The 144,179-nt window shown below is 42.4% G+C and overlaps 1 protein-coding gene and 1 pseudogene across 3 annotated transcripts; both read left to right on the top strand.

The window, feature by feature from the left end:
• The first annotated feature begins 41,429 nt into the window (after positions 1-41,429).
• ECE2 (endothelin converting enzyme 2) lies at positions 41,430-111,429 on the top strand. Of its 3 annotated transcripts, XM_075202435.1 has the most exons (21): positions 41,430-41,533; positions 41,652-41,738; positions 42,631-42,672; positions 58,543-58,629; positions 60,705-60,849; positions 65,048-65,263; positions 68,281-68,405; positions 76,529-76,675; positions 89,756-89,821; positions 90,011-90,199; positions 90,296-90,438; positions 91,101-91,215; positions 93,180-93,290; positions 93,379-93,477; positions 101,682-101,759; positions 102,507-102,610; positions 102,838-102,948; positions 103,355-103,422; positions 106,123-106,313; positions 106,795-106,890; positions 106,975-111,429. In XM_075202435.1, the coding sequence occupies exons 3-21, from the start codon at positions 42,664-42,666 to the stop codon at positions 107,149-107,151; spliced, it is 2,277 nt and encodes a 758-aa protein (XP_075058536.1). In that variant the 5' UTR covers positions 41,430-41,533; positions 41,652-41,738; positions 42,631-42,663; the 3' UTR covers positions 107,152-111,429. The 3 variants fall into 3 exon arrangements, with proteins under 3 accessions (XP_075058536.1, XP_075058537.1, XP_075058535.1); XM_075202436.1 differs by lacking the exon at positions 42,631-42,672; XM_075202434.1 differs by lacking the exons at positions 41,430-41,533; positions 41,652-41,738; positions 42,631-42,672 and adding an exon at positions 43,143-43,391.
• A 20,754-nt stretch (positions 111,430-132,183) lies between these two features.
• Positions 132,184-144,179, top strand: part of LOC142142786 (mitochondrial ubiquitin ligase activator of nfkb 1-A-like) — a 13,806-nt pseudogene continuing 1,810 nt past the window's right edge.

Genomic DNA, 144,179 nt, shown 5'->3' with positions numbered 1-144,179 from the left:
CAGCAAAACTATTCCAGCTATGGGGGTGACGGGAAAAGTGTTACATTATCCTCTAACTAAACCTGCCGAAGTTACTATAGGGCCTCTGCATACTAAGCATTCGTTTCTCTTGACTGCAGCGGCTCCTACTAACTTGCTAGGGAGAGACTTGTTATGTAAAATGGGATGTGTCATATACTGTACTTCAGATGGTGTGTTCCTAGATATACCCAAGAAGGTTGCACATGAGGTACAGGACATATTGGACACCCCTCAAAGGTTAATGTTACACTCTCCTGTTATAGAACAAAGTCCATCTCAAGTAAAGGGGATGTTGCTGGAAATACCAGGTTCCCTATGGACCAGAGATGGACAGGACACTGGACTGATGGCAAACGTAGCCCCTGTCATGGTCAATCTAAAAAGTGGTAGGATAGCTCCAAAAATCCCACAGTATCCATTAAAACCGGAGGTGGAACTAGGGGTATATCCTGTTATTGAGAGGCTGTTACAACAAGGGATTTTAATTCGAACAGCCAGTACAGCAAATAGTCCCATTTTCCCTGTGAAGAAGAGTGGGGGGAGGGGCTATAGATTAGTCCAGGACTTAAGGGGAATTAACAAAGTTGTTGAGAGCCAATTCCCCGTAGTGCCGAATCCAGCTGTCATCCTCATGCAGATTCCACCGTCTGCTAGTCACTTTACTGTCATTGATCTATGTTCTGCTTTCTTCTCAGTCCCTCTTCACCCTGACTGCCAATACCTTTTTGCATTCTCCTACTGGGGAGTGCAATACACATGGACCAGACTTCCCCAGGGGTTCATTGACAGCCCCAGTATTTTCTCCCAAGCCTTACATGACTGTTTGCAATCCTTTCAACCCCACAATGGGTCTGTTCTAATTCAATATGTGGACGATTTGTTGTTGTGCTCTGATTCTTTTATGTCATATTTACATGATACTAAATTGTTGTTGCTTCATCTTTCACAAACAGGGCACAAGATGGCAAAGGATAAATTACAGCCATGTCAGACTAAGGTCAAATACTTAGGACACTGCCTCACTAAGGGGCTAAGACACCTGACAACCGACAGAATTGAGGCCATACAACACATGACCCTGCCACAGAGCCAGAAGCAGATTCGTACTTTCTTGGGGATGTGTGGATACTGTAGGTCATGGATCCCAGGTTTTTCTATTCTGGCATTACCATTGCAGGAGCTAGTCTCTTCCTCAAAACCAGAACTTGTCGTACACACAGAAGAGTCAGAGCAAGCGTTCTTTAACCTTAAAGATAGCCTCACCTGAAGCACCTGCATTGGGAATACCTGATTATGAAAAGCCTTTTGAGCTATTTTGTACAGAAGCTGATGGCTGTGCAGCAGGTGTCCTTGCACAGAAACATGGTGACGCTAGCAGACCGGTAGCATACTACAGTGCACAATTAGACAATGTGGCAAGGTCACTCCCAACATGTCTCAGAAGTGTAGCAGCAACGGCCCTTCTAGTAAGTAAGAGCGAGGATGTAGTATTAGGACATAATTCAACCATCTATACACCCCATGCTGTATCAGCTCTGTTAAATTCAGCCCAAACCAGACATGTTTCTTCAGCTAGATTCACAAAGTGGGAACTAGCCCTGATGGCACCCTCAAACATCACCATCAAACGATGTAGCACCCTAAATCCAGCTACATACCTTCCGTATGTGTCTCAAGAGACACAAAGGGTGGGAGGTGAGGAGACCCTGGTTGATGATGAGTTAGGCAAGAATACTGACACGCATGACTGTATGGAACACCTGAATCAGACCTTTACTGCAAGGCCCGACATACGTGACACCCCCTTAGAAAATGTAGATTTTACGTTTTATACAGACGGAAGCTGCCATAGACAGACAGAGACAGGAGAGCTATGTACTGGTTACGCTGTTGTAGACGATCAGGATGTGGTAGAAGCTGAACCCCTTGGTCCACCTCACTCAGCCCAGGTGGCGGAACTAGTAGCACTAAAGAGAGCGTGTGAACTGGCAGAGGGTAAATCAGCCAATATATATACTGACTCTAGGTACGCCTTCGGGGTAGTGCACGATTTTGGGGCCCTTTGGCGTCTTAGAAACTTTACAACAGCAGCAGGTACACCAGTGGCACACTCACAACACATAAAAGGACTTCTGACAGCGATACAGTTACCCAGAACAGTAGCCATCATAAAGTGCAAAGCCCATACCTATGAAGAAGACCCAGTGTCATTGGGCAACAACAGGGCAGACGAAGCTGCTAAATGGGCAGCAGGGCAACCTATGACTGTATCGACCGAGACTATGATGGTTTTTCAGACATTAGACATGCAGAAATTAATTGAAATGCAAGATTTGTGTTCCCTGCAGGAAAAGGCGGTCTGGAAGGCGAAGGGATGTGGTCAAGAGTCCTCAGGACTCTGGAGGGATGGACAAGGTAAGCCTGTAGCTCCCCGAACATACTATCCAAGCCTGGCTGAAGCAGCACACGGCCTGACTCACCTGGGTAAAGAAGGTATGTGCAAACTGGTGAGAGCATACTGGTGTGCTCCCGGATTTTCCTCTCAGGCTGGTAAGAAAGCAATGTCATGTCTTATTTGTTTGAGGAAAAATGTTGGGAAAACTATTCCAACTGAGCCATCCCACATCCCTCCTACAGACGGACCTTTTCAAGTAATACAAATTGACTATATCCAATTACCACCGTGCAGGAATCTAAAGTATGTGTTAGTGTGTATTGATGTGTTTTCCGGTTGGGTAGAAGCATATCCGGCAGCCACTAATACTGCTGTGTTCACTGCAAAGAAAATCGTACAAGACTTTGTGTGTAGGTTCGGTATCCCTAGAATCATTGAAAGTGATAGGGGTACCCATTTTACTGGTGATGTCTTCCAAAATATGTGTAAACTCATGGGAATCAGTAGCAGACTTCACACCCCTTACCGACCACAAGCCAGTGGTAAGGTGGAGAGAGTAAACGGTACTATCAAGAACAAACTAGGTAAGATAATGGCTGAAACTGGGTTGGCATGGCCTGAGGCTTTGCCGTTGGTCCTCCACAGCATTCGAACCACTCCTAGACCTCCTCTTAATCTGTCCCCCTTTGAGATACTGTTCGGACGACAACCTCATTTGATCGTGAGTCCACAAGACGACTTAAAGTGTAATAATGAAGTGACTGTACAATATCTTATAAGAATGAGTAGACAGCTGAAACAACAACAACAAAAACTAAAAATGCTGTCACCTGGTATGCCAGAAACGAACTGTCATGATGTTGAACCTGGAGACTATGTTATGATCCGCAATTTCTTACGTTCAGGTTGTTTAACAGACCGTTGGGAAGGCCCGTACCAAGTGCTGCTGACCAGTACTACATCACTGAAGGTTGCAGAGAGAGACACTTGGGTCCATTCCACCCACTGCAGGAGAGTCCATAATCCGGAGAAAGTGCAAGACAAGACTCAGACCGACGACATAGAACTGTCACTTGTGAACCTGTTCCGGGAGACCTAAAGCCTGCAGTTGAGACACCTGAACCAGAGACGTTGCCTCAGAACTATCTTTCCAGCGATGGAGTGGCGGTTTTTGTTTTTCTTTTGTTCCAGGATTTTCCTTGTTTTTACTCTTTCTAGGACATTCTATTTTTGTGAAGGAGAATGGAGGACGGAGGAGAGTTCTGGGAGTGATACGGATGAAATGGAGGCCGAAGAAAAGTTAATAGGATATCCTGAGCAGCCCATTATCAAACTTGGTCCAGGGGTTATGAAAAGGTCTGCTAGCTCAGGAACTCAGAGGCAGTGTGAGGGGCTATTGTCTGATGAGTATTGTATCTGCAAGTTCTGCAACTCCCTAGTTGAAGAGAGATGCATCCATCGATGGCAGTCCCCCAGTACTCTGAATATAGGCGGTCATCCTTTGGAGGATTATCACTCCCTGGTGGGTAAGGTACTAAACCAAACCGAGTGTTGGGTGTGCTCTCATGTGCCTCAAGGGCAGCATAACATAGGACTAGTGCCATTCCCTTTAAACATATCCGAAGTACTCGAATTAAGGGGTGGGAGGCCCATAGAAGGGAGGTACAATAACACTAGGTCCCCTAGTCTGACGCTTCGACAATACTCCATAGGCAGATCTTTGCTGTGCCTAAACATATCTCATGCAAAGCGCCTGGAGAATTGGGAGGCTGACCTATCAGATCAGACAATGGCTCGCCACACTCATTTTAGAGAGAGACTCACAAGGTCACTACTAGGCAGGAATGCTGATGGAAGTCACAAGTTAGGGCGTATAACCAAACATAAGAAGGTATCTATTGGAAAAGTCTCTACAGATAAATGTGAAAATGTCACTAATGCCGACACATGTCTAGAGCAGATGGAGACACTAGGCATGGGTAGTTTTATCAAAACTCTGTGTGACATAATTCATGGGCATACCGTCCCTTATGTTCTCCCTGAGGATGTGTATTTTGTTTCTGGAAGAAAAGCTTATTCCTGGGTGACTCCGAGTTCCAAGGGCTTGTGTTTCTTAGCTAAACTGGTTCCTGAAATCATGACTATTACTCATGAAGAAATGGTAGATATTCACAAGACTACATCACCACCATACATACACACACAGTATGAACACCGTGGCAAGAGAAATATGATTCCTGGTGAGGAACCCATAGCTACAAAATTGATTAGTGAAACTGCTGGTTTCCAAGTTATGGTTGCTCTAGATCTCACCAGGACCGCTCGGGGAACTTTAAACTTTAAATATATCGAAGACCTAGCTAAATTAATAGATAATATCACCGAGATGTATGATGACACTTTCAGGTATACTGGAAGGGAGCTACAAGCGTACAAGAAGGAGTTGGTGCAACATAGACTGGTACTAAATTATCTCACCTCTATTACTGGTGGGTACTGTGTGACACTGGCCACCCAGTTCGGTGTCAAATGTTGCACGTACATTACTAATAATACTGAAGACCCTAAAGAGGTTATAGACCGGACGATGGATGAAATTTTGCAGCTGAAATGGGAATTTCGAAAGAGCCATAATTCTTCGTTATATGAGGTCCGGGAAAAGGTGGCGGGTTGGTTTTCATGGTTGAACCCAGCAAAATGGTTCTCCGGTCTGGGGGAGTGGGTACAGGAAATGATTGCGAGTGTAGGTAAGCTCCTTCTCCTTATACTGGGTGTCATCTTAGCAATTGGTTTAGTTGTCAAATGTGTTCCTACTGTGTTGAAGTGTGGAAAACGGTCTCATGGGAGTAACACTGAGAAAGAGACTGAAAGGGTGGTACCAGATACTGAGATCATGGTCTGTGAAGAAGTATTGTATAATCCTGAACTTGAAACGGTGATTGGGTGATAGTTTATTACACTATCAAAGGGTGGAACTGTCGAAGTCAGCAAATTGGATAAAGTCATTTCAATTAAAGTCTAGCAAACTTGGTTGTCTTTGTCTGAAGAGATGCGTACGGTACGCTATGACGTACAAGGGCACGCTACGGCGTGAAAGGGCGTGCGCATCCACTACACGTGGCAGCAACAGTAATCGGTCTTTTACCATACATTCGCACAAACACGCATACTTATAAAATAGTACACATTAATGGTAATTGCAACACATAGTCAGTTATGTCGAAATATAGTAGTATTTATATGTTATATCAGAGTTACATGCATATTAGTGAAATACACGGAATGGGTTAAAGGAATAACATCATGAGTGGTATCATAATGAACCTTATTACATATCCTACTGTTTGGTTCACTCTGCGAGGGAATCGCAGAGTGCATACGCAAGTTATGAATGATAGGGAATTATGAACTACTTAAGACTAAGGAATCCGGGCGGGAAGAGCAGAGCATACCCCCTGCAGAGATGACCCCCTCCTTTGGATTCCTTAGGATGAACCAGCCAATGATTGACGACCCCTTGGACATTCCTGAGACCCGGACCAATAGATGCAAGCTATACCATCTTCATTGTATTACTGTATTTGATTGTGTATATAAGCAGCAGCTTGTGATACAGAGTGCAGACTTCTTGTCCGCAGACTTCAGGATTGAATGACTGCATTGGATCCAGAGCGCCTGCGATAAGTAACGGCTGTATTTACTATTACTTCGCTTGAGCATATTTTTCCACTTATTGCGAATAAATCTTTGTGCTTTGGAAACACAAATCGAGGTTCGACAATCGTTATTGGTTAGCGACGATACGCACATAACAATATACACATAGTCATTTATGTCGAAATATAGTAGTATTTATGTTTTATATTATAAGTTATATGCACATTAGTGAAATATATGGAACAGGTTGAAGGAATCATATCATGTGTGGTAGCATAATAAACCTCTTAACATTTTCTACTGTTCGGTTCACTCTGCGAAAGAATCGCAGAGTGCATACACAAGTTATGAATGATAGGGAATTATGAACTAGTTAAGACTAAGGAATCTTGGCGGGAAGAGCAGAGCATACCCCCTGGAGAGATGACCCCCTCCTTTGGATTCTTTAGGATGAACTAGCCAATGATTGACAACCCCTTGGACCTTCCTGAAACCTGGACCAATAGAAGCAAGCTATACCATCTTCATTGTTTTACTGTATTCCTGTGTGCATATAAGCAGCAGCTTCTCATCTAGTGTTCAGACATCTTGTCCCCAGACTTCAGGATTGAATGACTGTACACTGGATCCAGAGCGCCTGCGATAAGTAACGGCTGTACTTATTATAATTTTCGCTTGAATATTGACTGCTAATTTTTGAGAATAAATCTTTGTGCGTTGGAAACACAACTCGAGATTCGACAATCGTTATTGGTTAGCGACAATACGCACTTAACAATTTGGGGGCTCGTGAGCTTTGGAGGTTTCGTTGCCGGACGATACGCAAGACCAACGGATTTCGGTTCCTCAACAAAGGGTGGAGACGCGTCATATACGGGTAAGAACGCAATGTGTTCAAAACCTGAATTTTACTCTGTGTTGTGAAACTGAATGTCCGTTTTGCATTGTCTAGGGCACGCTAACTAGAACCTAAAGAGAAAACTGTTTCTTTTTTTGTCATTGTGCGTTTTAACTGTATTACATTGCTTTGCGTATGTGTATTTCCTGCTGTGCGTACGCGAACTTCCGGTAGATTTGCCAAGTGGTTAAACAATCGTTTTGATAGTTATTATGTGTGTATAGTATAATTACTTGTGAAAGCCTCTGAGACATTATTACTATTGTTGGGAACTTTTAATTTTCTGCGCAGAAAAGGTGTATAGTGTGTGATTTTGTAACGTAGATACACTGTTTATTATTCATTGTGCTCAGTTGCTGTCTGACGAGGCGGGTTGCCCAACTGAAGGACGGTATACAGGGCAGGTATACCGAATGCGAAAACGTGGTTTTCGCAAAGCGCTACCAAAAGATCGCAAGGTTTGCTGATAACTAGTATTGGTAGGCTGTGCGATCTAACCGCACGATAACCGTCAGTGCGAATTGGTGAAGCAGCTAGGAGGAATTATACTGGAAAGGCAGGTTGATTTTATCAACTTGCGCTCCCAGCGATAATAAACTCAGCAGATTTTGTGGTGAGCCAGGGTATCGAGGAGCTGATAGCCCTTGGGGCCCACAGTGATATTTCTGTATTAGGGGTTCTCGCCTGGTGCGAGAAAGAAGCGAGTGGACGCGGCTTACGGAAATACGTCCACTGGGCATTAGAGATCTCTAGCGGTGATTGTAGCAACAGGGTTGAAATTGTTGGGTGGAAAGAACAGAGCATTGTGGTGTGTTTGTGTTCCACATAAAAGGGTATTGTTGGCCGGAAGGAACAGAGCATTGCGGTGTGTCTGTGTTCCGTGTAGAAGGTATTGTTCAACATGGGTGCTAAGCATACGCTAGAGATGGCTAGTGTACTGCCTAAGGAAGGGCCTATTGGTTCAGCGAGATTTCTCATGTGTAAGAAATATGGTGCATACGCAACTGCGTATTGCGACACGTGGGTCAAGATGACCAAAGATTGTGATAGGCCTTTCCCAACAATAGGGAGTTTTAATGCAGAGGTACTAAATACTGTAAAAGATAAAGTATGGTTGATTAAGTCAACGAAAAAGAGAAATAGACATAATGATTGTTTAAAATTGTGGCAAATGGAAGGTAACACGTGGCGAATGCACAGCGGAAGTAGGCGTGGCTAAAAGCGCGCGCACGGCGGAAGTAGCTGTTGAGAAAAGTGGCGAACTCAGCGCAAGCGCGCCCCCGCCACCTTATGTGGCGGGAGCGGTAAGTACAGCCGTTATTAAAACTGAAAAAAGAGAAATTGCCAAGTTATATCCTGTCTTAAGCCAGTTCAAAACCAGTGTATCGGAAGAGGAAGATGAACCCACTGTGATTTCAGCCATTGCTCATGCTGTTAATATGCTAGAGGTTCAGCGTAAGTATGGTAAAGGAGCAATGGCTGAGATAGGTGAGTGTAGTGTGATCACTAGGAGTGATTGCAGTCTAAGTATTGATACAGCAAATCCTGTAGTGTCTCCTGAAGACAGTGAACCAGTGGGTGCGTACCCAGTCCGCACAATATCAGTTCCCAATGGGAAGGCGGATAAAGATGGTGTAGTTCCTTTAAAGAATGTTGCCATGCATTGTCCCTGGACTAGATCAGAATTACGTTCCATTATGACTGAATTCCCAGATCCTAGAAAAGAGTTGGCAAAGTGTCAGAAATTTGTTAAAGACTTAGGAAATGCACACGAACCAACCAATAAGGATTGGTGTGTAGTGTTGAGGGCGTGTCTTCCTCCCCATATTGACATACAAAAATTTATTAAAGATTGTTTGTTGGATGAAGATGACACCTTGACTGATGATATTAACCAAGAAAATATAGAACAAATTGTCAAACACTTAGCCATCTATTTTCCAGTAGTAGTAAATTGGAGTAAGATTTTCACCATAAAACAAAAGGATAGTGAAACAGCCTCAGATTACTTTGCTAGAGCTATAGCAGCGATAACACGGTTCACTGGGATATCCAACATAGGTGAGGACCCACACCACAGAGAGGTAGCTGTAGGAGTATTAATGGATGGCTTTAGAGAAAATTTAAAGACGAGGGTACAAACCACATTACCTAATTGGAGAGGCATCACAGTAAATTCTCTTAGGGAGTCTGCTGTGGAGCATGACAAAAACCTTTTTAGAAAAAAGGAAGAGAAAAGTGATAGGTTAATGACGGTAAGTATACAGGCTCTAGAGGGGGTGCATACACGACCACCAGCATACAACCCATATAACAAGAAACCTAAAGTGATCAGGTGTTTCAACTGTAATGAGGAAGGACATTACATGAGAGATTGTAAAAAGGAAAGATTCAATGCACAGAGGGGTGGGTCACGTAGATATCCTCCAAGGAGGAATTCACATGGATTAGAAGATTCACATCTACCCGCACATATCATAGCAGCAAATGCTGCGCGGGAAAGCAATAGTCAGCGCTAGGGGTCAGGTCATACCTGTAGTCTACAGCCAGTGAGGTTAACTGAGAGTCAGAGAGAAGAACCAACAATGATAGTTGACATAGCTGGTAAGAAACAAACTTTTCTTGTAGATACAGGGGCAGCCAGATCTGTGATAACTTCTCCTTTTAATCTACAGGTGACCAGTAAAACTTCCAGCTATGGGGGTAACGGGAAGAGTGTTGCATTATCCACTAACTAAACCTGCTGAAGTTACTATCGGGCCCCTGCATACCAAGAATTCATTTCTCTTGGCTGCGGCGACTCCTAACTTGCTGGGAAGAGACTTGTTATGTAAAATGGGATGTGTCATATACTGTACTCCAGATGGTGTGTTCTTAGATATACCGGAGAAAGTCGCACATGAGGTACAGGATATATTGGACACCCCTCAAAGGTTAATGTTACACTCTCCTGTTATAGAACAAAGTCCATCTCAAGTAAAGGGGATGTTGCTGGAAATACCAGGTTCACTATGGACCAGAGATGGACAGGACACTGGACTGATGGCAAACGTAGCCCCTGTCATGGTCAATCTAAAAAGTGGTAGGATAGCTCCAAAATCCCACAGTATCCATTAAAACCGGAGGTGGAACTAGAGGTATATCCTGTTATTGAAAGGCTGTTACAACAAGGGATTTTAATTCGTACAGCCAGTACAGCAAATAGTCCCATTTTCCCTGTAAAGAAGAGTGGGGGGAGGGGCTATAGATTAGTCCAGGACTTAAGGGGAATTAATAAAGTTGTTGAGAGCCAATTCCCCGTAGTGCCGAATCAAGCTGTCATCCTCATGCAGATTCCACCGTCTGCTAGTCACTTTACTGTCATTGATCTATGTTCTGCTTTCTTCTCAGTCCCTCTTCACCCTGACTGCCAATACCTTTTTGCATTCTCCTACTGGGGAGTGCAATACACATGGACCAGACTGCCCCAGGGGTTCATTGACAGCCCCAGTATTTTCTCCCAAGCCTTACATGACTGTTTGGAATCCTTTCAACCCCACAATGGGTCTGTTCTAATTCAATATGTGGACGATTTGTTGCTGTGCTCTGATTCTTTTATGTCATGTTTACATGATACTAAATTGTTGTTGCTCCATCTCTCACAAACAGGGCACAAGGTGGCAAAGGACAAATTACAGCCATGTCAGACTAAGGTCAAATACTTAGGACACTGCCTCACTAAGGGGCTAAGACACCTGACAACCGACAGGATTGAGGCTATACAACACATGATTCTGCCACAGAGCCAGAAGCAGATTCGTACCTTCCTGGGGATGTGTGGATACTGTAGATCCTGGATCCCAGGTTTTTCTATTCTGGCATTTCCATTGCAGGAGCTAGTCTCTTCGTCAAAACCAGAACATGTTGTACACACAGAAGAGTCAGAGCAAGCGTTCTTTCATCTTAAAGATAGTCTGACTAGAGCACCTGCATTGGGAATACCCGATTATGAAAAGCCTTTTGAGCTATTCTGTATGGAAGCTGATGGTTGTGCAGCAGGTGTCCTCGCACAGAAACATGGTGACGCTAGCAGACCGGTAGCATACTACAGTGCACAATTGGACAATGTGGCAAGATCACTCCCAACATGTCTCAGAAGTGTAGCAGCAACTACTCTTCTGGTAAGTAAGAGCGAGGACGTAGTATTAGGACATAATTCAACTGTCTATACACCCCATGCTGTATCAGCTCTGTTAAATTCAGCCCAAACCAGACATGTTTCTTCAGCTAGTTTCACAAAGTGGGATCTAGCCCTGATGGCACCCTCAAACATCACCATCAAACGATGTAGCACCTTAAATCCAGCTACATACCTTCCATATGTGTCTCTAGAGACACAAAGGGTGGGAGGTGAGGAGACCCTGGTTGATGATGAGTTAGGCAAGAGTACTGACACGCATGACTGTATGGAACACCTGAATCAGACCTTTACTGCAAGGACCGACATACGTGACACCCCCTTAGAAAATGTAGATTTTACATTTTATACAGACGGGAGTTGTCATAGACAGACAGAGATGGGAGAGCTATGTACTGGTTACGCTGTTGTAGACGCTCAGGATGTGGTAGAAGCTGAACCCCTTGGCCCACCTCACTCAGCCCAGGTGGCGGAACTAGTAGCACTAAGGAGAGTGTGTGAATTGGCAGAGGGCAAATCAGCCAATATATATACTGACTCTAGGTACGCCTTCGGGGTAGTGCACGATTTTGGGGCCCTTTGGCGTCTTAGAAACTTTACGACAGCAGCAGGTACGCCAGTGGCACACTCACAACACATAAAAGGACTTCTGACAGCGATACAGTTACCCAGAACAGTAGCCGTCATAAAGTGCAAAGCCCATACCTTTGAAGTAGACCCAGTGTCATTGGGCAACAACAGGGCAGACGAAGCTGTTAAATGGGCAGCAGGGCAACCCATGACTGTATCGACCGAGACTATGATGGTTTTTCAGACATTAGACATGCAGAAACTAATTGAAGTGCAAGATTTGTGTTCCCTGCAGGAAAAGGCGGTCTGGAAGGCGAAAGGGATGTGGTCAAGAGTCCTCAGGACTCTGGAGGAATGGACAAGGTAAGCCTGTAGCTCCCCGAACGTACTATCCAAGCCTGGCTGAAGCAGCACACGGTCTGACTCACCTGGGTAAAGAAGGTATGTGCAAACTGGTGAGAGCATACTGGTGTGCTCCCGGATTTTCCTCTCAGGCTGGTAAGAAGGCGATGTCATGTCTTACTTGTTTGAGGAAAAATATCGGGAAAACTATTCCAACTGAGCCATCCCACATCCCTCCTACAGACGGACCTTTTCAGGTAATACAAATTAACTATATCCAATTACCACCGTGCAGGAATCTAAAGTATGTGTTCGTGTGTATTGATGTGTTTTCCGGTTGGGTAGAAGCATATCCGTGTGATAGGGGTACCCACTTTACTGGTGATATCTTCCAAAATATGTGTAAAATCATGGGAATCGGTAGTAGACTTCACACCCCTTACCGACCACAAGCCAGTGGTAAGGTGGAGAGAGTAAATGGTGCTATAAAGAACAAGCTTGGTAAGGTAATGGCTGAAACTGGGTTGGCATAGCCTGAGGCTTTGCCATTGGTCCTCCATAGCATTCTGACCACTCCTAGACCTCCTCTTAATCTGTCCCCCTTTGAGATACTGTTCGGACGACAACCTCATTTGATCGTTAGTCCACAAGACGACTTGAAGTGTAATAATGAAGTGACTGTACAATATCTTATAAGAATGAGTAGACAGCTAAAGCAACAACAACAAAAACTAAAAATGCTGTCATCTGGTATGCCAGAAACGAACTGTCATGATGTTGAACCTGGAGACTATGTTATGATCCGCAATTTCTTACGTTCAGGTTGTTTAACAGACCGTTGGGAAGGCCCGTACCAAGGCTGCTGACCAGTGCTACATCGCTGAAAGTTCCAAAGAGAGACACTTGGGTCCATTCCACCCACTGCAGGAGAGTCCGTAACCCGGAGAAAGTGCAAGATAAAACTGAGACAGACTACATAGATTTGTCACTTGTGAGTCTGTTCCGGGAGACCTAAAGCCTGCAGTCGAGATACCTGCACCAGAGACGTTGCCCCAGAGCTATCTTTCCAGAGATGGAGTGGCGGTTTTTGTTTTCCTTTTGTTCCAGGATTTTCCTTGTTTTTACTTTTTCTAGGACATTCTATTTTTGTGAAGGAGGATGGAGGACGGAGGAAGGTTCTGGTAGTGGTGTGGATGAGATGGAGGCAGAGGAAAAGTTATTAGGATACTCAGAGCAGCCCATTATCAAGCTTGGTCCGGGGGTTATGAAAAGGTCTGCTAGCTCAGGAACTCGGAGGCAGTGTGAGGGGCTATTGTCTGATGAGTATTGTATCTGCAAGTTCTGCGACTCGCTCTTTGAAGAGAGATGCATCCAGCGATGTCAGTCCACCAGTAATCTGAATGTGGGCGGGCATCCTTTGGAGGATTATCATTCCCTGGTGGGTAAGGTGCTAAACCAAACCGAGCGCTGGGTGTGCTCTCATGTGCCACAGGGGCAGCATAATATAGGACTAGTGCCATTCCCTCTAAACATATCCGAAGTACTCAAATTGAGGGGTGGGAGGCCCATAGACGGGAGGTACAATAACACTAGGTACCCTAGTCTGACGCTTCGACAATACTCCATAGACAGATCTTTGCTGTGTCTAAATATCTCTCATGCAAAACGTCTGGAGAATTGGGAAGCTGACCCATCAGATAAGACAATGGCTCGCCACACTTATTTTAGAGGGAGACTCACAAGGTCACCAATAGGCAGGAATGTTGATGGAAGTCACAAATTAGGGCGTATAACCAAACATAAGAAGGTATCCATTGGAAAAGTCTCTATAGATAATTGTAAGAATGTCATCCATGCGGACACGTGTCTCGAGCAAATGAAGACACTGGGCATGGGTAGTTTTAGCAAAACTCTGTGTGATATAATTAATGGGCATACTGTTCCTTATGTTCTCCCTGATGATGTGTATTTTATTCGTGGAAGGAAAGCTTATTCCTGGGTGACTCCGAGTTGCAAGGGCTTGTGTTTCTTAGCTAAACTGGTTCCTGAAATCATGACTATTACTCATGAAGAAATGGTTGGTATTCACAAGACTATCTCACCACCATACATACACACACAGTATGAACACTGTGGCAAGAGAAATATGATTCCTGGTGAGGAACCCATAGCTACAAAATTGATTAGTGAAACTGCTGGTTTTCAAGTTATGGTTGCTCTAGATCTCACCAGGACCGCTCGGGGAACATTAAACTTTAAATATATCGAAGACCTAGCTAAATTAATAGATAATATCACCGAGATGTATGATGACACTTTCAGGTATACTGGAAGGGAGCTACAAGCGTACAAGAAGGAGTTGGTGCAACATAGACTGGTACTAAATTATCTCACCTCTATTACTGGTGGGTACTGTGTAACACTGGCCACTTAGTTCGGTGTAAAATGTTGCACGTACATCACCAATATCACCAATAATACGGATGACCCTAAGGAGGTTATAGACCGGAAGATGGATGAAATTCTGCAACTAAAATGGAAATTTCGAAGGAACCATAACTCTTTGTTATATGAGGTCGGGGAAAGGGTGGCTTCTCGTGGTTGAGCCCTGTGAAATGGTTCTCCGGTCTGGGGGAGTGGGTACAGGAAATGGTTGCTAGTGTAGGTAAGCTCCTTCTCCTTATACTGGGTGTCATCTTAGCGATTGGTTTATGTGTCAAATGTGTTCCTACTGTGTTGAAGTGTGGAAAATGGTCTCCTAGGAGTAACACTGAGAAAGAGACTGAAAGGGTGGTACCAGATACCGAGATCATGGTCTGTGAAGAAGTATTGTATAATCCTGAACTTGAAACGGTGATTGGGTGATAGTTTATTACACTATCAAAGGGTGGAGCTGTCGAAGTCAGCAAATTGGATAAAGTCATTTCAATTAAAATCGAGCAAACTTGATTGTCTTTGTCTGAAAAGATGCGTACGGTACGCTACAGCATAAAAGGGCACGCTACGGCGTTAAAGGGCGTACGCAGCTGCAACACGTGGCAGCAACAGTATTTAGCCTTTTACATGCATTCGCACAAACACGCATACTTGTAAATTAGTACAGATTAATGGTAGTTGCAACACATAGTCATTTATGTCGAAATATAGTAGTATTTATGTTTTATATTATAAGTTATATGCACATTAGTGAAATATATGGAACAGGTTGAAGGAATCATATCATGTGTGGTATCATAATAAACCTCTTAACATTTTCTACTGTTCGAGTGCATACACAAGTTATAAATGATAGGGAATTATGAACTACTTAAGACTAAGGAATCTTGGCGGGAAGAGCAGAGCATACCCCCTGGAGAGATGACCCCCTCCTTTGGATTCTTTAGGATGAACTAGCCAATGATTGACAACCCCTTGGACCTTCCTGAAACCTGGACCAATAGAAGCAAGCTATACCATCTTCATTGTTTTACTGTATTCCTGTGTGCATATAAGCAACAGCTTCTCATCTAGTGTTCAGACATCTTGTCCCCAGACTTCTGGATTGAATGACTGTACTGATCCAGAGCGCCTGCGATAAGTAACGGCTGTACTTATTATAATTTTCGCTTGAATATTGACTGCTACTTTTTGAGAATAAATCTTTGTGCGTTAGAAACACAACTCGAGATTCGACAATCGTTATTGGTTAGCGACAATACGCACTTAACACAGTGTACTCAGACGAGTGAGGCAAGGCGGTCGGCTAGTGATTCTAATAGCTCCCTCATGGTCGCGTCGAGTGTGGTACGCAGACATAATATCCATGGCGGTGGGACAAGGATATCGTCTTCCGGCACGAGATGATCTTCTCCAAGGTCCTTTTCGTCAACAGAATTTACCTCAGCTCAGTTTAACGGCATGGCTGTTGAAGCCAGCCTCTACAGGGCGAGGGGTTTTTCCTCCAGTGGAGTGAAGAACTATGATGCGAGCTCGAAAGCCAGTTTCGGCTCGCATCTATCATCGAATCTGGATAGCTTATATCAGATGGTGTGAAAATAGGACATGTCACACATCCTCCTTTCATCTCCCTCGCTTATTGGCTTTTCTTCAGGATGGGCTGGAAGCAGGGCTTCGTTTAGGTTCCCTAAAAGTTCAGGTATCGGCACTTTCAGTCTTTTTTCACCTGAAATTAGCTGATTTGCCAGATATCAAGACTTTTCTTCAGGGGGTCTTACATAGTCAACCTCCCTATGTTCTGCCTACAGCACCACGGGATCTTAACCTGGTATTGGACATGCTTAAAAGGCCTCCTTTTGAGCCTTTACTTAGGGCAGATTTTAGGTGTTTGACCTGGAAGGTTGTTTTTTCTTTTGGTGATTGCATCGGCACGCAGGGTGTCGGAATTGGGAGCTCTGTCTTGCCGGGAACCATATCTGTTTTTTCACAAGGACAGAGCGGTTTTGAGGACGATTCCCTCCTTTGTTCCAAAAGTGGCGTCATCTTTCCATTTGAACCAGGAAATTGTAGTTCCGGTTTTTTCATCTACTTCTCAGTCTGATCTGCAGTCTATGGAAAAGTTAGATGTGGTTAGGGCTCTCCGCATTTATGTTAAAAGAACTTCTCAGATTAGACGAACAGATTCTCTGTTTGATCTTTATGATTCTAATAAAAGAGGCTGGCCAGCCTCAAAACAGTCCATTGCAAGGTGGATTACGGCAACCATTAAGCAAGCTTACATAAGAGCTAACCTTCCTGTGCCAGAGAGACTTACGGCCCATTCCACCAGATCAGTAGGGGCAGCAAGAAATGGGGCTTATGCTGACCAGCTTTGCAGGGCAGCCACCTAGTCTTCTGTCCACACATTTACCAAATTCTATCAATTTAATGTATTCGCATCCGCGGATGCAAATTTCGCTTGTAGTGCTCTACGAGCGGGGCTTTTGGAGCGGTCCCACCCTTAGGGGGCTGCTTTAGAACGTTCCCATGGTAAGCAGTGTCCCCCAGACTGGATGAAAGAGAAAAGAGGATTTATATACTTACGTTAATCCGTTTCTCTGATTCCATCTGGGGGACACTGCGATCCCTCCCTTCCTCTGTATGCTCTTGGTTGATTGACCTATCTCCTTGGGGCTTTTTAAATAAACTGAGGAGGAAGAGGCGGGGGGATTGTAGAGGGGAGGGGTCTGTCAGCAGTGCTAAAGATTAACTAGCTAGGTGCCAACTCCCCGTGCTCCCCTCCACAACCCATGGTAAGCAGTGTCCCCCAGACGGAATCAGAGAAACGGATTTAACGTAAGTATATAAATCCTCTTATTTCTACTTCACTCCAATTTCTAGGCAAGTGGCGCACCCAGCCAAAAGCGTCATATGTATTTATTGACTGTTTTCTATCACATTTGGATGCGTCATGTGTGACAGGCATCACAGTTTTGGATTCAAGCTACCTGGTTACTTATCAGCACATAGCACTGAGCTAGAGGTGGTGAAGGAAGCACTTCCTTTTCCAATCCTTAGGGCGGACTCAATATATAGGGACAGCGCATATCTAGCGTGATCCCTTACATCCCATCTAGTGAAATGGCAAAAAAAAGCTAATTCTTGGACAGCCAGAATAAAGCCCTAGAGCACTATTCAGTAGTAAAAGAACTATGGGAACCTATTTTATGTCTTGCAATTAATAACGGTAAATTAAACTTATGGCTTAGAGCAGTGGTGGGCAACCTGCTATGCTTCAAGGGCTGCATATTGCCCTTTATTTGAAGAGTAAATAGAAGGCAGCACGGTGGCTTAGTGGTTAGCATTTCTACCCCACAGCACTGGGGTCATGATTTCGATTCCCGTCCATGGCCTTATCTGTGTCGAGTTTGTATGTTCTCCCTGTGTTTGCGTGGGTTTTCTCCCACAATCCAAAAGGTTAATTGGCTGCTATCAAATTGACCCTAGTCTGTGTGTATGTTAGGGAATTTAGACTGTAAGCTCTATTGGAGCAGGGAAGGATTTGAGTGAGTTCTTTGTACAGCGCTGTGGAAATAGTATATTTGGCTATATAAATAAATGATGATGATGGTGCATCCTGAAGAGGCTACTATCATCAAAGCACACCAGAAAGAGAGTGATGCCTTGGTTATAAGTAAAAATGCAGCAGATGAGGCACCAACTTTGGCTGCAGCATCTGCCATCTTCTATGGTCCAGATGCTAGAAATTTGCCCTCCAACTGGTGATACACATTTGGAGAGGACATCTTGACTGACATCATCTTCCTTTGTACTGTACTGTTAAGCTGCCTCTCCCAGAACACCTCCAGATGGAGCTCACAAGGCTCAACCATCAGCTTTGAAGCTAATCTAAGCCACACAGTAGTACCCCCAGTTCATATTATGCCACACAGTATCAACTCCAATTCATATTATGCCACACAGTAGTGCCCCCAATTCACATTATGCCGCATATAGTACCCCTAGTTCATATTATGCCACACATAGTACCCCCAGTTCATATTATGTCACACAGTATTGCTCCCAATTCACATTGTGCCACACAGTAGTGCCTCCGATTTATATCATACCACACAGTAGTGCCCCTAAATCATATCATACCACACATAGTACCCCCAGCTCATATCATGCCCCAGGGCTATCATCAGAAGCTGTGGGTCCCAGGACTAATTAATCTGGCAGAGTCCCCCCACCGCCTCCCTATTTGCTGTACATGCCCCCCCCCTCATTACAGTATTCTTAAATAGTGAAAAAATTATTAAGAAAAATAAATATAAACAAAAATAGCAGACGAGCATCTTCCAGTTCTGGTTCTTGGAACGCAAATGCAGTCCAAAAGCCGAACTTCCTGTATTCTGTGGAACGCACAGTTGCTGGTGCCTTCCACTGTCTGCTTTGGCTGGGGGACCTACGTGTGTCGTACTGCCAAAGAGGACATCCATCATCAGGATGGAGAGCTAGGGGCTCAGGGCAGTCCAGGGGGCCCGGACAGGTGGAGAGGTCTGTCCAGGCCCCTCACAGCCATATTGGCCATACCCCCCTGATGGCGGCCCTGTCTATGGACAATTACATAAAAGAAAAACTTGAGAAAGGTTTCAAAATCACCAGTTGAAGCTGGATTCTTCTTTGTTTCTAAGAAAGACAGAGGGTTATATCTCTGCATTGACATCCGTGACCTTAATAAATAATTATAATTATAGAATCAGTATTCACTTCCATTAGTTTCTGAACTTTTTGTCCAGCTTAGGGGAGCTACCATTTTTACTAAGATTGATCTTATAGGGGTCTACAACCTCACTAGAATAATAGCTGGTGATAAAAGAAAGTAAAAAGAAATTAGCACCAATTCAGGACATTGGGCCTGATTCATCAAAGAACGGATTTTATCTTTGCTCATTGTAACTTGCGTTGAGTACTTTAAGTAAAAACAGGACATTCTCAATTCATAAGGAACGCAAAGTCAAAAAACACACCCACCTCCAGTCCTTTACGCAATGGAACATAATATGCAACAGATCCTAAGCAATTTACTCACTTTAAGGGGGGTATTCAATTGTTCCTCCGGGCGCCGCCGGAACGAGCGCGTTAAAACTATTACCATTTATACAGTAAACTTGCGCGTAAAAACCGTTAATACGGTAGTTTACTCGCTGAATTTCATCTCGCAGCTCAGGGAGCTGCGAGATGAAATTCAGCGAGTTATTACCGTATAAACGGTAATAGTTTTAACACGCTCGTTCCGGCGGCGCCCGGAGGAACAATTGAATACCCCCCAAAAAGTTCCCTTACGTTAACTACTGGTACGTTAAGATAAGAAATGTATACATAGTGCCAAATGTGGGAGGTCCGATGAGTTTGTTTACAAATGTTCAAACACAGTCCAGTGGGTATTTATGCAGGAAAGTTGTAACCTCATTATTCCTTTTCACATTTTACATGTTTTCGAAACTTTGAAGAATGACTTTGGATTGTTTTGAATGAGCTAAATCCACACTTTGCTACATGAAAGAAAAATTGTATGATGGGTTTGTTTGTGTGAGTTGAACTGGGCGTATATAATGGGAAATGCATGTAATTAGCTCGCATAAAGAAATATGCATAATTAATCGATAAAAATTTATGTTGTTTTGATAATATGTCCCGATCGTTATAAAAAATGCATAGCGTACTCTTCCATAAGTGAAACATACATAGTAGAGTACATACAACCTCCACACAGATAAAGAGTGTGAGTTAGAATTAGAACCATGACTCCATTATTGGAGGCAACGTTCTTTTTGAAAAAAGAGTGAGAAGGTCAACAATACAGCATGCGTGCTACAGATGAAAGTGCTAGTTAATAGTACTCTTAATTATTAATCCAAAATATAAGGCAATTATAAATCTCACAGGTAGCTTAGTGGTTAGCACTTTAGTCTCACAAAAGTGGAGTCATGAGTTCGAATACCAAGAATGTCTGTAACATCTGTGTGCAGCTTGTGGACTTAATGAAAGAAATGCCACAGGAACTTGGCCCAAACCAGCTTGTTTTTTACTTTGGCTTTCAAAAGTGATCTACTACACGCTCGACCACAATGACAAATCTGTCCTCATATTTAACATGTATCTACCATGCAAATGCAAGTTTCTTACGGCAAGTTGGTTTTTTCTGTCTGACAATGTTAATGTTTTAACTTTCCAAAAGGATATAAACATGACAGACACACACGACTGTCTCACCTACATTATACCCCAATGTCCCCTAATGGACTATGAGAAATTAATTTTACGTAAGTATAAAAATCCTATTTTTGCCCTGTGCCAAGCAACACATTCAAGTTTGCCCTACCTCCGCCCTTTATAGCTCATTTAAATAACACACATATATAACAACATATAAATTATAGTATGTAAAATAATTATGTTGTACAATCACCCACAGCAAACGTTCTCATTCTCACTTGAAGGTGATATTGCCACGCCTATCAACCTGTAGCAGCATAAAATCTAGGGCACAACACACAGAAGAAGTGTGTAATACATACAACAGCGAAAATAAACAGTTTTAGTGCTTAAAAGCACTGCATTGTCCGGTCATATATTTCACCTCCCATGGTGAAATATGTGAATAGCATTGAATGTGATCGTTCTTTCTGAATTGTACTATTTTATTCTCCAGAGTTCAACTAAGGAGAGTATCATAGTATGGAAATTATATTTATACTTAATTCTTTATTTTTAGCAGCATTTTAAGTACAAAGTCTTCCCACACCTGTTTCCTCCCCCATTCTCTCCTATGGGCCAGGCTGCACTTCACCCACTTACAGCTGGTGCAGGGGAGGAAAAAGCTCTAACTGATTAAGCAGATCCAGACTATATTTCCCAAATCCAGTATTCAGCTCTGCAAGACTTTTGCTGACAGGCAGACTATTTTGAGAAATACATTTTACATTTAGGGCTAGGTCTACTAAGAATCGAGTTTGGTGGCAGCTTTAAACTGCCACACATCGCCGGCAGTTTAGTAGTCAAAACCGCCGCATTTACTATAGGACGATTTGAGGCTGCAATTTAAAATGTTTGGTTAAAACCGCCAGGAAAACCGCCATCCAAATGACAGGACAGGACGGTTTTAATACCTGCTTCTGAATGGCTTGATAGCTGAAACATGCTGTTTGAGCTATTTTGCCATTCAAAACATAAGAGCCACTGACATTTAAATTACTTAGGTAATCATTATTTATTGATTAAGGGATAAAATTAATTTAATTTAATCTTAGCTTAGCAAAGAAAAGTGCTGGAGCTCAGTCCTGCCAGCTATATTTGAAGAAAACTCTAGGACCAAGCTAGGTCCACCAAAATCCATCATGATTTGTTCACACCCAACTCCCACTTTTCAAATAGTGATCAACTCTTGAGCACTCTCCTGGAGCCTTTCAAGGTATCCTTTCCACTGCCAGCTCCTTTAACCCAGAGACGTACCATTGTGTTGGCACACAGCCCATCTTTATCCACCTAGCTTTCTTGTTCCCCGGAAGTCGAAGTCTTCATTTTACATAACCCACCAGCTGGACTGAGACACTTATTGTGGAGAGGAGCTGATTCAATCTCCTCTTCAGTAGTGAATTCAAACTCATGCCTGAGGCATAAACAATGCTGGAGCCCAGTGAGCCTGCCCTCTCAAATGAAAAGGAGATTAAATCACTTTCCTACTGAAGCATTGCAACTATCAGCTGCTGCTCCCATATAGCTCCAATGGCGTAACCATTCATTACACCAGAAAAACCACCACCAATTTAAGGCAGAGGCAGAGCCTGTTGTGGCTGCCTCCCCTACAGGCAGAAACATCTCACCTCTCTATTAGAGACTCCTGTCGACTCCTGCAGTTTGTTCCAAATCATTTACCTAAATGATTGGCCCAGTGGCCATAACAGGTTTTTTTCTGCTTTCATGCTTTCAGCACTGGTCCTATCAATGGGCTATCTCTGCAAATCACTGGACTGTGCTCTCCTGCAGATCTGTATCGGTGACCTGTTGTAAGGAACTTACCTCTCCTCGTTCCTGTTCTCAATCGCAGCTGCTGCTCCGTTCTTCCGGGCAGCGCGCGGCTGCAGTCATGTGACATGCAGGCGGGGAATTTGAAATCCTTTCCCCTATATCTTGCTAGCTCTGACACACTGATTGTGTCAGAGCAACAAATTACAGCTTGGCAACTGGCTCTTTCCCTCTGTGTACCCTGTGCTACTCCTGGTGTTTCCTCCATGTATGACCTCTGCCTTGTTTGACCACTGCTTCTGGATTATCCTGCTGACATCCTGTGTATCTGACCTGGCTATTCTTATTTGACTACTCTGCTGTCTGTGCCCCTGTGTATCCAACCCGGCTGACATTCTGTCTATCCAACTCGGCTATTCATGTTCAACTACTCTGCTGACTGTGCCCTGTGTATCCGACCCGGCTGACATTCTGCGTATCTGACCCGGCTATTCTTATTGACTTTTCTGCTGCCCGTGCTCCAGTGTATCCAACCCGGCTGTGTTCCTGTGTATCCGACCCTGTGAATCTCCTACTGCGGTATCGCTTCAGTGTATCCGTTCCGGTGTTCCACTGAAACGTGTCAGGAATCTTCGGTCTTTGCTGATCTATCTCAGCTAATTACCCTGCCCTGCTTTACCGATTCAGAGTCTGCTCCAAATTTCTCATCTACTAGTCTCTCACCTATTATGTCAGGGGGCTAATCTGTGGGCCGCGACCTCCGGCAGCAAAACCCATCCTGCCTTGCAGCAGTTCTTGGTGAAGACCGAGGATCCGTTAAACTCCGCTCCCTGGGAAGGCCTGTGTCAACTCTGATTAATAGGAGTCTCCCGTGAGACGTAACAGTGTGCTTTGACCCCTACCAAGATGGACGGATCCAGTAACCCCTTTGCTTGGGAACTTTTGGAGCATTTTGATGCTTGGGTGGAAGAGCAAGAGAAGAATCAGACCCAGCTACTACAATTTCTACAGAGTATGTCTGCTCGTCTAGATACCCTTCAGAACACTTTAGCTTCACAGGCTACACCACCCCCTCCGCCCTCTCCTCCACAACTTTCTTCTTCTCAAGCATCTAGCTCGGTAGCTACTGCATCCTCGACTTTTCAGCTTAGGATTCTTAATCCTCCTAAATTTGTCGGGGACCCTAGAGCTTGCCGTGGCTTCCTAAATCTATGTGCCATTCTATTCGAATTACAGCCAGGGAATTTTCCTACAGATAAAACCAAGGTGGCCTATATTATTTCTTAGTTATCGGGACAAGCTTTAGCCTGGGCATCCCCCTTATGGGAGTGCAATCATCCCATTTTGCATAATTGTACCACCTTTTTGGAAACCTTCTTTGATGAACCCGGACAAGTATCAAGCACAGCCTCCGGTATTCTGCGTCTTCGCCAAGGCACCTTCTCCCTAGGTCAAAACACTGTCCAATTCTGTACTTTGGTGGCCAAACTTCACTGCAACAATGAAGTTCTTGTGGACACTTTTTGGCAAATACTCTGGACTGCATCAAAGACAAATTGGCTGGATGCGTTAATTTCACTGTGTAACCAGATAGATATTCGTTTCCGGGAGCACACTCAGGAAAACAAGATGTCCCACCGTTCAGGGTTTCGTTTGGCTCCTCGCCTTCAGAGTCCGGTGGCACTTTTAGAGGAACCCATGCAATTTGGGAGAACTCGTCTCTCTCAGGAGGAGAGAGAGAAACGATTCAAGAATTATTTATGCTTGTACTGCGGGGATCCAGGTCACCTCCTGAGTAATTGTTCCAAACGACTGGGAAATGACAAGGCCTAACCGACTCTGGAGAGGTCAGGTTAGGTGTTTTTCGCTTCTTCTCCATCAGATTCCAGTTTTTCTATTCAAGCCTTCCTTCTATATGCTGACAATCAGTTATGTCTTCCTGCTCTTATTAATTCCGGGGCGGCAGGGAATTTCATAAGTGCCGCTACTGTCACCAAATTATCCTTACCTACACTTCCCCTGGATCATCCCATTGCTATTACTGCGAAAGATGGTAGACGCATAGTAGGAGGATCTATTAAAAGACGCACTATTAACCTGTCCCTTCAGATTGGAGCATTGCAAAAGGAGATCATTTCATTCCTGGTGATTCCTGAGGCTATTAATCCACTGGTACTAAGCCTTCCTTGGCTCAGACTTCATTCCCCCACTCTGGATTGGCATAAAGCCGAAGTACTTGCTTGGGGCTCCGTTTGTCTTTCGATGCCTTCCAAAAGTAGGAAGGTCTTTAGGGACTACCTCTTCTGTACCCAAGGTATCTTCTAATATTCCTCCGTAATACAGTTAATTTTGGGATGTATTCTGTGAAAAGGAGGCTTCCAGGTTACCTCTCCACAGACCCTGGGACTGCTACATTGCACTCTTGCCGGATAAGATGCCACCTCGAGGGCGAGTCTACCCGCTGTCTTTACCTGAATCACAGTCCATGTCCGCTTATATGGAAGATAACCTTAAGCGGGGCTTCATTAGGAAATCTACCTCTCCTGCCGGGGCCGTCTTCTTCTTTGTTAAAAAAAGGACAGTGGTCTCCATCCCTGTATTGACTACAGAAGACTAAATGCTATTACTGTAAAGAATAAATATCCCCTACCACTAATCTCTGAGTTGTTTGACAGAATTAGAGGGTCTTCTGTGGTTTCCAAGATGGATCTCAGAGGTGCTTATAATTTAATTCGTACCAAGCAGGGAGACCAATGGAAGATGGAATTTAACACTCATGATGGACATTTCGAGTATTTGGTTATGCCTTTTGGGCTGTGCAATGCCCCTGCGATGTTCCAAAATTTTATCAACAAGATTTTTCGAGATCTTCTTTACCAATTTGTGGTACTATACTTGGATGACATCCTTATATTTTGTTCTGATATCACTTCCCATCGGACGCATATCTCCTTAGTTGTTGATCGGCTATGACAACATCGATTATATTGCAAGTTGGGAAAATGTGTCTTTGAAAAGGATCATCTTCCCTTCTTGGGATACATAATTTCAGGCTCTGGTCTTCAAACGGACCCTGAGAAACTTAAGGTGGTTTTGGAATGGCGCCAGCTGGTGGGTCGTAAGGCAGTTCAACGTTTTTTTGGGGTTTGCCAATTACTACAGATTCATCAAGGGGTTCTCTTCCTTGGTAGCACCCATTACCACATTAACTAAGACGTTCGCCAATTCTAAACTTTGGCCCCCTGAGGCTGTGGAAGCCTTTACTTCTCTTACAAAGCCTTTACTTCTGCTCCTATCCTACGACAGCCTGATCCCACTCTCCATTTTTCCCTCGAAGTAGATGCTTCTATCGGTGTTGGAGCTATATTATCTCAGAATAACTCCTTAGGGAAACTTTCTCCATGTGGCTTCTTTTCCCGAAGATTATCCGCTGCGGAGAAGAATTATAGTATTGGAGACAGGCAACTTCTCGCCATCAAATTGGCTCTGGAAGAATGTAGACATCACTTAGAGGGGTCCATATTTTCTATAAAGGAATATACTGATCATAAAAATCTTCTATATCTACAATTTGCATCCTGACTTAACCCTCGACAGGCCAAGTGGTCATTATTCTTTTCTTGCTTCAATATGATTATTACGTTCAGGCCTGGTTCCAAGAGCAAAAAAGCAGACACTCTCTCTCGTTCTTTTGACTCTACCGATACTGAGGTGGATTCTAGAAGACTTATCCTTGACCCAGAGTGTATTGTGGCCACCACTCCTAGTCACCTAACTATTCCACACAGGAAAACTATTGTCCCACCCCGTCTGTGTCCCATGCTTCTAAGATGGACTCATCCTTCTCGTTTTTCCGGTCATTTTGGTACCAAGAAGACCAAGGATTTAACGTAGTTATTGGTGGCCTTCCTTACACTCGGATGTGCAAGATTTTGTAGCTGCGTGCTCTACTTGTGCTCAAAATAAGGTTCCTTGGCAGTCTTCTTATGGGTTGTTGCAACCACTTCCCATTCCTGATCATCCTTGAAGTCATCTCTCTCTATGGATTTCATAACAGATTTACCGATTTCCAAAGGATTTTCCGTGGTATGGGTCTTTACGTACCGCCTATCCCGTGCTGCTCATTTCGTTCCTTTTAAGGGTCTACCGTCTGCCTCTTCTCTGGCTCACCTATTCATAAAATAAGTTTTTCATCTTCACGGTTGTCCATACGTGATCGTCTCTGACCGAAGAACTCAGTTTGTGGCAAAATTTTGGAGAGTATTCTGTCGTGTTTGTGGGATCAAGTTAATTTTTCATCTGCTTATCATCCCCAAACTAACGGCCTGACTGACAGAATCAGTCAGGAGCTCGAGAAATTCCTCAGATGCTACATTTCGGCCAAACATGATGATTGGGTTATCTGTTACCTTGGGCAGAATTCGCCCATAATAATCATTGCCATTTCTCCACTTTGGTCTCTCCTTTCTTTGCTCTTCAGGGTTTTCATCCTAAACTCCCCTCATTTCATGACTTACCTGCTTCTAAAGTTCCTGCTGTGGATTCTCTTTTACAAAATTTCTTGTCTAGGTAGTCCCAAATCAAACGCAGACTGTTTCAAACTTCTGCCTTAAGTAAAAAAAACTTATGATAAAAAGAGAAGACCTACTCCACTACTCTCTCCCGATGACAAAGTATGGTTGTCTACTCGGAATCTTCACCTTCAGGTTCCTTCTGGGAAATTTGCTCCTCTTTTCATTGGCCCCTTTAAAATATCTGAAGTCATTAACCCGGTAGCCTTTAGATTGATACTACCTCCCACTTTGTAGATTCCTAGCGTGTTCCATGTGTGCCTTCTGAAGCCACTTGTCATTAACAAGTTTTCTTCTTCTTAGAAACCGCCTGCGGCTCTCTCCATACAAGATCAGGAGTACGAAATGAAGGAAATCCTTAACTCTTGCATTTCCAGAGGTTCATTGCAATTCCTGGTCGATTGGAAAGGTTATGGACCGGAGGAGCACTCATAGATTTCCGCTAGAGACCTTCATGCCCGTGATCTTTTAAAAAGCTTTCATAAGAAAATTCCACTCAAACCTTATAGGGCTTTCGAATTCCACTCCTAAGGGGGGGAGGGGGGGATACTGTAAGGAGCTTACCTCTCCTTGTTCCTGTTCTCGATCGCAGCCGCTGTATGTATGTATGTATGTATATATATATATATATTCAAAAAACAAGCATACAATAAATGGGGCTTGTAGCAAAACACCAATAGTCCAAGAAAAGTCTATATTTTCTTCTTAATAAACACTCCCCATGTGCAGGTGGCTGCCAATCCTCTTTACCAAGCGGTGTAGCATGGAAATACCTATAAAAGAGAAATGGAGGAGGAGGCGCACAATATTGTAGTATATTGATATAATATTGGAATCACACAGGAATCCACAATAGGACCAAAAACACCAGTGTAGAGGAAACCAAAAAAAACACAGAAAACTGTATTGCACCCAATGATGAGGGTATGAGCGTTCCAGATATATAGTGGCAGCTTATTTTCTTATAGTGACAGGACTTGAAATATTTCCATGTTCTATAAGTGAAACATACATAAACCAGTACACACTTGTGCAGTTGTATGCATACCAGAAATCAGTATTTTTCAACTTGTCTGTGTAGATATCTCACAGCTGATCAGGGATAAATCACAAGACTGGATACACAGCTGACAGCCTCAAGAAACAGGACACACAAGGGACCATAGATGTAATATCAATTAGTACATTTTAATAATAAAAAGTAGCAACTTACAAGTTGGACAGCAAACACAGGAAACAACTCCCAATATAATAGGGATCTCAGTAGTAAATTCTCAGCAAATCTCAACGCGTTTCGTCTATATAAATGTCAGACTTCATCAGGAGAAAAAACAGAATATTCTGAGGAAATCACCTTTAAGGGGATGAAACGCGTCAGTTAGGACACAGTAGCAACATAGTTGCCATTTAAAATTCAGTGCCCATTGATTTACCAGGATTCTGGTTTAAGAAGAAATTTTATACTCCTTTGAGATAAATCGTAACGGAGGTTCAACTGGTGCGCACCACAGTGATGTTGGCAGTACGCTGAGAGCAAGCGCCTCCTTCGCTACAAGCGTGGAACAGTGAGAGCATACTACGGAGCTTTGGCTTTCCGAATATACTCAGCAACAGTAAGGAGAACGACTTAACTACAGGATCCATCATTGAATGCAGGTATCGGTCCTTTTTAATACATCGCCAGGAACCTGGTAAGAGACTTGTGTTTTACTCTGCCTGGAATGAGATGAGATCCGTTTAACAGCGCTGTAGTTCTTTTCTCCTTGAATTATATATAACAAACAGTTCCACACTATAAGTGGCTCATGCAACGGAATTGATTGGTGAATGATCCTCCTGCGATTAATATAATCTTAATGGGAGTACATGGCTGATAGTAGCTGGATTGCACTATATGTGTAAAATATACATCTGGACAATTTTTGTAGGTGCACCTACGTTGAGATTTGTGCGGTGTGGCACTGATGCAAGTTCGCGTGTTATATGTGGTTAGAATTCAATACCAATTTTATGTGGTTCATATATTGTTTTAATAAATATTTTAAAAATCTTTGTGTGCACAAGTACTTTTACGGCAGACTTGGTATACCATCGCATTATTGTGGTTGTCAAAACACAAGCAGCCTGCATGCACCATTTTAATGATTTTGCCGCCGACCTGCTACACTCGACTGAGCGATTCAAGTCCGTGTGGACCAAACATCAAATGTTCAATAGGTACTTTTAAAACTTGGAAAATTCATTGAAAAAAGGGTCCGGAACTCAGTTCCGGTGAGTTCTATGACAAAAAAGCACTGGGCCTATATAAAGAAAATGTTACCCAGTCTCTAGAATAGGGACTTGTAAATAGACAGAGCCTATAGAGCTTTAAAACACACACCCTCTGCAAGCCAATGGTCAAGAGACGTCATACTTACTACACAGTCACAAGGAAGATTATGCTGGTTACACATAAAATCACCTCAATTGATTGCTAAAATGTATCATTATAATTGTTCCAAGTCTATTCTCCAGTAACAATCCAGAAGAGGCGTGACGTTTAGCAAGTTACCATGTTACTGTGACAGCATGGCTACAAATTTCGCTTGTGCTTTTAGTTTCAGGTACAAGTATTCAAAGAAACAAGAACCTTATTCACCAAAATACTGTAACAGGTCAGAGACAGTCTAGAAGCTGAAACCTAATTGTTTCCTTCGTTCCTACTTTCCCCATTATCATGGCAGCAAAACTTTCTCACCTTCATTGAATTTTTTCTCTGTTATACCGTGAGTACCATGAGTAATTTATACAATGAGATATTTTTATTTTTTTTTAAACATATTTTATTAGGGATATTTTTTTAATTTTTAAACAGTGTAAAGGTTAAGTTACATTGATCAAACAACAGATACATTGCGAATGAGAAAAACAATATGAACTTCGCCAATAAAAGTAAGAACAGAGAAAGAAAAAGAAAAAAGAGAGAGGGCAGGGGACAAGGAGAGGAAGGGAAAGGGAAAAGGAAAAAATGTTAGTGTGGTGAGAGAGGGAAGGAGAAGGGGCACCTGGCTTGGCTTCTAAATGTATAACATGTACAAACCGTATATTGAACGTCTTCTGATACTATATTCATCGGTTTCCAATCTAATCAGGCCTTGGCTGTTCTGCACCATAGGAGGCGAGCCAAGGGTCCCAAATCGCCCGAAATTTATTGGGACGGTCATTGAGAATGCTTGTAATGTGTTCACAGCTATAGGTCTGCCATACTCTATTGATAATTTCAGGCAGTGAAGGAGATTCCAGATGCTTCCAATTTGCTGCTATTGCGCATTTGGCTGCATTGAGTATATGGCCCACAAGCGCCATTGTATATTTGCTTACATCTGGTATAGGCCTATGTAGTAGTGAGTATGAGGGGCAAGGGGGAAGTTTTACTGAGGTGACTCTATTGACTAGATTGTGAATTTTCCGCCAGAATTCCACAAGTCCCGGGCACGACCACCAAATATGTTGGAATGAGCCTTCCTGTCCACATAATCTCCAGCATAAGCTAGAGGAATCAGGATATATGGCTTTCAAGCGGGTTGGAACTAAATACCATCTATATAAGAGCTTATACGAGTTCTCTTTGGTATGTACACAGATAGAGCTCTTAGCGAGTCGTGACCTGATCTTAGCCCACTCCTCTACCTCTAGTTCAACGCCAAGATCTTCTTCCCACTTCAGCTCATAGCGATCTTTGGCAGGTTGACGAAATGCCACCATAATGCTGTAAAAAGTAGAGATTAAACCAGTAGGGAGGGATTTACCTCTGCAAAAAGTTTCTAAAGGTGTACGTTGGTATATAAGCTTAAGAGTTGGGATTGATTGATATAGATGTCTTAACTGAAGGTATTGGTAGAAACGGTCATGGGGGATGTCATATCGTCGTTGTAAGTCAGCAAATTCAGGAAATATCCTCATAGGCGCTATGTCAGTAATGAATCTTAGACCCTGTCGGGACCAGTGGTGGAAAGTCGAGTGTTGTTGTCCTGGTGGAAAGGCTGGATTGTTCCACAGTGGGAACATAGCTTCCAAATTTTTTATTAGTTGAAACGTGCGAGTACTGTAGTCCCATATCTGGAGGGAGAAACGGGTGGTGGATAAGAGTAAAGAGAGTGGCGGTCTATGTTTGATTGATATCCAAAGTAATGTATAGGGCGAGAGTAAGTGCAAAAAAGTAGCCTCAATGTCTACCCAGAGCCTTGTGGAAGATGGGGAGTGAAATAAAACTAGTTGGGTCGAATGTGCAGCAATATAGTATTTGGAGATGTTTGGGAGGCCCACCCCTCCCTCTGAGTTTCGTCAAAAGAGCGTGCAAGCCCGCACACGGGGTCGTCTGCCCACCCAAACAAATCTGGTAATTTGCTTCTGGAGGGTCTGTAGCGCAAGAGAGGGTACTCGAACAGGTAGGGTTTGAAACAAATAAAGAATTTGTGGCAAGAGGTTAATTTTTACCGCCGCCATGCGGCCGAGCCAAGAGATATAGAATCTATGCCATTTTTCAAGATCACATTTGAGTGAGTCTAACAGCCTGGGGAAGTTAGCTGCATATATCTGATTATAATGGGTCGTTAGGTAAATCCCCAAGTATTTAAGTTTATCTCCTTGCCATCGAAAATTTGGTTGGCTCTTCAGGGTATCTAATAGGTGGGAAGGTAGGTTAAGAGGGAGAATTTCCGATTTGTCCATGTTGATCTTAAAGTTAGATACTGCGCCATATTCGTTGAGTTCTTTTTGAAGAGATGGGATGGAGGTGAGGGGATTGGTAACTGTAAGAAGAATATCATCTGCGTACATAGATATCTTATAATCAGTTGTCCCCATTTGAATTCCAGAAATTGCCGGGTTCTTGCATATACGCGACGCCAGTGGCTCCTTCGTGAGAGCGAACAGCAAGGGGGAGAGTGGGCAGCTCACAGAACGGAGACGACGCGGCGCCATTGGCTATGACTGTAGCTGAGGGATTATGATAGAGGGACGCTAGTCCGCATAGGAAACGGCCTTTGAACCCCACTGCACCCAAGGTGGCTTTGATAAAAGGCCATGAGACCCTGTCAAACGCCTTTTCTGCATCAAGAGACACCACCAGAGCAGGAACCTGGGCCGGATTTGCTATTTCAATTAGATCAATAGCTCGCCCAGTATTGTTGGCTCCTTGTCGCGCAGGGATAAAACCCACCTCTTCCGGGTGGACTAGGGCGGGAATCACTCTGGTTAGTCTGTTCGCTAGTAATTTGGCAAATAGCTTTAGGTCCACATTTAGTAGTGAAATTGGTCGATAATTTTCACAATGACTAGGGTCTCGTCCCTCTTTAGCTATAACAATAACGTCCGCCCTGGTGGTGTCCCTTTCAAACTTCTTACCATTCAAAATGGTTTAAAAAAGCGAGAGGAGCATAGGTGCAAGATCAGAGGCAATTTTTTTATAATATATTGCCGTAAGGCCATCTGGGCCTGGAGCTGTCGAATTTCTTAGGGTCTTAATTGTCGTTTTAATCTCCTTTATCGTGATTTCAGCATTTAAGATTGAAAGTTCTGCTGCAGTAAGGCGGGGGAGGGTACAAGTCTGAAGAAAGTCTCGTATCTGGGTGTGAAGAATATCTGGGGAGTCTGTAGGCAGGGGGAGATTATATAGCAAAGTGTAGTAGGCACTGAATCTATCAGCTATAGATTGTGGGTCGTATAATGACTGCTGTGCTTCATCCTTACTGGACATTATGCGATTACGGGTCCGTTTGTTTTGAAGCCTGCGAGCGAGCAGTGTATCAGCTTTTTCCCCTTTTTCGTAGTAGCGTTGTTGCAGCCATTGAAGGATTTTGGCCGCCTTTGAAGCCAGTAACTTGCCTAATTGTCCTCGCAGAGCCAGGAGTTTTAAATAAGTTTTGCGTTTGGGATATGTTTGATGCTGTCTCGTTAGGGTTTATACCTGGTCTTCTAGGTCAGCAACCGCTTTTTGATGTAGCTTTTTCTCGTGGGAGGCTAGACTGATCAGGCGTCCTCTGATGGTAGCTTTATGAGCTTCCCATCTTACAGTCGAAGTAATATCGTCTTGGGCATTATCTGTCTAAAAGTCAAGAATAGCCTGCCGTATCGTGTTAATATTCTCTTTTTTCAGGAATAAATGATCATTCAGTCTCCATAGATAACATGGCGTAAAGGGTGGCAAAACGTCAAGTCGCACAATCACAGCTGAGTGGTCAGACCAGGGAATTGGTGTGGTGGTGGCCAATTTCAGGGATCGTGTCGTATAATATACAATGAGATTTTAATGGTAATTGACTCTAAATTGTAAAAATTCCCCCCGCCCTCCTCTCCCCAGACTCCATCTTCACTCAAACTCTTTGATTTACATGATTTTATTATTATTATTATTATTATTATTATTATTATTATTATCATTTATTTATATAGCGCCACTGTATGCAGATCTGTACAGAGAACTCATTCACATCAGTCCCTGCCCCATTGGGGCTTACAGTCTAAATTCCCTAACACACACAGACAGTAACAGACAGACTAGGGCAGACAGACAGCTAATACATGGCAATGAGCGCTGACCCCCCCCCCCCTGGGATGCGTGCTTTTATTAGACACACCAATCCAGGGTGCCAGACAATGCACTAAAAAGAGCCATTGTAATTCCCAAAAAAAAGCCAGTTCATCTGTGAGCTTCGAATTAGCCCCAATTCCCACAAAATTATAATATGGTTAGCAGGGGCAGGCTGGCCCGGGGGGCAGGGGGGCAACGGCCCCCGGGCCGCTGGGTCAGACGGCCGCATCCCCTGTCATATGATGCGGCCGCCTGTGTGCCCCCCGGCCATCCCTCTCCCAGCCCGCGCCTGATGGTTAGATACATTTGATGTAAAGTGTAGATTACAAACATTTGATGAAACAGCAGCAAAGTGGAAGGTGATACATATACACGTCTATTTAGACATCCATGCCAGATGTCAAAATGTTGTGCTGAGTCATCTGCATCATCAATGGGTGTCTAAGAGTTTTGTTCAGCACACAACAATATATAGCACATGTAGGTAACTTTGGCACACAGCGGTAGCTGAAAGGAAAAATGGTGCAAGATGAAATTGTCCTTGGGCCAATTGTTAGATCTCAAAAAGGACACACACACTTTAACATACCAAGCACTTCAGCCACAAGAAGTGTCATTCCTTGTGGCTGAAGTGCTTGGTTTGCTTGGGCTCCCACAAAACAAGGTAACAATGGCTTTAAGCCACCTAAACTAACAGTGGTGTTAATGAACTCTACTGTTGCAAGATGTTGTTGTCATCCTCAGCCTCATCTTCACCCTCATCAGTGTGTAAATCATCCTTACACATTATTAATTCATCACCGCTGGAATCCACCGTTACAGAAGTTTCAGTATTTTGATGTAATTGGCGGGCAAGGCCTTCCTCATCGAACTTGGAAGTTCATTTTTTTGAACATCATCTTTTCCACATTTTGAGGAAGAAGCCTCCTACGTCGATCGCTGACAAGGTTCCCGGGCTGTGCTAAAAACTCTTTCTGAGTACACACTGGAGGGTGGGCAGCTTAGGCAGTGCAAAGCAAGTTGGTACATGGGTCTCCAAATTCCCTTTTTTTTGCCTCCTAGTATGTAAAGGGACTGTCTGATGTGTCTATTTCTATGCAGTCGTGAAAATAATCCTCCACCATCCTTTGGATGTTGATAGTAGGATAAGGTGGAGTTACGGCAGAGGTTTCACGTTTTTTGGTAAATTCTTTTAGACCAGACCAGATGTCAAAATTTGGTGCAGAGTAATCTGCATCATCCCAGGGTCTCTTGGGAAAGCTAAATTTTTCCTAGCAGCAGTTGAGTGAGAAACTGAAGGAGGAGACGTTGTCCTATCACATAACGCTTGAGCTGTCATCTTGCTCACCAGGAGCTCCTTGCATCTCTTCAGGTCTTGGGTCAGTTGGGAACAAAGAGAAGACATAGGTCTTAAATGTAGTGATCCGATTTCAAGATTTTGATAACTCTTGGATGCTGGCGAAGCAAATAAAGTACTTGATCTACAAGTCCGACATATTTAGCGGAATTGCTTTGTTTAATCTTCTCCTTCAGTTTCTGAAGCTGCTTTTCCAAAAGTATAATTAAGGGAATAACTTGACTCAAGCTCGCAGTATCTGAACTCACTTCACAGGTGACTACTTCAAATGGTTTCAGCACCTTGCAGAACACGGAAAGTATTCTCCACTGCGTTTGATTAAAATACATTCCCCCTCCTTTCCTAATGTCATGGCTTGTGGAGTAATCGTGGATGGCTTTTTGTTCCTCCTCCATACGCAGAAGCATATACAGGGTGGAATTCCACCTTGTCACCACCTCTTGCTTCAGTTGGTGGCAAGGCAAATTAAATTTCTGTTGCATTTGCTACAATCTCCTACACGCTGTTGACGAATGCCGGAAATGTCCAGATATTTTACAGGCCACAGACAGCATATCCTGCACGTCTCTGTCATTTTTTAAAAAGCTCTGCACCACCAAGTTTATTGTGTGAGCAAAACAGGGAATGTGATGGAATTCACCCAGCTGTAATGCTCTGACAATATTGGTGGCGTTATCAGAAATGACATATCCTGAGGAGAGTTCAAGCGGGATAAGCCATGTTGCAATGACATCCCTTAGATTTTGTAACAGATTGTCAGCTGTATGCATCTTAGTGAAGCTGGTGATACACAGAGTAGCCTGCCTTTGACAAATGTGACGTAATTGGGTACATGCTGCTGCTGTTCCTGCTGGTGTAGGCGAATCACCAACCCAGTAAGCTGTCACAGTCATATAATCTTTACTTTGCCCAGTTCCGCTTGTCCACATATCTGTGGTTAAGTGTACAGTGGGTAGAATGGCATTTTGCAGCCCAATAATAACATTTTTACGAACCTTCTGGTAGAGGTGAGGAATAGCTTTTCTACTGAAATGGTGTCGTTATGGAATTTGGTAACGGGGACACAAGACCTCAAGTAACTGTCTAAAACCAGCTGTATTAATAGTGGGTATTGGGCACAGATCTAATATAAGCATAGTTGCCATGGCATCTGTGATCCGCTTTGCGACTGGGTGACAGCTTTCATACTTGCTTCCTCTTGCAAAGAATTGTTTAACGGTATTAAGCTGTATTTATAGATTCCAAAACTCGCGAGATCCGATGATGTCACAATCACGTTTTGCCTCGTTTTGGAATCCGAATAAGCTCAAAAGTACCAAGCCAGCTCGGTATTCGGATCCCCTAAGTTTGGGTGTGTTCGATTTCTGAGGAACCGAGCCTGAGCATCTCTAGTTATTTTATGTGCCATCCTTACGTATAAGAGAGGGTAATTTTTCTGGTACTGTTGCTTGGGGGCCTTTGCATGGCCTGTGTAGAAGATAACCCCGTGAGGAACTGGGCCACTGTTGTAGAAAAAATTGGTCAGATGGACCTATCTTAATAGTTCTGTGTTTTTTTTTTGGTCCCATACTGACCCCTTATGCTTCCAATCATATTTGCTATGGAAAATGTGTTACTCATGGTGATAATAGCCCCACTGCTAAGCTTTGCCTCAGGATTTGGGGAATTGTAGCAAAAATAATTTATGGATCGTACAACCCTACCTAGAACCCTTGTGTTTATCTTGATGCATTTTTAGACTTGTAGCATGGGTATCTATGGAGTGGGATAGGACACAGAGTCTACTCACTTGACCATTAGAGAATGCTCATGCTAACCTGGGAATCTCTAGGTAGTGGCTCTGATCAGAAGCATTGGCTGCAGCAAAGTACAGCAAAAACTACTTTAAATAGAAATTCCCTTTAAAAGCCTTACTGAAAGTTGGGGACAGTATCCTATCCTTCCATGTGAAGTCAGTCTGTAACTTTTACATTTTATGCTTCATTAAATAATTGGGCAATATGTAATAATCACAGTTTTTACCAAGACCTGAACTAGCAGCTAGCAGACTCTTAGGGCTGTGTCCTCTATTGACCGTATATAAACAACTTTTTCAGAGGACAGAATAAGCTATATTAGATATGCGAAAGAGTCTGCATAACTTTAACATTTCTATTATAGTATAAATGTTTTTATTTAATATATTAATTAAAGAGTTTGTTACGTATGATATCAATTGATCCATGCACTCAGTTTATTTTAATTTCTTACATTGTTTGAATAGTCATTTTTTCTGGCACCTGATTTGTTTCCATCGATGCGAGTGTTATTTTATTTGTAATAAAATCAGATTTAGAGGAGCTAGCAGTCTCCTTCAAAGTTGCAAGAAATATTAAAGCGCCACTTGTGTTACTGTACTCATATTCTTATACGCAATTAAATCTATTAGATTTAGTTTGGCCATTGCCTAAAATACACATTGCTTGAGGTATTTGTGTAGTTTGTGTGCAGCAGGTGCTACAATGGTAACTGTAACTCACTCCTTCCTAGTCCTAAAACAAATCCTCCTTAAGGCTTTTTCACCAAGATACTACTAAGTAAGATACTTTCTTTTTTAAGATACATAGTGTAATTTAAATATGTATTTAGCATCTGATTTGTTTGGGATAATGTTTATACACAGGTCTTGCGTCTAACCCCCCAAGATCCCTTCTCTTTGTGAGTGAAATTAATACTATTATATTGTTTATAGTTTTGTTACCATCACTGAGATTATTTATTTTTAACTTACATATAAAATTCCTTTGAGATTCAAAGTATGGCTTATTTGGATTAAAATAAAAGGCAAATGACAAATACCCCTGATGAGAACTTTTGGACTTTGGTCACAAAAAGGATAATATCATACGCATCATTTTATCTGTAAACAGAATAACAGGGGATACACCGCGCTTCCTATAGCATATTGTCACTCACCGGACCGTGAGTGCCTCTTCTCGGACATTTAGGAACCGTGGCCGTCCACCATCCTGAGGGTCTGCGCATGCGCAGCCCTTTTCTATACTTCAGTGTATACCCCTTTAACTTAATTGGCAGATCAGGCAACCTCCCTATATTAAGCACCTGTGGTCACTACCACGTTGCCTGATCTTGGAGTCTCATTCCTCATGAGTCTCTGAAGGTGTTCCTGTATTACTTGTGTATTCAGTGCTGCTGATTCCTGTGGTTTCCTAACCACTTCTACTACTGTGGTTCCATACCACTTCTACCATCAACTATATCTAAGTGACTGTTTACTCATTGCTATCCGCTGCCTCCGTGCACTCCAGCTTTTACCTCACTCACCTGCTTCTCATCAAGTCTGTTTGCTGATTTCTATCCGCTGCCTCCGTGCACTACAGTCTCCTGCTTGCAACTCGCCTGTGTTCAACATCGTGACTGCCAGCTGACTACTATCCGCTGCCTCTGTGCACTACAGTCTCCTGCTTGCAACTCGCCTGTGTTCAACATCGTGACTGCCAGCTGACTACTATCCGCTGCCTCTGTGCACTACAGTCTCCTGCTTGCAACTCGCCTGTGTTCAACATCGTGACTGCCAGCTGACTACTATCCGCTGCCTCTGTGCACTACAGTCTCCTGCTTGCAACTCGCCTGTGTTCAACATCGTGACTGCCAGCTGATTACTATCCGCTGCCTCCGTGCACTACACTCTCATCTCATCTTTGCTGTGGCTTCCTCGAGACTGCCGCTTTTCATTACCATCTGCTACACTTCGTGATCTACAGCTCCTGCCCTGCGCTGCACTCCTGTTTCCCATCGCTGTTGGTTCCTGTGGTTGCTACTGGTTACCTCCGTGTGCCGCTGAGTCCTGCCGCTGTGGTCAGCGCTATCGTCCATCTCCTGCTGATCCACTCTCCACGCCTTCACGTGTTCCACTGGCCTCTACCCTCCTGTCAGCATTGGATTTGTATCTCTTCTACTACCCTCTGCTGGATCATCTCCATTCTCCTGGGTTTCCTATGAGTCCAGTTCCACGTGTTGCTGACTCCTGTGGATTCGTGTCCCTGTCGGTCTACTCACCTGTGCGCTGCACCTGCTAGTCCGCTGCTTCTCCTATCCAGGGACTTCCTATCCAGTCGGTCTCCAGCCGCTCAGGTACCGCTGCAATCCCATCTGACTGCTACTGCTGAACCACGGTATGCATACTTCTCATTGACTGTGCTGTGTATTGCATATCTTGCTGGACTGTGTTTGGTTCTCTCTGGAGTCTGCTATCCGCTGAGTCTATTGTCATCATTGACTGTGTTATCATTGTGCTGGACTACTTCAAGAGACTTTCTAGATTGCAGACCTGATCAGTCATTTACATATATATATACCTATATTGTGCATATTACTGTGGATCGTGTATAAGGTGCCTGTGTATATCCTGTGTTGCAGTCTTCCCCCGTGCACCTCCTCACATATATATGCAGTGGTACAACTTGCTGATGTCAGACCACTGATCCCTGTTCCCGGTATCACCTGTTCCATTATCCTCTCACATAGCAGTGGTACAACTTGCTACCGCAGACCACTGACTACCTGGATACCTCCACTTGGATTCCACTCCTTCACTCAGACAGCGGTACAACTTGCTATCCGCAGACCGCTGACTCTCATCACCTCCTTGTCTCTGTTGGACATTCCTCCTCACTATAGCAGTGGTACAACTTGCTATCGCAGACCACTGACTACCTTCACGTGTCCTTGTCCATACAGTTCCCTGTGTATCATTACCTCATTATTACCAGTGTTGCTAGTCATAGACTTTCCTGAGCATCTCATCGGTCATCATTTCATGTTCCGTGATCACCCAGCTACCAGAGTACCCTATTACCATCTACCTTGCTCTGGTAAGCCTACCATCTGGTGATCCCTGGGTAAAGACTCCTAGTGCCCGTGACACATATATAATGTGTAAGAGCGCTGCCTCACGGCAATACCTTGTAAAAGGGGGGGATCCATTCACCTAAATAAGCCAATAAAATACAACAAAGTGCGGTATTGACTGGCACAAAAAAGTAGAGTATATTACAGTAAAAACAGAGTTTTAATACAAATTAGTACATATTGAGTGGTCCGGACCAAAACTTCAGGCCAAGAAAAACAATAAATTTTATAGTCCAAACACCATATAAAAAAACAGAGGAAAGTCCAGGATACCTCCTATCCTCCTATATCCAAAGATGGGTGAATTTTCCTCTCATTTTTTGTTTTTCTTGGTCTGAAGTTTTGGTCCGGACCACTCAATATGTACTAATTTGTATTAAAACTCTGTTTTTACTGTATTATACTCTACTTTTTTGCGCCAGGCAATACCGCACTTTGTTGCATCATTTCATCTGTACCTAACCTCTGTTATGCAGAAAAAACAGCCTTATACTATTTGATAAGGCACCTTAGAGGTATTTCGGCCTTCTACTCACACATCATTCTTTTTAAGAGGAAAACACTATGGATGGTTGACATGCTCTAATGATTATTATTTCTTTAAAGGTAGTGCTGCTGCTGGAAACAGAAGGCTCTGGGCTGTATTTAAAAGAAGATATTGGATCCATCAGTGTGCCCTGCTGTGTGGGGGCCGGCACCCAGTGGCTAGAGGAGCCACTTCATCATATGGTGAGAGTCTATATGACAAGGTACCTCAGAGATCAGTGAATGTACAGAGTTTTATCAACTATTTACCTCAGAAAGATGCAGCATTGTGTGTATAGCTTTGGGTTCCCATGTGTCTTGCTTTTCCCAGGATGATTTCCTTTATTTTCACCACAATCTTGATCACAATGTTCATTTACATATTATTCAAATTTCTGATGCACAGGATATGCATGGATGGGTTTTATCTTATTTGGGACTTGAAAGGAAGTATGGGCTTGACTTAATCGTCTGAGCAATCTTCAGGTCTGGTGGGTGCTCTAGTTTTTAATTTCAGAATTATGGGTACACTAGTCCGGTTCCTCCTATTAGGTGATGCAAACAGTTGTGTCCCTGCAGACACTGACATTTTTTAAATGTAAAATCCATGCGGCTGCAGTTGTAGCAGCCAGACAAAACAGGCATTATTATTACATTTTAAATTGTATGACTGAATGATTGCTCAGTATAATATCATTAAAGGTCTCCGTTTGGTCTCTGAATTTATGCATCCTACAGTAGTAATATGCTTCCTGTTTTGCCATAATAGTAAATTACAATTAGCCACAGTAACAAAAACAAGAAATTGTGTTACATGATAGCAGGAGTCATTGGGTTCTACCCAGAAATGATTGTGGTTTGAGCTGGAGCATTATCATTTTACTTGATGGACTATTGTTCATTATTTTGTTTAAACAAGCATTAATTGCAGTGGAAGGAAGAAAGTTCACACCCTTCCTGCTGTAGTAGAGAGCCCCTATCTACAGCTATCGCTAACACCCACATGGATCTTTTACAAGTGGATAGCATTGCAGTTGTTACATTGTATAACATTTAGATATGTTTATGGCCTGAAATTCTGCATGTGACAAGGTAAGTGACATGGTTGTAGGAGTCAAAAGGGATTAATGTGTTGGTAATAACAATTGCTGCTATTCCACAATCAGTGTTTTGAATCTAAACTATTGATATTGCTTACGCTTTTATACAGGATAAAGAACACACATAATCACACAGGAGTGACATAATGAAAAGCCCAAGGAAGGGAGAGCAGTACAGTGTTGACAACTGAATTCCTGTAAGTGACAGTGCCTCTGAAATACAAAGCTTAACACAACCATAACTTTTCTGCCTTCTTTACTCCTTTACGTTTAAAAGCTTAATTTACACTATTGTTTCTTTGCACACATGAATATCTGACCAAAAATTGCATTTAACTGCTTTCTCCATATGTTTAGCATAATATTTTAAAGAAATGTAATTTACATAAGTTCACAAAACACTTTAAAGGGGAAATAGATTTAAGCTTAATTTAATTTTATTGTATTCTGCACAGATTTCTTATACTTATTTGTATGAATTAACATATGTATCAGTTTCCATTCTATCTGACCCGTCATGATAAAAAGAAAGAAATATATACTGACTATTGTTTAGACCTGTTAATACTGGAACTTGTAGTGGATTCTAAGGTTGGTGATAAAAGACAAAGGTCACAGTCACGTTAACTTCAAAATAAATGATCATCGGAGTTTCTCACACAAGTCATCCAGCCAAAGTTTTATGTAAAATTATTTATTGTAAAAAGTAATAAAAATTGACGTTAAGCTTTACCTGGAAGCTGCTCATAAATAGAATATAGATCTAGGGATTCTTTTGAATTATAAAAGGGAAAAATGTTATGTAGAGAGCAAAATAAGTGTACACTAGATGATCCTGTATAAACTATGTAAAATGGCAATCGTAGCTAGCATGCCTTCCAAATGTCTCTCTTTTGTACTGTAATCCTCCTATTTTTATTCCAATTAAAGCATCTTTTGCATATTGTTTATAGATCTGTCTTACATTAGAACCCAAATGTTTTTGTTTTGCCCTAAATTTATAATGTCATCCACTCTGTATATTATCATAATTTAGTGGCTTTTGTAAGTGTGTACTATAAGCAGTGTTTTCTAATTTGTGTCTGATAGTCTGCCAAGGTGGGTGATCGTGTCTATGAACACATGAAAAAAGTGAGTCATTTTTGTAACTAATATTAAATGTTCCTCTAATGCCATTTGAAATGTGTATAGGTATAAGCTAGCTGTGAGGGTACTGTATGAAATTGCATGCAATACTTCTAAAGTTTTACAGAATAGGCAGAGTACAGGAAGACTGAGTTATACATTGGAGAAAATCTCTGTATCACAGTATCTTTGCTAGAGGTTCAGGTCCTGGCGTACAAATATTCACAATCTTAATTGCTCTCAGTTACTACCTTTCCTGTTTCTAGGTCAACATTTTTATCTTTAGTTTTTCAATGTTTCTTTATGTCTCCTTTAACTACCTTTCCCCATCCTCTACATCTTTCTGCATTCTGTTTTCCTCTTTACAAATGATCCATAGTCTGATGTTCTCCTCTCCCTCCCTCACTGTAACATCTGATGCTCTCCTGTCCTTCCTGTTGAAGGATACAATAGGGTTTTGTCATGGTAACCAGAGCATTCCCAGTTTGCAGCCCCAGCTTCACTCCCTCCCTCCTTCGCCCTGCCTCTCCCTCCCCCTCTCTCAGGCCTTATCTCCCTGCAGTTTGCCAAGGCTGGCTAGGATCTGTAGGGTGATCCGGGGATGGGCAGCGGGCACTGTATCCCTTGGCTCCTGCGCATGGCTCTGGATTTTCTGGCTTGGCTTATGTAGACGCTGCTCCATCATCATCAGTATGAACGTTGCACTTCAGAATCTCAGCAACAGCGTGAGTGCCAATTGGAGCTCTGTATATACTGATGGATGCACACTAATGTATATCTGTTCATACATATGCACTGACATACACAAGGAATAGTAACACTAGTATATGTGTACCAAACACAGACGTGGGTGTGTTTGTGAACACAGCTCATATATAATACTATCAGAACATACACATATACAACACATCTAAGATCATCTCCATTTCAGGGAGATATATACATACAGTGCATATATATATATATATATATATATATATATATATATATATATATATATATATATATATATATAATCTATTTATCTATCTAAAGCCATAATCCTCTTCTTCTGGGAGACAGCTCCATGTATCTACCCCTCTCTTTGTAAAGTATTGTTTTATTATGTGCCAATTAGTGTTCCATATATGACCAGACGTATGCCATTTCACCTGCCTGAGCTCTAGTCATTCCAATGATACTTGTGAAACTTTCTATCATATCAACCTCCCACTTTGCTGCGCACACTAATAACATTGTATTTTGAAATATTTTCTGATATGTCTGTATTACATATCAGTATTAACTAAACGGTCAAAAAGTAATTGTAAAATGTGTAAATATTTAAAGAAAAATTATCAGTTGGTCAGGTCACACTTATGGCTCATAACGCCAGGCTGAATGTGCCACAAGATAGCAGAGAACAACGCTTAAATAATCGTACAAAGATTTTTGTAGAAATTATATTTCAAATATATTTAAGAACATGTGACACAGCTGTGATTGACTCAAACATACACATTTATTCTTGATTTTGCTTTTATGCAATACAGTATTTTAGCATTGGTGTGTGTCTTTTGTGTCAGCAGATGTGTCACGTCACAAAGGCTGTAAACCACTGAACTTACCTATAGCTCGTAATGTGTCTTGCAGTTTTCATTGTTGTAATGTTTTTTTTATCTTCAACTATACAAAATAACTATTTCTCAGCTACAAAGCTATATTACTTGAGAATATAGTTAAGTTTATATCAGTCTTCCCTGTACAAATGCTCCCTAGAATGTTTTAGCAACCTTTTGTATAAATCACAAATACAATCATAAGCTCTACTTCACTATATGCTCTCCAGTGTGCATTGTGCACTCACAGTACACTCTGCCACTTATATTAAAAGTCATCGTAGCTATGAGAGTTCTGGTATGGAACACGGCAAAGCAAGAGGGCAGGTATGCTGATTTATGCTATCAATCTATTGTCATCAAACATTGTTGCATTCCTTTAGGGAGGCCTTAGGATTATTTGGAAATTAACGATTATAATGTGACTGTCAAGTTTACAATATACTGCACTAATATTTGTAAATGGTTACATCCACTGTAACATTTAGGATATTCTCAAATACCCTTATATGTAGAGAGTAGTGATGTCACTTGTGTCATATGACTTATTTTGAAAGTAGTCCTTAATGGGGTGTATAGCTGTCAGTGAATGTAAAACACACCTGAAAATTTGAATAACTTTAAATAATTAACCTGTTTTTTACTTATATACTTATGTATTATAAGTAATAATATATTCCCTTACTTTAAAAAAAATAGGATATAAGAAATCACCTTGACCTGTATATGGTTGGGGAGCTTCTTGGTGACTTCCAATCCTTAAATTTTAATGGGGGAAAACACATATTCTAAGACATGTATCTTTGAATGTCTCATAAATACATACACATATAGGTTCTGATTAATTAAGGCACGTAAATGGTGACATGTGCCCTATTTTGCATAAACGCATGCCCAGCAGCAAACCATACATCAGAGAATGCAGCAACATCCAATTCATTTTCGAGCGCAAAGGACCCTTACTACAGCCTATGATTTCATCAGTGGAACGGGGAGGGGAATCCAATTTACCCTATTCAACAAGATCTGTGTTTTTGTGATATGCAGTTGGTGTAAGACATTAGTTGTTAGCACTCAATAAAATCTCCATCAACCCTCGATCAGTTAGTATACATGATTTTGCCATACTGCAACTGAATCAGACACACTTAATCATAGGGACATTACAACTAAAGTCAATGAGCGCCTACCTACCTGTTTCTCTTATCTACATTTTAAGGGAGGGATCCCTTAGATGTGAGCTGCTCTTGCATTCAAAGGAAGGAGCGCAGTCCTTTAACCCAATATTCTACACAAGTTAAGGTGAAAAGAGGACACAAGAGTGGACCAAAATCAGGGAGAGTGTGGAGAGAAGCAAGCTTGATTTGCATACATATTAAGGGACACCCCTAGTAGGAGGGTGAGAGGGGAGACCTCATGGGTAGGGTGTGGGGGACAGGGTGGCACTAGAAGGGAATGATGGGAGAAGATGTCATGACGTTTGGAGTCAATTTTAGAGGTGGAGTGGGTCGCAAAGCCCAGAGCAGAGGGTTAGGAGGGGAATGCAAAGGGGGGGGCAGGGAGTTGAAGGGGCATTGGGGGGAAATGAAAGCCTTGAAGTAGAACTATTTAGAGAGTGACAGGGCAGAACTGTAAGAGGAGAGAATAAACTTGAGGTGAAGGAAATTCACCATGAGTCCGTGGCTTGCTACAGGATCATTTAGAAGATGGCGATTAAGCTTGGAGAGCCAAGATTGAGGGGGGGAGCGACAGAGTCAAGTGCAGTGGTAAGGGTGTGATAGTAGAGGGAGACAGCTTGATCGGGCGAGAAAGGGTGGTGATGTAGGAGATGAGAGAAACAAGTGAGGAGGAGAACAGAGTAGGTGTCCAGGTTACGCCTGGTGAGAGTAATATTAGGAAAGTAACTTCTTTGCCTGATAACCGAGGCAAAGGAGTTAGAAGGACAGCAGAAAGGCTTGAATAAAGAAATTAGTTTTAAGGGCACGCTTGCAGTCTTGAAGAGTAGACCTGATAGGATGTGGGAAATCGTATAAAAGGTGGCAGTACAGCCTAGGCAAAGTCTTGGAGGTGGGAGTGGGAAGAGGTAATCAGTGTGGTAGTGAGGTGGCAAGGAGTGTGGGTTGGTAAGAGAGGTGGCGAGATGCTAAAAGAGAGGAGATGGTGGTCAGAGAGAGAGAGTGAAAGGTACATTTTTGAACTTGCAAATAGTACGGAGATGGGTAAACACCAGATCAAGGGAGTGGCCACTGCAATATGAGGGAGTGGAGGTCCATTGAGAGAGACCGAGAGAGGAGGAGAGGAAGAGAAGTTTGGAGGCAGCAGGGTCGGAGAGATTGTCTATAGTAATATCCAAGTCCCTAAGAGGTAAGGAAGATCAGAGCAGAAAAAGTGATGCAGACAGGTGGCAAAATGAGCAGCCAGGTGGCAAAATGATCAAGTAATTAAGAGACAGGACCCGGACGACGGTAGATAATAGTCACATGGAGGTGGACTGGGTGGATGACCCAGATGGAGTGTAGCTCGAAGAAGGAGAAAGAGAGAGATAGTTCAGGGGGAATAACCTGGAAAGAGCAGCAGAGGAAAGAAGAATTTCAAATCAAACACCTTGCCGGCCCGAACTCCGGGTGTATGGGAAAAGGACAAGAAACAGAAAGCAGCAGGGGATATGCAATACATAGAAGAAACCTCATTGATACTGGGAATGGAAGGGTATAATGATTAAAAAGGTTAGAAAAAAACAAGGTTTGTTTACTTTAAGGATAAAAGGCACCTTAGAAGTGATATTCAAATTGACTTAATTAGCGATAACTTTATTAGCACTAACATATCATGCAGTGCTTTACATAGAATATGTTCATTTACATCCCCCATGGAACTTACAATCTAAATATAATCGCAATAAGTTTGAACTCTTTTTGTGACTATGGCTTGCTTACAGACTATGATGAATCCTGTCCATTGACCACAGTCTGCTGAAGTTATTCTCAGCAAGACATCCAGCCTCCAGAGTCCACCTGCCCCTCTGACATCTTACTGCTATATTCTGCAAGTAGATTGCATTATAACCTAGCCTCATGTGTGACTGCTCAGAGTATTGGCTGTTTTTGGCTAACTATTAACTAATTTTCCAGATGAAGCCAAAAAGGTACTCCCCAGATCTGCTAAAGGTGGGATTGATCCTTACTTTACTGAAGGAGGAGGCCTTGGTCTGGTTTATACTGTATCTTGAAAATGTGGGTTTGTCCTAAACTCCTTGTCTAGTTTCACATAGGAGAGTTTTGTCTGGGTCAGAAGGAATCTTCCCTAACTCCTAAAGACGGTTATCACCATTCATATAATGTTCAACAATTTCATATGTCCAGAGTTGGATGGGAAATTTAAAGCGGCCCTCATGTTATAGGTGGGACCAAATTATTAGTAAGCAGGGCAATGCTATCATGCCACCATGCCACCTGTGGGGTGTGGCTATTGATTTAGACATTGTTAAACCGCCTTCCAATCCCTTCTCCTTCAAACACACAGGCAATGCTGTGCACACCACTGTTAGGTGCATGTGGCTCCACCCCTCACCTGCAAAGCAATGTGAAGAGGGACATACCTCCTGACTGTCCCTGTAGTTGGGATTAAGTCGCCCAGGACTGTTTAATCAGAATCAGGACAGTTGTTAGATTAAGCTGCTCTCTAATATCTCTTTTTGCAACTTTCACTACCTGCATTCACATTAAGTACTAATTCCTCCCAACCAGCACTATAATTAAACAATAGCATATTTAATAAATAGGCCTATTTTCCTTATCAAATCCCAACATTATTAGCATTCATATTTAATAAATAGTCCTCCTTTTGCCCAAACTAGCCACACATTTATTTAATAACCCTCAAACCATCCCAGCATCAAATGAATAGGCCCCATTATCATCATCATCAACATCTATTTATTTATATAGCGCCACTAATTCTGCAGCGCTGTACAGAGAACTCAATCACATCAGTCCCTGCCCCATTAGAGCTTACAATCTAAATCCCATAACATACACACACACTGACCTATAGAGACTAAGGGCAATTTAATTGCAGCCAATTAACCTATCAGTATGTTTTGGGAGTGTGGGAGGAAACCAGAGCACCTGGAGGAAACCCATTATGACCATATCATTAAATTAATAGCCACAACTATGACCCCAACATTAAATTTATAGCCGCAATCATCACCCTCCAATTAATTAATAGCCCTCTCCTACCATTGAATGAATAACTCATTCCAGCATTCTGTCTGCCTCCCTTGCTGCTTACCCATTTTGGGCAATGCAGAAATAACTGTTGGTGTTCACCCCATGTGACTTGCAGTTCGTGGGGGGAGAGGGGAAAAATGAGAGAGGCAGAATAAACAGAGCAGACGGAGAAATAGACCATACTGATCTGTGTGTACAATACAGTAGCCAGTCCCGATTGTGTGGCCAGCCACCAGGAACTACAGCAATGCCAGTGCTGGCCTTCTTTGGGCCATGCTGGCCCCTTCCTAATTACAAAAACTATAACAAAATGGAAAAACAATCTTAAAGCGGCCTCATGATGTCATGGGGGCCACCAGCCTACCTGGAAAATTCCCAATGAGGTCGGTGACTAATTCGCCACTGCTTATGTCCTTTGACTGCCAGCTCCATATGGGTGCCTGGAATATTATGACCCTGACTCTCATCTACTCCAGGTCTATGGGAAATATAATAGACAAAGACTATGGGCATGATTCATTAAGGAAAGTTAAGCAAAAGTAAGTAAGTAAGGCAATACCATGTTGCTTTTGGGGGGAGGTAAATTTAAAATGTGATTGCAGATTTATATTTGGAGTAGAGCTTGTCCTACATCAACATTAAATTTCAGTTTACAAATAAGTTATCAAGCATTTGTATGCTTCATGAAAACTTGCTCAATTTTTTGCTTAACTTTCCTTAATCCTATGTCACTAATCATAAAATTCCCAGAATACAAAATATAGTGCAAATCCCTGTATCGACAGCTCTCCCATGTCCTGTCAAATGAGAGACCCCAGCATTGCCGTTTGCCATTAATTCCAGCAATCACAATGCAAATGCAAACTATGTGGATGTTTTCAGGTAGACAAGCTACCACACCATTTACCTTATAACTACATAATTGATTTATTGGTTGAAATTCAAGTTCCTTTTTGGCAGTTCAATTGTTTTTCAGAGCCAGTACTCGCTGTGCTGGATGAAAATATTTCACAGACACTTAAGACAGGTGTCATACACCTTTCTAACTCCTTGCCAGGATTAGCAATTTTTATATCGGTAGAAAAACATGTCTCTCTTCATCCTTGCATTGACTAACAAGCTTAAAATCAAACCATAGTTATAAACCAATATCCATTGCCATTCTGATCTATTCTATTCTGATCTAGTAGGTTCATTGGCTGCTATCAAATCGACCCTAGTTTATCTTTCTGTCTGTCTGTGTGTGTGTGTGTGTTAGGAAATTTAGACTGTAAGCTCAAATGGGGCAGGGACTGATGTGAATGAGTTCTCTGTACAGTGCTGCAGAATAGTGGCGCTATATAAATAAATGATGATGATGATGATTCACAAAACATTCAAGATTCTTAAAGATGTTTCATGAAAGGTGTAATTCAAATTGTCCTAGGTCATCTCAGAAAATAACTTGTGCGTCAAACTTGAGGAGTGTATTTTCGAAGTTATGACTATGGGGATTCTGGGGTACATTATTTCCGCTGTATGCTTGCAGATTGATCCAGCTAAGCTGAGAGCCATAGATGTTTGACCTCAACTGGACGCCAAGAGAGTTAAATGTTTTGTGGGGGTTTTCCCTCCTAAATGGTCTTCCCCAAATCAGACTCTCACCCTTGCAATCTATTTTGCACGCATCGGCTGGAATGAATTTCCTTGAAAATCGTTCTTCCTCTGTTGAGCCACTTTGTCAGTTTCTACAGTGGTTGCCTGTTTTTCATCAAATCCTATATAAAATAAGTCTACTAACATACAAGGACATCAACAAAACTGCACCAACATACATCTCCCCAATTGCCTCAAAATATCTACCAACTCGACATCTCTATTCTGCCCAAGATCCCCGTCATTCATTCACACCCATTACCTGCTCCCATTGCCGAATACAGGACTTTTTTTTCAGCAGCATCCATTTTGTAGAATTCTCTCCTTCGCACAATAAGACTTTTCTCTGATCTACAAACCTCCAAGCGTTCTTTGAAAACTCACCTCTTCAGGCAAGCTTATAAAATTACTCAACCACCTTCCTAACCTCCCTAGGTTACCTTATTACCATCCTTTGCACAGTTCACACAAAACAGCTTTCCTTTGACCAACATCGCTGTGTGACTGACTGATCATACAGCCCACTAACCATTTTTTACCTTTGCAATCAGAGTGGACCAATTTGCAGTATGTAGCACATAACCACATGATCAAACTCCTATTGTCCCACAGATTGTGAGCAGGATCCTCTTACCTCTCTGTCTGTCTGTATTACTCAGTATTATTTTATTAAAGTGTTTATTTTCAATTGTAAAGCACTATGGAATTTGTTGGCGCTATATAAATAAATGATGGCTCAGTGGTTAGCACTTCTGCCTCACAGCGCTGTGGTCATGAGTTCAATTTCCCGACCTTATCTGTGTGGAGTTTGTATGTTCTCCCCGTGTATGTGTGGGTTTCCTCCAGGTGCTCCGGTTTTCTCCCACACTCCAAATATATACTAGTAGGTTAATTGGCTGCTAACAAAACTGCCCCTAGTCTGTCTCTCCCTCTCTCGGTCTGTGTGTGTGTGTTAGGGGATTAAGACTTTATGCTCCATTGGGGCAGGGACTGATGTGAATAAGTTCTCTGTACAGCGCTGTGGAATTAATGGCGCTATATAAATAAATGGTGATGATGATGAATTGATCAGATGCCTTTCTTACAAGTATCTGTAGCTATAATTAATCAGTTACCTTACTGGAGGGTTGAGAATAGGAATTTATTGATTTTTGAGGTCAGGAAGGATTTCTTACCCCTATAAAGCTAAATTGGCAAATTTCCTGCTGGGTTTTCCTTGCTTTGGTAGGAGAGGGCTATTAATTAAAAGGTTGAATTTGATGAAACTGTGTCTTTTTTTAATCTTACTTTGTAAGAGTAATGCCTTTGTAATGCAGTTTGCATGTACAGTTACCACACATTTAATTACATTTAAAATACATTGTTCATTGGAGCTTGTTCACATCTCTACATTTCAGGACAGAAGCACTGTCGTGATGCAGGTTTCAACCATTAACAGGATCAAAGCATCATAAACTCCTCAAAAAACACATTTGCATTTTAGAGGCTTTTTTTTAAATGCTATTGTGTTGAAAGTTGATACATGAAACACATGTACAGGCCCTAAGGGTTACTTGATTTGCAGAGTCCAACAAACATTGTTGAAAGAAAATAAACACTAACAGTAGTTCTTGCTGACTGTGAAGTTTACTAGAGTGGATAAAAGAGATGACATAAGAGCCCAGATTACTGTATTTCAGACTCACTTGAAACATATTGTTTGAAATCTCTGACACACTCATAGCTTACAGATAACTTTAATATAGGGGTATTGTTCCACAATAAGGTAATTCTCTGATTATCAATTGGGAGATGCAAAACAACAAGTGTTTTTAAGTAAGTCTAATAGTTTACATCAGAAAGTGGAGGTTACCTGTCTAGAGAATCCTGAAATCACCTGTTACATTAATGGAGGAATGGAAGAGGTAGTTAACTGGTTTATTAAATGTTGTCTCTTAATAGACGATGCAAGATCTTATTTTAATCGCTGTGCAAAACTTTAAAGTGTTTATCACTTTTTTGTGGAGGTAGGGGGTCTACCTACCTCCTCTCTCCCCAGTCTTGTACATCAGCTGAGATCCTTTCCTTTGATTCCCTCCTCTTGTGCAGTGTAGCTGTTCCTTCCTATAGACATTTGTGTTAGGGCACCGCAGCTGGAGATATGCAGGTGAGGAGGGATCTGATGTATTCAATGAAATGACAGCGATCTACTACCATTTCAGTCAGTGAATGAATTCTGCAACCTTTCAATAAGGAGCCAGCTGGTACTTCATTTACTCTATTGGATCTAACTTCTCCTGATGGTCTCCAGTAGATATCTCAGCAGCAGGCTTAAAACTGGCTTAAAAAATGTGAAGGACAGCTATAATACCCCAGGACTGTCTCTAGTCCAGATGATGCCCAGTACAGAGACCAAGGCTTGTGGGCCCCCTAATGTTAGACCTGTACATAAAAACACACCATATATAAAAAGCGGAAACAAATTATGTGGAATATAGTGTGTGCAGTATTAAAGAAAAGAGTATGTGAATAGCAGACAGTTTCCCCACCATATCCAGCCAAATGCTCACTATATGCAGACCCAAGACTAATATAACAGCCTCATGCCTAACATATATAGTTCTATGTCCAGCAGAAAAGCTTCATGTCCACTGCATATTGCACGTATAATAATCAGCCAATTTGCGTTATTTGCAAATTGGCTTAATCCAGGTATATGCAGGCCTCTTTATGATGTTAAAGGTCATACATCTACTATGGAAAAAAATATATAACAATTATGACTTTCATGGAAGGATAGCCAGGATAGCCCATACACTCTATAAATAAATTGCAATATGGCTTAGGTTTACAAAGTTGCATCTAAATGAAGCACACGATTTCTGTAACAAAGACCTCTCTACAGACAAGACCAATGTGAAGTTGTTTGGTCTTAATGTACAATGCCACGTTTTGTGAAAAACACAGTGTATCAGCAAAAGAACCTCATACCAGCCATCAAGCACGGTGGGGAAGATGTAATAATGTAGATTTGTGTTGCAGATAAAAAAAAAAAACTGGACCCCATTGATATGCAGCTGCTGGACCTTAAGAGAGCTGTGCTAAAAAAATGCCATGGACCTTCAGTTAATGAATGCAAAGTAAAATTTGTTATTGGTTTTTTTATTGCATGTGCGTAGATTTTTTAAATTTGTCTTTGTGAGGATTAGATGATTGTTAGTTATATTTTATAACTATGTAAAAATTCAGATTTGAAAGATGGTATAGTTTCTTTTTCACTTGACTGTATTATAGTGGTAGAATTCCATTATGGTAGTGAGACCAATGCTGGTATAGAGTATATTAGCAGCAAGTGAGCTATTTATACTTCTATATTTTGTTTTCTTTAACTAGTGCAGCATGTAGGCGTCAGTATATATACATACATGTATATATATATAAATATATATATATATATTGGAACACAAAAAAATATATATACACAAGTTAACCCGTGCACGATACTCATGCATTCTAGTCAAATCAAGATACTTAAGGTCTTAAAAAGGTTCTTGTCATGCATTTGGGACTAGCTCAGGCCTCCTAATGGGAAGATCGTTACTTCCCGACGCAAGCGCCCTTTTTAATGTGTGTTCATGAGGTAAAATTACCTCACGAAAATGAGTTTGACCCCTCAACTCGTAAAATTAGCCTTTACTACCCCTCCCACGGGGGGAAGGGGGAAAGATGGAAGTTAACTGACTTGACTATTCTAATTTTTTTGTCAAATAATTATCAGTATACCAAATTTCAGGTCAATTGGATGAGCCCTTTCTGAGAAAATAGTTTTTTACACACACACACACACACACACACACTAACGCACGCCTCTACACATGTGTGTTCATGAGGTAAAATTACCTCACGAAAATGAGTTTGAGCCCTACCAAATTTCAGCCCTTTTTGAATTTTTTTTCCCACACACACTAAGAATTTAGTAAGTCAGTGTATAACTCTGCCCAGCAGGTGGCGCTGCAACTTGTTTTTTTTTTTGCACACACACACAGACGCCACTAAGCATTTATATATTATATATATATATATATATATATATATATATATATATTTATATTATATATATATATATATATATATATATATATCCACCGATCAGTCAAAAGTGGTCTACGGAAGGACAACCAGTGAACCGGCGACAGGGTCATGGGCCCCCAAGGCTCTTATTGATGTGCATGGGGGAGTTTAATCCATTCAATCTAATCCCAAAGAAGAGCTACTGTAGCACAAAATGCTCAAAACGTTAATGCCGGATGAGATAGAAAGGTGTCAGAACACACAGTGCATCGCATCTTACTGCATAACCGCAGATCGGTCAGAGTGCCCGTGTGGACCCCTGTCCCTCGCCGAATGTGCCTACAATGGGCACGTGAGCACCAGAGCTGAGCAGAGGAAGAAGGTGGCCTGGTCTGATGAATCACATTTTCTTTTACATCATGTGGACGGCCAGAAGTGGGTGCGTTGGTTACCTGAAAAAGAGATGGCACGAAGATGCACTATGGGAAGAAGGCAAGCCAGCGTAGGCAGTGTGATGCTCTGGGCAATTTTCTGTTGTGAAACCGAGGGTCCTGGCATTCATGTGGATGTTACTTTGACACGTCCCAGCTACCTAAACATTGTTGCAGACCAAGTACACCCCTTCATGGCAACAGTATTTGCTAATGGTAGTGGCCTCTTTCAGCATGATAATGCGCCCTGCCAAACTACACACTGCAAGTATTATACAGAAATGGCTTGAGGAACATGACAAAGAGTTCAAGGTTTTGACTTGGCCTCCAAATTTCCCAGATCTCAATCCGATCGAGCATCTGTGGGATGTGCTGGAAAAGCAATTCCGAGCCATGGAGGCCTCACCTCGCAACTTACAGGACTTAAAGGATCTGCTGCTAACGTCTTGGTGCCAGATACCACAGGATACTTTCAGACAGTGGCGGATCCAGGGGGGGGGCGATCGGGGCAATCGCCCCCCCCTAGCAGGGGCTTGCTGCCGACGGCTGCACATTATGTGCAGGTCTGTTCTGCAGTGTCAATGTGCTGCCCGAATGCTCTGATTGTGTTTTAAACACAATCAGAGCATTCGGGCAGCACACTGTCACTGCAAAACGGACCTGCACATAGTGTGCAGCTGCCGGCAGCCCCAGAAGGCAGAAAAGGGGTGGGGCCTAAATCCCCCCCCCTAAATCGCCCCCGGTACACCAATTATCTAGATCCGCCCCTGCTTTCAGAGGTCTTGTGGAGTCCATGCCTGGATGGATCAGAGCTTTTTTTTGTGGCACAAGTGGTCCTACACAATATTAGGCAGGTGGTTTTAATGATCGGTATATATGGGCACTCTGACTGGTCTGATCAGTATATATGTGTGTGTATGAATCAGAAATAGAAGAGGATTGCACTGCTTCAAAATCATCTTGTGGTGTGCTCACTGAATTCCTCAGGTAAGGAAAAACTATGCAGAATGAAAGTTGAAAGAAAGTATTTTTATTGTAGGCATAAACATAACTGAAACAATATATATTGTATACCCCTAGCATCCAATACTACCTCTGTGAAAACACCTGGGGGTAAATGTATCAAGCTGCAAGTTTCCGGCGGGTTTCAGATTCTAGATTCCAGTTATCAGAATCAGATTCTAGTTATCATTTATTTTATACATTCTACAAAATGACAGCTAGAATCTGATTGGTTGCTATAAGCAGTATCTCCACTTTTCAAACCCGCTGGAAACTCACAGCTTGATACATTTACCCCCTGGTATTATTCAATAGCCAATTAAGTGCATAACTTGTAACATGTAAAATAAAATCAGTTATTATCATAGTGTCTACAGTTAAACATAAAATTGCAACATTTGTGTAAAACTTTTATGCAACAAATGAATCTATTCCCTTACATTCCTGCTGCTGTATTTTAAGTTTTAAGTTGCTTGTATCTTAAGATATGTAAAACTTTAAATCCATCGTAGAGATATGTCCATCTCAAAAATGTGTCCAACTTGGAAACTTGCACCAGGTCTATGGGATGCACAAAGGTAAGCCGGGTCAAGTATGTGCACATCCACCAAGACTGGCCCGGCAAAGCCATTATCCGGTGATATTTTAATAATAAATTGCGGCAATAACAGGTTTCCTATTGCTGAGATATGCAGTGCTAGAAAATCTGTGTTATTGCCACATATTTATAAATAAGGACCTAACTCAGGCCCTATGTTTATAGAACGCTAATAAAATACTTAACCTTGAGGTTGATGTCACATAAGGTTATTTAATACCAAGGTGTGCAGAACGCACATCCTGGTGGTCTTTTTTAAATCACCTAGCCAGATTGTTGTAACCAAAACACAGTTTATTCCGTAGATGGCAATACAGACATGCGTATATATACTCACCAGACAGATGCGATTCTTTGCAGATACAGCATACACATGTGACGGAAGCGCAGTTCCTAGTTACCAAACCATAAACACCCGTCAGTACTACAAAACACAGGTTATATCCTCTTCAATTTTCCCACAGTGGTGGAGCCAGTGGTGGGCGGATTAGCAGTGATAGCCAGATTGTAATAGGTGGGAAAATGATGAAACTTAACCCTGAGTGTCCTGCCCATGTAAGCTGGAGACCGTTGGCTCCCTGTGGAGAAGGTGCCTAGGAGTCTATTCAGGGTTATACAATGACCCTGTTGGCTAAACATGAAAAGTTTGATAGAATTATATTTGCATAAGCTAATTGTTTAACCCAGATCTATTGTTCTCTCTTATTCTCAATTAAACATTCCACCTGGCGACATTTAAGAATAATTTACATAAATATGCATGGCATAAAATAATATAAGTTAGCCAATGCAGAGGAACAATAAATGACAAAAGACTGAGAGACAATGACAATTGAGAGAACACAGAAAGGGGCAATGGATAGCAAATGTCTTTATACTTCAGCTGCACATGTCCAAATATCACGTGGTTTCACACAGGTCTACAAAAATGTTTCGTTTTAATTTTGCATCCACTTTTACTTTCACATTTACTGGATTCAGTATATTCTGCAGCTGTGTAATTTTAAACATTTTTTATCATTAAATTGGATTAATTAGCTTGCATATCCTTTATTATTAATTATAATCAACTTTAGAAGCATTCTTACTATCATTTTTTTTTAATTATAAAGCATCAAGATATTCCACATGATTCCACATAAAATTACAGAGCAATACAACTTACTAAACCCTGCTTACAATCTATATGTAAAATGACAGATATCTTATGTAAATGCTTATAAACAGACAGTTTTTTGTTTTTTTTTATGTTTATATATTATGGAGCTTTACATCTTATTAATTTATCTTATACCCAGGGACAGCACTGGTAAGCCCGGCATGTGGGAGGATGCCTAACACTGACCAGATTGCCCTGCCAGCCCATATGCACCGAAAAATATATTTTCAGGCAAGGGTGACGCTCCCCTTTCAAGTCCACCTTCTGAACAGAGCAGGGATCGGAATAGCGCGAGGGCATGGGATGACATACGTAGCGCAGTGTAAACTCCACCTTCAGGAAGGGGGGGAGTGCAATTCCTGCTTATCTGTAACCATATATGATCCCTCATAAAGAATGTGATGTTCCTGTAATATATGTACATTTACACAAAGTACCTCATACTATGTATACAATTGTATTAAGTATACCCTAATGTATATTTGGCGTGTATACACATTAGGGTATCATCATCATCACCATTTATTTATATAGCGTCACTGATTCCGCAGCCCTGTACAGAGAACTCATTCACATCAGTCCCTGCCCCATTGTAGTTTACAATCTAAATTCCCTAACACACACACACACACACACACACACAGACACAGACAGAGAGAGAGAGAGACTAGGGTTAATTTTGATAGCAGCCAATTAACCTACTAGTATGTTTTTGGAGTGTGGGAGGAAACCGGAGCACCCGGAGGAAACCCACGCAAACATGGGGGGAACATACAAACTCCACACAGATAAGGCCATGGTTGAGAATTGAACTCATGACCTCAGTGCTGTGAGGCAGAAGTGCTAAACACATAGCCACCATATAGCCCTGCTTATTTCATCAATCAGCATTGGTTACATTTAACAGGCTGAAGAACATTTTGAATATGTCTGAGCTATGCATACATTCCACAGATACAGGTCAGAATATTTAAGTGCTACATTGTCCTAATATATGTTTTAAAATGTTTTGTCTGCTTTCACATTGAAATATTTGCAAGATTCATATTTATTTATCTGATAAAAATGATTGAAAGAGAAAAAAATGTGTACAGAATGTACCCACATCATATGCACATCCTGCCTCTTTATATTGTAGTATACATACTCTGATTTCATCCGTCTTCCCCAGATGTCTGACTATAAGCGCGCCACATTTCATGATGAAGACGTTCCGGATGCTACAGTGGAGACAGCATCATCTCCTGATACAGTAGAGGTGAGGAGCTTGTTTATGCTACATATGTTAAACCTTATATTGCATATTCACCATAATAATACAAAGTAACATGTACTCGGGAAACAGGAATCTGTTTTTACTTCTTATGTATTTCTACTGAGCATTTTCTAAAACTATAAAATGCATGCAAGTTGCTTTGTATGAAATAACTACAAGCTATATATTTAAATTTTAAGGGAATGTGTCTGAATTGTACATACTTGGTCAATGCATTTTTCTTCTGTTTAGAACAGGAGTTACTCACAGAATTACACAAGATCATTATTTTTTAATAGAAATAAAAACTTAAATAGGGTAATTCACCTTTCATATCTAACACCGTCAAGCTATGTCTCTACGCTATAGTTACAGATCTTGTGCGTAGTTCAGACCAAATTCACATCCAAGCAGATCTCAAGATACGTTTTCATTTCAGTCTGTGTGTAAGTACACTCTTCCTAACGGTACTTGCCATACAGTACATAGACAGGTCAGAGTGCAGTATACGCACAAGAGTATGTGCAGTATAAGGTCACATCAGAACATTATATTATAAAATAAATGAACAAATGTTAATATTAATAAAAATATGGAATTTTTTAATTGTAACATTAAATACATAAGGATGCTTTTAATGCATACTGTACATACAATGAGTTTTTATAGTCTATCGCACTTGCATACACATGTTCTGTGATAGCTAGTGTCACGCATATGTGTAGTTTTTAAGACAGACTGTGTTGTGTCAGTCATCACTATCAGTCAGCACTTACACCTGCCCTATAACTGGTGTAAATGGTACAGCTGCAACCAAACGTACTTACGATAAACCCAACACTTGAATCTCCCAAATCTGTGTTGGAATGCCCTTAGCACTCCCTTACTGTACATGGCCTATATATGTCCGCCCTTCTCCCCCCTATTCCGCCTCCCAAGTCATAGGCAGTAGCAAGTGTCATTTGTGGTCGTACATGAATGCATGCAATTGTGTTCATTGGAGTAAGGTCCGTTTCTGAGAGTGCACAGAGCTAATTTATGCTTAGATACTCTACACAAACGGAGATACATCCATGCTTATTCTCACACATAGTTCCTTTTTTGTAGCTTCATTACAGTTTGTTTGCCCCTTATAGTTGCCCATGCTCATTCTCATGAATTTGTTCCAGCCATTGGCCCAATAGGTCTATTTTTTAACAAACATCTGGTAACAGTGTAAACTTATTTTGAGATGAATGTTGGACTATTGACATTACTTCCTATATACATTTATATCAGCATGCCAGGAAAGTGCTGGGCACACTTTAACGCAGAGAGACAATGTCTGTGCTCCTTGGGATCATTTATTGCATATTGGTTTTAAAATACAGTCAAATTGTGTTATGTTCATGTTCACTGGTCCTGCTGTTTGGTGTGTTGTCCTGGGTAAATATGCAATGGCGGATTAAATGCAATGGTGGATTAAAGCTACAGTCAGCCCTGGGCAGTTCTCAGAAACTCTCTATATATATATTTTGGCCAGTCGGATCAAGGGGGGGGTGCAATTTGGACAACCCACCCCCCTTAGCAGAACAGCTGAGCAGCATACTCTGCCTGCCTACACGGATCTGCAGCACACAGTGTGCGGCCGCAGGCAGTCTATTGATAAAAGTAAAAAAGGGGGTGGGGTCTAAATCACCCCCTAAAAAAAAATCTAGATCTGTCCCTGATTTGGGCCTTGTCACCAACTGAAACAGTAATAATATTTTGCCATTGCTAGGAAGCACCTTTGATTTTACATTTTTATTAGAGAACACGACAAGACACTTACATCAAGTATAGAAATATAAAAAAGGATTTTTAAATGAAAAACAACAGCTTCCCCAGGTTCTTTGGCATTCAGCAAGACCCTTACCCAAAGTAAACTTTACATTTTGTTAAGATCATACTGGCAGCACTGATATAAAAGTGTAATGTATAGACACCCAAAATGGCCTATTATAATCTGCCACTTTGTAAATGTCAAAGGAGCAACCAATATGTCACATGTGTTTTTCCATTGTATTATTTATTTGTCTGTACTCTACTTATTTCTTCAGGTTGGTTTTCGGAAGGGGAGAGGACACATCCTTGGATCCCTGGGTGTTAGATCACAACCAGAATTGTTCTTAGGAGTCCTGAGTGCAGTTCTAGCATTGCTGCTCCTTGGAAGCCTTATTGCTTTAGGTGTTCAGCAGGTCTCAGGTACCATCACATTCATCCTCTTCTGTTTCCTCCCATCCTTCCTGTTCTCCTGTGACCTGCCCAAAATCATAATTCTCTATCACGTTGCATTGATACTAACATAAGTAATACTGTACCCTTTTAATTTAAATGTTGCTTTATGAGTATTGATTCATTGAACCATTTACTATTCTTTTATTAGTCACAATTTTTCCATGATACACATACATTTTCCGGTATAACATTTAAAGGGTAATAATACACAGAAAGCATACATATTAAATTACAAATAGGATTATTGTTGTTAATTTTGATTGAGTTTTAAGGGGCACTTTAGGGCACAAATCCTTACTTTAGCAATCGCCTCAATCCTGTGTAGCTGTTAGGTGCTGGTAATCGGTGGTATTCGTAACCCCGACAACGGATATCACAACAGGAATACACCGGAACAGGAATACACCGGAGGTGTATTCCCTGACAGACCTGTTAATTTAAGGAGGCACCGCTTGTACAATGTTCTTTACAAAGCCTAATATATTGTACAGGCAGCTCCTCCTTAAATTACCAGGTTAACAGCAGGAAACATAGTGTGCACCTGGACAGTGACGTCATCGCTGCCTGCCGGGTTCTTCACACATCGCCAGTATTTGAGGTCTGAGTTCCAAGCTGTCAGTATTAGCAGTCTGTCGGGGAATATACCTCCGGTGTATTTCTGTCGTGGTATTTGTTGTTGGGGTTACAATCATCGCTAAAAGGTATCCAAACCCTGGAAATAGCTGAGTTGCCCAGCATGGACAGCAGGGAGGTTTCAGAGCTGGAGAACAGAGTAGGTGAGGCTGAAGGTCTCACTGGTTGCACTAAGCTCGGCTGCTGCAAGCGGACGCACTATGAACTGGGTCGCAGGCTCTCGGATTCACTGATGGCGATGATCAGATAACAGTGATCAGTTCAGATGAGCGCAATTCATCCCCTATTTGGTACGCATAAACACATACGGTGCGTGTGGTGTGGTTTGGGGCCTCACCTTTGTCTGATGTTTCTACACTATCGTTGGTATTATTTGCTTTCATATTTGAGGTGACAAGGAACCATTGAAGAAAGCTTCATACAACTTATGGGAATCTGATACAAGCGTCTTGCCCACATCCATCTGGTATGCATATATGTCAGTAGCTGTTGGGATGACCAGGTGTTCTGAAATACTGCACCATTAGGCGCCCTGTTCTCTATCTTTTTTCTAGCTTTGTCTGGAATGACTACCTGGTTTTGTGAAGTAGGGCAGCCACCTGTACATGGAGAGTGATTTTTCAGACCTGTATTACATGAATGGACTTTTAAGTAGACTTAAATGTAATGCCACGATATATCTGTTTTCTGTCATCCCACATATATATATATATATATATATATATATATATATATATATATATATACACAAGTTAACCCATGCATGTTACTCATGCATTCTAGTCAAATCAAGCTACTTAAGGTGCTAAAAAGGTTCTTGTCATGCATTTGGGCCTAGCCCAGGCCTCCTCAGGGGAAGATCGTTACTTCCCGACGTAAGCGCCCTTTTTTAACGTGGTTTTGTCCACATGTCACCACCTCATCATTCTTCTACATCACCTCATCCTTCATCTTTATCGCCACATCTATCCAGATGTCTATCCAGACACAGGGATCTCTCTCAGCGGTCCTGAGTATCACACTCCTCTCACTCTGTCACCCCCGGCAACCACCAACCACTCCCCACTGTCACCCCCGGCAACCACCAACCACTCCCCACTGTCACCCCCGGCAACCACCAACCACTCCCAACTGTCACTTCTCCTTCAAGAAATATATATATATATTCTTTAAATCTTTATAAACACTTTTAACAATTAACAAATTAAATTAACAAATTAAAAACATCTTAGTATACCAAATTTCAGCCCTTTCTGAATTTTTTTTCCCACACACACTAAGAATTTAGTAGGTCAGTGTATAACTCCGCCCAGCAGGTGGCGCTGCAGCTTGGTTTTATTTTTTCCACACACACACACACAGACAGACAGACTAACACACGCCACTAAGCATTTATATTATATATATATTGTAAATTGCATCTTTTGCAGTGTTAGGAACAATGTGCACACTAACATACCCTTTGTGTGGATGCAATTTTTTAAAATATACTGTATCACAATATTTCATTGTGAGGTTAGTATGTACTCAGGACTGGATTTAAATAACTGGAGCATATGCGCGTACAACCTTTGGCCCCTTAAACTCTGACCCATGCACACCCTTTATATACAGAACATTCTGCAGATTCATTGGTCCTATTTCAACACAATATTGTGACCAATGTCCTGCATAATTCATTCTCTATTTAGTAAAATAATGTGCTTCAGACAAACATCTCCCCATCAGCAAAATTATTTAATATTTCCCTAGCTCACTTAAACTCACATCAGTTAATTTTTCTTGTTCCCTCTATTCATTTTTATTTTTTAATGAAGGAGAAAAAGCTCATTTCATCTATTTTGCCCCCAGGCTAATGCTAAATTTGGCCATGCATATATCAGTTATTAAGAAATTCAGGTCCTTCTCTAAAGATACATTGCACTACACCCTTTAGTTATCTGACATTGTGTTTTATGATCACATTTGAGTTTTTTCCCCATAATTCAGGTTTTACTTAATTATGTCTTTGTGTTATACTAGCTTTGGAGATGTAATTTCACTTTCATGTTATATTGATGTAACAGCAGCAGCAATACTCACTGGCTCTTGTTTTTAGCTAAATAAAATAAATAAGTGTTCTAAGATATCAAGTTTGTTCAGTGTCTAATTTTAATTCCAGTTTAATTGTATGCTCACTATAACAAAAAACTTGTCCATTCCCACCTTCTCTGTGCCCATTTTCCCTTTTGAGGAAGATATATATATATATATATATATATATATATATATATATATATATATATATATATATATACTAAATAGGTTACTTTCTCAACATCTTTACATGCCGAAGCTCATTTAAATATTGTGTTGTGCAATACAAAACAAAATGTTTGCATGTGGTTGCAGCACAAGACACATTTCTATATATAACCTTCATTTAATACTAACCTACCAGAAGGAGCAAGATTTCACATACCAGTAGTTAAAGCCATGTTGACATGATAATCCATGTGCTGACCCATATGAACAGTTTCAGCTTTGTAAATGACTATTGGTAACCTATATATTTAATAGCATAAATGACATTTGTTGCATTCTTCGTTCCATTAAATCAACACTTATTCCATACTGGTGTATAGACAAATAAACACTTTTTGCACCATACTTTTGGAGCATTACTGCATCTTCCATCATATGCAAGTGCAGCAAAAGTGTAAAAATCTTCTTTTAGTAAAGACACTGCATATAAAATAAGCGCATAAGTGGTATACTCAAAAATATAGTGTACTAAGAATGCAGTATAAAATGAAAATGAACAAAAAATTGATTTTATGCAACATTTCAAAATCATACACATATAACTCATTTTGCTTCTGCAGATGGTTACTAAATAAACTGTGGAATCCCATTTTGTTTATTATATGTTCAAAGGAAACTATGCTGTTAAATGAGACTGGTTTCAGTCACCATCACTGTGTTAGCCTTTTATACCATTCTGCATCACTCTCATCTGTGTTATAGTACATTTTTTACCTATATTTACCCATATGTTTTCTTCACACTCAACACAGCATTTTACTCATTTGTCACTGTCAATGTTCTGGTTATATAATTATAGTTCTATTCACCATACCTCCCAATATTGAATTTCTAACAATGGAGACAGAGTGAGCATGGTTACACATATTGGGGGCAAAGTCAGCCTCAGGGGCATGCCTAGAGCTTCAAAAAACTCTAGGCATCCCTTAATCCACCTTGTCTGCCCTGAAAAACATCACTGTGGTGCCATGCACGATGACAGGACAGTCCCCTCAAATCAAGACTGCCTTGCCTAATTCAGGACAGTTGGGAGATATCCTATACTTTTTTTTTACTTTAGCCTCCTATCACCCAATGCTATAGTTTCTCCTAACATTTGTCTACCATGTCTCTTCTTAGTATCTTATTGTCTTCTAATCTCTCCTGCCTCTTGACAAGAATTTCCTTCTCTAATAGTCAAACTTTACTGCATACTAAGGCCTTCTCACTTCTATCCCCTAATTCTCAGACAAGTCACGTTCGCTGTGTCTCTCAGAGGCTTGCGTTTCAGTAGCGGGCCGTATACTTGATTCCCTGGATAGAGAGGTGGACCCATGTCAAGACTTCTATCAGTACTCCTGTGGGGGCTGGATTAAGAGGAATCCACTGCCTGATGGACGATCAAGATGGAACACATTCAACAGTATCTGGGACCAAAACCAGGCTGTGTTGAAACATATACTCGGTGAGAAGAATAATTCTAGACAAAGAATAGTAAGGGATAGATAAATTTTAATTGACAAAGGACAGGGAGGAAAAGAAGATAAAAAGAGAAGAACATGTATAGCTTTGAATATTTCATTTCAATGTTATCGTTTTCTTTTTTATTACTATTCTTTTTTGTACTTATTGCTGTAGACATAAAAAAAGAGAATATAATTGGACAGAGTGCAAGGATGAGTGACAAAACTGAAAGACAATTAACAATAATACAAAATATTTCCCTCTAGTTGTATATATATATAAGACCAGGGCCGTCTTTCCAACTGGGCACGATGGGCAGGTGCCCAGGGCCCAGGGGGAAAGGTGGCCCAGGGCAGGTCTGCTGTAAAAAAAAAAAAAAATCCTGTAAAAAACAAAACAAAAACAAAAAAAAAACTTACCTTTTGCGGTCACCTGACCATTCAGATCAGGTGGTCAGGTGACGATCCGGCTCCCTCCCTGGTCCCCTCTTCCGTGCTGTGCTCGCAGTGAATGTCGGGCGTGACATCACGCCCAACATTCACTGCGAGCACAGCACGGAGAAGCGCAGAACAGAGTGAATCAATGAGGGAAAAAAAGAAGTGATGGGGATCGGACTTAAGGTAAGTTAAGGGGGCCCCTATATATATATATATATATATAATATGTGTATGTAAAAAAAAAAAAGTGATATGTATATATATATATATATATTGTAGATATAGAGAATGGGGGTCCGCGCTCCCTTAAATGGGTGTATAGAGAAGGCTGCCCAGGGGGACAAAGAAATCAAGCGATAGTCCCACCCCTTGTGAATAGTAAATATTAAAAAGAGGTGTCCCATTGCCGCACAGTTAGAAGTGACTATAATATGTGTGTAAAAAAAATAAAGTGACTTTATTTATATATATATATATATATATATATATATATATATATATGTAAAAAAAATGATTATGTATATATGTAAAAAAAAAGTGATATTATATTATATATATATAAATATATGCGTCCCGGTACACTGCTTTGCCCGGGGCCCATAAAAGTTGTTGGCCCTGTATGAGACAAGACACATTTCAAACACTTGAGAATGTCAGATATATATATATATATATAACAAAACACACACTAACAAACTGCAACTGTGTCATAAGCTATAGTAGCCACCATAGTTTTAATTGATCTACAGTCAAGTCCATAAATATTCGGACATCGACACAATTCTCATATTTTGGGCTCTATACACCACCACAATAGATTTGAAATGAAACTAAAAAGACGTGCTTTAACTGCAGACTTTCAGCTTTAATTTGAGGGCATTTACATGCAAATCAGGTGAACGTGTAGGAATTACAACGGTTTCTATATGTGCCTCCCACTTTTTAAGGGACCAAAAGTAATGGGACAAACTAAACAATCCTACATCATCTTTCACTTTTTAATACTTTGTTGCAAATTCTTTGCAGTCAATTACAGCCTGAAGTCTGGAACGCATAGACATCACCAGACGCTGGGTTTCATCCCTGGTGGTGCTCTGCCAGGCCTCTACTGCAAATGTCTTCAGTTACTGTTTGTTCTTGGGGTATTTTCCCTTCAGTTTTGTCTTCATCAAGTGAAATGCATGCTCAATTGGATTCAGGTCAGGTGATTGACTTGGCCATTGCATAAAATTCCACTTGTTGCTCAATCAATGTATAAGTAACAACAGATTGTTCAAAGTAGAGTGGTAATTTAGAAAAGAAACAAAATCCTCATGCACTCTGCCACCAGGCAGTAAAAAGGAGAATAATTAAAATTGTTTGTCTGTTATTTATATATAAAATGTAGAAGTCTTAGGTGTCTACTTATCAACAGGCGAAAAGCCCTAATGCCAGAAAAAAACAGGTGTATATATGTAAAGGATAGCGTTGTTATTGTCTGCGATAACCCTGCCAGGAAAAGCGTCCCCATGCCTTAGGTATCGTTGTGCTGCCTCTTCTCTTACCGCCATCTCAGGATCGAGATAACCCTGCAAGAGTATGAAAAGCTGTTTTTCATTTAAAGCATTTGTTTTAGCACATGAATGTTAAAAATATATATTTTTAAAATTAATTATTTTTTAAACTTTTTAATTATTACAAGTAAAACTGTAAGCCCAAATATGAGCTTTCAGTTCCACTGCGCACAAGCAAGTCCAGCAAAGAGTCTGAAGCACGCGTATATATTTGCAGAGACTGGCCGAAATGTAACCTTGTAATTGCTGTGGGCCAGTATCGTTGGGATGGCAAACATCGCGGAACTGCCCCTATTTTTGTGTTAAATTACAGTGATAAATATCCTACTTATGCCAGGATCGGGGCTTTAGTGATAAATGTTCTTTTTAGTTACACACATGCAAATATATGATGATAAGTCATCTTCCACTTCATAGCACGGTCCTAACCCTAAACTTCAATAGTATGGTCCTAACCCTATACAATGAGAATACCCATACTGGATCACATATTCATTTGTTTTTTCAATTGCGAGATAATTTATCAGGAGCTGTCTCCAAGCCTTTAAAAAACAGTCACTACAAGAACTAGCACTCAATGTCAGCTGCTGATCCTGTGCAGGCCTCACAAACAGCAATACAACAATGAAAGTTGTTCAGTCAATTGATAAGTAACAGCAGGAGGACTAAAGGAAGAGGCCATCTAGTAAAGAAGCACACAACATCCTCCAAGGTGCAAGGCATTACTATCAGCCAGATGGATTATACATATGAAAAGAAAAATGGAGATCCTGTACAGATTGTGCATAAATGGTGGTGACCAACACATCAGTGGTTTACAAATCATTCCCTCAATGCAACAGAGAATTGTCATTACTTAGATGACAGTGTGTATTATTCTAGGGGATAAATGTATAAATGTAAAGCGGCAATAGTTTTAAAGGGAAAACTATTGCCGCCTTGCAAAATGCGCACATTAGTACATTTACCCCCAGGTGTTTCAATAACATATTTTGCCTAATATATTACTTTCTTTGTTTCTAATGCAGAGAATGCTACATTTAACTCTAGCAGTGAGGCGGAGATGAAGACACAGCGTTTTTATCTCTCTTGTCTGAGAGAGCAGAAGATTGAGGAGCTGAGAGAGAAACCCCTCACTGACCTGATAAAGAAGGTGACATAGATTATCCATTTCTGAAAGTTCCAAACACATATATTTTGTGAACAATTTGCAGTAGGAAATCATGACACATTTCTTTGTACAAAATCTAGCCAAACAAAACAGTCTTTTCGCACCACTGCCTTATACAACTCAGTCTTTGAAAGATCAACTGATATTATCATCATCATCATCATAATTTATTTATATAGCGCCACTAATTCCGCAGCGCTGTACAGAGAACTCATTCACATCAGTCCCTGCCCCATTGGCGCTTACACTCTAAATTCCCTAATATAGACACACACACACAGACAGAGAGGGAGACAGACAGAGAGGGAGAGACTAGGGTCCAGCTGTGGGGTCTGTCCGGGCCCCCTAGTCTGACCCCTATCCTTCTGCGATGCGGCAGTATCCAGTCACTGACAGGCTGGGAGTGCACACACAGTGACGTTATCACTGCACAGCCTGCTCCCAGCCATTCACACTGACATTAGAGTAAGTGAATTAGTGTCTACTGTTATATGGTGATGGGGGGGGGGGGGGGGTGTTTGTGCTGAGTTGGATATATCTGGAGATTTGTGCAGGTTTGCAGCAGACACATATGTTCCAGGTTGAGGTCAGGTTGAGGTCAGTTGTTTATTAAACTTACTGATGCAAGATACAGCTGTGTAAAGATTCAGAGTAGGATGTATACCACAGAGCCATCACATTCTATGTTTCTAAGCTGAGGTGATAAGCTGGGGAATGTATATTATAACACAGCTAGAAGTACAATAAAATTAATAAAATGCTGGAAATCTAACTAACCTACAGTATGAGGATGGTCAGCTATACGTTTTGGGTTCCAGGCTTATTAGTAGTTCCACAGTTATAGCCTACATTTCCATTGATCAATGTTAAATATAATTTACTAAATACACTAAGAATAAGGAAATGTTTTTATTTAATTTTGTTTTCATTTTCTAAAATGGCACTTTGAATACATTGAATAGATAGTAATTATTAGGGCTGATAAATAATGCTTGTTAAAAGCAATGATGAAATCTTGTACTTTGTCCTCACTTTTAACAGAGTGTTTGAAGCGCGTTCTCAAATGCTTTTCTGTAGCACAGTGTACTGTGTTCTTAATGAACGCTCCCATAGAACTTCATTACATAGTAGTGACTGCTAGTGCTTGTGAATGGTAATGTTAAAGCAAAGCGACGTGAACATGTCATAAAGTGTGTGCACAGTTCCATTCATTTACATAGTTTTATTTTTTGATGATCAAATTAAAATGTAATAAATATGATTTAAAATAGCACTGAATGCCTAATTTTAAACATTACGTGTATGAGGCCTTTAAATGTAAATGAATACCTGAAAACAATACTTGATTTGTTTTTGAGGAGGGTGAATTGTATTGTTTTGCCATCTGTTGAATGTCAGCTGTTCAGAAGTATCTCTTTGCACACTGTAGTTTCTTTGAAAATCTTTTTTAAACGCCCCTACTTCATACTCACCGACTTTCTTCAGCTCCCTTCCGGGAGCCAGCCAGTGCAGGTGGGCGTGAGGGGGGCGGGGCAGCCAAAATCGCGTCATTTCGGCCCCGCCCCTGTGATGGCATGACGCGAATGCAGCATTTGACAGTGGGGGGCGGGGCCAAATGCCGCGATACACCGGGAATCGCGGCGTTTGGGATCTAATTCTGCCCACTTCACTAGGAAGTGGGGCACTTCCTAGTGAAGTGGGCAGAATTCGGGAGATTGCCACACTCGCCTGGGAGTCCGGGAGACTCTCGCAAAATGCGGGAGTCTCTCGGACATTCCGGGAGAGTTGGCAAGTATGCCCTACTTTATGGCAGTATTATTGAAAGATTGAGCTATATACATATTCACCTATTGTGTGGTGTGAGCAGAATAGCGAAACGTGTACTTTAAATTAAAGATGTGCGTGTTTCGGTTTCGAAACCGATGTCAGTTGTAAACCAACTTCGTGTTTTGTCGAACAAACGCAAAAGGTTCTGGTTTTGGATCTGGAATTGTAAAAAAATTTTTGTGAAAAATAGGTAAAATAATGTCACTTTGAGCTATTTTTTCTCCTATAATACTATTTATAGCATTAACTTTCCTTTCCAGTCATGTCCAGTCTATTTTCTAATGATCCCTTTACAACGGTACCAATTTTCACCAATTTTGGCAAAAGTCTGCAGAGACCTGTCATTGTATTTGCTTTCTCTGATACAATTAAAAAAATAATAAATTGAATAGTGTTGATATCTCCCTTTCATTGTACCCAAACCCCCTTCACATGTTCAGACATTACTGTAATTGAAAAAATAAATAACCACTCGGACACCAATGTAAATTTGGCAAAAGGTCACCGATTTTATTTAAACAAAAATGGTGGTGGAGAGAGCAATACGAGTCAGCTAACAACTAATAACAAAATCAAACAGTGGAAGGTCAGATTGCTATTACACCACTGGTCCCTGGATATAATTCTTTACAATGTTACAGCTTCCTAGTAACTGTCAACTGCTTTTAGAACTAGCAGTAGAGGGTTTAACATATAGTAGCCACCTTTCCGTAGAGTTGGGCGCACTCGTGGGTACTCGGATGCCTCCAGGACTTAACTCAAAGTAGTAAAAGCTTATGAGCAAGAATCGGTAGCATGGAGATAGGAGAAATGGGGTCAAGAGCACTCACTCCACGTTCATTCAGAATGCAGAAATAATTTAGCTGCGACCTGCCTGTTACCAGCCAGGTCGCAGCCCTAGTATCAGAGTGAGTACACCACTTCTTGGGGACCGCCTCTGCTGCAAGTCTCAGGCAGTCCCCTTTAGAATGATTTTTCCTCCCTCCCTCCAACATAAATATTTAAGAATCCCCTGGTTTGATTCAGAAGAGCAGCTTTACGGCACAGAACATATAAGGAAAACAAGATAGGAAAGCCCTGCTCTTGACTACAGATGAATGCTCTGGCAATGTATTGTGTGCCTAACCCTTGAATTTTTGTAGTATGGGTGCAGGCCACCTTCAACTATTTACTTTCCAAAAATGTCTAACTCTATTCATTCATACCACTGTTCATCCAATGACCTTTGCCTGTCAATTTAATTACAGTCACGCACCCCGGCTGCTTGTCATTAGCGGGGATGCTGCAGCAGTATGAGGCATCCTGGTTGCCCTGGCGTCAGAGTGAGTACACCCATTCTTCGGGACCACCTCTGTCTCGGGCAGTCCCCGCCACCCCAGGGTTGGACGAAGCTTACCCTGGGGCAGTGATCCCTCCTACATAAATATTTACGAGTCCCTTGGTTTGATTCAGAAGGACAGCATTATGGCACAGATGTACCTCACTCCAAGGACAATGCCATCTTTACTTGCATCATTTAACAATGTGCCCTCTCATCATCTTTTAAATGTCTACTACTGCCACTGTCCGTAGTTTGTCCACTGTTGTCTTAATGAAGGATTTTGTAAATCTGCCACCGATGGATTTGCTTTCTCCAATTGAATTCTAAAATATAATTAACCATACTTTATGGTCTCTAACTCCATAATATAGCATAAATAATCATCCATCATATCTCCATCTATACATCTATTCTTTGCCAGGTCCAAAACGTGTCCTGTTAATTTTCTCAAAATGTGGACTTTCAATTGCATTGTCAAGACATGTTTTGGGCAACCAAATCTGCATGTATTATACATACATACAGTGCCCTTTATCCCGGGGTTGGACGAAGCTTAGTGATTTTTCCTCCCTCGCTCCCTCCCCATAAATATATACGAGTCCCCTGGTTTGAATCAGAAGGGCAGCTTTATGGCACAGAGCATATAAATAAAACAAGGTAATGAAAGCCATGCTCTTTGCAACCGATGAATACTCTGGCAATGTATTGTGTGGTTAATCTTTGAATTTATGTAGTATGGGTACAGGCTACCTTCCTCTTTCAGCATCCTCATTTATTTCTATAGCGACAGCAAATTTGGTAGTTCTTTACAATTGGGTATCTACTTGTCTAAATATCTACTGATGCCTCTGTCCATCTAATGACATTGGATTGTTACTGACTCTGCACTCTACATAATTCCTGCTGTATAAATTTTCAAATTTAGTGTGTCCGTAGCGTTTCAACATTTTTATCTTTTGCACCTTACAGTAAATTTTGTTTGTTGTTTAATTTATCCAATGGGCTTGCTTCAGTTGGTGGCATGGCAGATGACATTTTTTTTTGCAGTCGCTGCAGTGTTCTATATACGGTCACTGAATGTGGAATATACCAAGAAAAAAGCCTCACACACAAACTCCCTTTTTTAAATATAGATTTCACGGAATGACCCTTCCAATATAAACAAGTATTGACAAATAGAAAAGATTACAATATATAGCCTTTTTATGGGGTGTGCTGCTGCATGCTGACCCTCACAAACAGCCTTTTTTAAATATAGATTTCACTGAATGACCCTACCAAAATAGACAAGTATTGAAAAATAGTAAAGATTAGCATAGGTAAAATTACCTCACGAAAATGAGTTTGACCCCTCAACTCGTAAATTTAGCCTTTACTACCCCTCCCACGGGGGGAAGGGGGGATGATGGAAGTTAACTGACTTGACTATTCTAATTTTTTTGTCAAATAATGTCAGTATACCAAATTTCAGGTCAATTGGATGAGCCCTTTCTGAGAAAATAGTTTTTTCCACACACACACACACACACACACACACACACACTAACGCACGCCTCTACACATGTGTGTTCATAAGGTAAAATTACCTCACGAAAATGAGTTTGAGCCCTACCAAATTTCAGCCCTTTTTGAATTTTTTTTCCCACACACACTAAGAATTTAGTAGGTCAGTGTATAACTCTGCCCAGCAGGTGGCACTGCAACTTGTTTTTTTTTTTCCACACACAGACGCCACTAAGCATTTATATATTAGATATATATATAGACTTTTTGGGGGGTGTGCAACTGCTTCTGAGGCTCACACAAAAAGACCATTTTTTTTTCAAAATTATTTCAGTTGTCACTGCCCCACACAAGAATACTTTCACTAGAAAAACAATCAATTTTAAAAGAAAGAAATCTGTTTGTTTTTTGGATTCTGCTTTTAATAGTCTGACAGCAAAAGCACACTGTTTTTCTCAAAGAACATACTAGTAGTTGGTTCAGAATGATATCTGTCTAACTCAGTCTATATATATATACTGTCTAGTAATAATATACAATGCATTAACAACAGCCAGTAGCCATTAGTCTGTGTAAAGTGTATTTAAGAATTGAAATGAAAAACAATTGATCAGCAAACTATTGTAGCTGACTATTTTCTACAGAACTGCTTTACAATAATGACAGCATTCTATTGCTTTCCTATGGCACTTAAGAGAACGAGAGTGAACTATTTATACAAAAGATGGCGATCCAAAACTTGCAAGAGAATTTTTTTTTATGGAAATGACTCGGTTTCACTCGGATCCCCAATATCAGATTTAGTTGGATTTCAAGTAATCCGAACCGCTAATCTCTATTTAAAGGTCTGGGCCCTACTTCCATTTCTCCCACACGTGCTGTATGGCAGGTTTACCTTTAAGCCCTGGTGCTACGGTGGCTTGAGGGTAAATGATCAGAGGAACTGTTGTCGCAGTGCTCCTTGTATACATTTATAGGCCCTGATCCAAATGGAAACGCAAAATGGGTGTAATTTGCGTGTTTAAAAAAGTATGCAACTTTTCCTTTGTTCCAGAATTATTTAAATCCAAACATTTCTTAAGATATGTTACGATTTGAATTGGGGGTGTAATATACTATGTATATACAGCGCATATAATGCTGTGTCCATCATCACTATCACCCGGCACTTACACCTGCCATATAGTAGGTGTAAAAGTTACGTCTGAAAGCAAGTGTGCTTACACCAAACACAGGTTTTGAATTATCTGCATCTGCGTGAACATGCCTTACTGTACAAATGGGATTACATTGACATGAATCAGGGCCATTATATGCTGAGTGTTTTTACCAATTTTAAAATGCTTTTAATATGGTAAATGGTTAAAAACAGATTTTAAACTTACCCTGGTGGTATATGAACTCTGCAGGAGCTAGTGTGAGAGAAGTGGTCTGGAGAACAGCAGTACCATACCCCTTTCCACTGAATCCTGCCAGGGCGCTGCTCCGTGGAGGCAGCAGGGAACAGAAGCAACACTACAGAGCTCAAACAACTATGGCTGCAACAGCAACAGGATTGCTGCTCCACGGTGTGGGCCCTATCTTCCTGGAGCAATATTCAGTTTGGATGTGGCTCCAGACTCAGGAACCCAAGTCCTGAAGTAACTTGAGCCTGAGATTTAAAATTTACATCTCCCATTCCAGACTTAGTGGTGCCAGGGTGAAGAGAGGGGCTGCGTTTCAACCTGGCAGTGCGTGGACAGGGGGAAACCCCCTTCCCCTGACACTGAGTGATATGCTAAAGGAGTGAGTAAGGTCCAGGTCATCATGAACCACAAAGATAGAGATCCTTAACCAGCACAACTTTGCGCTACGCATCAGTCCGGCTGTTCTGATTGTGTTTTAAACACAATCAGAGCAGCGGGACAGCACTCTTTCACTGCTGAATGGACCTGCACATACTGTGCAGCCGCTGGCAGCCTTAGAACACAGAAAGGGGGCGGGGCCTAAATCGCCCCCCGCCCCCCCCCCCTAAAATCGCCCGGGGTAGGACAAATGTTTGGGTCCGCCCCTGCTACGCATGCTCAGGGTGCGCCTTCTAACATGACACTGGTCTTCACCAGAGAGTACTGCAATGAGGTATGGGCTCGCACGCAGGTCGTGGCCCTTGTGAGTAGTTTGTGTGCGGAGATGAATATACAGGACATTGTCTAACTGCAATTCAGATACAAGGAGTATGCATGTATCAATTGAGGTATGCTGCACTAAGGATGTAAAGCACCAGGTATATGTAGCTCCAGGATAATGCAGCACTAGCATATTGCAGTACTAGAATATGCAACACCAGGGAAGTAGCAGTGGGTATGTAGCATCAGGAATGTAGCAGCAGGTAAATACAGCACCAGGAATATGGCAGAAGATAAATACAGCACCAGGAATATGGCAGCATGTAAATACAGCACCAGGAAAAATGCAGCAGGTTAATGCAACACCAGGAATATGGCAGCAGGTAAATGCAGTACCAGGAATATGGCAGCAGGTAAATACAGCACCAGGAACATGGAAGCAGGTAAATGCAGAACCAGGAATATGGCAGCAGGTAAATGCAGCACTAGGAATATGGCGAAAAGAAAAAAAGTCTCTACGCTGAATTGTGTATTAAGAAAAATAGTAAATTAATTAAGAGATATCCCAGATGCAGCTGCCTATAGGAAAAAGTGTGAATCCTCCCCTTATATTAAGAACATCGAGAAAAAAGATAGTGGGCTGCATAGACGGGATCTAATCCAACACGGTTGATAAACTACATGATTGGTTTATTTTGTATGCATCCAGACAAGTGATTTTGATTATTCAGTTGGATTTTATCCCGTCTGCACAGCCCACTATTTTTTCTCTCGAGGTTTTCACTAAGAATATGGCAGCAGGTAAATACAGAACCAATAATATGGCAGCAGGTAAATGCAGCACCAGGAATATGGCAGCAGGTAAATACAGCACCAGGAATATGGCAGCAGGTAAATACAGCACCAGGAATATGGCAGCAGGTAAATACAGCACCAGGAATATGGCAGCAGGTAAACACAGAACCAGGAGTATACTCTGGGGAGTTCTCATTTGCTAACCCAGTCTAGAGAATGATATCTAGAATTTGGTTGGTTGCTATGGGTATTGCCTCCACTTTGCCTTTTTAGAAAGTTTGATAAACCTACTCATTAGTGTCATTACAATTCCATATAATTTGTATTTTTGATTTATCATAGATTTATAGTGGGTATAAGTGATATATTATTACCTATAGATAACATTTAGCAAAAATAACAATATTATTTTACGCTTTAATACATATGAAGCAAAGACTTTTTAGTGTCAATCAGTTGAAACGTATCACTCATCCTACTCATCAACTGTCAACCACTTATATACTTTTGTGGCAATGGCAACAATAATCTGTTTATGTCTTTTATGCATTAAGGTCGGTGGCTGGAATGTCTCAGGTAATTTCCGCGGTGAGAACTTTATGGCTATGCTGAAGACTGTCTCAGGGACCTACCGGGCAACCCCATTTTTCAGTGTTTTTGTAAGCGCAGACTCCAAAAGCTCAAACAGCAACATAATACAGGTAAATGTATGAGTGAGACAAGATGAGAATGTAAAAGGTCAGTAATTAAGAACAAACAACCTGATTTAGATTTGAACCTAAGTTTATCTTCAATGCATAAAAAATGCATTTTCCCACATTGCTCATGTGAAAAAAAAATTCAGCCAAATTTTGAGTACTCCATAAGTTGTACATCTGGAGAGGTGGATCAGGGTGTACACATATGCTTAGCACATTGCCGTGGAGATGCAGCCTAGTTAGACTTGACCACATCTCAAGATCAGGGCTACCAAGAGGAATTTAGGGCCCCGGTACAACAAATTCATGCCCCCCCCCCCCCCTTATAGTTGAGTAAGCAAAAAAAATTTGCGCCGCCGTTTTCATGTGTACGCTAGCACAATTGGGCAATGCGCCGTTGGGGCGTAGCTAGCACAATAAAATCAATAGGTCCTGAATTCCGCGGAGCGTGACATTTGTCCGAGCATTCCTGACTTTCAGGACATCTAGCACCCTTGTGTAGTATAGGAAGAATGCAGTGTGCACACAAAGAGTTCAGTCTTGGCCTGCGCCCACTGGACTCACCAAACATTGACATTGTCCCTACTAGAATCACAACATTTCACACACTATGCTGCTCTGTCCTACCTGTTCTTCTCACTTTTACCACATGTGGCTGCAGATTTCTTTAGTTGCGGCTTGTCTGGATCATGGAATGTTGGAGGACCTATTTGGGAAAAAAATGGCTACATTTAGAAAATTACAGCCAGCCCCACCGTTAAATCAATAACATCCATTATTAATAATTAGGCCTTCCTCCAGCCCCAACATTAAAATAGTATTCCCATTACCCCGCAAACAAAATAGCAGCCATTAATTAGCCACCATCTACCTCACACACACTACATTGCCAAAAGCTCTGTGCCATCACACACACATTACTGTGCCCCGTTATCATCACCACGCTATGCCCCCTTATGATCACACTGCGCCCTCCATGCTGCCTTTGCCCCTTTCTTTAACCCCCTGTGCCATGCTGCTTGTCCTTTTCTTTAACCCCCTGTGCCATGCTGCTTGTCCCTCCTTTCTTTAACCCCTTTGTGTCATGCTGCTATTGTCCCTCTTTTTTAACCCGTGTCATACTGCTATTGTCCCTCCTTTCTTTAACCCCTTTGTGTCATGCTGCTATTGTCCCTCTTTTTTTAACCCCTCTGTGTCATACTGCTATTGTCCCTCCTTTCTTTAACCCCTTTGTGTCATGCTGCTATTGTCCCTCTTTTTTTAACCCCTGTGTCATACTGCTATTGTCCCTCCTTTCTTTAACCCCCTTGTGTCATGCTGCCCCCCACCCCCGTTTTTTAACCCCCTCCCCCCGTTTTTTAACCCCCCCGTTTTCCTTCCTTCACTTACCTTTACTTCTCTCTTCCTTCTTGTCTTCTCTGCTGCTCTGTGTTCCATTGCTCCAGACTGACTGAATGCTGGGCGTGACATGATGATGTCACACCCGGCATTCAGTCAGCCTGGAGCAATAGAGCACAGAGCAGCATAGAGGAGGGACGCCGGCGCCGCAATCACGTGAGTATGGTTTTTGTTTTTTTACTACCCTGCTCCCCCCACCAACGACCGAGCCCTGCCCCCCCGCCGAAAAAAAGAAAAAAAAAAAGAAAAAAAATTAGTTTTGAAAAAAAAAAAAAATTAAATTAAAAAATCGTCGGCGCCCTGTCATGCCCGGGCCCGGGTAATTAGTACCCGCACCCCCCCCTCTCGGCGGCCCTGCTCAAGATACGCCTCTTAGGAAGTATATCTTTTGTAGGTCCCCAAGAACTGGTGTAGAAATATGTGCTGCTAATGGTGACCCCCTTTCTCTAAATGAATTGCTAGCACCAGTGATTTCATTATTGAAGACTACCTTATGTTTGCATACATTTTTAAAATGAAGGGATATTGCTATCAACTATGTACTAAAGAACATAGTAAATAATATTCCTGTGAGGGTGGGGCCACACATTCTAAATTAACATGGAAGTTCATCCAGTTCTCAAATACTTTCTAGCACTCCATGATGTATGCAAAGAGAAAAGTTGGCCCTGTGGAAAGGGTAAGCTTGATAAAATAAGTAAAGGGGGTGTGTGACCTAAACGCCATCTTGACTGGACATTTTTCAGCAGGGCTCTCCCTTTTAGTCCTATAATTACTAAGTTTTGGGTTATTGTTGAGACCTGCCTGCCAACTGATCTCTCAGTGAACCTGTCAGGCATTGCTGTATGCACTAAATGCAGTTTAAGTCATTTATCCTGACTTGCACACTGTTTCATCTGGCTTCAGCGTGGGTGTGACCATTGCGATCTGGCGCATTGTCTGTTCCCCCTGGCTGGACCCCCCGTGTTGTCTGCTGCCATTGGGACTTGCTTCTGCCGGCTGTCTTCCAGTGTTGCATCCGAGACGTCCAAGTGGACCGCTGGCGGCCACTTATGGTTCTCAGCCGGGCACTTCTGGTCCACAGCTGCTGGACTCAGACCACGGGGATACACATATTGGAAGCTGGTGCTCCCATACCACCTCTCCACCAGGTCTAAACTTAAGGGAGGCACAACCATATACAACACAGGTCCATCCAGCCATACAGGGACCTACAGAAGTCTGAAGGTGGGTTACAGAAGATCCTTTCCACAGAAGAGGTGTGAATCCTGGGTGCTTCTAATAACAGGGCTCTACATCAGCCCCTTGAACAGCTTGCCTGATTAATCTCTGCATTACACTATAGAAATGCTATAAGGACCTCCCCAATACTCAGCATTATCATCTACCATTTATACTTATAAGCCCACAACTGTCTCAAGACACAATTCCTTGAGATGCCATATAGCTAACTGACAAATCTATTTCCCACCTATGCCTTCATGAATCAGAATTCAATATACTTTTTCTGATTGCGACGCTACATGGCCTGTTGTTGCTTCGGCCTTCTGGACTCTCCATAACTTCTGATACTGTTTTGGGATTCCTTGCTGCGCCTCTCCCAGCGGGTTGCATAAGATGGGTCCCAGGAGAATTAAGGCCTCCAGGTCAGCATCGACTGTTCAGTTCTTCAAACCCCAATCTTCTCCATCATCGGGAGCAGTTCATAAACATAGAGACTCAGGGGAAGTGGGTTCATGTATCTCAGTACCTGCACTATCTCCATCCCCATCCCCTGCAACAACTTCACAAATAGATCCAGACGGCCCAATCACTGTCAAAACAATGCAACTGATGTTCGCTTTCTTCAAAACTGTTTTCTGAAATGTGCTCTTCAAAAAGTGAAATTAACATGCAGATGACAGAGCTGGCCGGGAGAAACTCTCATGTAGAGGATAGAATGAAGGAGCTGGTGACATCACACAATGAGCTTATTTCCTCCTATGAGAAGCTTAAAAATCAGGTGCTGGCCATGGTGGACAAGATGGCAGATGCTGAAGATCGTTCTCGACAAAACAACCTTAAATTAAGAGGCATCCTGGAGTCTGTTTCTAATTCTGACTTGTTGAACTTCATCAAAGACTTGTTTCAAAAGCTGATACCTGAAGTCTCTACACAAGATCTTCTACTAGACCATATACAGACTCCCGAGGCCAAGATCTGGTTTAGAGTCCGCACCCAGAGACACGCTTATGCACGTACACTATTACCATATCAAGGAACAGATCTTACGAGCGTCCAGAACATCATTGGTTGAGGAGATTCAGGGTCTTCAACTCTTCCCTGATTTCTCTGCAGCTATCATTGCCAAAAGACACACTTTCCAGTGCATCACCAAAGCCCTACGAGATAATCAGATCCAATATGGTTGGGGCTCCCCAGTCAAGATTATTATACAGTGCAACAATTCTACTCACATAATCGCTTCAGTGAAAGATGGTATTCAAGTCCTGAAGTTCTGGGATATCCGGCCGTTGGTGACTGAGTTGATACCCCGAACGAGTACAGAGGGAATTGTCGCGTGTTGATGGAGACTGAATAACCTACTTTTTATAACAGCTTTAATACGCCATCCTTCACTCCAGCGAGACTCATGCTTCTGCCTTTAAGCTCATTTTGTCTCATATGCACTCTCCACTGTTATAGCCTCTCCCTGGAGAATGTGAGCTTTACTGTTCGAAATGATGGAGCAAATAAGTTTATGCCTGGAGTGCGGGAGGTCCCCCATTTTGGTTAGCGGAACTGTATCTTTTTCTTGCTTCCATCAATAGGATTTCTGTTGCTTTCGGGACTGTTACTATGTGCAAATATTATAATGTTAAATTCACGAATGTTGGTTATATTATTCAGCTATTGGTATGGGTGGGAACTCCCTTGGCTAGGGCCATGTCCCCACAATTACAGATTTTGTCAGTTGATCTTCCTTCCGGCAACTACTTTAACACCAGGATCAGGGTTATTTTTGTTGGTTTTTCTAACTGTATACCTCCCCTCCTCCTCATACTCACCTCCTCCCAGTTTCCCCCCTTCACCCTTAATCAAGTACACTTATGTTCATCATATATACAATTGTATCCGCTCTGGTTTTCGTTACCCAATATATACTTGGTTAAAATTTTTGTCATTGAATGTGCGGGGATTGAACTCCCAGACCAAACGTAGGTTGGCACTCTCATACTTTTACAAGCAAAGGGCAGATGTTGTGACTGTCCAAGAAACTAATTTTTTGGCTAAGGCCCCTCCTGTCTTCAGAGATAATAAATTGCCGTTATGTTATACGGCCAATATCCCTTTTAAAAGAAATGGAGTGGCCCTTCTGTTTAGTGTTAAAGTCAACTTCACTCTACATGCTAGTGTTGAAGACAAAAATGGTCGTTATTTGATTGTGATTCGATTCTTAGACGGTCAATTAGTCACTATTGCCTCCCAATATGCACCCAATTCTCGTCAAGTGCCCTTCCTTAGAGCTGCCTTTCGTGACATATATAAACTGGGCACACTTATTCTTATGGGAGATTTCAATATTGTTGTGGATCCTAAATTAGAACCAATGTTCCTACCCCTCATGCATTAGATACTGCAGCGGGGCCTTCTGCCGCCTTTTCTAGGCTACTGGCAGAGTTTGGGCTCTACGATGTTTGGATGTTCCAAGCCCCATTAGTGCGTGACTATACTTATTATTCCTTGGTACATAACTCTTACTCTCGTATTGATTTAATCCTTACGGATAAATGGGCACTTCAAAATACAAAATCAATCAAAATCCTCCCGATTTCATGGTCCGACCATGCCACATTGGTTGGCGGTTTCCTAGATCATTGATTCCCCCCGGCTCATGGCCCCTCACCTACTTACTTTTCTAGAAGCCAAACAAACACTCTCGGAGGCATTAGCCACATACTTTGCCACAAACTCTCTGGGGGACACCTCTGTTTTCAACTTCTGGTGTACACTTAAAGCAGTCCTATGGGGCATGGCTATTCAGATGGGAGTGAGGCTTAAGCGTGCATCCCTATTTTACCATACGAAGTTGGAGACGGAGTTGTCCTCTCGAGTCCATTAACAAGGTGCATCCTTCAGGGGATCTTAAGACATGTATTATGCAAATTAGTCTGACCTCCAGAAGCTAATCCTCTCTCGTACACAACAAGCAATGAGCAGACTACGTCAAAAATATTACGTTTTAGGCAATAGGGCGGGTAGAATGCTTGCTAGGAAGCTGAGAGGACAAAGAGCACAAAACTGCATTAAACATTTAGTAGATGATTCTGGAGTTAGAATATCCAACTCCAAGGCCATTGCTAATGCGTTTGCGGCTTACTACTCCAAGTTGTGTAACTTGCGTGACTGCACAAACACCCCCCAGCCAACACAGCCTTTAATCAAAGGCTTTCTGAGCGAGCTTAACCTCCCAACATTAGATTCGGACTTAAAGGAGGCCCTTAATGCCCCATGGACTTAGCTGGAGATTTTGTCAGTAATTAAATCTTTACCCAAAGACAAAGCCCCCGGACCTGACGGGTTCTTCAATCTTTTGTACTCCACATTTCAGGCTGAACTCATCCCCTAACTAGAACAATTATATAATGGAGGCACTAGACAGGGATGTGTTCCGCTAGAGATGCTTGAGTCCCATATCATGACGATCCCCAAACCGAGTAAGGACCCGACCCTGTGTCAAAATTATAGACCAATAGCCTTACTCAATTTGGATATTAAAATCTATGCGAAATCAATCGCAAATTGTCTTAGCCCCCTTATCCCAGCCCTAATACATCCAGATCAAGTGGGCTTTGTTTTAGGTCGAGAGGCATCTGATAATACACGCAGAACAATTAATATCCTTGTTGATTCTTTCATTGGATGCAAAAAAAAGCCTTCAATAGGCTCCATTGGGGATATATGCGAGAGGTACTTGCCCAGTTCTGTTTTAGTCATGAGATAGTAAACTCATTCATGGCACTTTATAATGGCCCACCATCATCTGTGTATAGTAATGGTTTTACTTCAAATAAATTTCTAATTACCAATGGTACTAGGTACTCTCGCCCCTTATATTTCTGTTAGCCATAGAAAGTTTAGCCAAGAAAATTAGACGACATCCTCACCTCCCTGGTATTACCCTGGCCACAACCTTGCATAAACTATGCCTATTCGCTGATGATATTTTTCTGTATGTCACCAATCCTTAGACCTCGTTACCAATTTTGCACAACTTGCTACTTAATTATGGCAACACCTCCTACTATAAATTAAACACCTCTAAAACAGATGCTCTACCTATTAATATTTCTGCTTCTCTCTTGACTCGCCTGAAGGTGTCCTTTTCATACTCTTGGAGGACATCGTCGATACCATATCTAGGAATATTAATTACCCCCCATATGGATACCCTGATTGAGGCAAATTATGCTCAATTACTGCTACATTTAGCCAATCTAGCAAAGTCTTGGTAGTGTTGTGCAGAATTGCTGCATTTAAAATGTCTATGCTACCCAAAATGATGTACCTGTTCTGCACACACCCCAGCCCTACCCAAATTTTATTTAGACAAGCTGCGACACCTCCTTACCTCCTACGTGTGGAAGGGTAAGCTCCCAAGGATATTCCACACAGTTATGACCCGTTCTAAGAAGATGGGTGGCTTAGCCCTCCCTGACATAGTAAAATATCAGGAAGCAGTCATAATGACACAGCTCCGCGATTGGTCTCTCTCGGCCCTTCATATTATTATTATTATTATTATTATCGTTTATTTGTAAGGCGCCACATGGTTTCCACAGCGCCGTACACAATACAAACAGTAGACCATACAGGGTAAAACAGTACAGAACATTAAACATAAAATACCAATACTTCAGAAACTCCGGGCAGTCAAATACAGTAGAGACGGAGCGGAAGAACAGGTATGGAGACAGGAGGAAAGAGGGCCCTGCTCATACGAGCTTACATCCTAAGGGAGGGTGACAAAATCAGGCACAGAAGGGAGCCAGTGAAGCAAAGGGGAGAGAAAAAAAAATGGGGCCAGGGGAGAAACAGAAGAGATGAGAGGTTAAGTGGATGGTTGGTAGGCCTTAAGGAACAGGTGAGTTTTAAGTGCCCGTTTGAAGGAGCACAGGTTGGGTGAGAGACGGATGGAGCGAGTGAGGTCATTCCAGTGAAGGGGGGCAGCGCGGGAGAAGTCTTGAATTCTAGAGTGGGAAGAGGTGATCAGAGTGGAGGAGAGTTGGCGATCATTGGCTGAGCGCAGGGAGCGGGCAGGAGTGTGAATGGAGAGGAGGTTAGAGATATAAGGGGCAGTAGACTGGGAGAGAGCCCTGTAAGTGGTGGTGAGGAGTTTGAAAAGGATTCTATAGAGGAAGGGGAGCCAGTAAAAGGCAAGACAGAGAGGGGAGGCAGAGGAGGAGCAACGTCAGAGGAAGATGAGTCTCGCAGCCGCATTGAGTATAGAGCGGAGGGGGGCGAGGTGGGAGCAGGGGAGGCCAGTAAGGAGGAGGTTGCAGTAGTCGAGGCGGGAGATGATGAGAGCATGGATGATAGTTTTGGTGGCATCTTGAGAGAGGAAGGGACGGATGCGGGCAATGTTACGGAGTTGGAAGCGACAGGCTTGGGCGAGGGATTGGATGTGGGGGGCAAAAAAGAGAGAGGAGTCAAGAGTGACTCCCAGGCAGCGGAGTTGGGTGACAGAGGAGATAGTGGAGTTGTTAACAACGATGGAGAGGTCATGGTGGGAAGGGAATCTGGGTGGGGGAAAGACAATGAGTTCAGTTTTGGAGATGTTAATTTTAAGAAAGCGTGAGGACATCCAGGAGGAGATGTCTGAGAGGCAGTCAGTTACACGAGAGAGGAGGGAGGAGGAAAGATTAGGAGAAGAGATGTAGAGTTGAATATCATCAGCATATAGGTGATACTGAAGACCGAACGAGGAGATGAGAGCCCCAAGGGAGGAAGTATAGAGTGAAAAGAGTAAAGGGCCAAGAACAGAGCCCTGAGGGACTCCTACAGGGAGAGGGGAGGGGGTGGAGGAAGAACCAGACGTGGATACAGAGAAGGAGCGGTTAGCAAGATATGAGGTGAACCAGGCATGGACAGAACCAGAGAGGCCGAGAGAGAGAAGAGTTTGCAGCAGGAGGGGGTGGTCCACGGTGTCGAGGTCAAGGAGGATAAGTATAGAGAAGTGACCCTTGGATTTGGCTTATAGGAGATCATTAGTGACTTTAGTCAGGGCTGTTTCGGTGGATTGGAGAGGGTCAAGGAGGGAGTTGTCAGAGAGGTGTCTGGTGAGGTGGCTGCAGACAATCCGCTCGAATAATTTGGAGGCATATGGGAGAAGAGAGATAGGGCGCTAGTTTGCAAGAGAAGTGGGGTCAAGATTGGGTTTCTTGCCGATAGGGGAGATAAGAGCGTGTTTGAATGAGGATGGGACAACGCCAGAGGAGAGTGATAGGTTGAAGAGGTGTGCAAGGTAAGAGCAGGCAGTAGGAGAGAGAGAGCGCAAAGGAGGTGGGAGGCGATGGGATCAAGAGGACAGGTAGAGGGTGGAGAGGAAAGAATAAGGGAGTGAACTTCTTCACCTGATGTAGGGATGAAGTAGCACCACAGCCGGTTGATAGCGGGAGGTGAAGCAGTGAGGGTGGCGGGAGACGGATGGGAGGAGGAGATGTTCTGTCTGATGGCTTCGATTTTGGAAGAGAAAAAGAAGGCGAAGTCAGAAGCAGAGAGGGAAGGTGGGACAGTGGGAGGGGGGGGAGAGGAGGGAGTTGAATGTGGCAAAGAGGGGGCAGAGATTGGAGGACTGAGAAGAGATAAGGGACTTAAAGAAGGATTGTTTAGCTAGGGACAGGGCAGAGCAGAAAGAGGAGAGGATGAATTTGAAGTGAAGGAAGTCAGCCAGGGAACGAGATTTCCTCCAAAGGCGTTCAGCTGTGCGAGAGCACTTTTGGAGGGAGCGGGTAAGTTTGGAGTGCCAGGGTTGGGGAATAAGGCGACGACGGCGGATAGAAGAGGCCGGGGCTACGGTGTCCAGGGCAGTAGTGAGGGATTGGTTGTAGAGAGAGGATGCCTGGTCAGGGCAGGCCAGAGAGGGGAGGGGTGATAGGAGAGTTTCAAGAGAGGAGGAGAAGGAGATGGGGTCGATGGCATCAAGGTTGCGCCTGGTGAGGGTGGCTTTAGGCAAGGTGGGAGCAGGGGAGGAGGACAGAGTGAAGGAGAGGAGGTGGTGGTCGGAGAGTGGGAAGGGAGAGTTGGAGAAGTCAGAGAGATCACAGAGGTGAGAGAAGACAAGGTCGAGGGAGTGACCAAGACAGTGGGTGGGGGAGGAGGTCCACTGAGTGAGGCCAAGGGAGAAGGAAAGGGTGAGAAGTTTGATGGTGGCAGGGTCAGAACAGTTGTCAATAGGGATGTTGAAGTCACCTAGTATAATGGAGGGCAGGTCAGAGGAAAGATAGTGGGGGAGCCAGGCGGCGAATTTGTCAAGAAAAAGAGAGGTAGGGTGTCCGAGGTGGAGCAGAGCAAATTAGAAGTTAGGTACTATACGGACTGACGAACAGAGTGAAACAGTGAGTGGGACGGTAGAAGCTATAGAACCGAGTAGAACAGAAAGGCAGTGGCAGAGACAGTATGGAGTCCAGTGGACATTCAAATAAAATTGAAGTAAAATAAAATAAAACACAATAAGATAAAATACAATAAAATAAGCTATTCTGGCAGGACGTGAGATCCGGAGAGACACGGAGAAAATGTAGGTCCCGAGTCCAGGTGACCAAAGGTCAGTGAGGCCAGAGGTGAGGAAGGTACAGGGAGGAGGAGAGCTAAAAGTTCAGGAGGGCCAAAATGACAAAGGCGGGTCAAGAGTTTAGGATGGCCAGACGGACTAGGTTGGTCCAGAGTTCAGGAGGGCCAAAAAGGACTAGGTGGGTCCAGAGTTCAGGAGGGCCAGATGGACTAGGTTGGTCGAGAGTTCAGGAGGGCCAAAAAGGACTAGGTGGGTCCAGAATTAGGAGGGCCAAAAAGTACTAGGTGGGTCTAGCGTTCAGGTGGGCCAAAAAGGACTAGGTGGGTCAGAGTACAGGTGGGCCAGAAGGATCAGGAGGATCCAGAGTATAGGTAGGCCAAGTGGACTAGGTAGGGGCCTTAGGTTTGGGAAAGGTAGCGGCAGCGTGAGTGTCTGTGTGTACACTCAGATGAAACCAGGGAGGGTGTGAGAGGGCTAATGGTGGGGCAATGAGTAGAGGCCCAGCGGGAGAATGAGAGGGAGACCCTGCAGAGGGTGACTAACTACCGACTAACCAGCGGAGAGAAGGCAGCGTGGTGGCATCAGATCTGCAGCTGGAGATGGCCTCAGGGCAGGAGCAGAGCAGTGAGGAGAGCGGCTTCCATGGGGCGGCAGGAGACAGCAGGAGATGGCGTCTGGAGGAGCAGGCCACCGGCGGTGAGGGATGGCAGCATGGAGGCTGGAGACGCAGGAGACATCATCTGGAGCAGGAGGACACGCGCGGTGAGCGATGGAGGCTGGAGACAGCGTGGAGACCAGAGACGGAGGAGGAACAGCAGGACCACAGGCAGACTGGAGAGGAGACCAGACGCGGCAGCGTGGAGGTTAGCGACAGCATCAGCGTGGAGGTTAGAGACAGCGTCAGGACCTGAGCTGGAGCAGCACGTGGGAGCAGCAGCATGTATGATGACGTCTACAGGGAGAGAAAGGAGCAGCGGACGGCATCAGGGTCTGCAGAGCGGGAACGGAGGCGGCACAACAGTGGGTAAGATTCCCCAGGATTAGGCTACGTGTAGAGGCAGATGAGGTCCCGGTGGAAGTTGTAGTCTGGGTGGTTCCGTGCGTTTAGCAGCGGAAGGTAAGGCCCAAGCCACGGGATAGAGTGGAGGTGGCGGCCGGGGAGCGGGCACCCGAGAGGAAGGTAGCAAACATCCTGGGCAGGTAGCAGTAGGTTGCAACAGGCACTAGGAGGTGGAGTGAAACTGCGAGCCCAGAGAAGGAATCAGCTGGGCTCCAGTGGAGCGCAGGCAGGACACGTCTGTCCTGTTCAGAGTTCAGAGTCAGTTCTACCTGCTAGATTGCTAGATTCATAAAGCATTTGTCGATCTAGAGTGTAGTTTAGTCCAGGCCTTCCCGCTGGCTGATCTCTTATGGATCTCTAAACCTTGGCACCCACCACCATCTGAACTCCCTAGGCTCACAAGAAATGCGTTGCGAGTATGGGATAAGACTCTGAAGAGCACAGAAATCATGACCCTTCCCACTTCCAACCTACCTATCCCCACCCTAGCGATACTCATTCCAGACTTCAATGTAAACATATGGTATGCTAAAGTCATTACCACTGTTAAATCTCTATTTTCGGGCCAGACTATTCTATCCTTTTCACAACTACAAGATCAATTCCAAATAGCGAACCAGGAATTTTTCAAATTCAAATATTGCTGATATATTTTTTTGGTACGCAATATCTTTTTGGAGGCAAAGCTCTCCTCCCAACGTGCTTGGGAGAGAGACCGGGACCTGGAACTAGACGAGACTCAATGGGACCTAGATTTTAAAGCGCCTAATGGATGTTAAAGTGCTTGAATCACTCAGAGATGTTCTATAAACTAATTCACAGACTCTACTTAACCTCAGATAGACTCCATAAGATGTGGCCGGCACAGTCTAAGTCCCGATGGCGGAATTGTGGGGCGGCATGTGATATGCTACATGTCTTCTGGAGCTGTCCCATTACCCATGCTCTGTGGTCCGCAGTTTATACCTTGATATCCCAGGTCATTAAGACCGGTCCACTTTGTTCCAGAGGTGGCTGTCCTACAACTTTTTCCTCTCCAATTGTCCTCCAGTGATCGATATGTAGTTGGCCACATATGTATAGCCACTAGGGCGGTGACTGCCCAAGCTTGGAGAACCTCCTCTCTGCCTCCTGTTGCTGAGGTAATAAGTAAAGTTCAGTTTAGCTGCGATATGGAAACTCTAGGTGTCCCATATACTTTTTCTGCTTCCTCACCTCATAAAATGTGGTTCGCCTGGAAAGAGTTTATCTCTACAAATCCAATCCCTTAAGACACTTCAAACACAGCATTGCCTTTTTCCAAATAACTCCCCAACCTAAGGGCGTGTGCAACTAATTCAAATATGGTTACTAAGATCTTAAATTGTATGCTGTAAAATCTAGTGTATTGCATGTGTACTACCACCTTTTTTCTCCTCCCTTTCCCCTCTCCAACCCATTTTCCCTCATTTTAATTTTTTTCTTTCCTTTTTACCATGTAAATGAAAAATCTCAATAAAAACTATTATTGAAAAAAAAAGTAGTAAAGGATAAGATGGAAGGAAAAGTTATGTAAGTAAATGAATGATAAAGTATACTGAAGAATGAAAGCAGACAAGCGATCTTAGAGAAGGACAAATAGTACAAAGATTCAGGGGTATATTTACTAAACTGTGGGTCTGAAAGGTGGAGATGTTACCTATAGCAACCAATCAGTTTCTAGCTGTCATTTTGTAGGATGTACTATATAAATGATAACTAGAATGTGATTGGTTGCTATAGCAACATCTCCACTTTTTTAAACCTGCAGTTTAGTAAATATACCCCTTAGTGTAAAATTGGATTAATCACCTCACACTGTTTTCCTCTACAGGTGGATCAGTCTGGACTCTTTCTTCCATCGAGAGATTATTATCTAAATAAGACAGCTAATGAGAAGGTCAGTCGTCATGTTCTATGTCCGCCTTGTCCCTTGCAAACATGTTGCTACAATGATTGACAGTTAGTGCACTGGCCTCTCTGTGTTTACAAGAATATATGCTACAGTGTCCTTTATGCTCTGCAGGATTCACAATTTGTCATGTTGTACTACTAGACTTCTTATACTTTTGTATGCCCCTGTTTCCAGGTATTAGCTGCTTACCAGCAATATATGGTAGATGTGGGGACGCTTCTTGGGGGATCCCCGGGCTCTGTGGAGATGCAGATGGCACAGATTTTGGAGCTTGAGACGATGCTGGCTAATCTCACAGTCCCACAGGATGAGCGTCGAGATGAGGAAAAGATTTATAATCGCATGACTGTGGCTGAGCTGCAGGTGAGTGCAAAGATCTGTATAGTATATGGAAAAGTACAAAAGTACACAAACAGTAAACTAATGATATTTACTTTATGCTGTCTCATATTTTTGCAGAATCTGGCACCTGCATTTGATTGGATGGATTATTTGACATTTGCTCTCTCACCTTTGGATATCAATGACACAGAGCCTGTGGTAGTATATGGCAAGGAATATCTACAGCAAGTGTCAGAACTTGTGAACAACTCAGACTCAATGTAAGAAACTGTGTGTATTAATCCTTTACCCTGTGATGTCACAACTTTGTTATTGAGATAAACATTTCCTATATATTCCACATCAGAATGCATATCATAACAATACTTCTTTATACACTCTCTTATGTTGTGTTGCTAATGATGGGTCCTACATAATTTGGGGATCATTAGTTCTATTTAAGAATACCAGAAAAAGTGCAATACAAGTGTAATTAACCATGTCATCGCCAGTGACCGATTATTGGTCATATGTACAAATATCAATTTTTCACACCAAAAATTATTCTGATATTTTCAAGTAAGTGCTATCTATAAGCTGAAGCTACACACTAATTCTAAGTTTAAAACTGTTTCTTTGGATCTATTCGTAAATATGCAGCATTATGAGCACATTATCAAGGCACAAAATGTGTATGTGCCAAGATCTGCACATCATTGTTATCTTACTTTTATTCTAGGATATTATGTATTTTAAGAATCCCATTAGCGATTCAGGAGGTACAGAGAGCTGCCATTAAGAGACTGCTACCAAATGGCTACCTTACCATCCACTTCCGGATGAGAGTTTATTCTTGGGTTCTAATTTTTTTTTAAACTAACCAACTTTTCATGAGTCCTCCATGCATGGTCTGATTAAGTTACCATCTATGTTTCTCTTACAGTATACTGAACAACTACTTGGTCTGGAACCTGGTCCAGAAGATGTCTCCCAGTCTTGATTCCCGTTTTGAGAAAGCTCAGGACAAACTACTTGAGTCACTATATGGGGCAAAAAAGGTTCATTTATTGCATGATTGTTACATACTACTGCTCATGCCTTTATCTGAGACTGTACTGAATTTTATCTTTTTCATTTGGTATCTCAGTAAAATACTCTTCAGAGGGTTCTCTAACTCTATAATTATAACTTGGTCGACTATACCTCCATAACAGCTGGATTAATTTATGGCATGGTGTGCCCCCCTAGTGTAAACGATAAGTTCTGTTGCCATGTAATAGCACGTGGCTGCAAGCTGATGCTTTTAAATAGCTCATAGAATTCTGAGGTAATATCTTTGTAATTTAAATTAAGGGGTACATTATTCCTTACTAAGTACAAGTAACAAACACTAAAGTGATAGCACAGAACTCATTGATTCTCAGTCATGACATCAGAACATGATATCACATATTATTTATTACATAAGTTTATGGGATATTTAACCACTACTGTAAATTCTAAGTATATGAAGTTTTCACCTAACCATATAACAGTTTCCTTAAAATGCACAAATTTTAATTTAAAAATAATCTGTTCCTTGACACACAGATACACAGTGATATAGACTGACACACAGACTTAACAATTACAGTGACTAACACATAGACAGATTGATACTTTGACAGGGATATTTCCTACCACCACTCTTACCTTTCTTGCTGCTCTGTGTGAGACCTGTTTTAAACCCTTCTCATCATCCCCTGTTCTCCGGTTACTGCTACAGCAATAATTAACACAGTGATGCTACTTCCTGTTTCTTACTAAACAAGCTGCATCCTTGAATTTGGGAACTGCTGCAGCCATGAATGCAGGGCTGGCGCTACCATTAGGCAAACCACGACAGACGCTGAGGGCACCAGTGGTTAGGGGGTGCCTAAAACACTGAATGAGTGACATAATGTCATTCATCCAGTGTTTTTAATGCTATTGCATTGCCCCCCTATGGAGTGCCAGCCATTAACATGAGGAGAAGTAGCAAGCAGCTACTTACCTGCGAAGCTCCTCAATATCAGTATTATCTTGGAAGTGTGGCATTTGGTTATGATGTCACAACCCAGCACTAGACTCTCAGTTTGAGGAGCAGAGGATGTCGCGGATGCAGCAAGGGGTGGGTCGCAACACACGACAGGGATAGAACGCCACCCCGGGCTCCAACAAAATCTGTGCCAGCCATGCATGCATGTATGTAAGGGGTGAATGACTTTTACTGCTCCGTCATGTCTGGAAGGGTGAAACATTTTATCAATAATTGGCGCACTCAGATGATTTATACAGGTATTATTTACAGAAATGTCAATGGACCTATATATATAAGCATTACTTGCATATTACTTATGAGATAGTGTACCGTGTATTATATATATATATATATATATATATATATATATATATATATATGTATGTATATATATATATATATATATATATATATATACACACACACACAAAGATGAACACATGCATAATAACTATACTCAATGAAGACTGAGCAGTCTACAGGCAGGGGAGGATGGTGCTGAAATGCACCTCACTCTATGTGCATCGGAATGCACTGATTATACGAATACTACTTACAATAAAGTCAGTGAACTATGTTTCATTCATTGTAATATAGGTACAGCAAAATATACAAAACCATTCTTATGATTTCCAAGTTCTATTTCTGTTATTGCATTAGCAGCTCGCCATGCAAGAGGGACATATAAGAAAAGCTTTACATGTTTCCCTCCACAATTCCTACAGTAAGGATTACATCCTTTTTTTTTTTTAGTTTTGTTGGATAATGCTATCTCATAGCACTGAGAATGTACATTGTGCTCTAAAACATTTACTGAATGTTTACAGTGCTTCCCTTATTCCACCTCAACATTATGTTTCTCTGTATGTGTTGTCTATAAAAGTTGCCCTTGGACCTCTCATGTCTTCATGTCCTTACTGGTCATTCTTTATTTCCTAAACTCATTCTCTCTCTCAATTGCAGTCCTGCACTCCTCGCTGGCAGACGTGTTTATCCAACACAGATGATACTCTTGGATTTGCTCTCGGATCTCTATTTGTTAAATCCACGTTTGATAAGAACAGCAAAAACATTGTAAGATTGTGAGAGCTAGAAATAATCACTAAGACACCTGATAAATGATCAGAACTTGGTAATAATTTTAATTTGAACTCTCCTTTAGGCCGAGCAGATGATCACTGAGATCCGATCAGCATTTGAATTCACACTGGGAGGTCTATCATGGATGGATGAGAAGACAAGGAGAGTAGCAAAGGAGAAGGTGTTGTACATACTTAGTTTTTAATTATAACAGTTCTGCTTTATGTTATTCTGCATGTTGTATTATAATTTAGGTTTATGCATAAACACTTGTGTATCACTTATTTACAGACACTTGACTATGAATAATGATTTTTCATCTTCAATACTTTATAGTAGTGTAACAGATTCTGGATACTATATTACTAATCTTGATTAGCGCTGGCTTACCTGAGGTGCGGAGTCTAACGATCTCCCCGGTGTTCACCAAGAACCGCCGCAAGGCGGGGTGGGCTTCGCTGCCAGGAGTCGCAGGTCGCGGTCCCCAGGTTCGCCTCAAGATGTAGTACAGCGGAGTGAAGCGGTGGTAGCGGAGTCAACGAGCCGGTTCGGTACACAGGAGTGGAGTCAGGCAGAATCAGAAGGCAACTCGGAGTCAACAAGCCAGGTTCGGTACACGGGTCACCAGAATAGGAGAATGGTCAGCAAGCCGGGTCGGTACACAGGGAATAGAGAGCCAGGGAAGTCAAACAGGCAGAGATCAGCACACAGGAGACACAGGAACAGGAAGACACTGCAATCCACGAAGAGCAGGAGCCAGGAACAGGTAAGTGTTGCTCTGACACTCAGCGAGTGTCAGAGTGAGGTTTTTATACAGACGGGGATTCAAAATCCCCGCCTCTAGGTTGTGGTCATGTGACCGCCTCCGGGTGCGGTCACATGGTCCTGAATGCGGAAGTGCGGCTGGACGGAGCGGCGGGGATAAGGTAAGTCCGTAACAGTACCCCCTGCCATAAAGGTGGACTCCGAACACCTAATAGGGTTTCAAAGGAAATTTTTTATGGAAGGATCTAAGTAGACGGGGAGCATGTAGGTCAATGGCTCTTACCCATGAGCGCTCCTCAGGGCCGTAACCCTTCCAATCCACCAAGAACTGTATGGCACCTTGAACTTTACGAGAATCTAGGATAGTTTTAATCTCGTATTCAACTTGATCCCGATCCACAGCAGGAGGAGGAGTTCTGGATGAGGTGGAGAATCTGTTGGTTACCATCGGTTTTAACAAGGAGACATGGAAGACATTGGGTATACGTAAAGAGGGAGGCAGACTCAATCTAAAGGCTACGGGATTAATAATCTCAGATATAGCAAATGGGCCAATAAACTTGGGAGCAAATTTTTTACTGGGAACCTTTAAACGAATGTTCTGGGTGGATAGCCATACCCTGTCACCAACTGAAAAACTTGGAGTCATTCCTCTCCTTTTATCGTAGAATTTTTTGGAACGAGAAGTTGCTTGTTTTAAGTTTGTCTTGGTTTGTTCCCAAATATCGGAGAAGTTACGAACCAGAGAGTCCACTGCTGGAACTTCAGAAGATGAGACTTGAGAGAAGGTGGGTAGTCTAGGATGGCAGCCATACAGAACAAAAAAGGGGGAGTTAGAGATGGCCTCATGAAAATGGTTGTTATGGGCGAACTCGGCCCAAGGGAGAAGGTCCACCCAGTTGTCTTGGTTACTAGAGATAAATATTCTTAGAAACTTCTCTAATTCTTGGTTGGTTCTCTCAGTAGCCCCATTGGACTGGGGATGATATGCGGAAGAGAAGTCAAGCTTAATCCCGGATTTATTGCAAAAAGACCGCCAAAATTTTGATATGAATTGTGATCCCCTATCGGAGACAATATGTTGAGGACAGCCATGGAGGCGAAATATTTCTTTAATAAAAATATCGGCTAAGGAGGAGGAAGAAGGAAGGCCTTTGAGAGCAATAAAGTGAGCTGTTTTAGAGAAGCGATCCGTGACCACAAGCACTACAGTACAGGATTTGGAAGGGGGAAGGTCCGTGATAAAATCCATGGAGATCTGTGACCAAGGGTAATCAGGAATGGGTAATGGGAGCAGGCATCCATAGGGCTTCTTCCTAGAGGTCTTGTGTTGAGCACATTTGGAACAAGCAGCAACAAATTTCTTCACATCCTCCAGCAAGGAAGGCCACCAGTAGTTTCGGGACAATAAGTCCCAGGTCTTGCGAATGCCGGCATGCCCAGAGAAGAGTGAGTGATGAGCCCAGTGAAGGAGCCGGGTGCGTAGATGTGGCAAGATGAATGTTTTGCCTGGAGGGCAGCCCTTTTTTAGGTGTGTAGCTGCCAACACTTGACATGGATTTACAATGAATTTCTTATCCTCCGAGGATTCCATGTCAGCAGGATCAAAAGAGCGAGATAAGGCGTCTGCCTTCGTGTTCTTAGATCCTGAGTGAAAAGTGATGTTGAAATCAAAGCGTGAGAAGAATAAGGACCACCTTGCTTGTCGAGGATTTAGACATCGGGCAGTGCGTAAGTACAGCAAATTCTTATGGTCGGTATATATGGTGATAGGGAATTGTGCTCCTTCTAGTAAATGTCTCCATTCGGAGAGAGCCAATTTGATGGCCAGGAGCTCTTTGTCGCCAATCCCATAATTCCTCTCAGCAGGTAAAAAGCGACGGGAAAAGAATCCGCAGGGATGAAGTTTTCCAGAAGGACCTCGCTGTGATAGTACGGCTCCTGTGCCAACAGAAGAGGCATCTACCTCCAGGACAAAGGGACGAGAACAATCTGGCTGTTGAAGAATGGGTGCGGATGAAAAGAGAGACTTTAATAATATAAAGGCTTGGATAGCCTCAGAGGACCAAATACCAGCGTCAGCAGATTTGCGGGTCAATGCTGTGATGGGAGCCACGAGAGAGGAGTACCCCTTGATAAATTGACGATAATAGTTGGAGAATCCTAGGAAGCGTTGAGTGGCTTTAAGGCCTGAAGGTTGGGGCCAGTCAAGTATGGCTTTCAATTTTGTGGGATCCATCTGTAGACCGGTGCCCGAAATAATATATCCCAGGAAGGGAATTTGTCTCTGCTCGAAGGTGCATTTCTCCAATTTGCAAAATAACTGATTTTTTCGAATACGAGAGAGGACCTCCAATACATGAGTACGATGAGATGCTAGATCTTGAGAAAAGATGAGAATGTCGTCCAAGTAGATGACTACAGATTGGTACAAGAGGTCTTGAAACAGCTCATTCATAAAGCTCTGAAATATGGCTGGGGCATTGCATAGCCCGAAAGGCATGACTAGATATTCAAAGTGGCCGTCTCGGGTGTTAAACGCCGTCTTCCATTCATCCCCCTCCTTAATGCGTATAAGGTTATACGCTCCTCTGAGGTCAAGTTTAGAAAAGATGGTGGCACCCTTGATCCGGTCAAATAGTTCAGAAATCAGTGGCAGTGGATACCGATTTTTAACGGTAATGGCATTCAGGCCTCTGTAATCAATGCAAGGGCGGAGGCCCCCATCTTTCTTTTTTACGAAGAAGAAGCCAGCCCCAGCTGGGGAGGCAGACTTGCGGATGAAGCCCCTGCTTAGATTTTCTTGGATGTACTCCTCCATAGCCTTAGATTCCGGGAGGGAAAGGGGGTAAACACGGCCCCTGGGAATGGGTTTACCAGGTATCAGATCAATGCCACAGTCCCAGATTCTGTGAGGAGGAAGTCTAGTGGCCTCTTGTTGACAGAAAACATCAGAGAAGGTTTGGTATGGCTCAGGCAGGAGAGTCACAGGAAATTCTTGGGTACGTCTGGGACTATTCGGGGGAACCACTCTCTGTAGGCAGCGAGAGAAGCAGGACTGTCCCCAGGACAATATGTGACCAGATTTCCAGTCCAAGGTGGGAGAGTGGGCACGAAACCAAGGAAGTCCTAGGATGACTGGGTTGGTAGATCTCTGTATTACTAGAAAAGAAATCTTCTCCCGATGAAGTGCTCCTATCTGAAGTAGAAGAGGAATAGTGCGTACCAAGATGGACCCCTCAGGGATTCTTCCCCCATCAATGGCCATCAGAGAGATGGGTTGTTCCAAGGCTTGTGTGGGAATAGCGAATTGTTTAACTACTGTGGCAGAAATGAAATTTCCTGCGGCCCCGGAATCTAGAAGAGCCGACTGCGGGAAGGTCTTTTGTCCTAACTGAAGGGAAATGGGAATAGACAGGCAATCATTACTATTGGGAACTGACTGACACTGAGAAAAGAGGCCCAACGACACAGCTCCAGAACTCGTTAGGCCCTGTCGTTTCCCGAGCGTTTGGGACAAGAACTCAAAAGATGGCCACTCTCACCACAATATAAACACAACTTGTTCCGAAATCTCCTCTCCCTCTCTTCGGCTGATAGGCGGGTCCTCCCAAGTTGCATGGGCTCTTCAGGGGGAAGAACAGGGGTTTGGAAGTTGGGGGCCAAGCGAATCATGCTACGCCGCGACTGTTCCTTCTCGGAATTACGTTCCTTGAAACGCAAATCAACTTTGACACAGAGGGAGATAATGTCGTCCAAAGATGTAGGGAGTTCCTGGGATACCAACTCGTCTTTGATTCGGTCTGAAAGGCCCTGCCAGAATGTAGCTACTAGAGCCTCATCATTCCAGCGAAGTTCAGAGGCCATGGTTCTGAAGTGGACCGCATACTGCCCCACAGACTGGTTTCCCTGGCGGAGTCGTAGTAAGCCGGAAGCGGCATTGGACACCCTTCCTGGCTCATCAAATATTTTCTTGAAGGTGGACAAGAAGAGGTTGAAGTCATGTAGAATGGGGTCGTCCCTCTCCCATAAGGGGGAAGCCCATGCTAAGGCTTGACCGGACAATAACGAAATCACATAGGCCACTTTCGTTTTTCCGGAGGGGAAGTTCCCAGGTAGAAGCTCGAATTGTATAGAGCATTGATTTAAAAATCCTCTGCAATTTTTAGGGTCTCCATCGAACTTAGGTGGGTTAGGTAACCGTAGCTGCGAGGAAGAAGCTGCTGCTGCTGCCTGAGGTACAGGGGCCACTGCCGGCCCAGGTGATCCACCAGCCACTAGGGTGTTCTGGACAACATCCAAGCGAGTGGATAGGCTATTGAGGAATTTTAAAAGTTGCTCTTGGTTAGCTTCTTGTTTATCCATCCTTCCTACCAAATGCTCCAACAGATCTTTAGCTGTGGTATCCATGGTCAGAGCAAACTGTAACAGATTCTGGATACTATATTACTAATCTTGATTAGCGCTGGCTTACCTGAGGTGCGGAGTCTAACGATCTCCCCGGTGTTCACCAAGAACCGCCGCAAGGCGGGGTGGGCTTCGCTGCCAGGAGTCGCAGGTCGCGGTCCCCAGGTTCGCCTCAAGATGTAGTACAGCGGAGTGAAGCGGTGGTAGCGGAGTCAACGAGCCGGTTCGGTACACAGGAGTGGAGTCAGGCAGAATCAGAAGGCAACTCGGAGTCAACAAGCCAGGTTCGGTACACGGGTCACCAGAATAGGAGAATGGTCAGCAAGCCGGGTCGGTACACAGGGAATAGAGAGCCAGGGAAGTCAAACAGGCAGAGATCAGCACACAGGAGACACAGGAACAGGAAGACACTGCAATCCACGAAGAGCAGGAGCCAGGAACAGGTAAGTGTTGCTCTGACACTCAGCGAGTGTCAGAGTGAGGTTTTTATACAGACGGGGATTCAAAATCCCCGCCTCTAGGTTGTGGTCATGTGACCGCCTCCGGGTGCGGTCACATGGTCCTGAATGCGGAAGTGCGGCTGGACGGAGCGGCGGGGATAAGGTAAGTCCGTAACAAGTAGCCATTGCAGTGGGTAAGTTCCCTCTCCAGTTTAGGTAGACGCAGTAAAAAATAAACTTTTCCCTTCAGTAAGAAAATAATAGATGTAGATGTCAGTGCAAAACAGCCTCCACCTGACACTACAATAGAATTTACAGCAGTGTTATACCAATGATTTTAATATTGTGTTGAGTTGTGAACAACTTTTGTTGTAGATGCCACTTCACTTCTGTATACCGTTTGTTTTGCATAATGTGTCCATTCAAGTGTTTTCGATATTTTCTTCTTCTTTTTTTTTTAGAAAGATAACTTCAAAGATTAGCACCCCTTTTGAATTTTCCAAGAGTGCCATTCTATATTGCTGCTTACTTCTCCGATTATTCAATTGTTTGTAAAAACATTACCTTGTTCATTCGTAAGTGTTAGCCATATCATTAATAGATGTTTTGTCTAGAACAGGCCTGGACAACCTGTGGCTCCTCAGGTGTTGTAAAACTACAATCCTTGCCAGCCGATAGCCATCCAATAGCTAGTAGGGTATATGGATTCAGTTGACCCAGCCAATGCAAAGGTGGACAGGCTAATTACTTTCCATATATGTTTTATCTCCAAATCCTGTACATGCACACATAGCATCTTCATGCCATTGCAATACATGTCCTTACCAAGCAGTGTAAAATAATCTCTCAGTCGCACCTGCAACAGTTAGTAGATACTAGATAAAAAAAACAAAATGCAGAATGAATAGATTACAAAACAGAGTAACAAACAATGTGTATAATAGCAAATGCAACCAATGCAGAGTTTCTGCCATGATAAATTGATGAACCAGGTGTAACTTCTCCAGTAGATGAACTTAAAAGTCTGGTACTCTGACGCAGAAGGACCAAAAATAAATAATAATAATAATGCAAATAATAAATAGTAAATGATACATAAGTCTACTTCCTTCCAGCTTCTGACATTTTAACTGAAAACAAGAACTAAACCCAACATCTGACACCAGTAGGAATTAGAGTACTGGTAATTAGTATTGGCCAGTAGTGGTGGGCAACAATTTGCACGATGGCCACTTATGGTTACAGACAATATCTCTTGTATTTCTGTGTCATGTTTACAAAGCTAAGTTGCTTTTAGTGTCTTAGCTGTAAAAATGGTGTGTTGTTTTTATTGGCTGAAATGATGTGAACAGTCTTGCATTATGAACTGGAATACTGTAAATGGGATATTAACATTTAGGTTTTTTGAAGACATGTTATTAATGTGGTGTTTAGAATTCTTACCAGAGTGAATGTATAATTTTATGTTTAATAAATAAAGGGCACAATAGGGATCATTTAGTACTGAGCTCCTGCCTATTACACTTCTGCAAGATATCAGATTTTCAGAGACACAGAAGATAGCACTGTATGATCTGAATGATAGGATCCGATGGGGAAACCACTGTGCAAAATGACCATGCGCACCACAAAAGAATGAAAATAAGACTGTAATATTTTAATTTCCTACAAGAGATGGTGACTAAGCAAACTTGAATGTGTTCACTAGTTTAGGTGTGTCACAAAACTTACCAGCTTCACACTCCTGTGCTGCTGATTTCCTCTGCCTCTGTGTAGTGGTCAGCACTTCCTGGTTCTGGTGGTCACAAGATCATGGCTGAGAGGTGGTATATTCAAACCTGCAGAGTATATAAAGCTCACTCTGACACTGCAGCTGCGTCAGAACAACAGGTATTCATACCCAGACTGACTCCCTGCTATGCTGTATTGCTGCTGACCTTGGCTTCCCTTGTGATTCCTTCTTGGATAGTGCTTCTGCCTCTTAACCCCTTATGTACCAGTCCTTGCTTGTTTTGACCACTCTTTCTCGGATTTGATTTTGTATTGCACTGTAGCCTGTGTTTCAGATCCCGGCCTGTTATTGGACTTAATTTCTGCATACTGACTTTGTACCTTGCTACCGCCAGTGTACCAGTCCTCTGCTAGTTGACCTACTTTTCAAATTTCCCTTTCTCTCCGCTGTGTTACACCTAGTGGCTGATCAGAGGGCCGTAACCTGTGTGTTCCTGGCCACAAAAGTCCACCCTGCCTTGCGGAAGTTCTTGGTGAAGACCAGGGGACCCCTTACACTCTGCGCCTCTGTTTGGCCAACGCTAAACCAGGCGAGCACATGTATCCATCACCCCAGGGCTCTTTTCCAGGGACAATCGTTACAAGGTGCTGCCAAATTCCCCTAAGTATGCAGCTTAAAAACTGCCAACCACAATCTTACCACTGTTGCAATATACAGTATGGTTCCTTATACATGTCAGGTAGAAGCTGTTAGAGTTCAAATTTACAACTCTAAATATCCAACATAGTTATTTCCCAGGAGGTGAGGTGCTTCCATATTTCCGCTGATTTATATTTGATTTTCTTAAACTGTGTTTTAAATATCGATTACTTGGACAGAGCAAGTTGGATAAGTACTTTAGAAAACTCTAAAGCATGGCCTGTTGATGTTATATGAAGAGAGGGTTAAGAAACTGGTCTAAAGAAAAGGGGATGAAGGTGAATAGATATTATGTTATCTATAAACTCAGTGCTATGTTATGGACTTTGTCTTATATTCCAGGCGGATGCTATATACGACATGATTGGATTTCCTGACTTTATTCTGGACACCAAGGAACTGGATGAGGTGTATGATGGGGTGAGATGAGACTGAATAATGGAGATATAATTGAATATGAGTACCATGTCATTTAGTAGATGACAATATAACTATTGTAGAATAGGAATGATTAAAGTCTCCACCTTTATAGTAGATATTTTAAAACATTATCTACACCTCCTTTGCACCTCCTTACTTGTATTATGGGGCTTCTTTATTTGGGTCCACTCCTTTGCACTATTGGGATTAATGTTTCTTTTGGGTCCCCATAACATAGAGCCCATTGCACAAATATACCACAAGCTGAGGCTTTTTGCTGCTCTGCTTCCCAATGTGATTGCTTTCCAGAATAATACTATCACTCCTGGGACCTTCAATGTAATTGGTCTGAATGATCCCAATGGCTAAAGCACTGAGCTTGGCTTGCTGCGCACTTGTACGTTGAGCCCTCCGGTAGAATCACAGATGAGATAAAACAGAGGATGGGTTCTGGGGAAAAGGCTCCCATAACTCAGGTAAGGGTGGTGGGGGGAACCTTACAAAATTTCTCCTATAAAGGTGGCATTATCTTTAACAATGTGTGATATTTGAGTATATATAAAGTTTGTTGCTAACAAGTAAAGGCCTTCTGTGACCTTCCATATATATATGTATACCATTGCAACACGGACGGAAAAGTGTTTCCTCTATACTTATCTTCTAAATGAGCATAATAATGCATGGGCTATCAGACAGGTACAGTTACATAAGTGGGCTTCAGAAATAATTTTGTCTTCTCTCCTTCAGTTTGAGGTGTCCGAGGATTCTTTCTTTCAGAACATGTTGAATTTCTACAATTTCTCAGCCAAGCTAATGGCCGAACAATTAAGGAAACCTCCAAACAGAGAGCAGTAAGAGGGTCATACTTTGTGTACTACTCACAAGACACTTGAACCTACTGTACATGCATATATATATATATATATATATATATATATATATATATATATATATATATATAATCTATTAGCAATGATCAGACAGCAGCGTGTATGTGAATTTGGGGAGTCATATGTATGTGTATGAGTTTAGCAGACACAACCTATTGGCATATGTCATATGGCTGTCTCTCTTGCAGATGGAGTATGACACCTCAGACTGTAAACGCCTATTATTTGCCAAACAAGAATGAAATTGTCTTCCCAGCAGGAATCCTCCAGGCTCCTTTCTATGCTCCCACACACCCAAAGTATGTATGCCAAGCTTTCACCCTGAACAATACACATGCTCAAAAGAGCCTACATCAGTAAATATACCATAAACTTTACATGTACATTGCATAATCATCCCCAATGTAATACCCACATTCATACAGTACTCTCCATTAACAAATACTAACAGTACTCTAAATCTGTTTTTTTTCTTTCATACATGCATGAACAGCGTTTGCTGTCATCCAACATGCCTCTTCCCCTGCTGCTAACTACACTCTTATATTTTCATCCACTTATCTTGTTGCACTATCTTACTCACTCTTATTGTCTCTAAAAATGTAAATAAATGATCTAATGCCAAAAATTTAAAATTTTTGTCAATATCTTCTAGTATTTGTAGTGCACGTCATTCATGCTTTTGTTCTCCCCTTTCTTCTTCAGGGCTCTAAATTTCGGGGGTATTGGGGTAGTGATGGGACACGAACTGACACATGCATTTGATGATCAAGGTTTGTAACAATATTACTTGGTCAGAGTCTATCTAGCTGTGAGTGGAGTTTAGTATGATACTGAGTTGTCCTTGGTAGAAATAATTCATCTGTGGCACTGTGCAAAATAAAAACAGTTGGCAGAGAACTGTATATTTAAATAAAAACTATAATCAGAATACAAATTTGTGTGAAATGAAACATAACATAACTTTGCAATGTTCTTCACCAAAAAAGAATAATAGCTTCCATTTTTCTGATACACCTAGAGCTGTATTACCGATATAAGAATAAGGGAGGGAATAATGAATAGGTCACCGTTTTTCTTTATTTTAACAATAACCACAACGATCTGGAAATTGTATTTTAGCAATAACCACAACATGTGAAAATGTGTTTTCTTTTGTTGGTTAGTCTCTTTCCCTCTGCCTAAGTACACCACTGTACTTCTAGCCTCCACCATCTATCCCCTTAGTGAATCTGCACATTATTACAGCAGCAGTGTGCAGGTCTGCATTTGCAGCTGGTGCTAACTTAAACATTGTGAATGAATACAGAATAATTTATGTTTTACTATCCAAACCCTCCTTCTCCATTGCTTTACAATGAATAATGGGTGGTTGTTAAAGACAAGTGACGAAAAACAATATTAAAAGACATGTGCCTAGTTTGCATTATATGGTAAATACAGTCCAGGCAATGTGTCCTCATGATTTGTCCATGCAGCTTGCCATTGTTACTCCAGTGGCTACTCAATTTCAGAGTCCAGGTGGCTCCTTAGCAGCCACAGTGCATAAAGCTCCCTTGGCAGCCACATAGAGACCTTCCAGTTCTAGCCACAAGCGTTGCAAGCCCAAAAGCATAGAGATCACTCCCCCCACCCCTCTCATCCATTGCCAGCCACAATGCACAGGGAGCTCCTACTGTAAGACACATTATACAGAGATCCCTCCACTGCCAATCACATTTTAAAACAAAACCCTGTTGCTAACCAAAATGCACAACAGAGCCCCCTCAACTGCCTGCCATGTATTGTATGGAAACATCCCCCATTGTTGACCATATTACATATAGACACACAATACATCAGTGCTATACTGTAGCCACTTACCTGTTTAAGAATGGAAAGTGGGGCCAGACATGGCAGAGTACTGGCTGCAGTGTCTGAACTTCATCCAGGCACCTCCACATCAGTTGAACTAAACTGGAAGTTCAGTGACAATAGTTGAAGTCTATGAATGCTTCTTTGCTTTATATATAATACATAGAAGTGCTCATAAACTGAATAACTAGAATCGATTCTTCTTGTGTGCAACTTTTCCCAAGCTCGCCAGAGGCACATGTGTGTCCTCCTCTAAATGAGCCCCCAAATGTACCGATCCCTTGGAGAAAATTTACTGCAGTTCCTGGGCAAACTAAATGATTATTCCTTTACCTGACAGTCTGATTCGTTATTGAGCAGTAGGAGAAAGCAGACCACTTACGTTTCAGTTTCATGGCCTCATGTACAGTTAATTGGCCATAAGCTGTTTTTTTTCATAAAGTAAGCATTTCTGTACTGTGCATGAAAAAGGTGTACACTTAAGTCCCTATACAGACAAGGAGTCATCTTACACTTAGTGAGGCGATATAGGGGAGGGAAGTTGGGCGCAAGCACAGAGCAAGTACAGAAAGGGTTAACACAACTGTGGGACATTGAGAGGAGGAAGAACCTGCAGATATGCGTATCTGCGGGTGCTCAATGACTGGTGCAAAGTACGTGCTGATGATGATCATTGGCATGGACCGTGCTAGTCTCATAAAAAAAAGAAAGAAAGAAAATCCAATCCCCCCTTACCCAAAAAAAAAAGTGCTCCCTGCATCAGTGCTCATAGTATGGGCTGGTTGCGGCAGTTGCAGGGGAATGAACATCATGGGGGTAAATGTATCAAGCTGAAATTTCTGGCAGGTTTGAAAAACTGGAGATGTTGCCTATAGTAACCAATCAGATTCTAGCTACCATTTTGTAGAATGTACTAAATAAATGATAACTAGAATCTGATTGGTTGCCATAGGCAACATCCACTTTTCAAACCTGTCGGAAAATCGCAGCTTGATAAACTTACCCCATGGGATTGTCGTTTCGATCCGATATAATGTATATAATTTATACATGCAGCTAATTGCAACCAGTTTGTTCTAAAAGTATTGCAAAATTATTGCATGTATGGGCAGCTGTAGCTTGAGACCAAACCTCTCCACACACAGCAACATATTTAAAAGCAGGAGAATCAGAACAGAACATCAGATACATGCTTAGAAAAGTAAGTCTTTCTACTGCAATCATTTTTAAAGTTCAGTTCTATTTTATTTTACATATTAAAATCAATTTGATGATTGTTTAAATGTAATGTGCATGGTATAATCTATATCCAGAGTGTAGTTTTTTATTGCTGTTATTAAATTGCATTCTTTATAAAAAATAAATAAAAAATTATATTTCAAAATATAATTGACATATAACAACTAACCTGGATGGATTTTTTGCTGCAACAGTAAATGGTCCTACCATTACATTGAGCTCACTGTAAATGGAGTAAAGGGCTACAAATGTTATTGCAGTGTGCTTAGTAATTGCTGAGCCGAGTGGCAGCATGGTGTTGTTCCCAATTCTTATTTCTGAGGACACTGTCCAGAGAAGTATAGCGCAGTCCAATCATTCTCTAATAATTTCCATTACAGGTCGAGAATATGATGAGGATGGTAACCTGCGTCCTTGGTGGCAAAACTCATCGCTGGAGGCATTTAAAAATCGTACAGAGTGTATGGTCAGTCAGTATAATTCTTACACTGTGAATGGAGAGAAAGTGAATGGACGACAAACACTTGGGGAGAATATAGCCGACAATGGAGGCCTCAAGGCAGCATACCATGTGAGTGACAGACTGTATAATATCAACGCAGCACTACAAGAGTGTGTGTGTGTGTGTATTTTTCTATATTAAAAACAGGGAATGTTAGTTCCCCATATTGCAATATATGTTAAGCTGACCATCTCAAGCCAAAGTTTTCCCCTTCTGACCAGTCCTTACATGATCAAATACTATGTTTCTTCTTATCTCGGCTAAAGGCTTTTAGATGTAAGGCTTTCCTATCCCATGCACTAGCAGCCATGGGACACCTGGGACTCACCTGGCACAAGTTGGGATCGATTAATCAAGAGACTTTGGTGTCAGTTGATCAGCTTAACATATATTGCACAATGTGGAACTTACAATTTCTGTTTTTAGTATAGAAAAGATCTGTCTGTCTGTTTGTCTTTCTGCCTGTCTAAAATATCTTCCAGACTCATAGTCTACCTTTGTCTCTACATTTATATATTTATCACATGCTGTCTACATTCTCTTGTTTCAGGCTTACAAATCTTGGCTACAGAAACACGGTGAAGAGAAACGTTTGCCAGGTGTAAGACTGACCAATCACCAGCTCTTCTTTGTAGGATTTTCACAGGTGAAAGAGAAATGTGTTCATTGATAATACTGATAGTATCCTAACTGACCATATTGTCACCAACTACGTCACTCTCTCTTGCAGGTGTGGTGTTCTGTGCGGACCCCTGAAAGCAGCCATGAAGGATTGGTTACAGATCCCCATAGTCCAGCCAAATTTAGAGTTATTGGGACCCTGTCAAACTCAAAGGACTTTGCTGAACATTTCAATTGCCCCAAGGGGACCCCAATGAACCCAGGAAAATACTGTGATGTGTGGTAAAAGGTTATTCACACACATTAGTGTGTATTATAATGAATGCTTAGGCAATTTGTGAAGGATGTGTAGGGTCTGTGATATCTGAGTGTTAGGGTAAAGTGTGTGTACTATCACAGTCAAATGTTAATTAAAGTAAGTATGACTGACATTTGAGTGTGATGGTATAGCAAGTAGGACTGACATTTGAGTGTGATGGTAAAGTAAATATGACTGACATTTGAGTGTGATGGTAAAATGAGTGTGATTGACATTTGAGTGTGAGGGTAGAATGAGTATGATTGACATTAGTAGTAAACAGTTGTGTGTTCTGTGTGAGTGACAGCGAGTCAGTATTTGTGCAGGAGTACATGGGCATAGTTTATCATGATAAAACTACAGTATATCAGTTTATTCACTCATATATTGTGTATATTACCAATAGTGTATATGTGTGAATAAACCATCACTGTTATCAACATTGGTGTTATTTCCTCTTTGCATCTATCATGATAACACATGCCAAATTTATAGGGGTTATTTTATTATGAAGCATGAAGGTAATTTGCCCTGTTCATTGTTACTGAGTTCCATAGGAGCTTTTTTAAAAGAAAAGTTGAATTACATTTCCATTACAAACCATTACTACCACCACCACTACCATCACCAAATGACTCTTAGGCAGCTTATGAGATAAGTACTTACCTGTGAAATCCTTAAAGAAGTTTTCCTATAGGACAACAAGCTCAAATGGTATTGGACTGAATATAAATCCACAAATATGTTAAATAGAAGACTGCAAGCTAACCATCTGCCTTTTAAATGCTTCACAAATGTTGTGTCTGTGGTTATGAGCAAAATTTGATGTTTGGAATGAACTCCCCTTAGACCAGTGGCGGATCCAGTGGGGGAGGGGGGGGCGATCGGGGTTGCCGACAGCTGCACACTGCTCTGATTGTGTTTTAAACACAATCTGAGCAGCGGGGCAGCACACTGCCACTGCCGAGCGGACCTGCAGATACTGTGCAGCCGCCGGCAGCTTTAGAAATCAGAAAGGGGGCAGGGCCTAAATTGCCCCCCCTAAAATCGCCCCGGGTAGAGCAATTGTCTAGATCCGCCCCTGCCTTAGACTACTCTTTGTCATAGTTTCAGTCTGAACCTGTCATACTGCCTTGCCACTAGCCAAATCCATTGTATTGTAAATCTATTATCACACATAAAGAAGACTGGTAAGAGGACATTTGTAGTATATAAGAGGATTATGGAAAAGACATAAAACAGTGGCAGTCTACTAAATGATAAACTTTGAAATGTGTTAACAAACTATAGAAACTGCATCAAGATCTAGCATGATGCATTCACATGCAGCTCGGTTACTAGTGGCTGGATGGCAGTGTTCTTCCACTCAGCGATCCATAATGACTAATCAATCACAGATTAGCCTACTGCATTGATTATGTAAATACATAATACAAAAAGAAAGGGGACCCCCATAGTCATTTTCTGGGTTTTCTTGTTGACAGAAGCAACATTCAGCTGTAATTCAACCCTGTAGTCACGCATGTAATTGCCAGCACATCCAGAATTGCACTTAATACCTTTAATTATATTAAAATAACCAACAACAATATTTTACCACCAGTGAATCAATGTCTTAAGAGATGAATGAGGCAAGTAGAGGAGCACAGATAGAACTGGTGTTTAGAAAAGACAAGACTTTCATCTGTTATAATGAATCACCCCATTGAGGAACTAAAAGCTACATATTAGTTTTTACCAAATCTGGCATAAATACACAAGGTCACCAAATTTCAGAACCGAGGTGACTATTAATACGTTTATTAACTACAGTAGGGGCAATGGTATTCCATATGATGAAGTATGCAATCCAGCATTCAATATATCAATGAAATGATAATGTAAGGATGATACCCCAACATTATCTACTACTTTATAAATGGTTAGCATGAGGGACAGTGGTAATGGGTTAGCAGAAACATACTCCAACATTATCTACTACTGTGTGGATTACTTTATAAATGGTTAGCATGAGGGATGGTGGTAATGGGTTAGCAGAAACATAAAGCACCCCTAAGAATGAATTGAGGGTCTAAGGTTAAATAACTACAGATATACAGTTTAGTTACTTTTGCCTGTTGACAAAAGCCAATATTTTGTTTCATACTCTTATTTATATAAAAATGTATGTTGTAGTATAGATTTGTGAGTGATGTTAACTCATATGTACATTTCAATTTCACTCCACATTTTACATTTCACTTCACGTTATTGATTAGAGATGTACAGAATTGAATGCATGGCAAAATGATGAATGATCAAATCATGGTTGGTGTAAGGTGCTGTGTGTGTAAAACTAGTAGCATTGGATGGCAAATGTGAAAAACAGGCCATGTGAGATGCTCCATAAAATTGCTGGATTAGTGCATGTGGATAAATTATGCTACATGTAACAAAGCGATCAGAAGGAATTGTCTGTGTAGGAGACTGCTAAAAAAAATGTTTGTGCATATGTGTTTTGTGTATACTAGAAAGAAGATGCTGTATGTATGCAAACTAATATGAGTGTGCGTGTGTGTGCACAAACTTCAAGACCATTGTGTGTGCAAACTGATGAGAAGATGATGGATGTGTGCAATCTGTTGAGATGTTGGATGTGTACTAAGTGATAAAATATATGCTGCACATGTGTAAACTGATACAAATATGCTATGTGTTGATGATGCTGACGCTACCTGTCTGGGGCGTTAGCTTTACTTCACCGCACACCCGACCGTCTGCTGTCATGGAGTCCCTTTATTGGGAAGGGTCTTATTGCCCCAACAGTCCTCCGTTTTTGCACTGTTTGGAACACATATCACACTGGCATCATGCTTCTGAGATTAGAAACTGCTAAAATCACATAAAGTTCTGCCATGCTGTACCTGGACACCATACAATCATTTTATGAACTTCACTATCTTTCAGTGTTCACAAATTTGGCAGCAAATGGGTTTAGATAGAATCTAAAAGTTGTTGCAGAAAATAACTTTTTAGCGTCATCTCAAATGATCCAGCAATGGCAGACCTCGACCTCCCAAAGAGACATTAGGGGATCTATACAAAAACAGGAGACGTTAAAATAAAAAAAATAATAAACCATGCCTTAATTGCCAGCACACACCAACACAGAGATAGATAGATATATAATACTATTAGCAACATTGCACCACAAGTGTGTTCTTGTTCAGGAATCCCTTTAGATTTGAATGTTTTAGTAAGGTGTACACTGTTGCACACTCTGTGCAGGGAGCCTGTATTAGGTTAAAAATGCCTTTTCCTCCCCAAGTGTCAAACCTATAACAAGGGAGGGGCACTACCAGCCTGTGGAAGAAGTAATATTATTATAGGATGGAAACATTTCACTGAGACACAAGGTCAAACTGTCTTTGAGTTCCTAGAACATACCTAGGCTACCTGTGGCTAGCTGTCGGCTGTTAAATTGCAACATCCAGTATGCTCCACCAATTCACTGTGAGTTGTAATTCAACTACTGGAGATTCAAGGTTATATAAGTATGTCCTAGGAAAGGAAAGCAGTTGGTACAAGCCAATAAATGGGAGGGCTGGGCTATGTGCTGTTATATTTGTAGACCTGTTGTCCACTCCCTCCACACCTACCTCACACTGTGACATCCGCTGCTTCTCCTATTCTTACGTACAAGCTGTATGCTGATATAATGGACATAAGGAACTTACTCAGGAGGCAGCATTCCTAAAGTGACCTGCTGGGAAAGTTTGTGATCCGTTTGAAATACCTTGAGTTTTTAGCCAAATACATTTTAACTACTGAAGGCTTTACATCTATGACATGTAATGTCTGCCCTAAATTATGTATGCTCAGCCTGTCATGCAATTCATTGTGCTAATTGTAGTCATTGTGTGCTAGGTAGCATTAGCTCTGTTCTTTATAACATGAGGCCTCTAAGTAGGTCTCAGTGGGGCACACGGGTTATAGTCCTCAATCATCTTAGTACAATACAGGGAGCCCTGTGTGTGAATTACCACTTGGCTGTGCTCAGTCTCACATTATCCTACTTAATTACAAGTAGTAAGATATTTCACAAAACATGCAACTTTGGCATAAAAAGTCACTGTTTCTATACTATGACCAAGTGGGTAGATGAGAACTGCACAAAACCTCATTATATAATGTTACTGTTACTGAATGCTTGTGGCTTCTCCATTACTGTGTATTTGTGAAAATATTTTATTTTTTCATGTTTAATAAACCCAGCAGAATCATAAACCGCTTATGGTGGACAACATTCTATACCGTCTTTTACCTTTACCAGAGTTAACTTAACAGACTAGAATAACGACACAGAGACTTGAATTGGCGTTTGAAAGGTCAGGAATTTATTAAAGGCAAACCTGCTGTGGAAAAATTGGTAGCCAATATAAACAGAGCAATCAGCATCCAGGCCACACCTACCAGTTGTAAATTCCTTTCAAACTAATTTGGAACCAACTAGGCGTAAAATGCCAAACTCCCCCATTTGGCATATTAGCTGAGGCCCACCCGCCTAAGCGGAGCCCCTTAACCCCGAAGGGCTATTCTGACTAATTGCCCAATTCCTTTAAGGGGAGAGTGACTACTACGCCTTAAATGTAACGAAAATGGCCGCTGATTGGGCTGCTTACCGCCACTTGTAAACACAAGTACTAAAACCAATACCAAATATAGGGAATGGGTGGGTGGGTAACAACTCCAGATGACAAGAGGAAGTCATATCCTTTTCCTATATGTTATAAGCCTCCTCTGGAAATCTAACCCCTCCCCTTCCGGCTCTACTGATTGGATAACTCAGATTTCCACTACCACCCAGATAAGTTAACTCCTGGTATGCCTGTACCTTTGCCTCTGCCTGCCCCCTCAGCGTTTATATCACCTCGGTCTCATTCAATCCCTCTGTTATATTAAACCGCTAATGGTGGACAACATTCTATACCATCTTTTACCTTTACCAGAGTTAACTTAACAGACTAGAATAACGACACAGAGACTTGAATTGGCGTTTGAAAGCTCAGGAATTTATTAAAGTCGAACCTGCTGTGGAAAAATTGGTGGCCAATATAAACAGACCAATCAGCATCCAGGCCACACCTACCAGTTGTAAATTCCGTCCAAACTAATTTGGAACCGACTAGGCGTAAAATGCCAAACTCCCCCATTTGGCAACCCCGAAGAGCTATTCTGACTAATTGCCCAATCCCTTTAAGGGGAGAGTGCCTACTATGCCTTAAATGTAACGAAAATGGCCGCTGATTGGGCTGCTTACTGCCACAGCTAAGGTTCCCCACCAGGAACCGCAGCCCGCCACCAACTGACCTCTCATAGCCAAACAAGAAAACCAAAAATCTGCTCTATAAAGTATGCCATACCCATATCAGACAAATGTACACCATCGGGCCTATAGTACTGCGTCAAAACAGTCCTTATGGAAGGATAACTGATGCAACCACCACTTCCTGAAAGATTTTCCGCACCGCCCGATTTACCTTTCCACAAGCTTTCTCAATCCGAGCTGGCTTAACCGCCCCTCTCCAATTGCGCCTAGGGATAATGTCGGACCATACCAGGCGAACTGTTGGTGTCACGGTTCAAATACAAGTACAGCTCAGGAGCCAGGAATGAAGTGAAAGCACATGAAGTTTATTGCTGAATATACAGGAACATGCAGGAATAAATACCGGGTAGATGGCTGATGAAGGTAAGTGGTAATATGGAGAGATCCAGGCAGCATGAAACCATAAGCACAGCAGAGCAAAGGAACAACAGGATGGGACAACAGGTCAGCAGAATGAATGTTGAGATCCTAATGCAGTATAATCACAGGAACAAGGCAGGAGGAAGAATCACAGGATGTAACAACAATAACCAGCCATGTGTGCTGGGAGTGACAGGTATATATGGAACACGCCCAGGTGCATGGGATAATGAGTGAGGCAGTGTTAACTCTTAAGGAACTAGGAACAGGCACAATAGCAGCATCTCTGGTGAGCAGAGGTACTGCTGCTAAGACACAAAATGAACACAAATAGTAAAGTCTGATAGTCCAGGTTAGGAGCTGCCAGGCAAAGCAGTATGCTGCAGGCAGATCGTGACAGTTGGCCAATGTAACTTTATGGCCCCGACATCTGATTTTATCTGCTCAATGAGCTCTAAACTGGACCACTTACCCAGGTCATTCCCCCCAAGGTGAATAATAAGTTCTGAAGGGCGCCCAAACCTACTCTCGTTGTCTTTTAGGATATTCAACAGAGACGCCCAACGCATTCCCCTAACACCTATCCATCTTATTGACTCTGCCCGGGGAAATTTGCTCAAATCATGAGCAGGGCTGCTCTTACCGGCCCAAAAAATAAATGAATGGCCGACCAGCCAAATACTCCTTCCATCCTGACATGCACCTGCAACATGGAGTAATAATGCATGTAAATTAAATGACACAACGTAATATAATTAATACGGAAAACCAAAAATTGCCATATTCGCGCATGACGCAGGGTGACCCATACGGAGGTAAAACCGGAAACCCCGGGGTGCCACCGCCAATCAGGCCCCTGGAGAAAAGAAATGGCAAATCCCTCCGCGCCTCCTTTCAACAAGGCAAGCAACGCATGTCATAGGTCAGCCTTACTACATCGCACTGTCTAATCCTAGAGCGCCACCGCTGGCCTAACCTACCGCTTAAAACACTTAGACCTCCATCTACCCAAAGCCATAATGCCCTGCTCAGACACACCTTCTTCTGCTGCTACCGTAGCTGCCCCTATCCTAAAGGAATGTGTCCCATAGTCCGCTGCACTCAAACCAAGCTTAACCACGCAACTCTTGAGAACTGCTGAAAATTGAAACTTCGTAAGGGGAAAACCATCATTATGTCTAAGCCAATTACCACCGGGATCAGAAGACATATCCCTGTACAATCTTGTCAATTCTACCGGACAAACCGCTCTATCCTGGTTCTGCTGCAAAGTGACCCACTTCCCTCTACCTAACGAATCAGTCTTAGATCTATAAATTTTACAGGCAATATTCTCATCTTGTACCACAATGTTCCTGAAAAGCAAGCCTGAATCAACTGCTGTCCTAGACGAGGCTACCAGCTCACCGATTCTAAAAGCCCCGAAAAAAGCCATAGCAAACGCCAGCCGAAACAAAGCTGCCTCAAACTCACCAGTCGCCACAACCGGAATAACATTTAAAAGGTTCACTAACGTTCTCTTAACAATAGGTCTACGTTTATCTTCTAACGGGGGGAAAATTCTAGCCCAACCTCTTAAAACCTTACACACCAATGCCTGCTTGGTAACATCCCGACTACCTGTAATCTGCAGAAAAAACGAAATACCAGCCAAAGCAGACACCATATACGTTTTAGACCTACCCGTCTGAAAACAATGCCACACATACGCGAGCATGCGCTGCCGCCCTGTCTTACCTCGAGCCTCATCAGATCCACAAAAACCCTCCCAGGACGACCAAGCCTCCCGATATTTCTTCAACGTCCCAGGAGCAACCGAACGCCTAGCAAGCTCTTCTATGCCGGCCTTATAATCTGCCAGAAAAAATCGGGGCATGAAACACCAGACACATTAGCATGCGGGGCTAACAAACAAAACTTATTCCAATCAAACCTAGACAAAGCATCCGCAATCCTGTTATCTACCCAAGGTACATGCCTTGCCATAAAAGTGATGTTAAGAGTCAGACATCTAAAAGCCAAATGTCTCAATAGCCTCAGAGCTGGCAGGGAGGTAGCCCTCTGATTATTAATAGCATGTACTACTCCCAAATTGTCACACCAGAAAGATATACTTTTATTATGCAGACAAACACCCCACAACTCGATAGCTACAATGATGGGGAACAACTCCAACAGCAAGAGATTCCTCGTGAGACCCTCCTGACGCCAAGCACACGGCCAAGCTGCTGCACACCACTCCCCATCCAGGTAAGCCCCAAACCCGGAAGACCCAGCAGCATCAGTAAACAATTGCAACTCCATGTTATTGGCGCCAGGCAGGGGCCACAAGCAAACTCCATTAAAGCTTTCCAAGAACAAACGCCACATGGCCAAATCATCCCTAATCTCCTTGGACATTCTCACAAAATGCCTTGCCTTTGTTATCCCAACCGTAGCCCTCTCTAGCTTCCGACAAAACACCCTCCTCCTGGGAATGACTCTACCGGCAAAATTAAAAAGACCAAGCAGCGACTGCACCTGTCTCAACTGCACTTTACACTCACCCTGAACTGAATCAATTACTCCCCTCAACTTAGCCACATTCTCTGCTGGAAGCCTACAACAACCCGCAACCGTGTCAATCTCAATACCTAGGTATGACAACCTCACAGTCGGGCCCTCCGACTTGTCTGCTGCCACCGGAAATCCCATTACTCTAAACAGCGCCTGTGCAGAAAACAACAAATCCTGACACACTGCTGTACCTGCTGGACCAATAAACAGAAAATCATCAAGGTAGTGGGCCACACTTTGGTGCCCAGACCCTGCCTTCACAACCCAGTGGAGAAAAGTGCTAAAACATTCAAAAAACGCACATGACACCGAACATCCCATAGGTAAACATTTATCCACGTAATACCCATCTGACAACCGAAAACCCATGTACCGAAATGAAGAAGGATGCAAGGGCAACAACCTAAAAGCAGACTCAATGTCCAATTTTGCTAACAGCACACCCGCGCCACATTGCTGAACCAACGACAAGGCATCCTCAAAAGACTGGTAACCGACCGAACATTCAGACTCTGCAATCGTATCATTCACAGATGTGCCCTGTGGGTGAGATAAATGCTGGATTAGCTGAAACTTCCCCACCTCCTTCTTTGGCACCACCCTCACCGGGGAAAGAACTAAATCCTGCACCGGGGGAACCGAAAAGGGGCCACACATTCCTCCAAACGACACCTCCTTACACACTTTCTCGTGCACTACCATCGGCAATTCCTTAGCCGATTTCAAATTCCGGGGCGTACCAGTCCGCACCTCACCTGTCACCGGCAATATGAACGCAACATTTAAAACATTCCATAAAAACTCAGCAGCCCCCCTATCAGGGTACCAACCCAGCCATTTCCCAAGCTCAACCAATACAATGGGCGATGCCGCCTTACCGAGCTGCGCCTCCAGTGGCAGGTCTATCAGTAGTGGCAGGACCGTTCCTCCTGGGGCACTCTCTCCTTGGATGACCCCCACTGCAGGCTGAACATACATGCCTGAATCTGCAGGCTGCACCTCTCTCACAGTGGCCCCCGTTGAAAGCGAAACACTTCCCCCGAAAGAGCTGACCAAACCGCACCGGGGGCTGCCTCTGTCTGCCACACCCACATCAGTACCAGCCATCCTCGGCTGTGTCACATCCAACCACACCTCCACATCCTTACACCTAAAATCCATCACTGACATTCCATCCTGCTTCCTCCGGAAGGCCTCATCGTACCGCCTCCACATGATACCTGTCACTCACCGGACCGTGAGTGCCTCTGCACTGGTGCGTGGTTCTCTAGCCTTCCTGCCGGCGTTTGTCTTGAGCCGCAGCCGTCCGCCATATTGATGGACTGCGCATGCACCCAAGAACTCTTATGACCTTTGCTTTTAATCTAATTGGTGGATCAGGCACCTCTCCCTATTTAAGGCACCTGTGCTCATTACCTCGTTGCCTGATCTTGAGTCTCATTCCCTGTGAGTCTCTGAAGGTGTCTCCTGTGTTCTGCTAGTGTCCTCAGCTTCCTGCTGATTACCTGCTCTACACATCGGGGGTTCCCATACCCGCTACTGATTCCTGTATCCTGTTCGTGTTCTCAGCTGTCTGCTGGATTACCTGCTCTGCTCACCTGGGGTTCCCATACCTGCTACAGACTCCTGTATCCTGCTCATGTCCTCAGCTGTCTGCTGGATTACCTGCTCTGCTCACCTGCGATTCCCATACCCGCTACAGCCGTTCAGTGCTCCCGCTGTACCTGCATATCCTCGTGGACAAGCTTCTCTACTCATCAGCGGTATGCTTACTTGTTATTGACTATCAACTGTTACTTTGCATATCCCCCTAGGACAGGCTTCTCTACTCAGCAGCGGTATCCATACTTGTGATTGACTATCAGTTATTATCCCGCATATCCGCTTTGTGCAAGCCTCTCTACTCAGCAGCGGTATACATAGACTATAGACTATTAGCTGTAAACGTTGCATATCTGTTTGGAACAAGTTCCTCTGTGCTCTCAGTGTCTTCATACCGTTATTGACTCTTTTCATGCCTCCACTCATCCGCACCTGAACTACTCCTCACTTACTAGCAGTGGTACAACTTGCTATACGCAGACCACTGACTTCCCCGCTACCTACCTGCACCTGGACAAGTCTTCTCATCACAGCAGTGGTACAACTTGCTGCACGCAGACCACTGACTTCCCCGCTACCTACCTGCACCTGGACAAGTCTTCTCATCACAGCAGTGGTACAAGTTGCTGTACGCAGACCACTGACTTCCCGCTACCTACCTGCACCTGGACAAGTCTTCCCTTCACAGCAGTGGTACAACTTGCTATCCGCAGACCACTGACTCTCCTGTTACCTTCCTTCACCTGCACGTCCACCCTGGTCTCCGTGGTTCAAACCCGCCTTTCCACTATAGATGCAAGTCGCTGACTCATCTACCAATATAGCTGCAAGTCGCTGACTCATTTACCAGTATAGCTGCAAATCACTGACTATCATCAATTCCATTGGCATCCTCTCTCCATCTGCTGTTATATACGTTCCACTATTCACCCTGCTGCCAGAGGACCGCTGTGCAAACTCCGCCTCTCTGGTAAGCATAGTCAACTGGTGAAATCCTGGGCAAGACTCCTAGTGCCCGTGACAATACCCCTGGATCGGGTAAACATTCCTTGTATTAGGTATATGTACTTAATCACGTTCATGTGCTCAGCTGGCCTGGTTTCAAGATAACATGCAGCAAAAACTAGGAAGCCCTCCAACCAACTCTGAAAATTACGATATGCTTCTTCCCCCACGCCAGAGCGTGACCGTGCTGCTATTTAGCCATCCTTAGCCTTTTTGATGATGGCAAACATTTCCACAAACCGACCGGCGCGTATCTTACTGCGCACACTGCTCCTGATATCACGCAGGACCGCTGTATTAGCACAACGCACAACATCACCTCCTGAGGAACCACTGTCCTCCCGAGGCTCCCCGCCTCCGACCTCTGCCCTACGGCGGGAACTATGCAATTTCCTCATCAGGAGCCTCACCAACTTTGTGTCTGCACTCTCAGACCTGGCCGGAATCTCACTCTCCGAGGCTGAGGAACTGAAATCTGAGCTAGCACCAGACCCCCTACTGGCATGCTCACCGATTACACGACCACCTCCTTCCACACTGGATGATGGGCCCACCGTGGAGCGCCCGAATATAAAATGGCCGCCGGACTTAAAGTGCGCAACCTTCATGCGTGTCTGAGTGGGGGGGGGGGGGAGGGGGAGAGGGGGGAGAATAAGACAGCAGGAAACCCGCAAAGGGAAAAATAACAGGGGAAAAGAAGGCAAAGAATTAAGCCAAAAGAAGTATAAAACAGGGAAAATACTGACAAGAGGAGGGAGAAAGAGAAAGGCAAAATGCAAAGAAACACAGCACCAATGACAATGCACTATACCAATAAAACACAAGTTTAAAACAGTATTACACAGTATATCACAGTATATCACAGTATATCACAGTATAGCACAGTATATCACAGTATATCACAGTATAACATAGCATAACACGGTATATCACGGTACAACACGGTATATCGCGCTATAACGCGGTATCACATGGTATAACACGGTATAACACAGCATAACACAGAATCACACAGCAACACACAGACACACACAGACACACACAGCAATACTCACCAGGACAGCAGAGTATATACTTACTGTAACAACTCCAGACGACAAGAGGAAGTCATATCCTTTTCCTATATGTTATAAGCCTCCTCTGGAAACCTAACCCCTCCCCTTCTGGTTCTACTGATTGGATAACTCAGATTTCCACTACCACCCAGATAAGTTAACTCCTGGTATGCCTGTAATTTTGCTTCTGCCTGCCCTCTCAGCGTTTATATCACCTCGGTCTCATTCAATCCCTCTGTTATATGTCTGTCTCTATGTACTGGAAAGTTATTTTACAGATAAATATACTATATGTATGTGTGATTAGAATTAACTCAACTTCTGCATATTATAAACTTAAATATGGTATATATCTGCACATTTGCTTGTTGAATTCAACAGATTTGAGAAGATTAAATAAGATAGAATTTGCAAAAGTTTATTCACCTTGTCAGCCAGTCCTTAGTAACATCTAGGGGTAAATGTAACAAAGTGCGATTTTGCAACTCCAGCGATTTTCTCGGGAGCCGATGTATGAAGCTGAGATTTCATGCAAAATCGCCAGAGTTGTGCTTCTGTCAAAATCGCTATTTGCAAAATCGCCAGAGATCAAATTCCCGACTGTTTGCCACTGCAGCTATACAGCTCTCAAATGTATGAAGCTGCGAGTTAGCAAACTCAGGAGAGTTTGCTTCAAAACACGCCAGATACAACACGCTGCTTGATAGCAGCGTGTTGTCCAAACACATCACTGTTACACTGCCCTGGCAGTGTTAAAACTGTAAAGAATAGATAAAAGTTGAAAAAAAAAAAAGCAAAAGGTCCCCCCGCTTTTCATGCTTAACCCTAGTGCTGCCTGACTAGTGCTGGTAAAGTGAAAATCGGGGGGACCCCACGCAAAATTTTTCCCCGATTTTCACGGGACCAGCACTAGTCAGGCAGCACTAGGGTTAAGCAGGAATAGCGGGGGGATCCCACGGTTTCTTTTTTTCCACTTTGATCTATTCTTTACAGTTTTACAGCTGTATGACAGGTCAGTGTAACAGTGATGTGTTTACAACTCACTGTTACAACACAGGAGAGTTTGCCAAACACAGGAGAGTTAGCTAAACTCGGGAGTGTTTACATCGCACAAAATCGCCAGAGATGACCAGCGATTTTGAACATCAGTGTCAAAATCGCAGCTTAATACATTTCAGGGGTTTTTTTTCAAAACTCGCGGGTAAACCCGCGATTTTCCGCGATTTAAACACGCTGGCAAACTCGCACTTTGATACATTTACCCTCTCATTTGGCAAAAATCACAGCTTCCAAAAATTTCTTGCAGCCAGAGAAACCAGTCTTTCTATTCTTGCTTTAGGAATGTTGTTTTTTTGTTGCTTTTTTTCACTGTTCCACATGGCAGAACTCTTCTAGCTCAGAATTATTCTTAGATTCTTAGTTTGAAATCTCTCCACAGATTTTCAATAATATATGTCTGGGGACTGTGAAGGGACATCTGGGTACTGATGATTCACGTTTTTCTCTTCAATCCTCCATGGCAGCTATTACAATGTGATGTACCCAAGTACACATGACACAAAAAATAAACTATTCACATATGCTGCAAAATCATGAATTTATTTAGTGACTGAGCAGGGAACATGTGTCCAAAACCGAGATTCAGTGGAGGATAAGATATCCAGATGACAATGACTAGCGAAGGTATGGATGGACATCTATCCAGCTGCTTTGCAAATCTCTGTTACTGAAGATTGAGCCTTTTTTGCTCAAGATGTTGATTCTGCCTGTGTTGAGTTGGCGCTTAGGATCTCTGGCACCTTATGCCCCTTTATACTGTATGCCTGTACAATTACTTCTCTAATCCAGCTGAAAAAAAGCCTGTCTAGAAGGGGCACACCCTTTCCGAGGCCCTGCTGGAACCATAAAGAGTTATTCTTTGTTTCTGAATCCTTCTATCCTAGATAAGTATATGGAAACTGCTATTATCAAGTCCAACTAGTGCAGTTTTCTTTCTTCTTCATCATTAGCTTGTAGACAAAAGGATGGCCGTACAATCTCCTGATTAATGTGAAATGTAGAAACTACTTTAGACAGAAAAACTGGATTGCCTCTAAGTATCACTATGTTTGCATAGACATACAGAAAGGGCTCCTGACACCCCACTGCTTGTAATTCCCAACTCTGTGATTGCCACTAAGAACACCATCTTCAGTGTCATCCATCTCAATGAAACTTCTTGCAGTGGTCCAAAAGGATCAGACATTAGAGTGTTGAGCACAAAATTGAGGTCCCATGGAGCCACAAATGATCTAATGAAAGGACAGATCATCTTCAATGCCTGTAAGTAATCAAATCTTCTGATGCTAACTTGTTATCTAAGAACAGACTAAAAGCAGACACTTGTACCTTGCGTGTAGAAAAAGCAAAACATTTTTCTGAGATTCTCATCCAGGATATTTACAAATTTTGTAATAGATTATTGATGAATTCTTCTTTCTTGGCTGTATCAGTGTGCTGATAACTTGCTCTAAGACTCCCTTATACCCCATTCATACTGCACCAAAATCCCGGGTTTTTTCCGGGGCGAGCTCAAACTACCCGGGTCTTGGTGCAGTATGAATGGTACAAGTCCAAAATCCCGGGTCTAAAAACCCGGGTCTTCAACCCGGGATTTATCGAGGGGTAATTCCCGGGTCGGACCCGGGTCGCCTGCACTATGAATGGCACTAGAAAGGTGCCTACATGGTGGAATAGGTTTCCCAAAGTTAGTGGCCTTCCTGGAAAGTGCTGGGGTAAAAAGGTCCAGCACATAGTTAAATGTCCCACGTGACATTCTGAAGTGTTGCATCCACTGCTGTTCCTCAAACGCTTCCACAGTAGACCAGAAAGCTTCTCCGTGGCTACGCTCTCTGGCACGCATGGTTTGGTTACTGGCAGCACTGAATCTCAAAATTGAGGTAATGCTGGCCCTGAGAAAAGCTCTCCTCCTGCGCATATACAGACACCGAGTTTTCTTCTGTTGTGCCATAAACTTTGCCTTCCTCCTCCTGAACTGGGACTGTGCAAGAGTGCACAGTGTCAGCAGCTGCAGCAAACTCTCATTTGCTGCATAAAACAGCAAAAACACACTAGTAAACATGAACTCTGGGCTACACAAAAGTGAGTCGTCGGCCATGATGAAAAGTAATGTGGTAAACAATCACCACCCACTTTTGCATCATCTTTATGCGTCAACAAACCAGTCACCTTTCAATGACATCACCTTTTTTCAGCTAATGAAAACTGCTCTGGTGATGACTCCCACAAATTGCCAGGGCACAGACTTGTGCAGTATGAATGGGGTCAACCCGGGAAATTCCCGGGTCCGAGGTGCAGTATGAATGGTGTTTCTGAGCTGGGACGCTCCGAGACCCTGCAAAAACCCGGGATATTGCAGGGGCGGCAGTATGAAAGTGGTATTACTCAGCAGTTCTCGTTCAATCTCCATGCCATTAAAGCTAGCTGCTCTGAATTTGGATGAATGACCTTGGTGTATGAGATCTGGCTGATAAGGGAAAGGCCATGGTTGCTCCTGGAGTATATCCTAGGCAACAGGGAACCATGGATGGTGAGGCCAGAATGGAAGAATTGCTATTATTTCCGTCTTCTCTTTTCTGATCTTTTTTTAGAATGATGAGTGGAAATGAGGGAAGACATAATGCAAGAGAAATGTCTATAGAACTGTCAGAGCATCTATTCCTTCTATCTCTGTAAATTTGTACAGAGAGAAGAACTTTTCTACCTTGATATTTCTGATTCTCGTCATAAAGTCCAAATTTTCCTAGTAGCTGGAGACTTCCCAATCTTGAGATCAGTGTCGGACTAGGGCATGAAGGGCCCACCGGGGGACTGCAACACTAGGGGCCCACCAGACGGGGTGTGGTCAGTCATCATAGAGGCGGGACCAGACACTAGAGGGGGAGTGGTCAGTCCACGAAGGGCAGCTAGCACCTTAGTGTAGTATATAAAGAATGCAGTGTGTGTATAAAGAATACACAGTGTTGACCTGCCCCTTAGATTGGGCAGAACAGTCACCAAAAATCAGGATTGTCCCACTAGATCAGGGTTGGCTAACCTGTGACACTCCAGGTGTTGTGAAACTACAAGCCCCAGCATGCTTTGCCAATATATGGCAGCTTATTGCTGTAAGGGTATGCTGGGACTTGTAGTTTCACAATACCTGGAGTACCACAGGTTAGCCAAGCCTGCACTAGACTCAGAACATTTGACAGACTGTCCTACCTGTTGTTGTCACTTTTACCACCTGTGGCTGCTGGTTTCTTTAGTTGCGGCTTGTCTGGATCCTGGAATGTTGATGGCTCTATTTGGAAAAAATAATGGGTACATTTAGAAACGCCAACCATCCCTGCCATTAAATCAACAGAACCCACATTTAATAATTAGGCCTCTCTCCAGCCTCAACATTAAAGTAATAGTGCTCACATGTGATAAATAGATCTATTTCCCTCCAACAAACCCCAACATTAAATTAATAGTATTCCCATTTAATAAATAAACCTATTACCCTCCCTCCAAACAGCCTCAGCAATAAATTAATAGCATTTAAGTTTAAAACATCCATTTCCCATCACCATTCCTAGCATTAAATAATTAATATTCACATTTAATAGATAGCCCTCCTCCCCACACTAAGCCCCACATTCAACTATAGACCCAAACCACCCCAGCATTAAAGGTCCCATCACCCCCTCCCTATAGTGTTCTCTGTGCAGCCCCCCCTCACTATAGTTTAGTATAGTGAGCCCCCCCTATAGTTTAGTATAGATAGGCAGCCTCCCTATGCCACATAGTAGCGCCCCCAAAACAATGGTATGCCACACAGTACTGCCCCAATATTATGCCACACAATAATGCCCCAATATTATGCCACACAATAATGCCCCAATATTATGCCACAGTAGTGCCCCAATATTATGCCACACAGTAGTGCCCCAATATTATGCCACACAATAATGTCCCAATATTATGCCACACAATAATGCCCCAATGGTATGACACGCAAGTGTCCCCAATTCACACACACACACACATTATAGTTTTGTGTTTAAAAAAAAAACAAAAAACAAAAAAAAGGCCTGTCTGGCGATGAGTCTCTTACCTGTGAAATTCTCCGGCATGCTGCTCCTCTGGGCGGCAGACAACTCCTCCTCCCCTGCTGAAGTGTAAAACACACTACCGCGCAGGTGCAGAGAGCCCAGACACAGCTCTCTGCACCTGCGCGGTAGTGTGTTTGTTAAAATGCCGCCGCAGACGTCCGGGACTGTCAATGAGGTGCTCTCTGCAAGCTGCGCCCCAACGTCGGAGGGGGCGGGGCTTATTCACGTCCGGGCCTACCGGTGTATAGCCCGGATGGCCGGTAGGCCAGTCCGAGGCTGCTTGAGATCATTCTCCTGGATGAATCTGTTTTTTAGTGAGGTAGCCAGGTACTATGTTCTGAATGTCTACTACATGCAGCACTGTGAGTGACTTCAGATTTCTCTTTGCCCAAGATATGATTCTTGCTACTTCCACCATGAAGTTTCTCCTTGTGGTACATGGAAATTCCCTGGCATTATATGAAGGCTACCACTATCTTGTTGTCTGATAATATTCAGAGTTACTTCTCTTTTAAATGAAGATGAAAGTGCTAATTTGTATTACACACTTCTCTCTGTGAAGTCTTTTCTCTCTTTGTGACCATGCGTCTTCTGTCCCTGAAGGTGGGCTCTCCAGTCTGACACATTCTGACTACAAAAGTGACTCCTCTCATCTTCATCTCTGGGCTTTGCCACAACATGGTAGACCTCCTGTTGGATTTTTGACAGGGTGATGGCGATTACGAGAAGATTGCTTGTGAAAGCAAGCACTGTGTTAGACATTCCCACTGCAGATTCTACATGTGCCAGTTTGCCCATGAAATGATCCTTATGGTGGAGGCAAACATTCTCAACAGTTGGGGTCCTTTTCTTATTGACATTCATTAGATGGTGAGTCTGCAGTTGACTTGCCAGGGACAGGATCTCTGAACACCTATCTTATAACATAGACACTTTGTTCTGTATGGTATTTATCTGGACCTCAGAAACATAATTTGATGGGATGAGATGACTTTTCGCCTTATCCACAATTCAGTCATGTACTGTACTTGTAGGAAGGCTATCACTTGAGAAGTTCTGTAGTTAACAGTGTTTTCTGAACTACCCACCAGAAGAATGGTTTCCAGATAGGGCCATATCATGACTACTTGTTTCCTCATTTCCACCACCAGAGTAACTAGCACTATGGTAAATGTTCTCTAAAATGTCACCAGCCGGAAGGTGACATCTCAGCCCAAGACCCAGAACCTTAGGTACCCCTGACCTCTTCCTATAGATCAGGATTGCTGTGGATGGATCCCCCTGACCTATCACACTGGCCAGAGCTGCTGGCTAGCAGGCAGAGCGGTGGTACTGGAAAGCTAGGTCCAAACATCAAAACAACCGGAAATGGATTAGATTTGGATCCAATCTGTAGGTCACAGGAAATACAGCAGGGAAGAAGTTGTCAAGCAGGTCTTGAAGCAAGTGATGTTTATTTAGCTCAAGTGTCCTGACTAGGACAGTTCGCACTGGTTGAAGGTACCAGTGATCAGAATGTCAGATGAAACAATAATGATACATTTCAGTACAAACCAGTGCTGTTTTATACAGTTTTGCACACAGAACGGAGGTGGTAAGCCATCCCCCTGAACTCTTTGCTGGCCCCAAGAAGTCTGAGTTAGTTTTAGTATCAGGGTGCAATATGTTTCCCCAAAACATGGATTTAAATGCAATGCAAAGCTAACAAAATTTACACTAATCTTCAATTTCCCAAAACCTTCTGTGTGCAGCATTATTTGGACAGAATCTGAGATGCAAGATACAAGTCACACAGACAGAGAGGCAGAGCCTGTCCCTGCTGTGTATACAGGCTGAACAAACGTGTTGGCCATTGAAATGAAAACGTCTAATTAACATGAGAGACTTTCTTTAGAAAGTTCTACAAATCCAATCATGACATCCTGTCCCAGAAGTTACAAATCAATACCTCAGAAATTAAGGCATTGCCTATACAAAGTGCCACACAATATAATAAAATAAGTACATTTCCATAACACAGTATACCCTCTCCGCTTCTGACTTTGCCACCTTTTTCTCTTCCAAAATTGAGGCCATCAGACTGAATATCTGCTCTTCCCCTTCTCCCGCCTCCCTCTTTGCTTCACCTCCCATTAACACCCAACTCTGGTGCTCCTTCTGCCCTACAACAGGTGAAGAAGTTCACTCTCTCATTCAGTCCTCTCCACCCTCTACCTGCCCTCTCGATCCCATCCCCTCTCACCTCCTTCGCTCTCTTTCTCCCACTGCCTGCTCCTACCTCGCACACCTTTTCAACCTATCACTCTCCTCTGGGGTAGTACCCCTCTCATTTAAACACACTCTCATCTCTCCTATCCCCAAGAAACCCAATCTCGACCCCACATCTCTTGCCAATTATCGCCCTATCTCTCTTCTCCCCTATGCCTCTAAATTACTTGAGCGGATTGTCTGTAGCCGCCTAACCAGGCACCTCTCGGACAATTCCCTCCTTGACCCTCTCCAATCTGGCTACCGCCCCCTCCACTCTACCGAAACGGCCCTGGCCAAGGTTACTAATGATCTCCTATCGGCCAAATCCAAGGGTCACTTTTCCCTACTCATCCTCCTTGACCTCTCCGCAGCCTTCGACACCGTGGACCACCCCCTCCTGCTGCAAACTCTTCTCTCTCTCGGCCTCTCTGGTTCTGTCCACGCCTGGTTCACCTCTTACCTCGCTAACCGCTCCTTCTCTGTATCCACGTCTTGTTCTTCCTCCTCCCCCTACCCTCTCGCAGTAGGAGTCCCGCAGGGCTCCGTTCTTGGCCCTCTACTCTTTTCCCTCTATACTTCCTCCCTTGGTGCTCTCATCTCCTCCTTTGGCCTTCAGTATCACCTTTATGCTGACGACATTCAACTCTACATCTCTTCACCTGATCTTTCCCCCACCCTCCTCGCTCAGGTATCTGACTGCCTCTCCGCCATCTCCTCCTGGATGTCGGAGCGCTTTCTCAAAATCAACATTTCCAAAACTGAACTCATTGTCTTTCCTCCTCCCAACCACCCATCCCACCATGACCTCTCCATTGTCGTTAACAACACTACCATCTCCTCTGTCACCCAACTCCGCTGCTTGGGTGTCACCCTTGACTCCTCTCTCTCTTTTGCCCCCCACATTCATTCCGTTGCCCAAGCCTGTCGCTTCCAACTACGCAACATCGCCCGCATCCGTCCCTTTCTCTCTCAGGAGGCCACCAAAACTATCATACACGCACTCATCATCTCCCGCCTGGATTACTGCAACCTCCTCCTCACCGGCCTCCCCCACTCTCGTCTCTCCCCCCTCCGCTCTATACTCAACGCGGCCGCAAGACTCATCTACCTCTCACGCCGCTCCTCCTCTGCCTCCCCTCTCTGCCTTGCCCTTCACTGGCTCCCCTTCCCCTACAGAATTCTTTTCAAACTCCTCACCACCACTTACAAGGCTCTCTCCCACTCTACTGCCCCTTATATCTCCAACCTCCTCTCTATTCACACTCCCGCCCGCTCCCTGCGCTCGGCCAATGACCGTCGCCTCTCCTCCACTCTGATCACCTCTTCCCATTCCAGAATCCAGGACTTTTCCCGTGCAGCCCCCCTTCACTGGAATGAACTCCCTCGCTCCATCCGCCTCTCTCCCACTCTGTGCTCCTTCAAACGTGCACTCAAAACTCACCTCTTTCTCAAAGCCTACCACCCGTCCACTTAACCCCTATCTCCTCCGCTCATTCTTCCCTCTCTCCCATTGCCTCAACTGGCTCCTCTTGTGCCTGGTCTGTCAACCCTCCCTTAGGATGTAAGCTCGAATGAGCAGGGCCCTCTTCCCTCCTGTCTCCTTACCCGTTCTTCTGCTCCGTGTCTATTGCATCTGCCTGCCTGGAGTTTCTGAAGTATTGGTACTTTTTGTTATTGTTCTGTACTGTTATACCCTGTATAGTCTACTGTTTGTACTATGTGCGGCGCTGCGGAAACCTTGTGGCGCCTAACAAATAAATGATAATAATAATAATAATATCAAGAATCAGTACATTTGCAATGATATAAATTGGTGCACTGTCCTAATAAGTTAAATATATTATTACAATAAGTTATTTATAAGTGATCCAGCTACACAAGCTATCTAGCACATGAATTTGTTAAGAACACAAAGGCAAAACGTTATTAAAGAAAATTTAATATGTATAGCCACAATGCTTAAGGTATAAGCAATAACAGAACAAATTTACATATAGTAATACAAAAATATGCAAGTAATTGCCTTTAAAAATAAAAAGGGGAAATGTAGAAATAGAAAATCTCACATGATTATTTTGATTTCTGTGGTGTGGCAAGAAAAAACATAGGACATATCCTGAACAGCATGTTAATCCCTGGGATATGACAACCCTTTCATATCATGCTCTTATTTTTAAACACGTTTCTGCCTCCCATTGATCCCCCTCCTTGTGATCTCACTGGAGGAGGTGTGGGGGGAAGTCTAAATGAATTTATGACCCTGTAGATCTAATTTTCTCGTTCACTTTAGTTTAGGAACTTTTAGAATGGAAATAAAATTTCTTTAGAGCATCATAGAAACATAATTTTACCTTCATTGAACAGAGCATAAATATACACAAAATTGCACACCAATCATGAATATTACATATTAATCATTTAGCATTGAGCCAATTTCTATATCTTTACTATTAAGCTGATCTCTAAGCTTAACATATATGTTAAGATATATGATAAGATATATGATATAATGATATATCATAAGCCTATTTGCACTATGTATAAGTGCATATAGAGCCCGATGTAAGTATGGATTATGACCAATATTCCTTTGATGTATACATTTCCATGAGATCATCATCATAATCATCATCACCATTTATTTATATATCCCCACCAAATCCATAGTGCTGTCCAGAGAATATTTATCATTTACATGATCTTTATCTTTAGCACGGGGCGAACATACAAACTACACACAGATATGGCCCTGGCCGGAAATCAAACTCATGACCCCAGTGCTGTGAGGCAGAAGTGCTAACCACTTCGTTTTGCACATGTACATATGAAATATAATTACTTTACATTGTTTGTTTGTGGAGGCACATTATCACTATATGTTGCTTATGGGGCCTGTATATGTAATTAACACATATGAATTGGCTGGTTCCACTAGTTCAAAGTTATACATTGGTCATCTCAAGCATGAATTATGGAAAGTAATGCTTTGATTCATTGTAATTCCCATAATGATTATACACTGAACTTCGAGTAACCCAAATATGATATTTTCAAGCCAAGGAATTTCAGTACAACTTGAAGGATCTGTGGGCCCTAAATAACGTGGATTTTCGTTCGTAGCCCATAGGGTTGCGTACGAAAATCCGCGTTAATGCGGTACCGTAATACCCGCAAGAATGCGCACTTTTCGCGGGAACGTGCATTACCGCGAATCCAAAAGCTAATTGAATATGCCGTCTGTGTCATCCCACATCCACACACTATGGGGCATATTCAATTAGCTTTTGGATTCGCGGTAACGTGCGTTGCCGCGAAAAGTGCGCGTTCTTGCAGGTATTACGGTACCGCATTAACGCGGATTTTCGTACGCAACCCTATGGGCTGCGAACGAAAATCCACGTTATTGCGGTACCGTGTATTACGTTTCGCGGCTGTTCCGGCGCGTTACCGCGAATCCAAAAGCTAATTGAATATGCCCCTATGTGTCATCCCACATCCACATACTCTGTACCCCCTTCATCCACAATCTGGCCCTCTTCATCCTCTCTCTGGCCCTCTTCACGCTCACTCTGCTCCTCTTCATCTTTACTCTGCCCGTCTTCATCCTCTCTTTGTCCCTCTTCATCCTCATTCTGCCCCCTCCTTCATTCTTTTGCCCCTCCATTGCTGTTTTCTATCACCATTTACCCTTTCTTTACTTACCATACTTGGCCTTCTTTCTTCTATCTTCGAGGAGGGAGGAGGATGCCGGGTCCCAGGTGCCGCCAGATTGGTAAAAAAAATTTTCTTTTCTTCCTGGCCATGGCACCCCTGTGACAGCACTGTGGCATCCCTGGGAGCCACGGCGTACATTTTCATAGCCCATTGTTTTCTGGGTCCTAACAATTTGGTGTCTGCCACTCTCCAAGCAGGCACCATCAGGGCTGCCAAGAGAAATTCAGGGCCCCGATGCAACAACTTCATGGGGCCGCCCTTATAGTTAAGAAAGTTTAAAAAAAATTGCGCCGCTGCTTCATTGCTAGTGGGTGTGTTCATACATTTGTGGGGCATGGCTATGCAAAAATGGGCGTGGCTACCAGGTGAGAAGCGCTAGGCTACTCTCCTACAGAGAAAAACCTGCATTGTTGTATACACCATTGAACAGTCACCAAAACCTGGGATTGGCCCACTAGAATCACAACATTTCACAGACTCTCCTGCTCTCTCCTACCTGTTCTTGTCACTTTCACCACCTGTGGCTGCAGGTTTTTGTAGTTGCGGCTTATCTGGATCCTGGAATGTTGGGGGCCCTGTTTAGAAAAATAAATGGGTACATTTGGAAAATTACAGTTAGCCCCGGCATTAAATTAATAGCACCCACGATTAATAATTAGGCCTTCCTTCAGCCCCAACATTAAAATAATAGTATTCACACTTAATAAATAAATCTATTTCCCTCCCTCCAAACAGCCCCAGCAATAAATTAATAGTATTCACATTTCAGAAATATACCTATTTCCCGCAATCATCACTGCCATTAAATAGGACCTGATTCATTAAAGAAAGGAAAAAAAAAGAGTAAGTTTCTCCTGAACAAAACCATTTACAATGCAAGGTGTGCAAATTAGTTTATTATTTTGCACATAAGATAAATACTGGCTGTTTTTTTCATGTAGCACACAAATAAATACTTGATAAGATTATTTTTACATTGAAAATTAAAGTTGATCCTTAAGAGTTATTTTGAAATAACCTGAATATTTTATTGTACAAAAGTATCCTTTACAATGTATACAGGGAAAATCTTCTAAGCTACTGCCCTACCACAACTATAAATCTGCCATCACATTTTAAATTTACCTCCCCCTCCAATGCAACATGGTTTTGTCAGGGACAAAGTTACTAATTTTTTTGCTTTACTTTCCTTAATGAATCAGGCCCATAAAGTATATACAAACTACTTTACCAGAAAGACTCCACATTGTTTTGTTTAATCGCCAGTCATCATGATCAGATTGATGACTGACAAATCTAATATATAACATATTTCTTGATCTGGATACATTCTAACACTGAATATTGAGGTGCACATATCATAAGAAACGTGCAACGGAAAATACACAGATAAGAACGTGATTTTGCAGTCCAATTTATACGTTTACATTCAGACTGCAAATTGTATTCTACTCAAAATGAGGCCTTTTGTTACCTGATTCTTTTTTTTTTACCTGCTGCCAACACCTTTTATATTAATGACCCCACTGTGGATCTGCACTGTGAAACTGGTGGTCCTACTTAATTTATTCATTAATTTTTTTTTCCCTTAATAAGAAGCTGAAACACGAATAAGAACAGGAAAGAATAATAACCTTAACAAATACGAAGCTAATTTCAGCCTTGTCAAAATGTGTAGTTCATGCGTGTTCGGTTGGGTATCACTAATCTAGAAAAGCAAAAATATTTCCGAAATAGACTATTACATTGTTTCATACTCTGGGCATTAGCTTACATTTCCTGTATACATTGTAAAGGATACTTTTGTACAATAAAATATTCCGGTTATTTTAAAATAACCATTAAGGAACAGTTAAGGTGCAGCAGACACAGTACACAAGCACAGGGACACGCCGGGAACCATAGCGTACTACACAGGAGGATGCCGGGAAATGTAGTGCACAGCATCGGCGAATGCCGGGTAATGTAGTTTTACGTGACTGTCACTGTTAAAGTTTCTGTCGTGACAGGAGTTGTTGGAGTGACAGCACAGAATATATTTGCTAATTTCCGAGGCAACATGGAGCTGTCAGCCCTGGATACTGTCTGTTTGGGCTCCAGTGTAGCTCTGACCAGTATCTTCTATTACCTGTACCGGCGGCAGCGGGCGGTCGTGAGGCGCATTGAGGTGATGTGGTATTATAAGTCTATACTTACCTGTAGTGTGCTGTATAGATAATTGTGTCTGCGGTCAACTCACTGCCCGGTTTCTTCTGTCACTTGTCTATTTGTCCTTCAGGCTGCTCCTAAGCTACAGGTGGGAGCTGAGCTGAGGACATTGATGGAGTCCTCTCAGACGCTGTGCTATGCGGTACTTGAGGGTGAGTGCGGACCACAAAACAAACTACATCAAAATCACTACAATTTACATTGTAGAGAGTACAAACTTGCCCTCAGACCTTACCAACAGTCATAGATCCAACATGCTAAAATACTTTCCAGTGGCACAATGGCTGAGCCAGTACATTTACACAGGTTATGGACAATTCAGTCTGAGCTGCTATGGGCTGGTAGTGTCATGTCACCCTCCTGAGGCTCTTAGAAGAGAAGACCAGGAGCCTTTTATGAACAATGCCAAAGTCCAGATCTCTCTGCGAGAAGAGAGGGGAGACTGGAGCAGCATCTCCGGTCCTCCACTAGGTTTTGCTATTGGGATGAAGTGTTCTGCTCCTTAAGAACAGCTAAAGCATAGAGACTATGAATAGATAGGATTGTATATAACATGCAGAATAGCAGTATTTTTGTGTAGTTAGGTAATACTGAAAAATAGGGACATTTTCATGGTCAATTTTCAAGACCTGGGACAACAAGACCAGTTGGCAAGTATGACCAATGTTTGTTTTCTGGAACTCCTCACAGCCTTTATTGGATTGTTAAGACACTCTTTATTACTACCCTGCACCTACGAGGGAATCAGAAAACTTGTGCTGTCGATGAGGTGTGGGGATAGTAAATGTCACTTAGAATGTTATTTTTTTGTTTATTTTGGTATGAATGCACCTATTTTTGGGGTAAGGTCTGTGCTTCAAGATGGTAGCATGTGGTATGTGGAATGGTTGCATCTTCTAATGGGAGGAGGTGGGTTAATCAGGCATTTTTAGATCAATTTAGGTTGATAGGACTCGTGCCCTCTATTGAGTTCAGAAGCTAAAACAAGATTTTTTGGCTGTGATGAGATTTTTTAATAAGCCTAAAGGGGTAAAGAGCATACATTTATGGGGCTTATTGGGTGGCTGCAGAACCTCTTTCTCACTACTGAAGAACTACTTTTAAGAGTGCTTAGGAAGTGTGACAGGATGGACCTGCTTTGCCACCCTGTCTGTTGTGTTAATAGGGACCGGCTGGGGTTGTCTTGCCACTGTCCCCTTTCTTTCTCCCAGATGCGCTCTCTAGCCGCAGTAGGAGGGGCTTTTGCTGCTGCCATCACTAGGCTCCTTAGTAGAACCTAGAACCGAGTCCTTCTGGGTAACTGCCGCTGTTAGTGTACCCCCTTCCTGTAACATCTGGGTTGGTAACCCGGACCTCTTGCCTTCAGATCAGGATTGCTGTAGATGGTTCCCCCAGGCCTATTACACTAGCCAGAGCTGCAGGGTAACGGGCAGAGCTTTGGTACTGGAATGCTGGGTCCCAAGCTCAGAACAGCCAGATAACGGATTAGAATGGGTCTAATCTGTAGGTCACAGGAATTACAGCCAGTGAGTAGTAATCAAAGCAGGTTCCTTAAACTGTGATGTTTATTAGCTCAGGAAGTCCTATAAAGGACAGTTAGAGATGGTATGATACTGATACATGGTCAAACTGCGCATTTTATACAGAATTACACAGATACCCTGGCAGGAGGTAATCCAGCCTCCTGCTCATCTGACCAATCCAGGTGCTTCATGCAGCCTGCGCATAACTCAGCCTGGAAGGGTTTAACACCTTTATACATTGCACCATTGCGTCTGAGGTTTTGTATTGAATGTTTACCATAAGGATAAAACAGTTCTCTAATCTTGCTTTGAACGCAATTTAACTTGCAAAATTGACATTCATCTGTGATCACTTGCATAGGGAGTCTACTAGCAAGAATAATTACCTCCTCCTGTCTTTCAGGTTCAACAGACGTTGCAGAGGTGCATTGCACTCCTAATTAAAATAAATATCTACAATAAGTTATTTCTACGTGATCCAGCCACAAAAAAGTTATTTATAAGTGGTGCAGCCACAGAAGGGTTTGAGAATCGTTCTATAACAGGGATGCTCAACCTTTTTTTGTCCGATAGTCACATAGGAAGATTGTATTAATTTGAAGGGGCTGCACTAAAACATAACTTGCTTAAACATATAAAATTGGTGTAATTTACTAAGGGAAGGCAAAAGTCATGCTATACCTTTCAATATTGTCAAAAGTCCCCATGGGGACAGAATTGTGTGCATCATCAGTAGGTATGTGGTCACATCCCAATGAGAGCAAGCCATGCTCTTCTCCTGTAACTGTTGGCCTCTCTCACTTCTGAAGCAACACATTACTCCCCTTCACCTCTGTAATAACACATTCCTGTCAATTGAATCTCCTCAGTCTTAGACAGAGCACCAGCTTTCCACACATTTGCTACCTAATGGTAGTAAAGAATGGAAGGGAACCAGTGGGTTTACCTGTAGAGCGTGACACTGAGACCCTCCAGGAACATACGTAAGTCCACTCACTACATTCACCACTGCTTTAATCAGCTTTGAAGAGACAGGAAAAAGACAACAAAGGCAGGAGACGTTTGTTAGGGCTGCCATGGAGTCTCAGGGGGAAACACATTTTACCATCTCTGTATCACCTTTCCCTCCATAGTGATATATAATATGACAATATATAATGTAAGATACCACTTTAAAGACAGTGTCCACTTTTAGGAATGGCTTACCCCTCATTGGACCATTAACATAATTTGTATCCTCATTTGTTACTTTTTCTGTGGTGATCTCTTCCTGCAGCTACTTAAACACAGTGGGCCTGTTAGTTAAGGCACGCAAAATAAACGGATTGTGAGTTTTTAAAAAAAACACAGGTACTTTGGGCATACGTACATATCTACTGTACATAAAATACGCGACCATCATCACTATCACTCAGCACTTAGACTAGACCTGTAGCTGGTGCAAGTGATACGACTGAAAAACACGTACTTTAGGATGCCCAAAGCCTGAATCGGGCACTGCTGTTTTTGGGCATGCACAGAAAAATTTAACGCAACATACAGCATGTATCGACATTTAAGTTCCTTAATGAATCAGGCCCAGTATGCACATTTGTAGAGATTGTAAAATGAAAGGTGGTGCTTGTTGAAGTCGTATCATTGGATGAACGAAAGTATATTGGTTTAATATTGGTTTGCCGTGCGTATTGCGAAGCGTACGCCACGTAACACGTGGCGTGATGCGATCGCACGGTAAAATACGCACGCACACTTTCGCATTACAACATTTAGTTATTTATACAATTCATATTGGTTCTGTTACACTGTAATTCAGGAGCAGATAGTATTCGCTTTATTATTAGTCTATATATATATATATATATATATATATATATATATATATATATAGTGATTATATGTACATTGTAGTGTTATTAAAGGTTTAGGTAATAGGAAAGGTGTCATGCCTGATATCATATTGAAGCCCTAATCATCAGCAGCTGTCCGGTGCAGTCGGCGAAGAGATCGCACATTGCATACTTTAGTTATTGATATTAGAGAGTAAACCTTTGTATGATACTGGCTATGAAAAGGAGCAGACCCCCTGGAGAGAAGACCCCCACCTTTGGATTCCTTAGATTGAATCAACCTATTACCTGTCTGGCCTGGACCCACCCAACGTCTGGACCTATAGAAACAATCTACGTCATCTCTATTGTTCACAATGAAACATTGACTGTATATATATTAGCTGCATCTCACTGGGGCCTCAGTCAACTCTGACACAATATTCTAAACAGAATATTGTCCATCGGGTCCCGTGGGTGCGCAGCGTGCGCAAGCGATTGCATTTGGTATGTATTATCTTTTGGTATTGGCTGTGCTGTACTGTACTTTATCATGATATAATAATGTATTGAATTGTTGACTATTTACATCTGCTAAAATAAATCACTTTGTGCTTTGGACACACATACAATTGATTGGGCAATGCTTATTTTAAAACGATAGAACTACTTTAATAATTTGGGGGCTTGTGAGTTAGGCGTTACGTTACTGGCAGGTATGCAACGCTTACGATATTCGGTTCCTCAACAAAGGGTGGATTGACGGACGCGTTGCATAAAGCAGGAAAGAATGTAATGTGTTCAAGACCTGTGGTTCACTGTGTGTTGCGAAACCGAATGTCCGTTGTTGCATAGACTGAAGGAACGCTAATTAGAATCTAGGGACAAGAAAGAAAAATGTTTCTTTTTATTGTCGTTTTACGTTTTAAAGTGTATTGCATTGCTGTGCGTATGTGTACTTCCTGCTGTGCGTACGCCACGTGGTTGAACAATCGTTTTGATAGTTATTATATGCATAGTATAATTACTTGTGAAAGCCTCTGAGACATTATTACGGTTGTTGGGAACTTTCAATTTACTGCGCAGAAAAGCTGTATAGTGTGCGATTTTGTAACGTAGATACACTGTTATTATTCATTGTACTCAGTTGCTGTCTGACGAGGCGGATTGCCCAACTTAAGGACGGTATACAGGGCAGGTATACCGAATGCGAAAACCGGGTTTTCGCAAAAGCGCTACCAATAGATCGCAAGGTTTGCTAATAATTAGTATTGGTAGGCAGTGCGATCTAATCGCACCGTTAGTGCGAATTGGTGAAGCAGCTAGGAGGAATTATGTTGGAACGGCTGGTTGATTGTATCGACTTTGTTCTCCCAGTTATAATAAACTCAGCAGATTTTGTGGTTGAGCCAGGGTATCGGGGAGCTGATAGCCCTTGGGGCCCACAGTGATATTTCTGTATTAGGGATCCTCGCCAGGGGCGAGAAAAGCGAGTGAACGCGTCTAAAGGAAATACGTTCACCGAGCATTAGAGATCTCTAGCGGTAATTATAGCAACAGAGTTGAAATTGTCAGCATGGGTGCTAAGCATACGCTAGAGATTGCCAATTTACTGCCTAAGGAAGGTCCTATTGAGTCAGCGAGATTTCTCATGTGTGAAAAATATGGTGCATACGCAACTGTGTATTGTGACACGTGGGTTGAAATGACCAAAGATTGTGATAGGCCTTTCCCAACAACAGGGAGTTTTAATGCAGAGGTACTAAATACCGTAAAAGATAAAGTACGGTTGATTAAGTCAACGAAAGTGAGAAATGCACATAATCATTGTTTAAAATCGTGGCAAATGGAAGGTAACACGTGGCAGAGCAGCGAACGCACAGCGGAAGTGAGTGTAGCGAAAAACGCGTGTTCAGCGGAAGTAAGCGTACCGGAAACAAGCATTCCGGAAGTGTGCGTGGCAAAGCGTGGCGAACTGAGCGCAAACACGCCCCCGATAAATTCGGTCGGGGCGGGAAGTACAGCCAATACCAAAAATGTAAAAATGGTAACTAGTAACTTGTATGTTGTTTTAAGTAACGTTAAAAGTAATGTTTCAGGACAAAGAAGAGGAACGGTCCCACCAGCAGGGGCAGCTGCTAAAAGTGGTGAGAATAATGAAACGGTTAACACAGGGGGAGACATCCATTGTACTGCAGCAGCAATTTCAGCAACTAGTTTTAGTGATTTGGTAGACTTACATCCTGTCTGCACAACAGCAGTTCCCAATGGGAAAGCAGACAGGAATAGTGATGTTCCCTTAAAACATGTAGCAAAGCATGATCCATGCACTAGGCCTGAAACATTTTCAATTTTGTCTGATTTCCCTGATCCTAGGAAAGATTTGACCAAATGTCAGCAGTTTATTAGATATTATGGTAATGTGTATGAGCCAACTAATAACGGTTGGCGAGTATTATTGAAGACCTGTCTTCCTCTCAATACTGATATACAAAAGTTCATTAAGGATTGTATGTTTGAGGAGGATGAATCCTTAACCGAGGATGATAATCAGGACAATATTAAACAAATAATCACACGGTTGGCCATATATTTCCCAGTGATAGTGGACTGGAGTAAAATTTTTAGTATCCAGCAAAAAGATAGTGAAAATGCAACAGACTATTTTTGCAGAGCTCTGATAGCAATGGGCAAATATACTGGGGTATCAGACATAAAAGATAATCCATATTACAGAGAGGTTGCTGTTAAAGTTCTAATGGATGGCCTCAGGGAAAACTTGAAAAGAAGGGTGCAAACTTCATTACCATACTGGAAAGGAACCACTGTAAGTGCTCTCAGGGAGTCAGCTATAGAACATGATAAAAGTATAAATAAACAGAAAGAGACACTAAGTGATAGGGTAATGATGGTAAGTATCCCAGCACTAGAGGGACTGCACACACGACCACCAGCATACAACCCACATAACAGGAAACCCAGAATAGTGAGATGTTACAATTGCAGAGAAGAAGGACACATTAGGAGAGATTGTAAAAAGGAAGAGAAACAACATGAGTTGAAGTGTTTTCAAGGCAATAAAATAGGACACCTAGCAAAACAGTGTGCAGAGATGACAGGGACGTGTTTCTACTGCTGTAAGAAGGGACACATGAGTAGGAACTGTGTAGAGAGACGAATGGATACCTGGGTTGGAAATCACATAGACATCCACAACGGAGACGTACACTTCTCTCAGAGGTTCCCCTACAATAGATTGCACACTCTGTAACAACTAATATTCTGGGGGGTGAAATATAGCCGACTCTAGGGTTTAAACTGTGGTAAGTAGTAGTGTGCAGGAAACTGATTTTTAAAAGGTAACCTTTGTTGATTTTGTTTGTTCATTTTATGTTGTCACACGTTTGTTTCCCTAAATCGCTAGCCAATGGCAAAGAATAGAAATGTTTGTTTTGTTTGCTGTTTTAAGAGAACTATCTTGTTTTTCTTCTCATAGGTAAAGGGGACACAAAATGAGTATAGACTTAGTGATCAAAAGGGGAGATAGAGAAATAGAAGAATCACTCTTGAAAGACAAATTAACAATTGACAATTGGAACACTCTTTTGTTTTAGGCTGCAGTGTCTCATGATAATTTGTTTGGCTGAGAATCATTATCCAACAATGAAGTATGTACATACTTTGCTCCAAAATATCGTTTTATGTATTTCAGAGAAAACATGAGTCACTAAGAGTAAATTTTTCATTTCTCTATCATAAGTTAGAAAAGTCCGTTGAAAAGGTATGTAGTCAATGAGATACCGAGTTCTTAATAAACAAATGACGGACGACACTGGATTGCACTGTTAAGACCCCCTAGTCAAGTATGGGGAGGGGTCATAGTTAGCAAATAGCTAAGGGGAGCAGTGGAATGAATACAGCCATTTCCCCATATAGTCAGAGTCCAATCCAGCTGTCATTTTGTTGAAAAAAATCTCCCTTTCTACATGTATGTTTGTATTCAAACCTTTGTATTCCCATCATTCATTGCTTTCCTATTTCCCATTCTTTACACAAACGCTAGTCTCTCTCTCCCTCTCTCTCTCCCTCTCTCTCTCCCTCTCTCTCTCCCTCTCTCTCTCCCTCTCTCTCTCCCTCTCTCTCTCCCTCTCTCTCTCCTTCTCTCTCTCTCTCTCTCCTCTGGTAGAGATAAAATCAGACACAGTCTCAACAATGGGGCTAAAACATATTTTTATGTTTTTACATAAGACAAATTCAGAGATACACACACTAGATTGACATGAGTTACAGAAATAGTCAGGGGTTTTGTTTTCATGTGTATAGAAACTGCTGATTTTTAAGCAGAAAGGTTCTGTTGTGGAAATACGATTCATGTTTTATAGATTGCATATCTGTTTTTTTTTTTTTTTGTTTTGGTTCGTGCCTCCTGGACAAAAATGTGCCTTTATATGGATGCACAAAGGGTGGGCAGGACAGGAGGACAGAAGAATGCTAGAGGTGAGGCATACAGATATGCATCTCTGTATAGAACATTGGAGTAGGATTTTTACCACAAGATACGACATAATGTGAAACCCTAGAAAATGTAGAATTTTCATGTTTTATATTTTTTCACTGTTAGACAGGCATGTACTGAATACTGTTATATTTGAAGAAAGTGTTATAGAAAGAGACCCCTTTGCCTTTCCCACTTAGTCAAGTAGCTGAATATGAGGTACTGAGAATGACATGTGAGTTGTCAGAGGGAAAATCGATTGATATACATTGGTCTTTAGCATTTTTCTAGTCTAGAGGGCGATGTTGAGGTGACTGAGAAATCGTTTTATAGCAATACCAGCACATGATTAGGACACTACATAGAGGACTTTATACAGTGACACAGTTACCAACTGAAGTAGCTGCTAGTAAGGTCCACACTTACACGCACAACCATACATGGCTGTCACACCAGGGAGAACATAGCTGTCAAATAGACAGCAGGGTTTTATGTGACAGCTAACAAATCTATGTTTTGTTTTGTTTTTCGTTGTATTGTTTTAGTTTTAAAAAAAAAGTGAACACACACACACACATGCACGCATACACATATTGGTTAATATAGGAAGATTTGTGTTACCTGAGGGATAAACTGTCTGGAAGGTGAAGAGATGTGGTGAGGAGTTTGGTGGACTCTGGAGAGATGGACAAGGTAGACTAATAGAGCCATCCCATATCCCTCCTGCTGATGGGTTTTCCTCCAGGTAAAACAAATACACATCATCCAATTACCACCATGCAGGATCCTCAAGTATACACAGGTGTACCAATGAAAAATGTCTGGGTAGAGGTGTATTGAAATGTGTGTAATGTATTACTGTATCATACTCAAAGCTTTTGTTATTCAATGTGATAGTCCTAGAGTTACAATAGATGATAGGGGTATTCATGTTAGTGATAATAGATGTATAATGTATGAGTAGTGGTAACAAATCACATACTTTCAATTAGCCATAAACCAGTGTGAACATAAAGTAGTGGTACTCGGTAGAATGAATTGAATAGAATAAGAGTTGGAACTTGATTGAAGTGCCACTAGTCCTTTCCCGCTACCAAGAGATCACCCCTGGGCAGACTCCTAACCTGTCAGTTTTTGAAATGTTCTTGACCCCTCGTGAGATGAGATTGTAACTGGGAGGCTAGGTTAGACCTAGAGAGAAGGTAAAAAGTGAGACAGCAACCGAGAACGTCCAAAACACTATTTCCTGAAAGGTCACACCAAATGTCAGGATGTTGGATCGGGAAAGTAAGTTGTGGAGCAGAAATCTCTTAAGCTTGGGTTATTTGCCAGACAGGTACCAGGTGTAGGCTACCAGCCTCACGGCTTCAAGGGTAGCAGAGACACACTGGTGCCCATACCACCCACTGCAGAGGGGCCAACACTCAGAGAAGGGTCCAAGGGCACTCATGAGTCTGTACTGGAAGGCCTCGAATGCAGTTAGTAGCACCTGAGCCAAAGGCTAAGACTGTTGTCCAGCATGAAGTTGTAGTTTTTCCTGTTTTGTGTTCTCTCATTTCAGTTTCTTCTCAGTGTGGTTAATTCTTTTGATTATTAGCAGGTGACAGAGACTGGTTCAGGTAATGATAAGGAGGTATTGGGGAGGAAGAAGTTAGTAGCATAATCAGTCCAGCCAATTACTCTATTCAATTCAGGGGTAAAGGAAAATTTAGAAACCTTGGAGCTTGGAGAAAGTGCGAGGGGCTATTGTCTGAGTAGCATTACATCCGTAAGTACGGCGACCCCATGGTTAGAAAAGAGATACACCCAGCGATGCCAGTACAGTAATATTCGGACTTGAGCAGGCATCCTTGAGAATGATTATCATTCTTGGGAGGGTAAGGTTTTAGACCAAACAAAGTGCTGGGCGTGCTCACACGTGCCTCAGTGATTATATCAAGTAGGATTAGTTCTCTTTCCACTAAATATTCTTGAGGTACCCGAACTATGGGTGGGAGGTCACTAGGGGAAGAAGTAGGACACCTAGGTCCCTTAGTCTGAAGTCTCCCAATGCTTTGCAAACCGATCACTGTTAAATCTGAGTATTGAGAGACTGGGAAGAACGAACAGACAATAGCCCGCCCACAAGTGTTGATGAAAAGAACTGGTGACATTATTAGACGTGTATATTAACGCAAGCTGAAGGAGAATTGCATATGACATTATTGATAGACATAGGATGATGCTATTGATGAACATGAAGTGTTTAAATGTATTCTGAGCTTAAAGACATGCGTTGGACAGAAGAACCTGTTAAACTTGAAGAACTGTAGTAGAGAATTCTGTATAGTTGATACATGTTCTATTGTACCTTGTACCTTTCCAAATAATGTATTAAGTGTTTTATTTCACCCTTGAAGGGCATACAAAAGGTTATCTCCAAGCTCTAGAAGTGTACGGTTTATAGTAAAAGAAGAAATCGTTTAGAGGATTAAGACTCTCTCTTATGATAACTTGTTTAGATCTACAAACAGCGTGGTCATACACCAAGGGGGATTTGTATTACATAACAATGAAACGTGGTACTGAGATCCTGCATATAACATCTTTAAGGTGATAGTTTATTATACTATCAAAGGGTGGACTGTTGAAGTCGTATCATTGGATGAATGAAAGTATATTGGTTTAATATTGGTTTGCCGTGCGTATTGCGAAGCGTACGCCACGTAACACGTGGCGTGATGCGATCGCACGGTAAAATACGCACGCACACTCTCGCATTATAACATTTAGTTATTTATACAATTCATATTGGTTCTGTTACACTGTAATTCAGGAGCAGATAGTATTCGCTTTATTATTAGTCTAGATATATATATATATATATATATATTAGTGATTATATGTACATTGTAGTGTTATTAAAGGTTTAGGTAATAGGAAAGGTGTCATGCCTGATATCATATTGAAGCCCTAATCATCAGCAGCTGTCCGGTGCAGTCGGCGAAGAGATCGCACATTGCATACTTTAGTTATTGATATTAGAGAGTAAACCTTTGTATGATACTGGCTATGAAAAGGAGCAGACCCCCTGGAGCGAAGACCCCCACCTTTGGATTCCTTAGATTGAATCAACCTATTACCTGTCTGGCCTGGACCCACCCAACGTCTGGACCTATAGAAACAATCTACGTCATCTCTATTGTTCACAATGAAACACTGACTGTATATATATTAGCTGCATCTCACTGGGGCCTCAGTCAACTCTGACACAATATTCTAAACAGAATATTGTCCATCGGGTCCCGTGGGTGCGCAAGCGATTGCATTTGGTATGTATTATCTTTTGGTATTGGCTGTGCTGTACTGTACTTTATCATGATATAATAATGTATTGAATTGTTGACTATTTACATCTGCTAAAATAAATCACTTTGTGCTTTGGACACACATACAGTTGATTGGGCAATGCTTATTTTAAAACGATAGAACTACTTTAATATGCTTTTCATTTTTGCATTGAATAGAAACCATGATATTGTTGGACAGATCTAGCAAGGATCCCAGGAGTATATTTTATTTGGGACATCTAAATTGTGTCAATGATGAGGTGCAGGGCAGGTATTTCCACCAGTTTTTATTATATGTAGTTAAGTGGGAGTTCCACACAATGGAGACACACCTTTTCTTGCCTCTTATAGCCCAAAAAATTTAGTAGAAGAGGTTAAAAAGTAAAAATGCAAATGTAAACAGGAGTCCACTTTCAACCACACAATGCACTCTGAGGGGCAGATTTAATGAGCCTGGAAGTGTCTCGTGACCATTCCAGAGACACTTTGCAACGGGTATTTTTACTATAATATTTGCTCATTTTTCCTCACGCCCCCTAGAGGTGCGCAGATATTTTTACCGTAGTAACGGTAAAAGTGTGCATCTG

This window comes from Mixophyes fleayi, chromosome 3 (genome assembly GCF_038048845.1).
Source record: "Mixophyes fleayi isolate aMixFle1 chromosome 3, aMixFle1.hap1, whole genome shotgun sequence".
Lineage (NCBI taxonomy): Eukaryota > Metazoa > Chordata > Amphibia > Anura > Limnodynastidae > Mixophyes > Mixophyes fleayi.
Note: the sequence above shows the minus strand (reverse complement) of the source record. Positions and strands in the feature narration are given on the sequence as shown.

What these genes read in the sequence shown, in the direction of transcription:
- ECE2 (XM_075202434.1), top strand. Translation starts at nt 43,359, where the DNA reads ATGAACGTTGCACTTCAGAATCTCAGCAACAGC. An exon ending in TTCAGAATCTCAGCAACAGC is followed by an intron (nt 43,392 to 58,542) that starts GTGAGTGCCAAT and finishes CGTCTTCCCCAG; the next exon opens with ATGTCTGACTATAAGCGCGC. An exon ending in CACTATATGGGGCAAAAAAG is followed by an intron (nt 91,216 to 93,179) that starts GTTCATTTATTG and finishes TCTCAATTGCAG; the next exon opens with TCCTGCACTCCTCGCTGGCA.